General features: G+C 42.8%; 1 protein-coding gene across 3 annotated transcripts; it reads left to right on the top strand.

Moving 5' to 3' along the window:
• Positions 1–33,034: 33,034 nt before the first annotated feature.
• Positions 33,035–129,493, top strand: LOC112220078 (caM kinase-like vesicle-associated protein). 3 transcript variants are annotated; one of them, XM_024381694.2, is made up of 11 exons: positions 33,035–33,292; positions 113,067–113,169; positions 113,443–113,574; positions 117,166–117,240; positions 117,861–117,999; positions 120,462–120,582; positions 121,311–121,386; positions 123,276–123,412; positions 123,592–123,670; positions 126,421–126,508; positions 126,736–129,493. In XM_024381694.2, exons 2-11 carry the CDS (start codon positions 113,075–113,077, stop codon positions 127,144–127,146), a joined length of 1,353 nt encoding a protein of 450 aa, XP_024237462.1. In that variant the 5' UTR covers positions 33,035–33,292; positions 113,067–113,074; the 3' UTR covers positions 127,147–129,493. The 3 variants fall into 3 exon arrangements, with proteins under 3 accessions (XP_024237462.1, XP_024237456.1, XP_024237445.1); XM_024381688.2 differs by having other exon boundaries at positions 113,047–113,169; XM_024381677.2 differs by having other exon boundaries at positions 33,037–33,292; positions 113,062–113,169.
• Positions 129,494–144,179: the final 14,686 nt, after the last annotated feature.

Raw genomic sequence — 144,179 nt, 5'->3', positions numbered from 1 at the left:
CCTCCATTCCTGCCATTATTGAACGAGATCGTGATACCTCACATCTCAAAATAGGGCTACTTAATGTTAGATCCCTCACTTCAAAGGCAGTTATAGTCAATGAACTAATCACTGATCATAATCTAGATGTGATTGGCCTGACTGAAACATGGCTTAAGCCTGATGAATTTACTGTGTTAAATGAGGCCTCACCTCCTGGTTACACTAGTGACCATATCCCCCGTGCATCCCGCAAAGGCGGAGGTGTTGCTAACATTTACGATAGCAAATTTAAATTTGCAAACAAAAAATGACGTTTTCGTCTTTTGAGCTTCTAGTCATGAAATCAATGCAGCCTACTTAATCACTTTTTATAGCTACTGTTAACAGGCCTCCTGGGCCATATACAGTGTTTCTCACTGAGTTCCCTGAATTCCTATTGGACCTTGTAGTCATAGCAGATAATATTCTAATGTTTGGTGATTTTAATATTCATGTGGAAAAGTCCACAGACCCACTCCAAAAGGCTTTCGGAGCCATCATCGACTCACTGGGTTTTGACCAACATGTCTCTAGACCTACTGACTGTCACAGTCATACTCTGGACCTGGTTTTGTCCCATGGAATAAATGTTGTGGATCTTAATGTTTTTCGTCATAATCCTGGACTATCGGACCCCCTTTTACTACATTTGCAATCACAACAAATAATCTGCTCAGACCCCAACCAAGGATAATCAAAAGTTGTGCTAGAAATTATCAGACAACACAAAGATTCCTTGATGCCCTTCCAGACTCCCTCTGCCTACCCAAGGACGTCAGAGGACAAAAATCAGTTAACCACCTAACTGAGGAACTCAATTTAACCTTGCGCAATACCCTAGATGCAGTTGCACCCATAAAAACTAAAAACATTTGTCAGAAGAAACTAGCTCCCTGGTACACAGAAAATACCCGAGCTCTGAAGCAAGCTTCCAGAAAATTGGAACGGAAATGGCGCCACACCAAACTGGAAGTCTTCCGACTAGCTTGGAAAGACAGTACCGTGGAATATCGAAGAGCCCTCACTGCTGCTCGATCATCCTATTTTCCCAACTTAATTGAGGAAAATAAGAACAATCTGAAATTTCTTTTTTTATACTGTCGCAAAGCTAACTAAAAAACAGCATTCCCCAAGTGAGGATGGCTTTCATTTCAGCAGTGATAAATTCATGAACTTCTTTGAGGCCACCCCTCATAGCCTGGTTCCTCTCTAGGTTTCTTCCTACGTTTTGGCCTTTCTAGGGAGTTTTTCCCAGCCACCGTGTTTCTACACCTGCATTGCTTGCTGTTTGGGGTTTTAGGCTGTGTTTCTGTACAGCACTTTGAGATATCAGCTGATGTAAGAAGGGCTATATAAATAAAACATTTATAAATACATTTTATTTGACACAACAGTAGTAGGCCTGATTACCAACAATGACGAGACAGCCTACAGGGAAGAGGTGAGGGGAGTGTGGTGCCAGGAAAATAATCTCTCACCCAATGTGAACAAAACAAAGGAGCTGATCGTGGACTTCAGGAAACAGCAGAGGGAGCACTCCCCTATCCATATTGACTGGACCGCAGTGGAGAAAGTGGAAAGCTTCAAGTTCCTGTGCATACACATCACTGGCAAACTGAAATGGTCCAACCACACGGACAGTGTGGTGAAGAAGGAGCCTGCATTTTTTTTGTCTTGCCACCTAAAACCCTCACAAACTTTTACAGATGCACAATTGAAAGCATCCTGTCAGGCTGTATCACCACCTGGTAAGGCAACTGCACTGCCCGCAACCAGAGGGCTCTCCAGAGGGTGGTACGGTCTGACCAACACATCATCGGGGATAAACTACCTGCCCTCCAGGACACCTACAGCACCCAATGTCACAAGAAGGCCAAAAAGATCATCAAGGACAACAACAACCCAAGTCACAGCCTGTTCACCCCGCTATCATCCAGAAGACAAGGTCAGTACAGGTGCGTAAAAGCTTGGACCGAGAGACTGAAAAACAGCTTCTATCTCAAGGCCATCAGACATCACTAACATTGAGTGGCTGCTGCCAACATACTGACTAAATCTCTAGCCACTTCAATAATAAAAAATGTATGTAATAAATGTATCACTAGTCACTTTAAACAATGCCACTTTATATAATGTTTACATACCCTACACTACTCATCTCATATGTATATACTCTACTCTATACCATCTACTGCATCTTGCCTATGCCGTTTGGCCATCGCTCATCCATATATATTTTTATGTACATATTCTTATTCATTCCTTTATACTTGCGTGTGTATAAGGTAGTTGTTGTGAAATTGTTAGATTACTTGTTAGATATTAATGCATGGTTGGAACTAGAAGCACAAGCATTTCGCAAACACTCGCATCTGCTAACCATGTGTAAGTGACAAATACAATTTGATTTGATTTGATTTGACTGGAAAATGTTCCAGGATTCATCCGATGGCATTGAGTAATTTACCACATCAGTCACCGGCTTCATTAATAACTGCATCGACGACATCGTCCCCACAGGGACTGTACGTACTGTACATATCCCAACAAGAAGCAGTGGATTACAGGCAACATCCGATAGAGCTGCCGCTTTCAAGGAGTGGGACACTAATCCGGACGGTTATAAGAAATCCCACTACGCCCTCAGATGAACCATCAAATAGGCAAAGCGTCAGTACAGCACCAAGATCGAATCATAATTCACCGGCTCTGAAGCACGTCGTATGTGGCAGGGCTTGCAAATGATCTCGGTTTACAAAGGGAAACCCAGCTATGAGCTGTTCAGTGACGCAAGTCTACCAGATGAGCAACACTGAAACATACATGTTCCGGATGTCTGTGTGATAACGCTCTCCGTACCGATGTGAGTAAGACCTTTAAACAGGTTAAAGTTCACAAGGCCGCATGGCTAGACGGATTACCAAGAGGCATATTCCCTGACCCAGTCTGTAATACCTACATGTTTCAAGCAGATCACCATAGTCCCTGTGCCCAAGAACGCCAAGGTAACCTGTCTAAACGACGATTGCCTCGTAGCAGTCACATCTGTAGCCATGAAATGCTTTGAAAGCTGGTCATGGCTCACATGACACCATCATTCCAGACACCCTCGACCAACCCCAATTTGCTTTCCGCCCCAATGGATCACCTACAGCATGAATTCAACATGGATTATTTAGTTTTTTCTCTCAAGAATCAACACACAATAGCCCATAACAACAAAGTCTGAAGGAGTGTGTGCTTAGTCCCCTCTTTTACTTCTTGTTCACCCACGACTGTGTGGTAATGCACTACTCCAAAACCATCATTAAGTTTGCTGACGACACGATGATGGTAGGCCTGATCACCGACGACGATAAGACCGCCTACAGGAAGGAGGTCAGAGACCTGGCAGTGTGGTGCAGACAAGAGAGCTGATTGTGGAAGACAGGAAACGGAGGGCTGAGCTCACCTCCTTTCACATTGACAGGGCTGTAGTGGAGCAGTTTGAGAGATTGAAGTTCCTCAGTATCCACATCATTAAGGACCTATCATGGTCCAAACACACCGAGTACACCCCCATTCACATTGACGGGACTGTAGTTGAGCAGGTGGAGAGCTTCAAGTTCCTCTTGTTCATATCACTAAGGACCTATCATGGTCCAAATACACCACCAGTCATGATGAGGGCACTACAACACCTCTTCCCCCTCAGGAGGATAAAAAGATTTGGCATGGGCCCTCAGATCCTCAAAAAGTTCTGCAGTGGCACCATTAAGAGCATGTTAACTGACTGCCTCACTGCTTGGCATGGCACTGATTCGACCGCAAGGCGCTACAGAGGATAGTGTGTATGGCCCAGTACATCACTGGGGCTGAGTTCCCTGCCATACAGGATTTGATTTGATCTATACCAGGCGGTGTCAGAGGAAGGTCCTAAAAATGGTCAGACTCCAGCCACCCAAGTCATAGACTGTTCTCTCTGCTACCGCATGGCAAGTGGTACTGGAGCTCCAGGTCTGGGACCAAAAGGGCTCCTGAACAGCTTCTACAGCTTCTACCCCCAAGCCATATGCTGAACAGATAATCAAATGGCCCAAACTATTTGCATTGACCACCTTTTAAAAAAACGGACATTCTTGCACTGGCTCTATGCACACTCACTGGAATCTACCAACACATTCACACATACTACACTGACACTCCAACACAAACACAAAACACACACAGAATACATACGATTACACACACAAAACACAACACATGCATATTGACGCCACACTCACACATAGACACACTTTCACACTCTTTACATATGCTGCTGCTACTCTGTTTATTATATATCCTGATTGCCTAGTCACTTTTACCCCTAACCACATGTATTTACTGCATTACCTCAATTACTTCAACTACCTCGTACCCCTGCACATTGACTCGGTACTGGGACTCTTAGTATAGCATCATTATTGCTGTTTTATTGTGTTAATGTTTCCTGTCTTTTGGGGGGTTTTAATCATTTCTTACTTTTTAAATCTACATTGTTGGGAAAGGGCTTGTACGTAAGCATTTCAAAGCATTTCAAAGTAAAGTCTATAATGTTTCCTGTCTTTTTTGGGGTTTTAATCTTTTCTTACTTTTTAAATCTACATTGTTGGGAAAGGGCTTGTAAGTAAGCATTTCAAAGTAAAAGTCTACACCTGTTGTATTCGGCACGTGACAAATACAATTTTTAAAAATCACTTTAAGCATATCATACTAATTTCACCCGTTTTGGCTCGTGTGTGCTACTTTCAAAACTACTGGCTGAAATTACACAAAACCTTTTGTAACGCATCTTTAACCTTTTTGATAAGTGTGAGGATAAATACTTCCCGTACTTTCTATTGATTCATTTGGAATATGAGATACTTTGTTTTACAATGTATGTAGGTGCACCTATGAATCAGAAATGAACTGGGATTATTATTTTGTGCCTCTCCAAAATGTAAATCTTGATCTAAGAACATCTCACCTATTGAGTCACCAGCTTAAAACCGTTTCAGACGCAGCACTCGACACACTTTGTCCTGTTTTCTTCTCTGCATCCTCTTAACCAGAGAGGAAGAGAGGAGAGAGTGAGTGTGTTATAGCCAGAAGGCCTGGTTGTCTAATGCTGCCTGCCAGTTGGGAGTGTGTTGGGTTCCAGCAGGTCCCTGTAGGGTGCTACCGACTGTCACTCCTCCCCCAGGGCTGTGCTTGCCATGACCACTGGGCTTCCTGCTCCTCAGTCAAACAGGCTTTGTGACTGCTCTCTGTTCTTTTTTGTTCAAATCAATGGTGATGGTTGCATGGCAAGAGGCATAGTGTGTGTGCACATAGAGGGACAATGCCTGAGCTGACCGACTAAACGGGATCAGCTCCTGCATAATCAGTGCAAAGAAAAGACAGATGCTTTTAAAATATACAGTAGTCTACCTATGAGTTATCTTCCATTCATTTAGGAACAATGAACACATCATATATGAGATTGGATCTTATATAATCATGGGTCATCAAATCACGCTGGCAGCTTTATGTTAGAACAAGATTGCAGTCTGGAGCAATATTCATGACATTTTCCATGACTACAGGCTGGGTCTTTTTCAATATAATTCACCCCCCCAACGTACATTATTTAAATATATGCTGAAGTCCTCTGAGCGAGGTGTGTTGCTGTAGTTAATTCCTTTTCTTGTCACCTTCCTCACGAAGGCCTAAAGCACTTCCAAACCCCACAGATTTGAATGTTTATTGCAATACACTACATACCCTCACCAGCCCTAGCAGAGCTGTAGTCTCCACACACTGAGATTGCTGGAAAAGTGCTCGGAGCAGATATACTGGCTGGTGGCAGTTTCTACAGGCCCGAAATAATTTTGGACAGCATTTGAATATACACTGATGGGTAAAGGGGGCTTTGAAGGTGTATCTCAATGAAGGGTCAAGGGTTGTGCACTGTGTATCTGTGGCTCAAGCAATCAGTATCTCCACCACTCCTGTAAAGCAGCTGAGGGAGTGATGAATATAGTAATGTGATGGATGTGGAGCTGTGCAAGGCAGCAGGCAGTCTGGATGGCCTGTCCTGAATTAGTGGCTAGTTGAGACCAAAAGTAATTCTGATTCTAATTCTGCCTAGATGCATACCGATGGGTGTAAACGCACAAATATCCCTCTAATATCCTCTCCTTTCCACCACAACAATATACAGTAACTCCCTCTGGGACTGTGTGCTTTGGTTCAGATGGGTGTGACTGTCTGGGAGTGGTCCACACATCTGTTTGAAGCCTCTCTGGCACCCTAGCCTGGGTGACCCGTGGGATGTAATCTCTTTCACCTACGGTAGCATCCTACCTCCATGAGATGTTGGTTTATTGATATAATAGGAGGGACCACATAATTTCCCACCCTCATGATTCCATCTATTTTGTGAAGTGCACATGTCCCTCCTGCAGCAAAGCACCCCCAATACATGATGCTGCCACCCCCGTGCTTCACGGTTGGGATGTGGTTCTTTGGCTTGCAGGCCTCCCCTTTTTCCTCCAAACATAACGATGGTCATGATGGCCAAACAGTTCAATTTTTGTTTCATCAGGCCAGATGACATTTCTCCAAAAAGTACAATCTTTGTCCCCTTGTGCAGTTGCAAACCGTAGTCTGGCTTTTTTATGGCAGTTTTGGAGCAGTGGCTTCATCCTTGCAGAGCGACCTTTCAGGTTGTGTCGATATAGGACTCATTTTACTGTGGATATAGATACTTTTGTACCTGTTTCCTCCAGCATCTTCACAAGGTCCTTTGCTGTTGTTCTGGGATTGATTTGCACTTTTCGCACAAAAGTACGTTCATTTCTAGGAGACGGAAGGCGTCTCCTTCCTGAGCGGTATGACGGCTGCGTGGTCCCATGGTGTTATACTTGTGAACTATTGTTTGTACAGATGAACGTGGTACCTTCAGGCATTTGGAAATTGCTCCCAAGGATGAACCAGACTTGTGGAGGTCTACATTATTTTTTCTGAGGTCTTGGCTGATTTGTTTTGATTTTCCCAAGATGTCATGCAGAGGCACTGAGTTTGAAGGTAGGCCTTGAAATACATCCACAAGTACACCTCCAATTGACTCAAATGATGTTAATTAGCATAACAGAAGCTTCTAATCTGTCTGTAAACAATTGTTGGAAAAATGACTTGTGTCATGCACAAAGTAGATATCCTAACCGACTTGCCAGAACTATAGTTTGTTAACAAGAAATTTGTGGAGTGGTTGAAAAATGAGTTTAAATGACTCCCATCCTAAGTGTATGTAAACTTCCGACTTCAACTGTATATACAGAGAAAAGTGTCAGCCCGAGAATTGAACCCTGTGGCACCCCTATAAGAATAACAATGCGGTGATTGACAGAGTCGAAAGCCTTAGCCAGGTCGATGAAGACGGCTGCACAGTATTGTCTTTTATCGATAGCGGTTATGATATCGTGTAGGACCTTGAGCATGGCTGAGGTGCACCCATGACCAGCTCAGAAACCAAATTACATTGTGGAAAAGGTACGGTGGGATTCATAATAGGGGTTGCAACAATGGCGGCGGAAGAGAGGGCCCAGATTTTCTAACCCAGCTGATTTGTAGGAATCCAGATTTTGCAACTCTTTCAGAACATCAGCTGCCTGGATTTGTGGGAAGGAGAAGCGAGGGGGGGAGGTAGTATCTGCACCTTATCACAGTTGAAAACAATATAGGTTTATTCATGAATGTGGATGTGTTGACATTTTTGATGTAATAATATTCTGATTTAGCATGTTTTCTAGTACACAGATGTTACATCGTACCAAGGGTTTTTCAGGTGCTGAGGGGAGATCAGCGGTCAATGCAAACCTGTGTCATAATTACAGCTGTATGATTGTGCCTATCAATGCCAGCGTGTGTGTATCGAGAACATCCATCCCTTTCCCTCCCACCGCTGAGTGTGCTGACAGTGAGGACTCCAAGAGGTGGGGTTGGGTGCCGCAACACACATGGATGTGATGAGGATGAAGTGTTGATCCAGCTTCTCATCTCTACAGATCCTGTCACATGTATGCTGGGACAGCCGGGCTCCTGAGAAACCTACCCTGCCAGTAATCACCTCTTCATGCTGAAATATTCATGCCCTGTCTTGAATTTAGAAAAGCTGAAATGTCTAGTTTTCCACACAGCTTCATTAAAAGAGCTGGTGACAAAGAGAGAGGGATGTTGTGAGAGATAGAGGATGGAGATAGAGCCACTGCGCTGGAGGCGTAGTGGTTGGAGTACGCTAGGTGGTCGCTATCCCCGGAAATCGCTAAATTGGTGTCAGAAGTGGGATGGCGCCCTTGAGGCCATCGGAGAAGCGTGTACACGTGAGGGACTTGGTATAGAGAAGCGTGCGGACACGCTCTCCCAAAGGAAGGGGGTAATGTGCCGGCCTTAACCCAACACTCAGCAACACCGTCAAGGGTTTTGGACCTCTTGGCGTAAAGGTTAAGGTGTTGGCTGGACAGTCGCTGGACCTGGTTTCGAGTCCAGGCCAGGGTTACCGCCTGAATTTGTTACAATATGGAATGCAATATTACTATGCTCTACAGTGTGTCCACTAATAAAAGCAGGCTCCATTGCTGCTGATTGAGTGCTTCTAATAAAGAATAGAACGATCATCTGATTCCAGAAGGGTCATTAGACACCATTTCCGGTCACAATCTGCAGACTTGTTTACGTGTTGCTGTGCGTTTTGTTGCCAACCTATTTTGCTACCTGACAACTTTACGGTTTTTACTTTTTAATTACGTTTATGTGTTTGTTTTTCCCCACAACTTCTTCACTCCGGACGCTTTATCTGGACATGGTTCGTCAGGACCTCCAACAGCCGAAGCTAAGTAGTAATATTAACATGATGCCTTCTAATTGCAGTCGCTGTTCTCATAATATACAGGAGAACGATCGCCTTACGGCAAGGATAGCTGTGCTACAAGCCCAGCTTCAGACGCAATTGTTAGGCAAGGGTAATTTCAGTGTAGGAAAGGATGAAACAGCGTCTGTGCCACCAGTAAGTACAGATAGTAACGTTAGTATAAATCCCCTCGCACGGTCCCCGCAGCCGGACAACTTTCTCACGGTTTCTGGAAGGAAATGCTGTAGGAATGCTCAACCGGTGTCGCTCATTCAGCCGACAGAAACTTTCAACCGGTTTTCCCCATTAAGCAACGAGTCGGAGTCAGAGGCCGAGCCTTCTCTTGACTCTACTCCTCCCGTTACGGTGTCTGAGATGCCGAAGCTTCCCACCATTAGCTCTGATTTTTGAAAACTCTAGTCATTGGCGACTCCATTACCCGCAGTATTAGACTTAAAACGAATCATCCAGCGATCATACACTGTTTACCAGGGGGCAGGGCTACCGACGTTAAGGCTAATCTGAAGATGGTGCTGGCTAAAGCTAAAACTGATGAGTGTAGAGAGTATAGAGATATTGTTATCCACATCGGCACCAACGATGTTAGGATGAAACAGTCAGAGATCACCAAGCGCAACATAGCTTCTGCGTGTAAATCAGCTAGAAAGATGTGTCGGCATCGAGTAATTGTCTCTGGCCCCCTCCCAGTTAGGGGGAGTGATGAGCTTTACAGCAGAGTCTCACAACTCAATCGCTGGTTGAAAACTGTTTTCTGCACCTGCCAAAAGATAGAATTTGTAGATAATTGGCCCTCTTTCTGGGACTCACCCACAAACAGGACCAAGCCTGACTTGCTGAGAAGTGACGGACTCCATCCTAGCTGGAGGGGTGCTCTCATCTTATCTACGAACATAGACAGGGCTCTAACTCTTCTAGCTCCACAATGAAATAGGGTGCAGGCCAAGCAGCAGGCTGTTAGCCAGCCTGCCAGCATAGTGGAGTCTGCCACCAGCACAGTCAGTGTAGTCAGCTCAGCTATCACCATTGAGACCGTGTCTGTGCCTCGACCTAGGTTGGGCAAAACTAAACATGGCGGTGTTCGCCTTAGCAATCTCACTATTATAAAGACCTCCTCCATTCCTGTCATTATTGAAAGAGATCATGATACCTCACATCTCAAAATAGGGCTACTTAATGTTAGATCCCTTACTTCAAAGGCAATTATAGTCAATGAACTAATCACTGATCATAATCTTGATGTGATTGGCCTGACTGAAACATGGCTTAAGCCTGATGAATTCACTGTGTTAAATGAGGCCTCACCTCCTGGCTACACTAGTAACCATATCCCCCGTGCATCCCGCAAAGGCGGAGGTGTTGCTAACATTTACGATAGCAAATTTCAATTTACAAAAAAAAAAAGACGTTTTCGTCTTTTGAGCTTCTAGTCATGAGATCTATGCAGCCTACTCAATCACTGTTTATAGCTACTGTTTACAGGCCTCCTGGGCCATATACAGCATTCCTGATTGAGTTCCCTGAATTCCTATCGGACCTTGTAGTCATAGCAGATAATATTCTAATGTTTGGTGACTTTAATATTCACATGGAAAAGTCCACAGACCCACTCCAAAAGGCTTTCGGAGCCATCATCGACTCAGTGGGTTTTGTCCAACATGTCTCTGGACCCACTCACTGTCACAGTCATACTCTGGACCTAGTTTTGTCCCATGGAATAAATGTTGTGGATCTTAATGTTTTTCCTCATAATCCTGGACTATCGGACCACCATTTTATTACGTTTGCAATTGCAACAAATAATCTGCTCAGACCCCAACCAAGGAACATCAAAAGTCGTGCTGTAAATTCACAGAAACACAAAGATTCCTTGATGTCCTTCCAGATTCCTTCTGTCTACCCAAGGACGCCAGAGGACAAAAATCAGTTAACCACCTAACTGAGGAACTCAATTTAACCTTGCGCAATACCCTAGATGCAGTTGCACCCCTAAAAACTAAAAACATTTCTCATAAGAAACTAGCTCCCTGGTACACAGAAAATACCTGAGCTCTGAAGCAAGCTTCCAGAAAATTGGAATGGAAATGGCGCCACACCAAACTGGAAGTCTTCCGACTAGCTTGGAAAGACAGTACCGTGCAGTACCGAAGATCCCTTACTGCTGCTCGATCATCCTATTTTTCTAACTTAATTGAGGAAAATAAGAACAATACGAAATTCCTTTTTGATACTGTTGCAAAGCTAACTAAAAAGCAGCATTCCCCAAGAGAGGATGGCTTTCACTTCAGCAGTAATAAATTCATGAACTTCTTTGAGGAAAAGATCATGATTATTAGAGAGCAAATTACGGACTCCTCTTTAAATCTGCGTATTCCTTCAAAGCTCAGTTGTCAGGGTCTGCACAACTCTGCCAGGACCTAGGATCAAGAGAGACGCTCAAGTGTTTTAGTACTATATCTCTTGACACAATGATGCAAATAATCATGGCCTCTAAACCTTCAAGCTGCATACTGGACCCTATTCCAACTAAACTACTGAAAGAGCTGCTTCCTGTGTTTGGCCCTCCTATGTTGAACATAATAAACAGCTCTCTATCCACCGGATGTGTACCAAACTCACTAAAAGTGGCAGTAATAAAGCCTCTCTTGAAAAAGCCAAACCTTGACCCAGAAAATATAAAAAACTATCGGCCTATATCGAATCTTCCATTCCTCTCAAAAAGTTTAGAAAAGGCTGTTGCGCAGCAACTCACTGCCTTCCTGAAGACAAACAATGTATACGAAATGCTTCAGTCTGGTTTTAGACCCCATCATAGCACTGAGACTGCACTTGTGAAGGTGGTAAATGATCTTTTAATGGCATCAGACCGAGGCTCTGCATCTGTTCTCGTGCTCCTAGACCTTAGTGCCGCTTTTGATACCATCGATCACCACATTCTTTTGGAGAGATTGGAAACCCAAATTGGTCTACACGGACAAGTTCTGGCCTGGTTTAGATCTTATCTGTCGGAAAGATATCAATTTGTCTCTGTGAATGGTTTGTCCTCTGACAACTATCAACTGTAAATTTCGGTGTTCCTCAAGGTTCCGTTTTAGGACCACTATTGTTTTCACTATATATTTTACCTCTTGGGGATGTCATTCGAAAACATAATGTTAACTTTCACTGCTATGCGGATGACACACAGCTGTACATTTCAATGAAACACGGTGAAGCCCCAAAATTGCCCTCGCTAGAAGCATGTGTTTCAGCCATAAGGAAGTGGATGGCTGCAAACTCTCTACTTTTAAACTCGGACAAAACAGAGATGCTTGTTCTAGGTCCCAAGAAACAAAGAGATCTTCTGTTGAATCTGACAATTAATCTTAATGGTTGTACAGTCGTCTCAAATAAAACAGTGAAGGACCTCGGCGTTACTCTGGACCCTGATCTCTCTTTTGAAGAACATATCAAGACCATTTCAAGGGGAGCTTTTTTCCATCTACGTAACATTGCAAAAATCAGAAACTTTCTGTCCAAAAATGATGCAGAAAAATTAATCCATGCTTTTGTCACTTCTAGGTTAGACTACTGCAATGCTCTACTTTCCGGCTACCCGGATAAAGCACAAAATAAACTTCAGTTAGTGCTAAATACGGCTGCTAGAATCCTGACTAGAACCAAAAAATTTGATCATATTACTCCAGTGCTAGCCTCCCTACACTGGCTTCCTGTCAAAGCAAGGGCTGATTTCAAGGTTTTACTGCTAACCTACAAAGCATTACATGGGCTTGCTCCTACCTATCTCTCTGATTTGGTCCTGCCGTACATGCCTACACGTACGCTACGGTCACAAGACGCAGGCCTCCTAATTGTCCCTAGAATTTCTAAGCAAACAGCTGGAGGCAGGGCTTTCTCCTATAGAGCTCCATTTTTATGGAATGGTCTGCCTACCCATGTAAGAGACGCAAACTCGGTCTCAACCGTTTATGTCTTTACTGAAGACTCATCTCTTCAGTGGGTCATATGATTGAGTGTAGTCTGGCCCAGGAGTGGGAAGGTGAACGGAAAGGCTCTGGAGCAACGAACCGCCCTTGCTGTCTCTGCCTGGCCGGTTCCCCTCTTTCCACTGGGATTCTCTGCATCTAACCCTATTACAGGGGCTGAGTCACTGGCTTACTGGGGCTCTTTCATACCGTCCCTGGGAGGGGTGCGTCACTTGAGTGGGTTGAGTCACTGATGTGATCTTCCTGTATGGGTTGGCACCCCCCCCCCCCCTTTGGGTTGTGCCGTGGCGGAGATCTTTGTGGGCTATACTCAGCCTTGTCTCAGGATGGTAAGTTGGTGGTTGAAGATATCCCTCTAGTGGTGTGGGGGCTGTGCTTTGGCAGAGTGGGTTGGGTTATATCCTTCCTGTTTGGCCCTGTCCAGGGCTGTCCTCGGATGGGGCCACAGTGTCTCCTGGTCCCTCCTGTCTCAGCCTCCAGTATTTATGCTGCAGTAGTTTATGTGTCGGGGGGCTAGGGTCAGTTTGTTATATCTGGATTACTTCTCCTGTCCTATACGGTGTCCTGTGTGAATTTACCTGACATAATGACTCCTTGCTGTCCCCAGTCCACCTGGCCGTGCTGCTGCTCCAGTTTCAACTGTTCTGCCTTATTATTATTGGACCATGCTGGTCATTTATGAACATTTGAACATCTGTTATATTCTGTTATAATCTCCACCCGGCACAGCCAGAAGAGGACTGGCCACCCCACATAGCCTGGTTCCTCTCTAGGTTTCTTCCTAGGTTTTGGCCTTTCTAGGGAGTTTTTCCTAGCCACCGTACTTCTACACCTGCATTGCTTGCTGTTTGGGGTTTTAGGCTGGGTTTCTGTACAGCACTTTGAGATATCAGCTGATGCATGAAGGGCTATATAAATACATTTGATTTGATTTGATTTTGATTTGATTTGAAGGAACGGTCATGTGCAAACAGGCAAGACATACATTCTCTGTCCTTCCCTCTTTTCCTCCATTCTCTACTGTATACTCGCTCTCTCAACCTCTCTCCCTCTCGCTATGCAGCACTCTGCAGTTCCATCCCTTTTCCAATATACTGGCTTCTAGATGTGGAGAGATCAGTTTATGAGTGTGATAGAGCTCAGATGTGACATTTCAAAGCAGTATTGGAATGCCATTGACCAGAATAGTGTTACTGTAACTCTGGCCCCCTGAGGGGACAGCTAGAAGCAAGTTACAAAAGTTTAAAGTGTAAAATGTTATGCAATGCAGTACCATATGGATCTTTATTCAGCTTACCCCAAAATGGATAAGTTAACCTGAAATTACAGAAACTCCTTGGCATTCAAAAGGATTCCAACTGACAAAACGTTTCCTCTAATAGCAGTGTGAGTGCATCCAAGTTTGCTATTTTCTGTTTGTCCATGTCTTAACTTATACAGTATAGGAAAGGAGTTTGTTGTATCAATTTAAGTAGATTACTGAAGCTAATAATGGCATCACTCTCTGTATACCTTTTAGAAAAGCACATGAAACATTCAGTGCAACTCTCCCTTCAAATAATGTGAACAACTGTGGTCTGCACTTGATTTTTATTTATTTATTTCACCTTTATTTAACCAGGTAGGCTAGTTGAGAACAAGTTCTCATTTACAACGGCGACCTGGCCAAGATAAAACAAAACCGTTTGACACATACAACAACACAGAGCTACACATGGAATAAACAAAGATACAGTCAATAATACAATAGAAAAAGTATATATACAGTGTGTGCAAATGAGGTAGGATAAGGGAGGTAAAGCAATAAATAGGACATGGTGGTGAAGTAATTACAATATAGCAATTAATCACTAGAATGGCAGAATGTGCAGAAGATGAATGTGCAAGTAGAGATACTGGGATGTAAAGGAGCAAGATAAATAAATAAATACAGTATGGGGATGAGGTAGTTGGATGGGCTATTTACAGATGGGCTATGTACAGGTGCAGTGATCTGTGAGCTGCTCTGACAGCTGGTGCTTAAAGTTAGTGAGGGAGATATGTGTCTCCCCCTTTGAAGAGGGGGATGACCGCAGCAGCTTTCGAATCTTTGGGAATCTCAGACGATACGAAAGAGAGGTTGACCAGGTTAGTAATCCGGGTTGCAACAATTTCGGCAGATCATTTTAGAAAGAGAGGGTCCAAATAGTCTAACCTGGCTGATTTGAAGGGGTCCAGATTTTGCAGCTCTTTCAGAACATCAGCTATCTGGATTTGGGTGAATGAGAAATGGGGGAGGCTTGGTCGAGTTGCTGTGGGGGCTGCAGGGCTGTTGACTGGGGTAGGGGTAGCCAGGTGGAAAGCATGGCCAGCCGTAGAAAAATGCTTATTGAAATTGTCAATTATTAGTGGATTTGCAGGTGGTGTCATGACGTTGCCCTCTTTGGGTACAGCGAGCACCATCCCCCTCTCTCTCTCCTACACTCAGGCTGCTGCGACCTCAGGTCGTAAATTCCTGTAGGATATTATCTCCTCATGGCCACAGTATAGAGAGAGAGTGAGTTTTCATAGAGAGAACAAAGGAATTTCTTCCACCTCACAGAACTTGAGGTCCGAACAACATTTATGTTCTGGAGAATGTATAAAAGATCGGTGAAGAATCCAGCTATGAACTGTTCCATTTGGTACAATTTTGTGAAACTCATGGGAGACAATACGGCCACATTACCATAATGCTGTTTATACAATAGCCTTAGATTTGAGGCATACATCTAATTGTTGTATAAGATGAATGAGTGAGGATGATCTTGTTTGTGAAATTGTGTAATGTGATTTTGGACTGTTTAATGAAGGAAACTCCAATTCCCTTTGGAGTTTAACTAAATCAGAGGACCGCCTATGAGTACAGTTATGGTCTGATGTCCTGGGACAGGCCCCTTTCTGCTCTTCTGAATAAAACCCCCACCTTGAGAATTTCTCAACAGACCGTGTTTCTCTCAATTACGAGAGGACAAAGGTTACAGACCAGCTTACCTCGATAACGAGAGGGCCAAGGTTTGAGACCAGACTGCTGAATGTTTTAACCATCCCACGTGGTTAAACTCTTATACTATCAATACTGACAGAATAAGAACAAGTCTTTGATATTAATTACTAGTCTGCAGCTAGGAATTTGGTATCATTGAACGCGAAGACCGACAACCGCAGAAACAGCTATTCTTTAACGACATGAATGAATGTCACTCTGAACTATCCATTCTAACCACGTCAGAGAGAGAGAGAGGGCGGACAGACTCTCTAACAGAAACAAACTTTTCAACAGAGATCCCGACGACACACTGAGCGTATATATATATTGATTGCAATTGTTCCCGAATGAGTGAGCGTTCATGTGCAAAGGATTAGCATTTCAATTGTTATAATTATCGACTTTGTAGTGTCTCATCTCAGTTGACCCCCACTTCCCTTTGTGTCCACCAAGCCGCAATACCAGTTTATCCCACTAGGGAAACTCCGCTATCATTTCCTTGTAACTATCTACTGTTTGTTTACGCATTTCTGTGAATTACTTAGTTAGTAAATAAATGATTTATGACATTAGATGTATGGATGACTGGGTTTGTGTAGATAACCAACAATTTACGACGTTTGGAATGAGACTAACGTGAGGTAAAATAAAGAATAAGTCATTAATCAAAAGACTAATTGATCAGATATTAAAATATCTGAAAAGTTATATTAGGAATATTATAACTGTAATCTGAATATTTTCCTTGGTGCCCCGACTTCCTAGTTAATTACATTTGCCTGATTAGTTCATCACGAAATGCTAATCACAGAGAATCATTGATAAAAACTTTTAGTCTTCAGTTAATGATAGTAAAGACACGACAGTAGTGACATTGTTTCCTAGCCTCGGTGCAGTGGGCAGCTGGGAGGAGGTGCTCTTATTCTCCATGGACTTTACAGTGTCCCAGAACCTTTTGAGTTTGTGCTACAGGATGCAAATTTTTGCTTGAAAAAGCTAGCCTTAGCTTTCCTAATAGCCTGTGTATATTGATTCCTAACTTCCCTGAAAAGTTGCATATCACGGGGGCTATTCGATGATAATGCAGTACGCCACAGGATGTTTTTGTGCTGGTCAAGGGCAGTCAGGTCTGGAGTGAACCAAGGGCTATATCTGTTCCTGGTTCTACATTTTTTGAATGGGGCATGCTTATTTAAGATGGTGAGGATGGCACTTTTAAAGAATAACCAGGCATCCTCTACTGACGGGATGAGGTCAATATCCTTCCAGGATACCCAGGCCAGGTCGATTAGAAAGGCCTGCTCGCTGAAGTGTTTTAGGGAGCGATTTGACAGTGATGAGGAGTCATTGCAAAGCACATCACAAATAAACATACTACTATTATTACTGCAAGTTATCACACCTTTGTGGCTGATTAAAATTCAGACACTGCTCAAATACTCTGTTAATCAGGGTAGCAGTCAGTAGACTACATCAGTGCACCAGTGTTGGCGAACACTCTGTACGATGAGCAATCACATTTTGATTCAAAATGACAATTATTCTCACTCTGAATGAAACTCTGTCATTGTGTGAAATTGACTCAGATATTGTTCAGGTAAGTGATGGGGTTGCTCTCACCAGCCCATAACTTATTTAACACTGTATTATTTCAATCCTTTAAGGCAATGCTTTAAGAGGACTTGTTAAATATGTTGTCAAGGAAACCATCAGTCTTGAAGATGCTCCATCATACGTATAGGAACTGTTGTGATGACACTTGTCTACCCAGTTTCTGATCTTTATCACACAATACAAGACAATTTATTAAAAAATGACCGTATAGTGTATCAACCTGATGTAAAATAAATGTACACCCCTAATCCATTTTGCAGTAAACAAAAAAACATTTGGGTAGTCAGTATAAAGCCTAGTAGGAGCCTAGTCTGTGGTGCCATTTCATGATTGCCATTCTCACGTGTTAGTGTCCTGAGCTAGGCGGGCGGCGGTGCACTCATTACCACACAGCTGACCTGCCCCTCGCACCAGGTGGTCGCCACCGAGCATCAGGCACCCATTCATAGCCTAGCTCACTCAGAGTGACACCAGGTTACTATTCCTGACTGTCAGGCACATTTGTTCCGTCTTCTGGACCCTGGTGATGGGATGGTTCGTCCCATAGATGCGGTAAAGAGCTCCATGGAACACAGACCGTGTGGGTTAGAAGGACGCCGGTTTGGCTCACAATCAACAAATCTGATCTAACAAAGTGGATAATTCAAATCTTTCATGTATCGTAACAGGCCCACGTGTGGTTATTAAAGTCCGATTTTGATATACAGTAGGGAGAACAAGTATTTTATACACTGCCGATTTTGCAGGTTTTCCTACTTACAAAGCATGTAGAGGTCTGTAATTTTTATCATAGGTACACTTCAACTGTGGAGACCGAATCTAAAACAAAAATCCATAAAATCACATTGTATGATTTTTAAGTAATTAATTAGCATTTTATTGCATGACATAAGTATTTGATCACCTACCAACCAGTAAGAATTCTGGCTCTCACAGACCTGTTAGTTTTTCTTTCAGAAGCCCGCCTGTTCTCCACTCATTACTTGTATTAACTGCACCTGTTTGAACTCGTTACCTGTATAAAAGACACCTGTCCACACACTCAATCAAACAGACTCCAACCTCCAGAGAGCTGTGTAAGGACATCAGGGGTAAAATTGTAGACCTGCACAAGGCTGGGATGGGCTACAGGACAATAGGCAAGCAACTGTTGGCACAATTATTAGTAAATGGAAGAAGTTCAAGATGACGGTCAATCACCCTCGGTCTGGGGCTCCATGCAAGATCTCGCCTAGTGGGGCATCAATGATCATGAGGAAGGTGAGGGATCAGCCCAGAACTACACGGCAGGACCTGGTCAATGACCTGAAGAGAGCTGGGACCACAGTCTCAAAGAAAACCATTAGTAACACACTACGCCGTCATGGATTAAAATCTTGCAGCGCACGCAAGGTCCCCCTGCTCAAGCCAGCGCATGTCCAGGCCCGTCTGAAGTTTGCCAATGACCATCTGGAAGATCCAGAGGAGGAATGGAAGAAGGTCATGTGGTCTGATGAGACAAAAATAGAGCTTTTTGGTCTGAACTCCACTCACTGTGTTTGGAGGAAGAAGAAGGATGTGTACAACCCCAAGAACACCATCCCAACCGTGAAGCATGGAGGTGGAAACATCATTCTTTGGGGATGCTTTTCTGCAAAGGGGACAGGACGACTGCGCCGTATTGAGGGGAGGTTGGAGCATTGAAGATGGGTCTTGGCTGGGTCTTCCAGCATGACAACAACCCGAAACCCACAGCCAGGGCAACTAAGGAGTGGCTCCGTAAGAAGCATCTCAAGGTCCTGGAGTGGCCTAGCCAGTCTCCAGACCTGAAGCCAATAGAAAATCTTTGGAGGGAGCTGAAAGTCCGTATTGCCCAACGACAGCCCCGAAACCTGAAGGATCTGGAGAAGGTCTGAATGGAGGAGTGGTGCCAAAATCCCTGCTGCAGTGTGTGCAAACCTGGTCAAGAACTACAGAAAATCTATGTAATTGCAAACAAAGGTTTCTGTACCAAATATTAAGTTCTGCTTTTCTGATGTATCAAATACTTATGTCATGCAATAAAATGCAAATTAATTACTTAAAAATCATACAATGTGATTTTCTGGATTTTTGTTTTAGATTCCATCTCTGACAGTTGAAGTGTACCTATGATTAAAAAAAATACAGACCTCTACATGCTTTGAAAGTAGGAACACCTGCAAAATTGGCAGTGTATCAAATACTTGTTCTCCCCACTGTATTTCTGCTGCATAACATTTAGAAGTTGTACTTTCAGATTTAGAGGTGACCGCTAAATACTAACTCCCGTTCGAATAAGCTGGTAGCGTAGCTAGCATACAGTTGATTTGAGCCATTACCAGCCTTTCAAAGCACTTTATGGCTACGGACGTGAGTGCTATGGGTCTGTAGTCATTTGGGCAGGTTGCCTTTGTGTTCTTGTGCACAGGGACTATGGTGATCTGCTTGAAACATGTTGGTATTACAGACTCAATCAGGGACATGTTGAAAATGTCAGTGAAGACACCGGCCAGTTGGTCAGCACGTACCCAGAGCACACGTCCTGGTAATCCATCTGGCCCCGCAGTGAATGTTGACCTGTTTTAAGGTCTTACTCACGTCGGCTACGGAGAGCGTGATCAGACAGTCGTCCGGAACAGCTAATGCTCTCATGCATGCCTCAATGTAGCTTGCCTGGAAGCGAGCATAGAAATGATTTAGCTCAAAAATCTTGTTTCTCATTGTCTGAGAGTCTTTCGGTGCCTTTTGGCAAACTCCAAGCGGGCTGTCATGAGCCTTTTACTGATGAGTTAATTCCGTCTGGCCACTGTACCATAAAGGCTGGATTGGTGGAGTGCTGCAGGGATAGTGGTCCTTCTGGCAGGTTCTCCCATCTCCACATAGGAACTCCCTGACCAAGGCCCTTCTCTCCCAATTGCTCAGTTTGGCTGGGTGGCCAGCTCTAAGAAGAGTATTTGTGGTTCTAAACTTCCTTTAAGAATGATGGAGATCACTGTGTTCTTGGCAACTTTCAATGCTGCAGATATGTTTGGTACCCTTATGCCAGATCTGTGCCTCGACACTATCCTATCTGGGAGAGCAATTTCTTCGTCCTCATGGCTTGGTTTTTGCTATGACATGCACTGTCAACTGTGCCTTTCCAAATCATGTCCAATCAATTGAATTTACCACAGCTTGCCTCCAATCAAGTGGTTGAAACATCTCAAGGATGATCAATGGAAACAGGATGCACATGAGTTCAATGTCGAGTCTCATAGCAACAAGTCTGAAAAGTTATGTAAATAAGGTATTTCCATTTATATTTTCAATAAATTTGCCAACATTTCTAAAAACCTGTTTTCGCTTGGCCCTTATCTTTTTTTTCTGTGGATTGATGAGGATTTTTTAAAATTTAATACATTTTAGAATAAGGCTGTAACGTAACAAAATGTGGAAAAATTCAAGGGGTCTGAATACTTTCCAAATGCACTGTAAGTGCCTTGCTCATGGTCACATTGACAGATTTTGACGGCTTGGGTATTTGAATCAGGTGACTGGTGACTGGCCCAACGCTCTAACCGCTAGGCTACCTTGTCACCCAAAGTACAAACAATAGCCTTAATGTTGGCTAATTTTGCTGGAGGGCAATGGGATTGTTCCATCCACAGGACCTTTCCCCCATGCATTTCCATGGCATTTCCATTGTTTGGGCCTCTGTTAACCTTACATGACTGTACTGTGGAGGTGGACCCCACTGGGGGAGGCAGGAACACAACTTCACCTCTCCTTTAGTGGTTCACTGCTCGACTAATGCATTTTTTATAGCCTTATTCACACAATTTGGGGAAAGATAAATTAACACACCATTCCAATCCACGCGTCTTTATATTCTTGTTTCAGTTGAACAAATTTAATCAGTAATGAGATAATTTTTTAAAACCATAGTTTTAGTTCACTATCAAGTATATAAAGGGATGTAGCTATTCAGTTTGGCTGCATTTGGATACAACAATGACAATCTTTTCTTTTACATTTCAATCTATCACTGACTCTCTGTTCCCTCCCTCCTCCTGGCAGCACTACGCATCCCCAGTCAAGCTGCTGAAGGCGGACATGTTTTCTGTGCCCTTGATGCAGGCTTTCAGTAGCCAGCACGGTGACGACTGTTGAACATTACCCAGAGGGGGCTGCATGGAGACATGGCACAGGTGAATGTTAAACACTGGGTGTCTCTGTTGATGCCAACCAAGCTGGCCACAGCTGGGGTATTTACCCCCTCCACGGGAGGCAAGCTATTAGCATAGCTGATGCACAGCCTGAAGTGCACTGAATCCATGCATAAAGCTGTGTTTGATGACAGGGCCTCCAGCAGGTGCATGTCTAATCCAATAGCTTTCTTATGCTTGATTATAGTCGGCTAAGTGTCAGAAAAATACCAGCCCACTTTTCAGATTGCAATTGTTTTGAAGTTTCTGACATCTTTTTTTTTTCTTTCTGTTTTTGACCCAAGACCAGAATCCTCACAGGAGTTATCTGCAAAACTCTCGCAATATGAGTTCAGCTAGTGAGAAATTAGACGTTGTTTTATGCACAGCAAGGATCTTTTTATTTCATATACTGTAATTAGAGGCTCTTCACTCTGACCTTTTTAAAGTTCTGTTTGTGGCCTTGGGAGTCAAATTGGCCAGTTATTACCTTGGTCCATTATCCTTATAACCAATAGGTGAAAGCTTTGCTAAATGTCCTTGACATGAACCATATAAATGTTACAATTAATTTGACAGTAGCTGAGTTTCCATCCCAATTGGCAACAGATTTTCTTGCAAATATTCAAAAATCCGCATCAAGAAAATGTGAATTTTTCCAAATAGTGGTATGTTTCCACCAAACTGACTTGTTGCAGATAAATATTAGTGCTTGATGACAGTGCACACAAAATATTTTTTGCTTACGTTTTCATGTACCGAATAAAAATCTAAATATTCAATGTGTTTCCATTGCATTTTCAACTCTACCAATAGTTTTGTAAATAGAAAATGTGTCTACTTTAATCCTGGCACATGCATTCTAGCCAACAGCTCACAGATACAGTGCAGGTAGGGTCTGCTGGTAGGATAGTCTACATAATGAGATTATGGATAAGAGCAAGTGTTTTTATTTGTCAAAACTGCAGTCAAGCATTGATCACCATGTCACCAGAATAAGACCCTACACATGTATTGGAAAGGAGCATCAAGCTCATACCATGCACTTTCACCACCATGTGATGTTCATCATAATTGATTTAGCATGTAGCCTAATTTAAACTGCATGGTTTCCAGAGTCGTTGTGGGAGGACTACACACATCATGTCATCATGTGACTCCAAGTTGACTTCGAAATGATGGTTATTATATCAATATTTGTGCATAAAGGTGTTTCCACTGCCATTTCTGAGAATTCATTTTAGACAAAAATATCCCACCATGTTAACGAACAAATTATGTCGGCATCTATAAAATTGTACCGAAACTTCCTGTTTCCATCACAGTTGTCCCGAATGTATTTTATACAGTATGACTTTACTCTCATAAAAACTGGATGGAAATGTGGTTAGTGTTGGCATATTTGTATTTTTCATCATTATCCAAGTCATCATTCTTTTCATCGTTATAATGCATTCAGTGTCTCTTGGTTGAACACACTGACCATGGAAATTCATCACCATAACATTCAACGCTGCTGAGAAAAATTACCTTACTGCAGTATACGTATCTGCGGAGCCAAAAATAGCCCCAGAGGATCCTGGCATGTACCAATATACCTGCCATATGTAAACAGACACAGTAAATGAATAGTGTGAGCTCTGCCACTAGGCTGCATGTCTGTCATTGTGCAGGCCTGTAAGCTCCATTTTGATGTTCAATACAAACACGCTTATCTGGTTGAACATAATCAGCTTTACTGAGCGGAGAGTGAGAACTGTCCACTTGGGTTCCACTTCTTGAATTTAACATTCACCCAATGCGTAAGCTGGCTATAAAAAAAAAGCTCCTCTGAAGCCAATACCTTTATGAAAGACCGTGGACTGACTTGGCTACCATTGGGCCTGATCAATGTTGAATTGATTTGTGATGTATAGCTGTACAATGACATTTATATGATATGGAGTACTGCATTGTTGTTATTGAATCAATGGGGCAGATGGAGCACCTATACTGAACAAAAATATAAACGCAACATGCAACAATTAATACAGGGGGGTTAGGGTAGAAACATGGTCTCTTTCTTGAGTAAGGCAGCAACAAAATGCTGGTGTTTCAGCCTAGCTCAGTGCTTTGTGGTGGAAGGGCAGCCAGCAAAAATACAGAGCGTAGGCATTGGTAATCATCTCTAGTTGTACTGTGATTGGCTCAGGGTTATGTCACTCATGGGGACACTACGTCACAGCCTAATCTACACAGAGAGCTAGGCAGTTCAAGCCCCCTTGGGTGCTGCTATAGATATACAATAGAAGTGCCCGTCCAAGAAGGCTCAAGGTCATTGGCCACAGATAAAATTATGTCAAATCACATTATATCTTCTGTAGCTTTGATTGGACTAATTATTTCACATCATACTGTCACAATCTTAGCTAGCAAGCTAGACAAGCAGTCATCGTCATGAATCACATTGACAATCTACTGTCAAAAGCTAACACTATGGTGTCCCAGTTCTATATTCTTACATGGTGTCAGAAGTTAGGAAAATCTTACGTTGATTGCCACTCTGCTGAAACTAGCTACTGAATCTCATTCTCAGTGAGTGTGAACATTTACAAGTGAAAATTAACCAAAGACATTGTGCAAATGAACGAAGTTGTGATGCTTGCTAGCTAAAGTCAGGATGAAGCCCAGCAGCGTCTGTCCACGAGCCTACTGTGTGTGTGTGGAGCATGGTGTGCAGTCTTAGTTGCTAGGCAACGCCAGGCCCTCATGGAGCAGCACAGAGGGACAGAGAGGAAAAAATGATGCTAGGAGGAAAACTTTCTCTGCAAGCAATAATAATAAATATATATATATATATATATATATATATATATATATATATATATATAAAGCTGTACATATAACTCATCTAGAGCCCTTTGATTTCTCAAACGCGGCAGATTGGCCAAAATGGACCAGGAGATTCGAGAGGTTTCGTATGGCGTTAGGGTTGAATACAAAACCAGAGGAATATCAGAGTAACTCTTATATATGCTAATAGAGATGCCGCTGATGATATTTTGGGAGTATTGTCGTTGAATGATCCAGAAAAAAAGGAGTATGATGCTGTAACATGAGCATTTGAGCATCACATTTTTAGGAAAATAGTGTTATTTTTGAGAGAGCTCAATTCAACATGGGACGTCAAGATGAGGGAGATCATGCATTCGTCATTCATCACAGCTGTACACAAGCTGGCTGAGCATTGTAATATTGGAGTGCTCAAAGAAGAACTGATAAGAGAGAATTGTGGTCCTAATAAAAGACAGGAAGCTGTCAGAACAGCTTCAGTTGACACTGGCAAAAGCTATTCAACGAGTCAGACAATGTAAAACTGTAAAGGAACAACAAACATTATTGCACAGCAATGCAGTAGGAGGAGAAACCACTACAAATGTGAACGCCATCAAAACAAAATGGAATAAAAGGAACAAATTCCAACAAAGTGCACAGACAACATACAAATGGAAAAACAAAACAGATGACAATCCAAGTGAAAAGGGATGGAAAAGATGTGGAGGACGACAACATGGATGGAAGGACTGTCCAGCCAAGGAGGCTGAGTGCAGAAAGTTTTACAAAGAGGAACATTATGCAGCAGTCTTATTTTATCAAGCTTTACACAGTCACAGCCCACCACAAGACTATGCTTTCCTAGGTGAAGTGTCCACGCAAGATACACAGCCGTGGATGGAGAAAAGTCTCCAGCTTCAAACTTGACACAGGAGCATGAATTACTTAAAAATCATACAATGTGATTTTCTGGATTTTTGTTTAGATTCCGTCTCTCACAGTTGAAGTGTACCTATGATAAAAATTACAGACCTCTGAAATGCTTTGTAGTAGGTAGTAAGTATGAAAACCTGCAAAATCGGCAGTATATCAAATACTTGTTCTCCCCACTGTAGGTCTATCTCGTTAGTATCTTATTCATCAAAGTAGGCAATGTTGGAATGATTTCATTGTTTTGCTTACTCTGTGTATTATAATTGGCTAATGTGCTTTTCTTCATGAGGGGGTACTATATAATTGTGTTGGGTATGTAACCTTGTTTGCCAGTGACAGTCTCATCCCATTCAAATATTTTTTTCAACAAAAAGTAAAATAATAGACCCATGTAATTCCAGGTGATATTGTGAGGGTTGTTTTGTTTGCGCAATGTGCTGTCTGTGCGTCAGCATATAAAAGTGGATCCTCGTGATTGTATTTTCCTTCCTTTTTAGACCACATACAATGGCTTGCGAAAGTATTCACCCCCTTGGCATTTTTCCTATTTTGTCGCCTTACAACCTGGAATTAAAATAGATTTGGGGGGGTTGTATGATTTTATTTACACAACATGGCACAACACTTTGAAGATGAAAAATAATTTTTATTGTGAAACAAACAAGAAATAAGACAAAAAAAACAGAAACCTTGAGCATGCATAACTATTCACCCCCCCAAAGTTGATACTTTGTAGAGCCACGTTTTGCAGCAATTATAGCTGAACGTCTCTTTGGGTCTGTCTCTATAAGCTTGGCACATCTAGCCACTGTGAGTTTTGCCCATTCTTCAAGGCAAAACTGTTCCATGGATGGGTTCCACTGGAGTACAGCAATCTTTAAGTCATACCACAGATTCTCAATCGGATTGAAGTCTGGGATTTGACTAGGCCATTCTAAGACATTTAAATGTTCCCCTTAAACCACTTGAGTGTCACTTTAGCACTATGCTTAAGGTCATTGTCCTGCTGGAAGGTGAACCTCTGTCCCAGTCTCAAATCTCTGGAAGACTGAAACAGGTTTCCCTCAAGAAATTACCTGTATTTAGCGTGTTGGGAAAATTATGATTAAATGACTGAACAAATCATTTTAAATGGAACTGTAACTAAGTAAAACTTATACTCTGTTTTATTATATCTGATTAACAATATGAGTTCATAAGAAGGGATTGTGTGACACGGACAAGGAGTAATTAAAGTTAATGAACACCATTCCAACTAGGGAGAAACTAATGGGTTGGGGACTGTGTAAACACATAAGGTCGTTAGCCTATGGTTGACCCTACAGAAACTTAGCTCTGAGGTTTTTAGATAAGACAGTGAGTGCATTCCTAAGTTTTCTGTTAATTAGAATTGTCAGCTCAGTGTTGATCGATAATGTTGAGGGGTCAAAAGTTACCTGGGAGTGTGTTAGTAAGTTTGAATGAACTTTTCACCTCACTTTGTCCCGGTCGAGAGGAGGGGATTCTGTTAAAGCAATGAAATGACGTCATGATCTGTATATAAACTGTTGCTCGTGGTTAAGAGGCAGCGCGCTCCGAGAATAAATTCTGTTACCTATTATTGAAAGACTGGTCTGTGTCTATTTTATGCAAACAAGAATCTTATAAATTCTCATAAAATAGATTAAGGGTTTTCAATTGATGAAAGCACATTGGCATAATTAAATTACAGTAACAAGCGCCATCCATAATACCAGACACCTAGGTATTTGTAGTTGTCCACGTATTCTAAGTCAGAGCCTTCCAGAGTAGTGATGCTGGACGGGCGGGCAGGTGCCGGCAGTGACCGGTTGAAAATCAAATCAAATCACATTTTATTTGTCACACATGGTTAGCAGATGTTAATGCGAGTGTAGCGAAATGCTTGTGCTTCTAGTTCCAAACATGCAGTAATATCTAACAAGTAATCTAACCTAACAATTTCACAACAACTACCTTATACACACACAAGTGTAAAGGAATGAATACGAATATGTACATAAAAATACATGAATGAGTGATGGCCGAGCGGCATAGGCAAGATGCAGTAGATGGTATAGAGTACAGTATATACATATGAGATGAGTAATGTAGGGTATGAAAACATTATATAAAGTGGCATTGTTTAAAGTGGCTAGTGATACATTTATTACATCAAGACGGCAAGATGCAGTAGATGGTATAGCGTACAGTATATACATATCAGATGAGTAATGTAGGGTATGTAAACATTATATTAAGTGCCATTGTTTAAAGTGGCTAGTGATACATTTATTACATACATTTTTCCATTATTAAAGTGGCTAGCGTTGAGTCAGTATGTTGGCAACAGCCACTCAATGTTAGTGATGGCTGTTTAACAGTCTGATGGCCTTGAGATAGAAGCTGTTTTTCAGTCTCTTGGTCCCAGCTTTAATGCATCTGTACTGACCTCGCCTTCTGGATGATAGCGGGGTGAACATGCAGTGGCTTGGGTGGTTGTTGTCCTTTGATGATCTTTTTGGCCTTCCTGTGACATCGGGTGCCGTAGGTGTTCTGGAGGGCAGGTAGTTGCATAATGTTGAACATCTGATTTCCCCCAAGCTGATCATTGTCTGCAGCCAGCTCTGATCGTAGATTAGGCATAATGAAATAGGCAGGGAGAGTGAGCTGGTCCATGGTGGTCTGTGAACCTTCAACCTTCGTAGCCCTGGTGGCATCGAAGCATGCTGAAGTGGCAAAGTTGAAATCCACTTTATAAACACAGGGTCACTACAGTTATTGTTACCTGTGGTCATAAACACTATTTTGAGTTAGTTCTATGAGGGGGAAGGGTGTTCAAAAATGTTTTACAGCACAAGGGGGGGGGGGTGGGGGTCATGTACATTTCAAATGGTCCCTAATGGGAAGTGATGCAACCAGTCAGCCATTACACAGGCAGCCTAATTCTGTTATTTTTCTTACTAATGATTCTATGGATCAACTCTAAAAGATCTGATGGAAAAGATCTGATGTGATTGGTAAAGAAAATATCAGTTCGGATGTAAACGCAGCCTTACATCTGAACTGTTGACCCTTTCAGCCAAAATTCCTGTTGCCCGTGGGATGGAAACAAACTGCTTTTAATTACACTCTTCATCTGCAGTAGCCACGGATAGCTGAACTCTCAGGGGTGACATTTGTAGGTCAACTCCATCATAGGAAGTATCGGATGCATAGGTGTGTGTACAGTACGTGTGTGATTAGACCAGAGTGACTGAAGCCTGGTCCAGCTTTAGTGTGTTAACCCAATGCAGATTTGCAGTGTAATGGGTGCTATCGGGGGTTAAATGTGCCTTCAGTAACAACTCTTGGTCGGTCTGTTTCCTACTTTCTGTGTTACTGTACTGTAATACAGAATAATGTTTACAACTGGAACCACTCTCTTGCCTTGTTTATCGCATGTGATGAATCCAGTTCAAACTGGTCCATACAGGCAATGCTGCCTCTATTATCTGTCCTTATCTTAATCACATAGTGAGGGATGATGTGTACTGGATGCATAGTCATGGGAAGTAGGGGTGCGGCTAAAAAAAGAAGAATAAAAAAATAAAAACGTTAACTAGTCCTGTGTTAGCGGACGATATAGCTGTCACACAAAAAATGACACGCCCCCACTCCCAAACATCTTCCTGCAGCTATGACTGGACGCAGAAACATTTCACCTCTAGGTTAACAGCAGTTCAATGATACTACTGGTCATCAAATATCCTGTGCTATGATGAGTTTGGATGGCAACATTCATCCTCTCTCCCGTTATAGATGTTGGAGAGGCTTAGGTAATGATGGCTCAACTCACGGAATCATACAATTTCATGTGGCTGTATCTCCCCCTGGAAAAGACACTCAGAGAAAACAAATATTTACCAGGCCTGCACCAAAGAGAGATAAAGGATTCTATAAAAATAGATTTTCAAAGATGAGGATTGAATGACTCTGAGAGATATCTCTGACACACCGTTCATGGTTTCTTGGAGTGCAACCTTTTGTGGGCACAGTATGTCTGACAGGGAGCCAAAATTGTGTGTGTGTGTGAGAGACACAAGTTGTCCTTGTCATCTAATATTCTCAAATACTGAGAAATAACCCTGTGATCATCCGTTGCCATAGTAACCCAGACTGGAGCACGGTGGTGATGCTACAAGGCCATTGGTGCCATTGTGATTTCACAGGTTTTGTGACAAACATGTTTTTCAAGTAATAAAGCAGTTCTTCTGACCATTCGTCTCATATTCATAAGAGTTTGTTGTTCCAGAACATGCTTGGGGACGACTAGAAAAATAACTTATGCTTTTCATTGTTCAAAGAAATACAGACTTTGTCCAAGAATGACTGCAGTGGATAGCGGTAAGAACTTCAAGCACAATGTGGCTATTGTAATCGACACAGGATAAGGCTCAATCAAAGCTGGCTTCTATGGAGATGAGAAGCCCCATACAGTGCTGAGGTCAGTGGCTGGACTGCCCACAAAGGACCAGACATTTTTTGGAAACAACATTCCCTGCAAGGGCGATCTAATTCTCAAGAGGTCCATCACCAGTGGAATGATAAGTGACTGAGATTTCCTGTAGAAGTTGTGGAGCCATGTGCTCTATGAGGAGCTACTGGTCTGCCCTGAAGAGCATGGCACCCTGATGACTGACCCAGCCTTCTCTCCCATCTCCACCCGAGAAAAGACAGCTGAACTCTCGTTCGAATGGATTTGGGCCCCTGGTGATGTTGTCTATGTATTCTTATGGACTGGTTACTGGTCTAGTGGTGGACTCTGGGGCTGGCTCCACCTCTGTCTCTCCAGTGTGCAAAGGCTACTGCTTTCCACATGCCACCTTTCAGATGGACCTGGCTGGAAAGTGTGCACCTATCAGTGCAAACTACTGGACAAAGTTGGACATGGCAGTGATCTCCATCAGAAGACCTCTGTGCAGGAGATGAAGAGGCAGAGCTGCTACATCTCTGATGACTTTCAGGTGGAGCCGAGGTCCGAGGCATACCTCTAGACTATCAACTCCCTGATACCAACACATTACCCTGGGCAACGAGTGCTTCCGTAGCCCTGAGATCCTCTTCTGTCCATCCGACGCAGGGATGTTGCAGCCCGGAGTTCACATCCTGGTCATGAAAAGCCTGCAGAAGTGCGTCCAAGAGTGGCAGGAGGCCTTGATGGCCAACGTGGCCTTGTGTGGCGGCTCCATGATGTTCAGGGGGACATAAAATCCACAGGACATAAAACAATATAGAGGTAAAATGGATATCTATTTTGAGACATGACGTAGTATTTTCGTATACACTTTTCATATGAATTAGAAATTCCTATTATTTTTCCAAGATTTCTCACAAAAACAAGCATATCTCTGTGAAATGTCAACGGAACAGTGAGTGTATACCAAGCTTTTTATTTTCAAATCCTTTTACATTTAATTCAGCTCGTCATGTTAATTTAGCTTTTTGCGACCTGTGGAAACAACTTTGAGGACAACGAACACAATGTCTAATTCTTAAAAGTTGTTACGAGAAACCTACACTGCTATGTCAACAGAGTTCTGTGCTTATTATCGGATTTATTAGGTTACAAAATCCAACTTTTTGGATATATTGTAACTATGTTAGAAAAAAACCCACTGAACTATTCATAATATGAATGATCATATTTGTCTTGGTAAAATGTATTTTATAACATAAGTGAAATTTCATCAGCAAAGCACATTTTCACCGACTCACCGACTCACTCACATTTTCACCGACTGGGTGGACATCCTATACCAGGTCAACATTTTTTGATAGAATCTATGTGTCTTCATTTGTGATGATTTCATAGGTGCCATGGTCGGGGGATGGGGGGGACATAGTAGTAAATCAGCAGCAAAACAAAAAAAAAGATCCTTAACTTCTGGCCCTTGGGAGGATGAAAACATTAACATTAAAAGCCTGTCAAACTGCAGCAATCTTCTATGTTTTTCAGATGAATGCTATTTTAAAACTAAACTAACAGAGGGGTCCTTTACACAAAGGATGACAGTAGTGGTGTAGTCTACGGCTATACGGATATCACTTATTATTGATATATACATAGCGCATTGATGTGAATCACACTGCTGCTCTCTCATTTAGCTATTTGCGCTTTACGGATTGTGCTTGTTGTGGATGGCTGTTCACAAATCTAAATGTCTATTTGAACCCAATAATGATTGAATTCAAGAAGTTTAAGCTGCCTATAAATCATTGTTTTTTTAAATCAGTGGACAGCCAGTGAAAAATGTGCTCTCGCAACAGCTGCATATTGCGGATCCCAGCCTATAGAATAAAAGTGGAACTTTTATTGCTCAATCTAATTCATGCTAACAATTTTTTTTTAAATCCATAGGCCTAATGGACACATGCTCAAACTCGCACACTTTTGATAGACTTAAAGGGGCAATACTTTGATATCTTGTTTAAAGGACAAATTCACAGATGAAACAATAACAAAACGGGCCCCACCTCTGTTTTGGTGAAATGCTGATGGGCCTGGAGAAATATTTAACAAATTCTTATTTACAATGATGGCCCAACCCAGACGATGCTGGGTCAATTGTGTGCCGCCCTATGGGGCTCCCAATCATGGCCGGATGTGATTCAGCCTGGATTCAAACCAGGGACTGTAGTGACACCTCTTGCACTGAGATGCAGTGCCTTAGACCACTGCGCCACTCGGGAGCATTAACAGACAGAGCTATGGATGCAAGGTTAAATAAAACATCTGAGAGTGGTTGCATTTCTCCAGGTCCATCCCTCAGTATTTTACCAAAACAGAGGCGGGGCCCGTTTTGTTTTTGTTTCATCTGTGAATTTGTCCTTTAAACATCTGCATATTATCAAGATATCAAAGTGTCACCAACAAAAAGGTAAACAATAGGCCAAGAGCAAATGCAGCATATGGCATTAATTTTTCACATGTATATAACACTTTTCAGTAGTGCTCAAAGCATGTCATTCCATGAGCTCAGCATTTATGTTTCAACTCGAATCAATGAGCTCAATCAGTCCTCCATGACAACAAAATCATAAACTACAGAGTAGGCCTGGCTAATAAATCCTTCGTTTTTGGGTTATGCTCAGGTAAAACAATTTGGCTAATCTATACTTCCCTATTTCTAAATCCTATTCTTGAAGATCAAGGGCTATAATATTTATTGGAATGACTGTAATTCTGATAGACTTTGATTTTTATTATTACATGTAGTAGAAAGTGATGGGTTAGAATAAGCCTACCTAACAACCCATAAAGTAACTTTTAACATCCATATATAGCCAGCTATGTAAACTTTAACATTGATTTATCCTGCAATAGATTTCGTCGAACTGGTAACACACATTTATTCTTCTAATGGCTCATAAGGAGATAGTAATCTAAAAGTAACTGAATGGGTAATACAAAAGTGACGTTACCGATTACAATTTTGGACAGGTAACTAGTAACTGTAAAGAGTTATATTTAGAAAGCAACCTACCCAACCCTGAATGTACGACTCCCATTAGATTTAAATCAGATGAACTCGTTCTAATTCGCTCCACTATGCCCCCCACTCACGCGTGTTCCATCCTCTTGTGCATACTTTAATTCCGCCTCTCATTCCCTCCCGAGCTGAACTCGACGCGCGAGGCACAACCGATGGTACACAGGAGCGCTGGAATTTCCCTAGAAAAAAGTACTAAGTAGAAATAGCGTCATATTTGCAGTTACACCCTAATGTGAACAGTCGAGTGGAAAAAGTCACGGGATTCTACGTTTGAGAAATTTGCTGATAAGGTAAATTCACCCATTTTGAGTTGTCTATCAGGGAGTTGAGCTCACTAATGAATTTTCTCTGTTCCCCACTGAAATATTTTGTAAAGCTGATAACTACTTTTGGATGCATAATGTGTTTATTTGGGAATCGTAGCCTATTCTTTATCCGAAAATAACTTTTTTTCAAACACATGTTAATTATATTGAATGGCCTATGAAATCTAACTAGGTTAATAGTGCTGTTATTTCATGTTTATAGCCTAATACTTCCGATTTTTGCTGATAAAGTGAAGGAGAACGATGCACCAGAATGTACGCATTATGATAGACTAGACTGCTCGAAACTGTTTGCTGTCAAATTGATATTTACCATGCTCGCCTATTGTAAACGACGCGCACGGCACTGTGTTTGAACAGCCTAGTGAAGCACATCGTGAAGTAGCCTATACTTTTGTAAATCTGAGTGCTACAATTTCGTCAATATCTCTGTTGCAAAAAGTTATATAGCCTAATAAACAGCATCGCACCTTACCCCTGAGTCCAGGTTGAGATGTTCTGTCTCTAGGCTCTTTACTTCACTCCGTTTTATATTTAATAGCCAAATGCAGGCAGATGAGAAAATGTCATATGAATGCAGAATAACCAGTGGCATGTTCAGATGTAGACTATGAACTTTTTGGCACACCGTCCAACAACATCACAACTCACTCTACCAAATCAAAAGCAATCTCTTAAATGCTATAAGATCTAAATCCTCACTCAACAAACATCCCCTTTTATTCAGGAAACCTGTTAGATGTAAAAACCGGCACACTCCAATTAGTATGAAATGTTATGTTTCGTATTGTTTTTATTACGGTGTGGACGTCCCTCATCAGTTTGTATGATATGTTTCGAATTGCAATTTCTTACAATGTTACGAATTTGCGAACCATATACAGTGGGGCAAAAAAAGTATTTAGTCAGCCACCAATTGTGCAAATTCTCCCACTTAAAAAGATGAGAGAGTTCTGTAATTTTCATCATAGGTACACTTCAACTATGACAGACAAAATGAGATTTTTTTTCTCCAGAAAATCACATTGTAGGATTTTAAATGAATTTATTTGCAAATGATGGTGGAAAATAAGTATTTGGTCACCTACAAACAAGCAAGATTTCTGGCTCTCACAGACCTTTAACTTCTTCTTTAAGAGGCTCCTCTGTCCTCCACCTCGTTACCTGTATTAATGGCACCTGTTTGAACTTGTTATCAGTATAAAAGACACCTGTCCACAACCTCAAACAGTCACACTCCAAACTCCACTATGGCCAAGACCAAAGAGCTGTCAAAGGACACCAGAAACAAAATTGTAGACCTGCACCAGGCTGGGAAGACTGAATCTGCAATAGGTAAGCAGCTTGGTTTGAATAAATCAACTGTGGGAGCAATTATTAGGAAATGGAAGACATACAAGACCACTGATAATCTCCCTCTATCTGGGGCTCCACACAAGATCTCACCCCGTGGGGTCAAAATGATCACAAGAACGGTGAGCAAAAATCCCAGAACCACACGGGGGGACCTAGTGAATGACCTGCAGAGAGCTGGGACCAAAGTAACAAAGCCTACCATCAGTAACACACTACGCCGCCAGGGACTCAAATCCTGCAGTGCGAGACGTGTCCCCCTGCTTAAGCCACTACATGTCCAGGCCCGTCTGAAGTTTGCTAGAGCATTTGGATGATCCAGAAGAAGATTGGGAGAATGTCATATGGTCAGATGAAACCAAAATATAACTTTTTGGTAAAAACTCAACTCGTCGTGTTTGGAGGACAAAAAATGCTGAGTTGCATCCAAAGAACACCATACCTACTGTGAAGCATGGGGGTGGAAACATCATGCTTTGGGGCTGTTTTTTATCTGCAAAGGGACCAGGACGGCTGATCCGTGTAAAGGAAAGAATGAATGGGGCCATGTATTGTGAGATTTTGAGTGAAAACTTCCTTCCATCAGCAAGGGCATTGAAGATGAAACATGGCTGGGTCTTTCAGCATGACAATGATCCCAAACACACCGCCCGGGCAACGAAGGAGTGGCTTCGTAAGAAGCATTTCAAGGTCCTGGAGTGGCCCCAGTCTCCAGATCTCAACCCCATAGAAAATCTTTGGAGGGAGTTGAAAGTCCGTGTTGCCCAGCAACAGCCCCAAAACATCACTGCTCTAGAGGAGATCTGCATGGAGGAATGGGTCAAAATACCAGCAACAGTGTGTGAAAACCTTGTGAAGACTTACAGAAAACGTTTGACCTCTGTCATTGCCAACAAAGGGTATATAACAAAGTATTGAGATAATCTCTTTTTATTGACGAAATACTTATTTTCCACCATAATTTGCAAATAAATTCATTAAAAATCCTTCAATTTTTTGATTTTCTGGATTTTTTTTTCTCATTTTGTCTGCCATATTTGAAGTGTACCTATGATGAAAATTACAGGCCTCTCATCTTTTTAAATGGGAGAACTTGCACAATTGGTGCCTGACTAAATACTTTTTTGCCCCACTGTATGTTACACATTTGTTGTGGCTGTTAGCTAGGTAGCTAACGTTACTTAAGCCAGGGGTTAGGGTTAAGGTTAGGAGTTAGGTTAAAGTTAGGGGAAGACTTAGCTAACATTTTAAGTAGTTGCAAAGTAGATAAAAGTAGTAAGTAGGTGCAAAGTTGCTAAAATGCTAAAGTTGTTCGTGATGAAATTTGAATATGCAACCTTTGGGTTGCGAGACCTTCGCGTTACACGCCAACCCTACCACCCTACTTTTGTTTTTGCCTTAAGTAACCTTCTGTCTTATGTAACTGTAACAGTATAGCTTCCTTCCCTCTCCTCGCGCCTACCTGGGCTTGAACCAGAGACCCTCTGCACACATCGACAACAGCCACCCTCGATACATTGTTACCCATCGCTCCACAAAAGCCACAGCCCTTGCAGAGCAAGGGGAACAACTACTTGAAGGTCTCAGAGCGAGTGACGTCACCGATTGAAACACTATTAGCGAGCACCCCGCTAACCATTTCGCATCGGTTACACTCACCACCCTTTTGACGACCTCCTTTTCAGCAGCAACCAGTGATCCAGGTCAACAGCATCAATGTAACAGTATAACTTCCATCCCTCTCCTCAACCTGGGCTCGAACCAGGGACCCTCTGCGCACATCGACAACAGCCACCCTCGAAGCATCGTTACCCATCGCGCCACAAAAGCTGCGGCTGGGGATGGGCCTGGAGACCTTTATTTAACTAGGCAAGTCAGTTAAGAACAAATTCTTATTTACAATGATGGCCTACCCCGGCCAAACCCGGACGACGCTGCTTAGGCTGTGAGACCAGGCTATTTCCCAATCAACCTCCTCATGGTGCTGATGCTGCGAACTGTGCAGCGATGCTGCATGCTTATCAAAAGACAGCACTTATGGGCCTCCTGAATGGTGCAGCGGTCTAAGACACTACATCGCAGTGCTAGAGGTGTTACTACAGACCCAGATTTGATCCTGGGCTGTATCACAACCGGCCGTGATGGCGAGTCCCATAGGGCGGCGTACAATTGGCCAAGCGTCGTCCTGGTTAGTGGAGGGTTTGGCCGGGGGGGGGGCTTTACTTTGCTCATAGCATTCTAGCGACTCTTTGTGGTGGGCCAGGCGCCTGCAGGCTGACCTCCGTCGTCAGTTGAACAGTGTTTCCTCCGGCTCATTGGTCGCTTCTGGGTTAAGCAGGCAGGTGTTAAGGGCAGCCATATAGCACAGCTTCAACACCCGTGAAACAGTTGCATAAAAGTTTTTACGTTTGTTAAGCCACTGACAATATATAGCATATTTAAACAGTGTATATATTATTTTTTTCTTTAGGAAAGTGAGCACTTTCTGTCTCCATGATAAGAACAACTGGGAAGCTGATAAAGAATGAGAAGTTTAACACTCAGGCGGTCATCAAGCAGTCATCCCAATGACTGACACTTCCATTTATGCCGTGGCAGATTATTTTTAGAATGACTCCTACAATCAGTCATGCTATTAATTTTCAATACTTGTATTGTGTAATGCTTGACTATTTCTGGCCACACATTCCAGTTGATATAGTACTATCAGTCATGCAACTTTTTATTTTTTATGTAATTAATGGGACTTGCAATAGCAAATGTCCCATTCTAAATCTTTGTCATATTTCTGACTTGTTATTATTTAACAGCCTGCTCCTTTTACACCATTTAACCAAAAAAATGTAATTCACACTTTAAAATGTATAGACCTGTCTGGAATAGTGTGCTTACACAACTTTTTGTTATGTTTTATACTTTTTAAACTATTAAGCTTTTTGTGCTTTTTTGTTGTTACGGTTTTCTAGGTGTGAAGGAGAGTCGGACCAAAATGCAGCGTGTAGATTGCGATCCATGTTTAATGAACAACGTAAACACGAATTAAAACAAACACTACAAAACAAAGAACGTAATGAACGAAACGAAAACCGAAACAGCCTATACTTGTGAAAACTAACAACGATAGGAACAAGGACACTAAGGACAATCACCCACGACAAACTCAAAGAATATGGCTGCCTAAATATGGTTCCCAATCAGAGACAACGATAAACACCTGCCTCTGATTGAGAACCACTCCAGACAGCCATAGACTTTGCTAGATAACCCCACTAGCTACAATCCCAATACATACACACCAAAACCCCAAGACAAACACACCACAATACAAAAACCCCATGCCACACCCTGGCCTGACCCAATACATGAAGAAAAACACAAAATACTTAGACCAGGGCGTGACAGAACCCCCCCAAGGTGCGGACTCCCGAACGCACCTCAAAACAATAGGGAGGGTCCGGGTGGGCGTCTGTCCATGGTGGCGGCTCCGGCGTGGGACGTGGAACCCACTCAGTCAATGTCTTAGTCCCCTCTCCTCGCGTCCCTGGATAGTCCACCCTCGCCACCGACCATGGCCTAGTAGTCCTCACCCAGAAACCCACTGGACTGAGGAGCAGATCGGGACTGAGGGGAAGCTCGGGAGAGAGAGAAAGCTCGGGAGTGAGAGAAAGCTTGGGAGTGAGAGAAAGCTCAGGCAGGTAGGTAGATCTACCAGATCCTGGCTGGCTGGTGGTTTCAGCAGATCCTGGCTGACTGGCAGATCCTGGCTGACTGGCGGATCCCGGCCGACTGGCAGTTCTGGCAGATCCCGGCTGACTGGCAGATCTGGAAGATCCCGGCTGACTGGCAGATCTGGAAGAGTCTGGTTGACTGGCAGATCTGGAAGAGTCTGGCCGACTGGCAGATCTGGAAGAGTCTGGCCGACTGGCAGATCTGGAAGAGTCTGGCCGACTGGCAGATCTGGAAGAGTCTGGCCGACTGGCAGATCTGGAAGAGTCTGGCCGACTGGCAGATCTGGAAGAGTCTGGCCGACTGGCAGATCCTGGCAGACTGAAAGATCTGGCTGCTCCATGCTGACTGGCGGCTCTGGCTGCTCCACGCTGACTGGCGGCTCTGGCTGCTCCATGTAGGCTGACAGCTCTGGCGGCTCCTTGCAGACTGGCAGCTCCTTGCAGACTGACAGCTCCGTGCAGACTGACAGCTCCTTGCAGACTGACAGCTCCTTGCAGACTGACAGCTCTGGCTGCTCCATGCAGACTGACAGCTCTGGCTGCTCCATGCAGGCTTGCAGCTCTGGCTGCTCCATGCAGACTGACAGCTCTGGCTGCTCCATGCCGGCTGGCAGTTCTGGCTTCTCCATGCAGGCTGGCATCTCTGGCTGCTCCATGCAGGCTGGCAGCTCTGGCTGCGCTGAACAGGTGGGAGACTCCGGCAGCGCAGGAGAGGAGAGAGGCTCTGGCTGCACTGAACAGGCGGGAGACTCCAGCAGCGCTGTAGAGGAGAAAGGCTCTGGCTGCGCTGAACAGGCGGGAGACTCCAGCAGCGCTGTAGAGGAGAAAGGCTCCGGCAGCGCTGAACAGATGGGAGACTCCGGCAGCGCAGGAGAGGAGAAAGGCTCCGGCAGCGCTGGAGAGGCGAGGCGCACTGTAGGCCTGATGCGTGGTGCTGGTACTGGTGGTACTGAACCAAGAACACGCACAGGAAGCCTGGTGCGGGGAGCTGCTACCGGAGGGCTGGAGTGTGGAGGTGGCACAGGATGGGCTAGACCGTGAAGGCGTACTGGAGATCTTGAGAGCAGTGCTGGCACAGGACGTGCAAGGCTAGGGATGTGCACAGGAGGCCTGGTGCGTGAGGCTGGCACCAACTTCACCAGCCGACTAACACGCACCTCAGGACCAGTATGGAGCGCTAACCCAGGTGCCATCAAATCCCTGACACGTTCCATCGGGCGAATTCCATGCAAAAAGCACCAACACAGCAACTCCCTCATTTCTCTCTCCTCCAATTTCCCCATTAACTCCTTCACAGTCTCTGTTTCGCTCACCTCCAACACCGGCTCTGGTTCTGGTCTCCTCCTTGGCTCCTCACGATAAACAGGGAGAGTTGGCTCAGGTCTGACTCCTGACTCTGCCACACTCTCCCTGAGCCCCCCCCCAATAAATTTTTGGGGCTGACTCTCAGGCTTATTTCCGAGTCGCCGTGCTGCCTCCTCATACCGGCGCCTCTCCGCTTTCGCCGCCTCCAGTTCTTCTTTGGGGCGGCGATATTCTCCAGGCTGAGCCCAGGGTCCTTCTCCGTTTAGGATTTCCTCCCATGTCCAGAAATCCTTATAGCGCATCTCCTCTTTGGGCTGCTCCTGCCTGTTGACACGCTGCTTGGTCCGTTGGTGGTGGGTGATTCTGTTACGGTTTTCTAGGTGTGAAGGATAGTCGGACCAAAATGCAGCGTGTAGATTGCGATCCATGTTTAATCAACAAAACGTATACACGAATTAACACAAACTCTACAAAACAAAGAACGTAATGAACGAAACGAAAACCGAAACAGCCTATACTTGTGAAAACTAACGATAGGAACAAGGACACTAAGGACAATCACCCACGACAAACTCAAAGAATATGGCTGCCTAAATATGGTTCCCAATCAGAGACAACGATAAACACCTGCCTCTGATTGAGAACCACTCCAGACAGCCATAGACTTTGCTAGATAACCCCACTAGCTACAATCCCAATACATACACACCAAAACCCCAAGACAAAACACACCACAATACAAAAACCCCATGCAACACCCTGGCCTGACCCAATACATGAAGAAAAACACAAAATACTTAGACCAGGGCATGACATTTGTCCATCTTCATTCACTTTAATGTGACTTTTTTAAACATTCTACTGCTCCACATTATTAAAACGTCACATGACTTCCAACATTCCATTCACTATGAACAATGCAACTTTTGATACAAACCAGCTACTTTGACCACTTTCCAAACAAGTTAGACAAACAGTTATTTATATGAAATCTTACGCTACTTCTCTGCAATTGAAATATGAAATCAGAATCAAAATAAATATTTCCATTCTTACAAATATAGCTGTTTTAGTAACAGCATAAAATAAACATCTCCAATTAAAAAAAAAAAATGAAATTCTGTCCACTTTCCCAAGAAGTTAGACAAAAAGTTAGCGCGTATAAAATCTTCTTCTACTCTGCTATTCACTTTCCCAACAACAAGTTTGTGTTTGAAATCTTAATCTAATTTTCTGCTATTACAATCTGAAATCGGATCAGAAATATCTTCTAAGGTTTTATGAAGTCTTCCTCTTCTTCTCTGCGTCTCAAATCTGAAATAAGAATATAAATAACTTCTACCAATCAAGTGGTTCAACTACCACAACAATTATTTTAAACAGGTAAATCAAGTCCCAGAATCTGGGGATTTAGAGACATAGTCTCTAATTAGAGATCTAGTCTCTAATCCAAAATCAATATAGTTATGGACTGTCATACATTAACACATTTTCTTTTTCATTGATTTATTTGGAGAGATTCCCATAACCACTATGACGTTCTGCATTATCATATTCTTAGACACAAGTTAATATGGATGACAAATTCAATAATTAACCCATGACAATTAGCCTCCAAATCTATTGCTACAACCCTGTGAGGTAGCTAACAGGGATGTGAGATCATAAACTAGCTATTTTTTTATTGCAGCTGGTGAAGCACAATGACGTTACACATTAAGACCATGCTCATTGAAATTAAATGACGCTGGGCACAAGGGCTGCGGCTGCTAGTAACTGGAAGGACACACACACACAACTCTGAAATCCCCTGGTTGAAATTATCTCGTTTGCCTATATACTGATTTTTGTTTTGTCTGGAGTTTTACACATGAAATAGAATGCACTGTGAATACATTTCTGCACTATACGGTCATTCCTCCATATGCTGAGTCGCTAAGGAGTAGACTGTGGGGGCTTTTAAGATGGAGCATCGGCATGTAGCCTAGATAGTGTTTAGCAGCATGGGATACGTGCCTCATGAGTAACCAGAAGGGGTCCAGCTCTAGACCCCAGGTGGCCTCTGAACAGCAGCAGCCGCCGCTGCTGTAAACAGGAACAGGAACAGACTAGCACATTACTTCACAGTTTGTACACAATTAGATCTCCGGGGAACATGGCTGGGTAATTTGGCAGTAACGGAATTACGCTGAGACTCAGATTTTTCACTTTAAAATGTATGCCAAACAAAAAACATTGATTTAAAAGTTTAACTAACCATACAACTCTATGCACAACACAGGAGGTTGCTGGCACCTTAATTGGGGAGGACGGGCTTGTGGTAATGACTGGAGCGGAATTCGTGGAATGATATCAAATAAATCAAACATATGGTTTCCAGTGTTTGATGTCATTCAATTTACACCTTTCCAGCCATTATTATGAGCTGTCCTCACCTCAGCAGCCTCCTGTGATGCACAATGACTACTTTGAACAATTTACATGGAATTGCCCGGCTCTCAGTTATTAAGATTGGGTCTCCCCACGCCTCTGTATGACTTGTTTGTGTGTGCGCTTTTGTCCAAAGTCTATGTGCATGTTTGAGAGATGTGAACATAAACAGTTACTAAAGCAATGTTGGCTCTAAAAAGTTATGATGTGATTGTCCTTGTAATATATTAGCACACTGAGGCAGGGATATGGGTAAAAGAACAATGTTCATGTGATGTCATGGGTCAAGTGCAAGTACAGATGATCACATGCAGTAGGTATTTACAGCGCCACCTTCAGGCACTCCAGGTAAGTACATGTACATAGAGTACATGACATCTCCCTTTCTTTAGATAATTTTTTTTCAAAACAATGTTTTCTTTCAACTCAGTGTTTCACAGTGCAAACAATAAACATAGCTTTTTTCTTCATAACATAGATATCCCAATTGTCATGTTATTATTAATGTTTTTAAAAAACTTTTTTCTCAATAGTTTGTTTGAACTATAAACACTGACATCATTTTCAGTATAGTCTTTCTGTGCTGGTAATGTTTTGGCATTCTGATAGGTCTTCTATAACAAGTTGCATTCACTGTTGTGTCAGTGTTTACATTGTTGGTTTCTATTGTTTGCTTTGGTGTTGTTGGTGTTGGAGAACACACGGGTGAGTAGTTTTCTGGCTGACACTTGTTTCAGGTTCTCTTTCCACCGGATAAGGTACATCCATTATGGTTTCTCTGTGTGTGTGTTATTTCATGTGTTTTTAACTGGTGTTCCTTCTGTAGATTCTCTCGTTTGGTGTTTGTACTATGTATGAACTTGGCTGGTCATGTATTCCAAGTACAGTTGCTGGTTGCCATTTGTTATCTTGTCTGATCCTGACTGGTTATCCTTCCTTCATGGCCGAAAGCTTACATGTGCCTTGGTCAAAGTAGTGTTTTTGTCTCTGTTGTCTGCTTGTTGTGTAGGTCAGGGTGGCAGAGTAGCCTAGTGGTTAGAGTTTTGGACTAGTAACCGAAAGGTTGCAAGATCAAATCCCTAAGCTGACAAGGTATAAATCTGTTGTTCTGCCCCTGAACAAGCAGTTAACCCACTGTTCCTAGGCCGTCATTGAAAATAAGAATTTGTTCTTAACTGACTTGCTTAGTTAAATAAAGGTTTAAAAAAATTGTGACAATACTTGACATGCTGATAGAGTCCTGGCTTTAACAATCTCGTTGATGTCTGAACTTTGTCTTCAGCCTCCTTCCCATTAGTAGCTGTGCAGATGAGACCTACTGTTTCTGTACTCAAGTAGAGCTATGTAAGGATCTCTGTTGCGTTTTTCAACAGGTTCTACAATCTGAACTGCTCTCTCAGCTTGGCTGTTTGACTGTGGAAATCTAGGGCTCGACGTGAAATATTTGAACTCAGGCGCACAGCTTGAGAATAGTCCTCGTTGAGAAAGATATACGTACCTCTCAAGTTATTTGCTCTTTCCAGAACAGCTACAGTGGTTCGTCCTTTAAAAATTGCAGCGTACTGCAGCACAGCTTGCATGGTGCCGCAGAATTCTATGGCACGTTATTTAAGTGTCAGCCATTGTTGCCATTAATGCAAGTAAGTGCTAGTTTGACTATCAGAGGGAATCTTTGAGAAGCATTTGATAGCCTTCAATTGTGTCTGCATTTGAGAATGTAAAACCTTTTTTTGTAAGAACATAGTATATGGGACTGATTCTAAGAAATTTTGCTTAATTAATTTGAATAATATTATGGTGTTTCTATTCCAAGAAAGACGAAAACCCCCCTGGGTTTTTGCAGTACAATGTGACAGTCGGGAGTAGGCTACAGTACTAAGAGCATGACATTTACACACCCTAATTGTATAATAATTGTCTAACCAACACCCAAGCGGAGGTTCAGTGAAAATAAAAATCTCATTAATTTATCAAGATCAGTCTCCATGCTTGTCTCAGAGCAGCGCAAAACGGTGCTAAAATAGTTGACCACCTGGGGTCTAGAGCTGCTCTTTAAATAGATAAGACCTACACAACTTTTAACAGCACATTACTCAACACTAGTGAGACTCATGTCGCCTACGGTAGGCCCACAGTATATCGGGGGGAAAAAAATCCAATGACGTGAATGACAATAATTACATATATGCAGTGTCTTAGACCGCTGCGCCAATCGGGAGGGCTATTATAATACTGTACATGGTGTCCATGTCAGGATAACCTATCAAAATAAAGAAAGTAACACACTCCATGTATAAACTCCCAGCAATTTAATGGGTATTTACCAACGTTTCGGCATCACTGTGCCTTCCTCAGGGTAATGTCATGAATACTTGAACCAGGTTATGTAGACAAACAGTGCAATTAGTGTAACCAATGACAATAGTGAGGGGTGTGTCATAATGATTAAGTTAATTAAAATTAATTTGTGAAACTGTTAAAAAATAGTATATGGCATATTAAATATATTACGCTATTGTTATCATATAGTAACATAATGGAATATTGTACATCATATTGGCATCAACATAAATTATTGTTTCATTCAATTTCAAATAATTATTTCGTTTTCATGTAATTTTTATTACATGTAATCTTTTGGTTCAACCTTAAAATATAATGAGCATCATCAACAGGGGGAACATATTAGGTGTACGCTAATAAGCTGTAAAAATAATTTTTCAATTTATAAGACTTGTTCATAAAGGAAAAATTTGTTCATAAGGGCCTGAGATCAAAGTCAATATTCAGACCACCAGGGGTCAGTGTTTTTAGATAGGATATCCAGTAAGCCTCCCTTTGTAGTAGTAGGATCTCGATGTTACCTCCTCTCCTTGGTAGAGCAACATGCTCAATGCCTGTGTATTTGAGGGAGGAGATGGGATGGTTAGCTTCAACAAAGTGAGCTGTTGCTGGGTAGTCAATGTTCTTACACCTGATTGAGCTGCGGTGTTCAGCTATGCGTTGTTTTAATTGTCTTTCTGTTAGTCCTATGTAGGCTTTTCCGCATGAACAGGTGATGAGATGGATTACTCCCTAGGTCTTGCATGAGATGACACCTGTAACAGCGATCTTTCGACCTGTATGTGGGTGTCTGAAGAAAGACATTTTTATAGTGCTATCGCACTGTGCACAATAGCCACATTTGTAGTTCCCATTTGAGATAGGTGTCTAGAGTGTCTGAGTAGGCTCAGTCCGGTGAGATCTGACGTGCCCCTAATCTCTAATATTGCCACCACGCTTATAGACCACCACCTCTCTGAAGAGGTGTGCGATTTTTTGCAATGATTACAGAATATGCCTGTGCTTTTTCAGGATTTCTTTCATTTTCACCCAACCCTTGGTGTACTTAGTGCAAAAGATGGTTGCGTTGTTATTTTTCTTCTTTATTTAAGTTTTTTGTAATTCCTCTCTTGGTTTTTGAGATATTTTCATCATTGCATCATCAAGAGTTTTGTCCTTGTAGCCTCTCATTTTGAATGCATCTGTCATTTTTTTTAGCATTGCTGTCAAAATCTGACTGGTGGCCACAGATTAATTTAACCCTGCATAAAAGTGTCAGGATAACCAAAACATTTCTTTATCAGAGACTACCAGGAAGAATTTTGGTACTTATTTATTTTGATCCAAAGCCATGAATGAGTGAGTCACTCAGCTTTAGGTACGTGCCGGCTATATGACTGTGCCATCAACTTGATAATATATAATGATATTTTGGAGGTTATTTCGTTAAAAACAAAAAAAAACTAAAGTGAGCGATTGTAATCTGAGTAAAGCCCAAAATAATATTTGTAAAGACCAAAACATTTATTTCTGTTTTTAGAGGGAGAGAAACGTTGGGCCAATTGTGCACCGCCCTATGGGACTCCCAATCATGGCCGGATGTGATAGATAATAATACTTTTTGTTGTATTATTTGTTTAGTCTTTTCTGGTGGATTAAACTGAAATTGCAACCAATCACGGCCGGTTGTGATACAGCCAACCTAACTAAAAAATACATTTGACGATAGAATTCTCCAGCTACCTGCTAATAGCCATAATGGTGTGGACAGCGTGACTGTGTGTGTTTGAACGAGTATTTTCCAGTAAGCAACTATTTGTTTACCTTCATTAGATAACTTTGTTGAAAAACGACCAACCTCAGATTTCCCACTTCCTGGTTGGATTTTTTCTCAGGTTTTTGCATGCCAAATGAGTTCTGTTATACTCACAGACAGCATCCAAACAGTTTTAGAAACATCAGAGTGTTTTCTATCCAATACTACTAATAATATGCATATATTAGCATCTGGGACTGAGTAGCAGGCAGTTTACCCTGGGCACCCTTTTAATCCAAAAGTGAAAATTCTACCCCTATCCCAATGAAGTTAACGTAGGCAATATGATAAATGATCCCACTGATGGTTTCACCAACAAAATGTTTTTTTTGCCACTACTTAAGTCAGCATGATATTTTACTGTATTGATATTCAATAGTTTCAATACCATGTTAAAATAATGAAATGCATTCTGGGATTCATTGTGCAAATACTCTCCAAAGCGTTGTTGTTTCTGTCATCGTTTTAAGCAACAGTTGAGCTAGCTATCAAGAGGCAACGGCTGAAAATAGAGAGAGAGAGAAAGTCGAGAATAGAAAATTACGGATTTAAAAATCATCAATGTATCAACACAAAAGTGGAGCCCAAAAGAGTAAGCCCAAAAATGAGAAAGCAGAAGAGGTATCAAAGTTAGTTAAATTAGATTCCTTTTTCAAATGCAGTTCAAGTGCAGCCATTGCTAGCACAAGCAATGTAGTGGGACCAGAAGAGGATGTAGGTTTATCATCGCCAGCAGCAGCTTTTAGTGGGTCAAGTGAGCAAAGGCCAAGCTCTTCCATCGTGCCAGAAGAAGCAACTTTGACAGAGGAGGATTCATTTTGTATGCATTTTGAAGGAGGGAAATCAGTGGATTATTGAATGAAGCGCGCCAGGTAAACTGAGATTTTGGGGATATAAAGAAGGACTTTATCGAACAAAATGACCATTTGTGATGTAGCTGGGACCTTTTGGAGTGCCAACAGAAGAAGATCTTCAAAGGTAAGTGATTTATTTTATCGCTATTTCTGACCTTCGTGGCTCATCTGCCTGGTTGGAAAATGTTTTTAATGCTTTTGTCCGCTGGGCGCTGTCCTCAGATAATCGCATGTTGTGCTTTCGCCGTAAAGCCTTTTTGAAATCTGACACAGTGGCTGGATTAACAAGAAGTTACGCTTTTAACTGAGGTATGACGCTTGTATGACACTTGTATTTCCATGAATGTTAAATATTACTATTTTTGAGGATGGATGGAGGATGGCCATGTGTCAAGAAGGGCAGCAAAGAAGCTACTTCTCTCCATGAAAAACATCAGGGACAGACTGATATTCTGGAAAATGTACAGGGATTGGACTGCTGAGGACTGGGGTAAAGTCATTTTCTCTGATGAATCCCCTTTCCGATTTCCGATTGTTTGGGGCATCCGGAAAAAAAGATTGTCCGGAGAAGACAAGGTGAGCGCTACCATCAGTCCTGTGTCATGCCAATAGTAAAGCATCCTGAGACCATTCATGTGTGGGGTTGCTTCTCAGCCAAGGGAGTGGGCTCACTCACAATTTTGCCTAAGAACACAGCCATGAATAAAGAATGGTACTAACACATCCCCCGAGAGCAACTTCTCCCATCCATCCAGGAACAGTTTGGTGAAAAACAATGCCTTTTCCAGCATGACGGAGCACCTTGCCATAAGGCAAAAGTGATAACTAAGTGGCTCGGGCAACAAAACATGGATATTTTGGGTCCATGGCCAGGAAACTCCCCAGACCTTAATCCAATTGAGAACTTGTGTTCCATCCTCAAGAGGCAGGTGGACAAACAAAAACCCACAAATTCTGACAAACTCCAAGCATAAGCATTGAATATGCAAGAATGGGCTGCCATCAGTCAGGATGTGGCCAAGAAGTTAATTGACAGCATTCCAGGGCGGATTGCATAGGTCTTGAAAAATAAGGGTCAACACTCTTTGCATCAACTTCATGTAGTAATTGTCAATAAAGCCTTTGACACTTATGAAATGCTTGTAATTATACTTCAGTATTCCATAGTAACATATGACAAAAATATCTAAAGACACTGAAGTAGCAGACTTTGTGGAAATTAATATTTGTTTCATTCTCAAAACTTTTGGCCATGACTGTATGTGCAATGGAAGCTCAATGGCACTATTGATGCAGAAATGGAGAGAGGCATGTGTAACGCAGAACATTTCAGGTGACAGGTGTTGGAGCGCATAGTTAATGTAACTCTCACACTTGCGTCATGTAATTTGGCGTTCAGAGGGCACTGTGAAAAGCTGGGGCAGGCTAACAGTGGGAATTTTCTCTGTATAATTGAATTGCTGTCATTTTACGACCCAGTTCTGAAGGATCTTTTAGAACACCCCACAGGATCCATTAGAACTTCTTAGGGCTAGGGTCTATTTTCCTGAAATCTGCCTGACTGACGTGCCCAAAGTAAACGGCCTGTTACTCAGGCCCAGAAGCCTGGGAGTTATTGTACAAAGACTCCCAGTTCAAAATCAGTCTGTCGGTGCCCGACGAAGAGGACGTGCGCTTACTAATTTTACATTTCTATTGAACATACTTCTTTCCGTAAGACATATTATAGTTTATTTATATTTTAAGGTCCCTCAGGAGTAAATAGAAATGTAGTTTGACTTGTTTGAACGAAGTTTAGCGGTAGCTTTTTGGATCCGTTTGTCTGCAGGTTGAACGAGTGGTTTAATGAAATCGATGGCGCCAACAAAACATACTTTTTGGGATATAAAAAAGGATTTTATCTTACAAAACGACCCTTCATGGTCTAGCTGGGACCCTTGGGATTGCAAACAGAGGAAGATTTTCAAAAGTAAGTGATTTATTTTATCGCTATTTGTGATTTTGTGAAGCCTGTTGTCATGACGTTGCCCTCTTTGGGTACAATGAGCACCATCCACTGCTCTCTGCTTCTACAACCAGACTGCTGTGGTCAGAGTGAGGTCGTAAATTCCTAGGGAAGACCCTGCCTCATGGCCACATAGTATAGAGATAGAGTGAAGTTTCATAGAGAACAAAGGAATTTCTTCCACCTCACAGGCCTTGAGGTCCGAACAACTTTTACGTTCCAGAGAAGGTATAAAAGTACTGGTCCGTTTGTTACAACTTGGGGAAGCTCATGGGAGACGGTGTGGCCACATTACCATAACGCTGTTTATATAATAGCCTCAGATATGAGGTTTACATCTAATTGTTGTATAAGATGAATGAGTGAGTATAATACTGTTTGTAAAATTGTGTAATGTGATTTTGGACTGTCTAATGAAGGAAACTCCAATTCTCTTTTGAGTTGAACTAAATCAGAGGACTGCCCATGAGCCCAGTTAGGGTCAGGCATCCTGGGACAGCCCCTTTTCTGCAATTCTGAATAAAACCCCAATTTTGAGAAATTATCAGTAGACCATGTTTCTCTCAATCACAGGAGGACAAAGGTTGCAGACCATTCCTGAATCTTTTAACCATACCACGTGGTTAAACTCTTAGACTATCGATACCGACAGAATAAGAACAAGTCTTTGATATTACTTACTAGTCTGCAGCTAGGAATTCAGTATCATTGAACGCGAAGAACGACAACCCCCGAAACATTCTGTTCTACAACAACATGAATGAATATCACTCTGAACAATCCACTCTAACCACGCGAGGGAGAGAGAACGAAAACTCTCCAACAGAAACTATTTATATTTTATTTTTAGGATTTTACCACTTTTTCTCCTCAATTTCGTGGTATCCAATTGTTAATAGCTACTATCTTGTTTCATCGCTACAACTCCCGTACGGGCTCAGGAGAGACGAAGGTTGAAAGTCATGCGTCCTCCGATACACAACCCAACCAAGCCACACTGCTTCTTAACACAGAGCGCATCCAACCCGGAAGCCAGCCGCACCAATGTGTCGGTGGAAACACAGTGCACCTGGCAACCTTGGTTAGCGTGCACTGTGCCCGGCCCGCCACATGAGTCGCTGGTGCGCGATGAGACAAGGATATCCCTACCGGCCAAACCCTCCCTAATCTGGACGACGCTAGGCCAATTGTGCGTCGCCCCACGGATCTCCCGTTCGCGGGCGGGCACGAACCCAGAGTCTCTGGTGGCACAGCTGGCGCTGCAGTACAGCGCCCTAGAAACTATCTTTTCAACAAAGATCAAGACGACACACTGAGCGTAAATATATATTGATTGCAATTGTTCCCGAATGAGTGAGCGTTCATGTGTAAAGGATTAGCATTTCAATTGTTATAATTATTAACTCTGTAGTGACTTCTTAGTCAACCCCCACTTCCCTTTTGTCTAACAAGCCACCATGCCGGTTTAGCCCACTAGGGCACATTCTCCTATTATTTCTTGTAACCATATTTACTTGGTTGTTTTGTTTATGCATTTCTGTGAATTACTTAGTTAGTAATAAATAAATGATTTAAGACAATTGATGTATGGGGATGACTCATAGTGAAGACTGGGTTCGTGCAGATAACCAACAATTTACAACGTAAAAGAGACTATTGATCAGATATGAAAATATCTGAAAGGTTATATTGGGAAATTATAATTTTGTAATCTGAATATTTTCCTTGCTGCCCCAACTTCCTAGTTAATTTATGTTACATGATTAATCAGTTTAATCGCGTAATACTAATTACAGAGAATCTTTGATAAAAACTATAAGTCTTCAGTTTAATGATAGTAAAGACACGACACTGTGCTGGTTGAAAAATATGATGATGTGGGGCGCCGTCCTCAGACAATCGCATGGTATGCTTTCGCTGTAAAGCCTATTGTAAATCGGACAACGCAGTTAGATTAAGAAGAATTTAAGCTTTTAAATTAAAAAACATACTTGTATGTTCATGAATGTTTAATATTACGATTATTTATTTGAATTGCGCGCCCATCTTATATCACTGGATGTTGTCGACTGATGTCCCGCAAGCAACATATTATGGACACCACACCGGATGTATCCAAAGTAGACCAGTTAAGCTAAGTTTATTGCTATGTGAGAGTGATAAGGGATTCAAATAATGTCGCCACAGATCTGACCATTACAGAGTCATTTTGGGGATTTCTGGAGACTGCTGACACATCAGCAGCTGAGCTTCAACATAAAATCCTGGGCAGCATAGAGGATAATGGGCTGGATATTTCAAAATGTCGTGGGCAGTGATATGATGGAGCTGCTAACATGAGAATATCCGAAAAAGAGCCGCTTGCTGTTTATGTGCATTGCACAGTGCACAATCTTAACTTGGCTCTCAAAGACTCAAAAATGTGCCAGAGATTAAACAGAGATTAAACAGTTTTATGATACCTTATGATACCTTCTTCAGGCATAGCATAAAGAGATGGCCAATGTTGAGTGGTACAGTTGAAGTCGGAAGTGAAATGTCAGAATAATAGTAGAGAGAATTATTTATTTCAGCTTTCGTCACATTCCCAGTGGGTCAAAAGTTTACATACACTCAATTAGTATTTGGTAGTATTGCCTTTAAAGTGTTTAACTTGGGTCAAACGTTTTGGGTAGCCTTCCATGAGCTTCCCACAATAAGTTGAGTGAATTTTGACCCATTCCTCCTGACAGCTGGAGAAACTGAGTCAGGTTTGTAGGCCTCCTTGCTCACACATGCTTTTTCAGTTCTGCCCATACATTTTCTATGAGATTGAGGTCAGGGCTTTGTGATGACCGCTCCATTACCTTGACTTTGTTGTCCTTAAGCCACTTTGCCACAACTTTGGAAGTATGCTTGGGGTCATTGACCATTTGGAAGACCCATTTGCAACCAAGTTTTAACTTCCTGGCTGATGTCTTGAGATGTTGCTTCAAAATATCCACGTAATTTTCCACCCTCATGATGCCATCTATTTTGTGAAGTGCACCAGTCCCTCCTGCAGCAAAGCACCCCCACAACGTGATGCTGTCACCCACGTGCTTCACGATTGGGATGGTGGCCTTCGGCTTGCAAGCCTCCCCCTTTTACCTCCAAACATAACGATGGTCATTATGGCCAAACAGTTCTATTTTTGTTTCATCAGACCAGAGGACATTTCTCCAAAAAGTATGATCTTTGTCACTATGTGCACTTGCAAACCGTAGTCTGGCTTTTTTTATGGCGGTTTTGGAGCAGTTGCTTCATCCTTGCTGAGCGGCCTTTCACGTTATGTCGATATAGGACTTGTTTTACTGTGGATATAGATACCTTTGTATCTGTTTCCTCCAGCATCTTCACAATCTTTGGGGTGGCAGGGTAGCCTAGTGGTTAGAGCGTTGGACTAGTAACTGGAAGGTTGCAAGTTCAAACCCCTGAGCTGACAAGGTACAAATCTGTCGTTCTGCTCCTGAACAGGCAGTTAACCCACTGTTCCTAGGCCGTCATTGAAAATAAGAATTTGTTCTTAACTGACTTGTCTAGTTAAATAAATAAATAAAAAGGTCCTTTGCTGTTGTTCTGGGATTGATTTGCACTTTTTGCACCAAAGTACGTTCCTCTCTAGGAGACAGAACGCGTCTCCTTCCTGAGAGGTATGAGGGCTGCGTGGTCCCATGGTGTTTATACTTGCATACTATTGTTTGTACAGATGAACGTGTTACCTTCAGGCGTTTGGAAATTGCTCCCAAGGATGAACCAGACTTGTGGAGGTCTACAACTTGGCTGATTTCTTTTGATATTCCCATGATGTCAGGCAAAGAGGCAGGCCTTGAAATACATCCACAGATACACCTCCAATTGACTCAAATTATGTCAATTAGCCTATCGGAAGCTTCTAAAGCCATGACATAATTTCTGGAATTTTCTAAGCTGTTTAAAGGCACAGTCAACTTAGTGTATTTAAACTTCTGACACACTGGAATTGTGATACAGTGAATTATAAGTTAAATAATCTGTCTGTAAATGATTGTTGGAAAAATTACTTGTGGAGTGGCTGAAAAATCGATTTTGAATGACTCAAACCTAAGTGTATGTAAACTTCCGACTTCAACTGTATATTTGATTTTGCATCAGAAAAAGAAAATGTAACTCTAAAACAACTGTGTCCTACCCGCTGGTCATCCAGATATGAGTCCCTTGCCGCTCTGAGATGCAGATATGTGGACGTAATGAAGGCCCTCACCAAGATTGTACTTGTAAGTGACAAGAAGGACAAGAGGCATGATGCAGCAGCACTGAAAAAGAAAAATGGAAAAATGTAGTTTTATTTTTTTATTTTTTCTGTAGACCAAGGTTTTAGAAAATGTAAACTTCGTCTCCAAAATGCTACAGAACAACGATGCAGACCTGCACAGGGCTGTCGGCCTAGTCAAGGACATGATAGAGGTCCTGTCCGGATTCAGACAGGATTTTGAGACGGCCAAAGTCACTGCAAAGACCCTTGTCGACAAATGGGGATCTCAGAACGCATTTGAAGACACTCGGAGAAGGAAAGCAAGACATCATTCTGATGAGCTATGCGAGGATGAGCGACTGTCTGATGGGGAGAGTAGTTGTAGAGTCAACGTCTTTAATACAATCCTTGACATCATTATCCACCATCTGTCAAACAGATTTAAAAGTCTGCGGGCATCATAGAGTCTGTTTGACTCCATCCATCCCACTACCCTGGCCAACGCAGTTGATGATGCGCTCTACGAGACCGCCAGCCGGCTGGCTGAACATTACAGCAAAGATATATCATCAAGCTTCCCTGGCCAATTACTTTCTCTCAGGGCCTGTTTTAAGAAAGAAATAGCAAAGCACACTACAACGAGAGACCTGGCCAAGATGCTCATTGTGGATTACAATTCAGTCTCTGCTACATTTGGAGAAGTAGTTACAGCAATGCTCCTTTTTATGACTCTGCTTGTAACGGTAGCCAGTGCCGAGCCTTTGGAAACCATTTTCTGGTGCATGGCCGCTGAGCCATTTCTGTTAAAAGACATGCTGCCATTTAAGCAATCTGTTTGAATGCTCAACTTGATTGATTTGCTGGTGTTTTTGCTATAGGCCTCTGCGGGATGCTGATCATTTGAAATACCGGTATGTCAGTTTTGCCGCCGTGCATAACTTCAGCGAGCATGTACTTGGTCATTAGCTGTGTTTCCGTTTTTCTGTCAAGAGATTGATCTATATATTTATGTTTTATAATATAGGCTATTGCCTATTATTTGCATATAAAATGCGTGTTTTTTGAATGCTTTGTGCTTTCTGTGGTGCTGATCGACTTATAAGCCCGTCATGATTAAGCTACGCTACTGCTTTCAGCATTCTCCAAATGCAGACAATGACCCAAAGCTAAAGCTGGGTCCAGATGCCAGCAGAGTAAGTAGACCTTTATGTTGTAAAATAAAGGTTAAATAAAAATAAATAAAAGACCTACAACACCTAAAGTGGGCCTACAGTATATATAGAAACATTTTTTTAATCTACATGTAGGTCTCCTGATTTAAACCCAATCAAACTTATTTGGCATCAACTGAAAACATTCATCCGTAACTCCGCCAAGCCTACAAGCAAAGGTGAACTGGTCAAGGCCATCAAGACGTTTTGGCTAGAGAAATTAACGATACTACAATGCAACCAATACATTGATCATCTCAAAGTTTTACCCGTGGTTGTGGAGCTGGGTGGAAGTGTGACTAAAATGTAGTTTAAATAACCATATTTCTAGTCATTTTATTCACAAAAGCATAAAGATGTTGATGAAGAAATACTGTACTGCTTTTTTGAGTTATAAATGTAACACTTTAGAGTACATAAGCATCAAAAACATTGCAAGTAGGGGGATGTTCACACCTACAGTAGCCAGGATATAAATAGACTATTGTCCTGCTAATCGTGCTACAAATCTGTTTTCAAAATGCCACCAGCTGTCCATCACTACTGTAAATAAAAACACAGCATGTGTGTTTACAGCTTGTTTACATTCTTTATTGTAACCACAATGTCACAAATGATTTATATCTACCATTCCAATTACTTTTAGAGTTTGGGATCTACAAATGTGTGCATTTCATGTCATTTTTCGTTAAATCCAGTTTGGATTTACATATAACGTTTGACTGACGCCTTTAGTGAGAGGTCTAAAGCTTTAATATTTAGAAGTATCTGCCCTCCTAATTCATATCTAAGGGGCATTTTTCACGCCATTATTGGTTACATTGTTTTAGTTTGAACATGCAGACTGGTACTAAGAACAGTGGGAATGTTTCCCTAGTCATCGCCATTATTAGTGCAATGCCCTGAAAGTGTTGCTCTGTGCTACACAGTGGGGCGGGGTGGGGGTCCCCATTCCTCCCCCTTCCCCATGGGCTAGGTCCGTCACTAGTCACCTTAAACAACTCCACTTTATATAATGTTTACATACCCTACATTACTCATCTCATATGTATATACTGTACTCTATACCATCTACTGCATCTTGCCTATGCCGCACGGCCATCGCTCATCCATATATTTATATGTACATATTCTTATTCATCCCTTCACACGTGTCTATAAGGTAGTTGTTGTGAAATTGTTAGATTACTTGTTAGATATTACTGCACTGTTGTAACAACGAGCACAAGCATTTTGCTACACTTGCAGTAACATCTGCTAACCATGTGTATGTGACCAATAACATTTTATTTTATTTTATTACTCATATATGAACTCAGCAAAAAAAGAAATGACCTCTCACTGTCAACTGTGTTTATTTTCAGCAAACTTGACATGTGTAAATATTTGTATGAACATAACAAGATTCAAGAACTGAGACATAAACTGAACAAGTTCCACAGACATGTGTCTAACAGAAATGGAATAATGTGTCCCTGAACAAAAGGGGGGAGAGTCAAAAGTAAGTCAGTATCTGGTGTGGCCACCAGCTACATTAAGTACTGCAGTGCATCTCCTCCTCATGGACTGCACCAGATTTGCCAGTTCTTAAAGTGAGATGTAACGAATGAGCAGTATGGCTGGTGGCATTGTCATGCTGGAGGGTCATGTCAGGATGAGCCTGCAGAAAGAGTACCACATGAGGGAGGATGATGTCTTCCCTGTAACGCACAGTGTTGAGATTGCCTGCAATGACAACAAGCTCAGTCCGATGATGCTGTGACACACCATCCCAGACCATGACGGACCCTCCACCTCCAAATTAATCCCGCTCCAGAGTACAGGCCTCGGTGTAACGCTCATTCCCTCGACGATAAACGCGAATTCGGCCATCACCCCTGGTGAGACAAAACCACCCCTCGTCAATGAAGAGCACTTTTTGCCAGTCCTGTCTGGTCCAGCGACGGTGGGTTTGTGCCCATAGGCAACATTGTTGCATGCGATGTCTGGTGAGGACCTGCCTTACAACAGGCCTAGAAGCCCTCAGTCCAGCCTCTCTCAGCCTATTGCGGACAGTCTGAGCACTGGTGGAGGGATTGTGCGTTTCTGGTTTAACTCGTGGCAGTTGTTGTTGTTGCCATCCTGTACCTGTCCCGCAGGTGTGATGTTCGGATGTACCGATCCAGTGCAGGTGATGTTACACGTGGTCTGCCACTGTGAGGATGATCAGCTGTCCCTCCTGTCTCCCTGTAGCGCTGTCTTAGGCATCTCACAGTACGGACATTACAATTTATTGCCCTGGCCACATCTGCAGTCCTCATGCCTCCTTGCAGCATGCCTAAGGCACGTTCACGCAGATGAGCAGTGACCCTGGGCATCTTTCTAGCCTCTTTAGTGTCCTACGTTTTCATAACTGTGACCTTAATTGCCTACTGTCTGTAAGCGGTTAGTGTCTTAACGACCGTTCCACAGGTGCATGTTCATTAATTGTTTATGGTTCAATGAACAAGCATGGGAAACACTGTTTAAACCCTTTACAATGAAGATCTGTGAAGTTATTTGGATTTTTATGGATTATCTTTGAAATACAGGGTCCTGAAAAAGGGTACAGGTGCATGGGACCCAGAGACAGCTGAAAAACAGCTTCTACCTCAAGGCCATCAGACTGTTAAACAGCCATTACTAACATAGAGAGGCTGCTGCCAACAGAGACTCAAATCTCTGGCCACTTAAATAAACAGACCTAATAACTGTATCACTTTAAAAAATTCCACTTTAATAATGTTTACATATCCTACATTACTCATTTCATATGTATATACTGTATTCTACACAATCTACTGCATCTTGCCTATGCCGTACGCCATCGCTCATCCATGTATTTATATGTACATATTGTTATTCATCCCTTAAATTTGTGTGTATTTGTGTGTATAAGGTAGTTGTTGTGAATTTGTTAGGTTACTTGTTATATTTTACTGCATAGTTGGAACTAGAAGCACAAGCATTTCGCTACTCTCGCATTAACATCTGCTAACCATGTGTATGTGACCAATACAATTTGATTTGATTTTATTTGAAAAAGGCAATTCTTGAACATGGGGTGAGACATTGATACTAATTTGTAAATAAAGCCAGTTTGTTATTTTGAATGATTTATTTCTGTTTTTTGAGGGAGAAAAACCAAAAACCTATAGTCATCTCATGGGTCTCCCAGTTGAGGACTGCACAGGTATTGAACCAGCATCTGCTGCAACACAGCTTGCACTTATAGTTTTTTTTGCTAAACAAAAACTTTAAAAAACAGAACTACCTTATCAAATCAAATCAAATCAAATCAAATCAAATGTAAACCTTGCCCAGAGCGCTCAGGACCTCAGACTGGGGCGTCCCTAAGCACACAGCCAAGACAACCCAGGAGTGGCTTTTGGACAAGTCTCTGAATGTCCTGAACCCAATCGAACATATCTGGAGAGGCCTGAAAATAGCTGTGCAGCGACACTCCCCTTCCAACCTGTCAGAGCTTGAGAGAAGAATGGGAGAAACTCCCCAAATGCAGGTGTGCCAAGCTTGTAGCGTCATACCGAAGAAGACTCGAGGCTGTAATTGCTGCCAAAGGTGCTTCAACAAAGTACTGATTAAAAGGTCTGAATACTTATGTAAATGTGATATTTCAGTTTTTTTTATATACACATTTGCAAAAATATCTAAAAACCTATTTTTGCTTTGTCATCATGGTGTATTATGTGTAGATTGATGTGGGGAAAAACTATTTTAATACATTTTAGAATAAGGCTGTAACATAACAAATTGTGGAAAAGGTCAAGGGGTCTGAATACTTTCCGAATGCACTGTATATGAATGGATGTGTGAGAGAGGATGAATATGAATATGTGTAGGAGGGTGGGAGAGAATGGGTGTGCGGATGCATAGGGTATATGTTGTATGTGAATGGACGAGTAAGTCGATGTATGGATGGGTGTAAATGTGTCTGAGAGGACTTCCGGTGAACCCACTCTCCCCAAGTATAGTCCCACCAGTGACTATACTTGAATTTAATTCACAAGGTATTACAAACTGACCACATTATTACAGTGGCAGTCTTTCTCCAAGGTATTTACAACGATTTAATCCAGACTTTTGGTACATTAGGAGAGGAGTTGGAGCTTAAAAGCCCTAAAAAGGAATAACACCTCAAAGTACAAAGAAACGCTTTCTATGTTTGTTGTGTTCTCTGTTAAATGTTTGCTCAGCCGAGATGTTCTAAATATTTAATTTATACAATAACTATGTATTCATACTATGACTCTTCCATTTAGCTTTTCCTTAGGGTGCTTTTTAGTCATGGAATTTTTGTTATTCTTTTGTTTTTTATCGTCTTATGTTTGTTGTGTATGGCAGGAAGGAATAACACCTCAAAGTACAAAGAAACGCTTTCTATGTTTGTTGTGTTTTTTTGCAAACCCTCCCCTAACCCGAACGACACTGAGCCAATTGTGCGCTACCCTATGGGACACCCGGTCACGGCCGGTTGTGACACAGCCTCTGATCAAACCCGGGTCTGTAGTGACGCCTCAAGCACTGTGATGCAGTGCCTTAGACCACTGCGTCACTCGGGAGGCCCCGAACCAGTTATATAAAAAAAAAAAGGATACAAATGCTTTAATTAGAAACAACGCTATTAATAACTATTTTAAAAGCTATGAAAATCTATATAAATCAGAATTAAAATATAGTTGGACTGATCCTACAGCCTTCTTAGACTCGATAACCCTGAAGCAACTATTTGCAGACAAAGAATCACTAAAAATAGAAATCACCCAAAAATAAATACTAGACACCGTTAAAAACATTAGCGTAGAGAAAATCACCAAGTATGGACGGCTTTCCCATGTACTTTTTTATTACATTCTGTAACCAAGTAGCAACCCTATTTACTCAAATGACAACACGCGTCACTCAAGTCAGTGCTTCCGAGTTCCATGCGTCAAACTGTTATTTCACTTATATTAAAACCAGGAAAATCTGGAGACCTCCGCAGATTATAGACCCGTACATTTTATAAATTGCAACAATAAAATAACAAAACTCATAAGCAAGAGAATGACAAAAGTCTTACCAGTGTTGATACACATATTTCAAATAGTGGTTATTAAAAATAGACACTGACAAATACAAGAGCATATTTCAGTATAACACAATTCGATTTAAACAAGACGTACATTCATAATGTCCATAATGTCTGTTGATGACCTTTTCTATTCTCCCAAAAAACACACCCCTATAGAACAATCCTTGGATACCTTTTCAGAATTCAAAGATAAATTGTCCCACATGGAAAACAAAAGGCATAGAAACTGGAAATGACTTGGTAATAGGAAATATATTAAATTATTTCCATGACAGAATTAAAAAGCAATTTTGGACTGATCAATTTTTGGACTGACCAATGTAGACATTTTCAAATACATGCAATTTATCAGGAAATGTTGATTTGAAATAATTTGGACATCAGAGTAATCTTACAAAAAACTTGCCGAAAGACTATCCAACTGACAATCTCTTAGTTTATATATTTTTCAATCGGAACTAAGACCTAAAAAGAACTGATATCGGCACAAGATGGAGGGGGTGAACATAACTAACAAAATTACAGTTAAAATGTATGCTTAATGCAGTATAAACTAATGTACAGAATTTATTATACAATTTATTATACAAGAGACAAAATGTTAAAAATCCACAGCACAATGGTAGAGTCATGTGAGGTCATGTGGAATAGAGTATTGCAGGTGCAGTTGATGGAGTCTGGGCATGTGTGATGGTGTTCATGTTTGTTTGTGTGAGTCTCTTATGTCTGTGTATGTTTATTTAGTACAAAATTATATATTTTTAAAAGTGATAGCTCACCTCTGTTTTTGTAAATCCTTCTCTGACAAGGTGACTATTATCAATAAAACAACCTGTATTTACCTCCAACAAATGAAACTCTAATTAGCTGCTAATGTGGCTAATCATAAAGAACTACAAATGCCATGATGATCTGGACGAGACTGCCGAATCGAGGCAAACGTAAGAATCTCTGGGTTAACTATCTAATGTTAGCTACTGTAAATGTAGCTATGTTAGCTACTGTAAAGGGTAAGGGAAAGGGGGATACCTAGTCAGTTGAAAAACTGAATACATTCAACTGAACTGTGGTGGGAAAAGTACCACATTTTCATACTTGAGTAAAAGTGTTGATACCTTAGTAGAAAATGACTCAAGTAAAAGTGAAAGTCACCCAGTAATTAGTGAAAGTTTAAAAGTATTTGGTTTTAAATACACTTAAGTATCAAAAGTAAATGTAATTGCAAAAATATACTTAACTATTTAAAGTAAAAGTATAAATTATTTCAAATTGCTCATATTAAGCAAACCAGATGGCATAATTTTCATGGTTTTTAAATATACGGATAGTTATGGGCACGCTTCAACACATTATTTACAAACGAAGCATGTGTGTTTCGTGAGTCTACCAGATCAGAGACAGTAGGGATGACAAGGGATGTTCTCTTGATAAGTGTGTGAATTGGACCATTTTCCAGTCCTGCTAAGTATTCAAAATATAATGAGTACTTTTGGGTGTCAGGGAAAATGTATGGAGTAAAAAGTACATTATATTCTTTAGGAATGTAGTGAAGTAAAAGTAAACATTGTCAACAATAGAAATAGTATAGCAAAGTACATATACCCCCAAAAATGACTTAAGTAGGACTTTAAAGTAGTAGGTCTTTAAAGTATTTTGACTTAAGTACTTTACACACAGAAATGTGTCTTCCGCATTTAACCCAACCTCTCTGAATCAGAATGAATAAATCTGCAACATTTCTTTAAATGTACCTGTTAGCAAAGGTGCCAGCTAGAGATGACGTGCAGGAGTTTGCAGGGATTTGTTTTCTTGCATGATGTCTACTTTGATGCTAATTAGCATTTTCGAATCTGAGAGTAAATAGAGCAGAATATATTGATAAAAGTCACCTTGTCCGAGAGACATTTACATGGCTATCAAAACGTCACACCAGGGTAAGCCTACACGAAACACAATTGTAACAATGTGTTGAAGCGAATCAAATCAAAGTTATTTATGATACAGCATGTAAGCTACAAAATACAATGAAATGCCTAATCACAATAAAACTGTTCTCGCAAACAGTGCAATGATATTATGCTATATGTATTTTATATTTACATTAAGCTATAGCCTACAAATAGCTATACCACGTAGTCTTAAGACTATTAGGCTATAAGCCAACTGCAAATGATTGTTTGTTCCTGAACTGGTTGAATGACAGCTCTCCTTCAGCACCGCAAAACTTATTTGACATCATTGCGCAATCCTGGAGCTGTCCTTTCAGTGCCACAAAGGGCGCTCCAAATGCTTAAAATGACATATCATCAAGATCTGTTGCCTACGTCTAATAGTCTTACTCATCACTTATTGTTATTATTATTACAAATAGAAGATTATTACTTAGCCTCCCGAGTGGCACAGTGGTCTAAGGCACTACATCACAGTGCTCGCCGTGCCACTAGAGATCCTGGTTTGAGTCCAGGCTCTGTCACAGCTGGCCATGACCGGGAGACCCAAGGGGCGGTGCACAATTGGACCAGCGTTGTCCGGGTTAGTTGGGGGTTTAGCCTGCAGGGATGTCCTTGTCCCATCGCGCTCTAGCGACTCCTGTAGCGGTCCGGGCGGATGCACGCTGACACGATTGCCAGGTGTACGGTGTTTCCTCCGACACATTGGTGCGGCTGGCTTCCGAGTTAAGTGGGCATTGTGTCAAGAAGTAGTGCGGCTTAGCTGGGTCGTGTTTGAGGACACATGGCTCTCGACCTTCGCCTCTCCCGAGTCCATACGGAAGTTGCAGCAATGGGACAAGACTGTAACTACCAATTGGGGAGAAAAAGGGGTAAAACATTTTTTGACATAAAAATAAGACTATTACTTCTCACAATCGTGCGTGTTTAATAAAGTTATATCAAAGCTGAATCAATGTCTCGCAAGATAACATAGTGATTAATTAGCATTTTACAGAAACAAATATAATAACATAGCATTGTAGGCCTATAATGTTACTGTTACACCAAAAACAACATTTCCAATGAGATTTTAGGATGGTTAGGATTGTTTTTATCATGTGCAAAACTCAACAGAGCCACTAAGCAGGATATATGCTTTGATTGAAACAAAAAACAATAAAGGCTAATAGTTTGTTAACATCATCAGTAATTCAAAAAGATCTAAATACATATTCTCACGAAACTGATTGAGATCAAGCTGATTGGCATTGAGATGCAGTCTGGACGTTTCACAGGTAAAACGTGAAGAATAATAATTCACGATTGACAGTAATGGCCTATTTTGAAATGAGCAGTGGTGGGCCGTCAGGGCCAGCAAGGCCTTCTCTGCTGGCCTAAACATCATCAGATTATCATTTAAAAAAAAATATATTTTCCCACAAATATGTATTAAATGATTCCCCAGAGTAAGAGTTATACTCTTCATTTCATAGCTTTCCTCTTGGTTGCACTGCTTCCAGCCCCAGGTTGAGATTTGGAGGGCTGGTCTTTATGTTAGATCTTTTATCCAATCATGTTCAGCCATCATGTGTTGCCAGGGTTCTAAAATCTGCCCTCAGGCCTTCAGAATCAACAGTGCGGGCGCTTGTAGCTTAAAGTGAATGGGAATGAAAATTTTGTGTCAACCAATCAGCTTTAGAGTTGGCTATTGTAAGCCTGCTGGCTGGCTCCACTGTTACACAGGAGCCAGCTAGCAGGCGTAGTGCGTGCACATCTTTTGATTGGATTACCAATATTGAGAGGCAGGTCCTATATGGCCAGGTCTATGCAAAACCTCAGAACTAGGAAACTGAATTTGATAAACTAATTAATTTGCGTACTACTAAGCTGTTTTTTCAACCCACAATGGCGGAAGGAGGAGAAGATATCGATTTGGTCGAGGATATAATTATAACGCCATTCTCAAGACAAACTTTTCAAGAAAAGTTAGACATTGTCAGGAGAGGTTGCCAGACGCTACAAAGCCTGTCACAGAAAGGGGTTCGTTCGCCACTTTCAAAGTTCCAACTACGAGCGTTATCAATGGCTCACAGGCTCCGAGATGCACTGCAAACTGTACTGCTGGGAATGCCTATTATTTGCAAGTGATCGATTTGGTGTTTGGAGCCACACTGGCTTCGCAAACTTGAGTTGTCTAACCAAGGCAGCAACGAGACACCAAAGTATGGCTGGGCACTTACAAGCAACGGTGCTTTTGAAAACTTTTGGGGACACCCGAGTGGATCTACAGCTCAACGAACAAGCGCGCAGGGCAACGGGAGCTGCACAATGAAAAGGTGTTGTGCTCTTCCCCTGCAATCCTCTGAATAAAAATGTCAATTTCAAGGTGACGCAACGCCTGGTTATACTGCGTTTCTGTCTAAATGTATAGTGTCTAGAGCCATGGCATCATAATGATGGTAATAACAGGTGGATTAATTCTGGTGGGACTGTGTAGGACCTCACTGAAGGCCCAGGCCCCAGGCCCCAGGCCCACGGCACGCCACTGGAAATGAGGTAACCTATGCCTAACTTGGTGTTTGAGGATGTTTGAGGATATGACTTTTTTTCACTGTGTGTGGGCATAGTGTCACGCCCTGGTCAAAGTATTTTGTGTTTATCTTTATGTATTTGGTCAGGCCAGGTTGTGGCATGGGGTTTTTGTAATTGTGTGTTTGTCTTGGGGTTTTGGTGGTGGTATTGGGATTGTAGCTTAGTGGGTTATCTAGCAAAGTCTATGGCTGTCTGGAGTGGTTCTCAATCAGAGGCAGGTGCTTATCGTTGTCTCTGATTGGGAACCATATTTAGGCAGCCATTTTCTTTGAGTTTGTCGTGGGTGATTGTCCTTAGTGTCCTATGTGTACTCTCGGTTAGTTTGCACTAGATAGGCTGTTTCGATTACGTTTATTGTTTTGTGTAGTGTTCGTGTTTCTTTATTTGATTAAACATGAATCTCAATCGACACGCTGCAGTTTGGTCCGACTCTCCTTCATCACCACTAGAAAACCGTTACAGAATCACCCACCAACCAAGGACCAAGCGGCATGGTAAACAGAGGCAGCAGCAGCAACAGCAGCAGCAGGAGAAGCGACAGGTGCAGCAGGAGCAGCAGCAGCAAAGGCAGTAGCAGGAGCAAAGGCAGCAGCAGGAGAAGCAACAGAGGCAGCAGCATTGGGGGAGGCTGCACTCTTTGGATAAATGGACTTGGGAGGAGATCCTTGACGGACAAGGACCCTGGGCAGAGCCATGGATGGAATTGGAGCTGTCGGCGAAGCAGAGTGCTGAGTCTGAGAGTGTGGAGGATGTATTGGACAGCGTAGAAAGAAAGGTGTGGGCTTGGCATAGCATGCACGGCATACCAGTGCCAGCACCACGCATCAGGCCTACAGTGCGTCCCACCTGTTCAGCGCTGCCGGAGCCTTTCTCCTCTACAGCGCTGCTGGAGTCTCCCGCCTGTTCAGCGCAGCCAGAGCCTTTCTCCTCTCCTGCGCGGCCGGAGTCTCCCGCCTGTACAGCGCAGCCAGTCTACAAGGAGCTGCCAGTCTGCACGGAGCTGCCGGTCTGCACGGAGCTGCCGGTCTGCACGGAGCTGCCGGTCTGCACGGAGCTGCCGGTCTGCACGGAGCTGCCGGTCTGCACGGAGCTGCCGGTCTGCACGGAGCTGCCGGTCTGCACGGAGCTGCCGGTCTGCACGGAGCTGCCGGTCTGCACGGAGCTGCCGGTCTGCACGGAGCTACCAGTCTGCAAGGAGCTGCCAGTCTGTAAGGAGCTGCCAGTCTGCACGGAGCCGCCAGAGCTGCCAGTCTGTAAGAAGCCGCCAGAGCTGTCAGCCTACATGGAGCAGCCAGAGCTGTCAGTCTGCATGAAGCAGCCAGAGATGTCAGTCTGCATGGAGCTGTCAGTCTGCATGGAGCTGTCAGTCTGCATGGAGCTGTCAGTCTGCAAGGAGCTGTCAGTCTGCACGGAGCTGTCAGTCTGCACGGAGCTGCCAGTCAGCACGGAGCCGCCAGAGCTGTCAGTCTGTAAGAAGCCGCCAGAGCTGTCAGCCTATATGGAGCAGCTAGTGCCGCCAGTCTGCCCAGCGCCGCCAGTGCCCCCAGTCTGCCCAGCGTCGCCAGTCTGCCCAGCGTCGCCAGTCTGCCCAGCGTCGCCAGTCTGCCCAGCGTCGCCAGTCTGCCCAGCGTCGCCAGTCTGCCCAGCGTCGCCAGTCTGCCCAGGATCCGCCAGAACTGCCAGTCGGCCAGGATCTGCCAGGATCCGCCAGTCTGCCAGGATCCGCCAGTCTGCCAGGATCCGCCAGTCTGCCAGGATCCGCCAGTCGGCCAGGATCTGCCAGTCGGCCAGGATCCGCCAGTCGGCCAGGATCTGCCAGTCTGCCAGGATCAGTTAGATCCGCCAGTCTGCCAGGATCCGCCAGTCTGCCAGGATCCGCCAGATCTGCCAGGATCCGCCAGTCGGCCAGGATCCGCCAGTCGGCCAGGATCCGCCAGTCGGCCAGGATCCGCCAGTCGGCCAGGATCCGCCAGTCGGCCAGGATCCGCCAGTCTGCCAGGATCCACCAGTCAGCCAGGATCCGCCAGAAGTGCCAGTCAGCCAGGATCTGCCGGAACCACCAGCCAGCCAGGATCTGGTAGATCCATCAACCTGCCTGAGCTTCCTCTCACTCCTGAGCTTCCTCTCACTCCTGAGCTTCCTCTCACTCCTGAGCTTCCTCTCACTCCTGAGCTTCCTCTCACTCCTGAGCTTCCTCTCACTCCTGAGCTTCCTCTCGGTCCCTGAGCTTCCCCTCGGTCCCGAGCTTCCCCTCGGTCCCGAGCTTCCCCTCGGTCCCGAGCTACCTCAGTCCAGTGGGGCCCGTTATTAGGTTTCCTAGGCCAAGGTTAGCGGCGAGGGTCGCTACTCAAGGGACACTAAGGAGGTGGACTAAGACAATTATGGAGTGGGGTCCACGTCCAGCACCAGAGCCGCCACCGCGGACAGATGCCCACCCAGACCCTCCCCTACAGGTTTAGGTTGTGCGTTCGGGAGTCCGCACCTTAGGGGGGTTCTGTCACGCCCTGGTCAAAGTATTTTGTGTTTATCTTTATGTATTTGGTCAGGCCAGGGTGTGGCATGGGGTTTTTGTAATTGTGGTGTGTTTGTCTTGGGGTTTTGGTGGTGGTATTGGGATTGTAGCTTAGTGGGTTGTCTAGCAAAGTCTATGGCTGTCTGGAGTGGTTCTCAATCAGAGGCAGGTGCTTATCGTTGTCTCTGATTGGGAACCATATTTAGGCAGCCATATTCTTTGAGTTTGTCGTGGGTGATTGTCCTTAGTGTCCTATGTGTACTCTCGGTTAGTTTGCACTAGATAGGCTGTTTCGATTACGTTTATTGTTTTGTGTAGTGTTCGTGTTTCTTTATTTGATTAAACATGAATCTCAATCGACACGCTGCAGTTTGGTCCGACTCTCCTTCATCACCACTAGAAAACCGTTACACATAGGCAAACATTGCAATTGGAAGATGCATTTTCTACAATGATATGCTATTCAATTGGCTACATCTGTCGGTACAAACTTTGAAAAAATATATTGAGCTCATTCACCTAAAAAATATATCACTACACCACTGGTCATGTGGTTGTACATTGTTCTCTCACCTCCAGAGGTGTTTGTGGTTGACAGCATGCAACTCTGATTTGTTTTAATCCCAAATGGATGGAGTTGAGACTGGGAGTTGATACTAGTGGCTTTCTCCCTGGCAGGCAGCTACCGCCCAATGGGCTTCCTGCCTACCTGTCTGATTTTAGCAAGGCCATTCACTCCTCTACTCTACTGAAGATTTTTCAATGCCAATACCGATGATTGGAGGACCAAAAAAGCCAATACCGATTAATCTGACAATTATTTTGGTTTGTTTGTAATAATGACAATTACAACAATACTGAATTTTATTTCAATATTTTAACTTAATATAATACATCAATATAATCAATTTAGCCTCAAATAAATACTGAAACATGTTCAATTTGGTTTAAATAATGCAAAAACAAAGTGTTGGAGAAGAAAGTAATATGTGCAAATATGCAATATGTGCCTTGTAAAAAATGTGTCCCATGTAGGAAAGCTAATGTTTAAGTTCCTTTGCTCAGAACATGAGAACATATGAACGTTGGTGGTTCCTTTTAACATGAGACTTCAATATTCCAAGGTAAGAGGTTTTAGGTTGTAGTTAATATAGTATTTATAGGACTATTTCTCTCTATACCATTTGTATTTCATATACCTTTGACTATTGGATGTTCTATAGTATTGCCAGTGTAACAGTATAGCTTCAGTCCCTCTCCTCGCCCCTACCTGGGCTCGAACCAGGAACACATCGACAACTGCCACACTCGAAGCAGCGTTACCCATCGCTCCACATAAGCCGCGGCCCTTGCAGCGCAAGGGGAATAACTACTCCAAATCTAAAAGCGAGTGACGTTTGAAACGGTATTAGCGCACACCAAGCTAACTAGCTAGCCATTTCACATTGGTTACACCAGCCATTAGGCTGATAGGTTTGAAGTCATAAACAGCGCTGTGCTTGCGAAGAACTGCTGGCAAAACGCACTAAAGTGCTGGTTGAATGAATGATTATGGGCCTGCTGCTGCTCAGTCAGATTGCTCTATCAAATCAGACTTAATTATAACATAATAACACACAGAAATACAAGCCTTTGGTCATTAATATGGTCAAATCCGGAAACTATCCTTTTGAAAACAAAACGTTTATTATTTCAGTGAAATACAGAACCGTTCGGTATTTTATCTAACGGGTGGCATCCCTAAGTCTAAATATTCTTGTTACATTGCACAACCTTCAATGTTATGTCATAATTACGTAAAATTCTGGCAAATTAGTTCGTAATGAGCCAGGCAGCCCAAACTGTTGCATATACCCTGACTCTGCGTGCGATGAACGCAAGAGAAATGACACAATTTCACCTGGTTAATATTGCCTGCTAAACTGGTTTAGTAGTTATAACTAGTGATTATGATTGATTGTTTTTTATAAGTTAAGTTTAATGCTAGCTAGCAATTTACCTTGGCTTCTACTACATTCGCGTAACAGGCAGGCTCTTCATGGAGTGCAATGGTTAGAACGTTGGACTAGTTAACTGTAAGGTTACAAAATTGGATCCCCTGAGCTGACAAGGTGAAAATCGGTCGTTCAGCCCCTGAACAAAGCAGTTAACCCACCGTTCCTAGGCCATCATTGAAAATAAGGAAGTGTTCTTAAGTGACATGCCTAGTTAAATAAAGGTATAAAAAAAAATGTTTTAACGGAAATCGGCGCCCAAAAATACAGATTTCTGATTGTTATGAAAACTTGAAATCGGCCCTAATTAATCGTCCATTCCGATTAATCGGTCGACCTCTTGTCCTGACACACAGCTTAGACCAGGGCTCTACAACCCTGTTCCTGGAGAGCTACCCTCCTGTAGGGTTCTCCTCCAACCCCTGTGGTAATTAACCTGATTCAATTTATCAACCAGCTAATTATTAGAATCAGGTGTGCTAGATTAGGGTTGGAGTTAAAATCTACAGGACGGTAGCTCTCCAGGAACAGGGTTGGAGAGCTCTGGCTTAGTCAGTGTGGCGAGGCAAGGACAACAGCATTAGAGTACAGTGAAACTTTTCACTGTGGTCTTTCATTAGATTGAAGTGTCAGTGATGGGACTGTTGTGAGAATGAGAATGGCAGGCTTTTGCGTGGAGTGAAAGGTTCATATTTCCACAGACGAGAGCGTTTAATGATTGAAGTCAGTGATAACATCCCAAGAGTTTGAAAGTATTAGATCTACTTGAGTAATAAGATAAAACTGTAGTTCGTTCACACTAACAATACTTGAATTGAGAGAATAGTTTCTTCCTTTGATGTGTAGAATCAAAGATATTAAACTTCTCCAGTCTGACAATGTTATATTGACTTTGCATAAATCATTAGCCTCAATCTCATTTTATACATATTTTCTATTCTATTATAGCAAACGTGTCTTATATTTTTTCCTGAATGTGACAGCTAAGCATAACAACGGCACTGTTTTTCCTCTGCCATAGTAATAGAAGATGGAAAATAGTCTCTTACTCTGTTCTCCCCTTTAATGTTATCCATCTCTCCATGTCTAAGTTGATGTATAATAGTATTAGTTAATGGCCCCCATTATAATGCATTGCATTTCATTGCTCTTATTGACTGACCAAAGGTAATCTGCTATGTTTATACTTTAGAACCGGAACCCCCAACAGAAGCTAGCCAGCTAACTAGCTACTAGCTAGTAGTCAGTTAGCCACTGCTAGCGGTCTTCACCGTTAACTTGGACTTCTTGACCCTACCCATCCCTGTCATGGGATCATTTTGTCAGCAACCGTTGAATAGCATAGCGCAACAATCAAATAATATTACAAAAAAATATTCATATTCATGAGTGCAAGTGCAATATTGCAAAACACAGCTTAGCCTTTTGTTAATCCACCTGTCGTCTCAGATTTTGAAATTCTGCTTTACAGCGAAAGCAATCCAAGCGTTTGTGTAAGTTTATCGATAGCCTAGCATAGCATTATGTACACTTAGCATCAGGAAGCTTGGTCACGAAAATCAGAAAAGCAATCAAATTAACCTTTGATGATCTTTGGATGTTTTCACTCACAAGACTCCCAGTTACACAACAAATGTTCCTTTTGTTCCATAAAGATTATTTTTATACCCCAAAATACCCCCGTTTGTTTGTCGCGTTATGTTCAGAAATCCACAGGAAAGAGCGGTCACGACAACGCAGACGGAAATTCCAAATAGTCTCCACAATGTCCACAGAAACATGTCAAACGTTTTTTATAATCATTCCTCAGGTAGTTTTTAAAATATACAGTATATTCGATAATATATCAACCGAGTGTGTAGGTTTTTCAATAACAGCGGGAGGAACAATGGCGGCTTTACACAGTTGCGCAAAAACTCACTCTGAGAGCCCCCACCTATCCACTTACGCAATGTGATCTTTCACGCTCATTTTTCAAAATAAGAGCCTGAAACTATGTCTAAAGACTGTTGACACTTTAGGGAAGCCATAGAAAAAGGAATCTGGTTGATATCCCTTTCAAATGGAGGATAGGCATGCATAGGGACAGAAGGGTTTCAAAATAAGAGGCACTTCCTGATTGGATTTTCCTCAGGGTTTCACCTGCAATATCAGTTCTGTTATACTCACAGACAATATTTTGACAGTTTTGGAAACTTTAGAGTGTTTTCTATCCTAATCTGTGAATTATATGCATATTCTAGCATCTGGTCCTGAGAAATAGGCTGTTTACTTTGGGAACGTTATTTTTCCAAACATAAAAATAGTGCCCCCTAGCTTCAAGAGGCTAACTTGGACACCAGCCAGCCTCAGCTCGGTCAATACCTGCCAGTCTGCTCAGCGCGATATCAAATCAGCTGCGCTAGACAATCAAGACCCCCTCTTTCTAAAATTATCAGCCGAAATTGTTACAATCCCTATTACTAGACTGTTCAACCTCTATTTCATATCGTCTGAGATCCCCAAAGATTGGAAAGCTGCCACGGTCATCCCCTCTTCAATGGGGGAGACACTCTAGACCCAAACTGTTCTAGACCTATATCCATCCTGCCCTGCCTTTCTAAAATCTTCGAAAGCTAAGTTAACAAACAGATCACTGACCATTTCGAATCCCACGGTACCTTCTCCACTATGCAATCTGGTTTCCGAGCTGGTCATGGGTTCACCTCAGCCACGCTCAAGGTCCTAAACAATATTATAACCACCATCGATAAAAGACAGTACTGTGCAGCCGTCTTCATCGACCTGGCCGAGGCTTTCGACTCTGTCAATCACCGCATTCTTATTGGCAGACTCAATAGCCTTGGTTTCTCAAATGACTGCCTTGGTTTCTCAAATGACTGCCTCGCCTGGTTCACCAACTACTTCTCAGATAGAGTTCAGTACGTCAATTCGAAGGGCCTGTGGTCCGGACCTCTGGCAGCCTCTATAGGGATTTTCTCTGTATATACCAATGATGTCGCCCTTGCTGCTGGTGATTCTCTGATGATTCTCTGATCCACCTCTATGCAGACGACACCATTCTGTATACATCTGGCCCTTCTTTGGACACTGTGTTAACAAACCTCCAAACAAGCTTCAATGCCATACAACACTCCTTCTGTGGCCTCCAACTGCTTTTAAATGCTAGTAAAACTAAATGCATGCTCTTCAACCGATTCCTGCCCGCACCCGCCCGCCCGACCAGCATCACTACTCTGGACGATTCGGACTTAGAATATGTGGACAACTACAAATACCTCGGTGTCTGGTTAGACTGTAAACTCTCCTTCCAGACCCAGATTAAGCATCTCCAATCCAAAATTAAATCTAGAATCAGCTTCCTATTTCGCAACAAAACCACCTTCAGTCATGCTGACAAACATACCCTTGTAAAACTGACTCTCCTACCGAACCTTGACTTCGGGCGATGTCATTTACAAAATAGTCTCCAACACTTTACTCAGCAAACTGGATGTAGTCTATCACAGTGCCATCTGTTTTGTCATTACAGCCCCATATACTATCCACCACTGCGACCTGTATGCTCTCGTTGGCTGGCTCTCGCTACGTTTTCATCGCCACTGGCTTCAGGTCATCTTTGCTAGGTAAAGCCCCACCTTTTCTCAGCTCATTGGTCACCATAGCATCACCCACCAGTAGCACGCGCTCCAGCAGGTATATTTCACTGGTCATGCCCAAAGCCAACACTTCCTTTGGCTGCCTTTACTTCCAGTTCTCTGCTGCCAATGACTGGAACGAATTGCAAAAATCACTGAAGCTGGAGACTTACAGTGCCTTGCAAAAGTATTCGGCCCCCTTGAACTTTGCGACCTTTTGCCACATTTCAGGCTTCAAACATAAAGATATAAAACTGTATTTTTTTGTGAAGAATCAACAACAAGTGGGACACAATCATGAAGTGGAACGACATTTATTGGATATTTCAAACTTTTTTAACAAATCAAAAACTGAAAAATTGGGCGTGCAAAATTATTCAGCCCCTTTACTTTCAGTGCAGCAAACTCTCTCCAGAAGTTCAGTGAGGATCTCTGAATGATCCAATGTTGACCTAAATGACTAGTGATGATAAATACAATCCACCTGTGTGTAATCAAGTCTCCGTATAAATGCACCTGCACTGTGATAGTCTCAGAGGTCCGTTAAAAGCGCAGAGAGCATCATGAAGAACAAGGAACTCACCAGGCAGGTCCGAGATACTGTTGTGAAGAAGTTTAAAGCCGGATTTGGATACAAAAAGATTTCCCAAGCTTTAAACATCCCAAGGAGCACTGTGTAAGCGATAATATTGAAATGGAAGGAGTATCAGACCACTGCAAATCTACCAAGACCTGGCCGTCCCTCTAAACTTTCAACTCATACAAGGAGAAGACTGATCAGAGATGCAGCCAAGAGGCCCATGATCACTCTGGATGAACTGCAGAGATCTACAGCTGAGGTGGGAGACTCTGTCCATAGGACAACAATCAGTCGTATATTGCACAAATCTGGCCTTTATGGAAGAGTGGCAAGAAGAAAGCCATTTCTTAAAGATATCCATAAAAACCATCCCCACTGTCAAACATGGTGGTGGCAGCATCATGGTTTGGGCCTGCTTTTCTTCAGCAGGGACAGGGAAGATGGTTAAAATTGATGGGAAGATGGATGGAGCCAAATACAGGACCATTCTGGAGGAAAACCTGATGGAGTCTGCAAAAGACCTGAGACTGGGACGGAGATTTGTCTTCCAACAAGACAATGATCCAAAACATAAAGCAAAATCTACAATGGAATGGTTCAAAAATAAACATATCCAGGTGTTAGAATGGCCAAGTCAAAGTCCAGACCTGAATCCAATCGAGAATCTGTGGAAAGAACTGAAAACTGCTGTTCACAAGTGCTCTCCATCCAACCTCACTGAGCTTGAGCGGTTTTGCAAGGAGGAATGGGAAAAAATTTCAGTCTCTCGATGTGCAAAACTGATAGAGACGTACCCCAAGCGACTTACAGCTGTAATCGCAGCAAAAGGTGGCGCTACAAAGTATTAACTTAAGGGGGCTGAATAATTTTGCACGCCCAATTTTTCAGTTTTTGATTTGTTAAAAAAGTTTGAAATATCCAATAAATGTCATTCCACTTCATGATTGTGTCCCACTTGTTGTTGATTCTTCACAAAAAAATACAGTTTTATATCTTTATGTTTGAAGCCTGAAATGTGGCAAAAGGTTGCAAAGTTCAAGGGGGCCGAATACTTTTGCAAGGCACTGTATATCTCCCTCTTTAACTTTAAGCATCAGCTGTCAGAGCAGCTTATTTCGCCTCTATAGCCTATTTATTGCCTTACCTCCCTAATCTTCTACATTTGCACACACTGTACATAGATTGTTCTATTGTGTTAATGACTGTACGTTTGTTTATGTGTAACTCTGTGTTGTTGCTTTTGTCGCACTGCTTTGCTTTATCTTGGCCAGGTCGCAGTTGTAAATGAGAACTTGTTCTCAACTGGCCTACCTGGTTAAATAAAGGTGAAATAAATAAATACAAATAAAAAATGATCAGCTGTCCTCATTTGCCCTGACAATAAATATAATCTATCCACTGTTGAATGTGTAACTGTCTCCTAGAGATGGGTCACATTCCATTACTCTCATCATTGGTGCTACTTTCTCCTCCCTCTATCTTCCGTTGATTTGAATCAATAGGCTGTTGGGAGCAGCAACATATTTGCCTTTGTTCCTTCTTAACCCTTAACCCCCAATAAGAAAGTTGGAGATGATGGATGTCTGGTGTGGGGGCTTCGAGGACAAACATGGTCCGGTGTTCGGGCTACATGGGAAAAAAGGGTGTGTTAGAAATGCCAGGGCTGATTTCTGGTCCCAGTCCGCCCCTGATGAAATCTGCCCTAGATGATCATGTGGCGAGCTTTAGGTTTGAAGTGCCTTTAGTGAACTTAATGACAAATATAATCTCGGACTGCCAGTTAATCAGTGAATGTCACTGGCTGTAAGTGGTCACATACAGCACATACAGCATCACAATGTATGCTGTCATCCAAGCTGCATCTGTATGGAGACAGTGAAATGGGGAAATGGGAAATGGAAAGCTGAAATTTGGGCTTTATTATGTCATTACTATTTCAATACCAGGGGTGTTTAATGACTTTGTTTACATTGATAAAATATATTTTAATATACTATTACTATAGTACTACTAGTAGTGTACAGCTTTTGGAGATCAGTACCAATGGAACTCCCATTTCATTTTATTGGTTGTTTAGAGCAGTGTTGGCTGAACAGAGAGTGTCCTCAGCTACTGTGTTGCATCATTGATGCCTTTTCTATGCTCTTTTCCACTGGTGCATGTAACAGCAATGTCCTTCCTTTCTTTCTGTCTCTACATCCTGCTATCTGATACTGAAGTCTGCCAGCGTTAGTGCATCAATCAACACAAGGCCAAGCAGATCTAGGCTGAGGCACACAGTCACAGTTCACCTTGGTCACAGTTCACCATGTGTATTATCAGGTGGAGAGAAGCTGTGGATGGATTCAGACAGATGTGGTGAAAAGCTAGGATGATACATCACCGCTGTCACGATGTGGCAATCAGTTTTCTCAGCTCCAATACTTATTCTCCTTGTGAGAGGGAGTGGGGTGGTATCCCTCTGTTTTATAAAGAGATTGATTCCATCAATTGGATAGAGGACAGATGAAGAGAGCAGATGAGTGAATTGGAAGATGCAGTACCAGACTTTTTCTTCCCTCAGAGCTCCTTTTTACTGAAAGAGTTACTTGTGGCGCAATGTGGCTTCAAAAAGTCACCCCAGCTAGCATTCACAAATAGCTAATTTAAAGAGGAATTCTAAATGGAAATGTATAAATATTTCACCTCAGAATTGATTCATGCTGCCACTGTAGACATGTTCATCTTCCACTGAGTTGCTTATGCAAAGAGGAGCAGTGACGTTACTGCCTTCTTGATCTGCTGCATCCTCTCCTCTCCACTGTGCATCAGAAATAATGGGCCCCATGTGGACAGTACTGCTGCCATTTTAAAGTTATTGCTGCTCAGCTTGTGAATGTAATGTTCTCATTCAAAGCAGTAGTGTGAATTGATGGGGCTGGAAAGATAAACAGGATGATGAATGGATGGAATTATTATTGATTCTGAGAAACCTACTGTTGATGTTGGTTGGCTTCCTGCAGTCGAGAGGAGTGACATTTTTCCATGATAATAGGCAAACGAAGGTAATTTGAAGGTGCCATTTTTCAAATCAATTCTGAGCCTCAGTGTGGTTCGGTCTTCTGCCATAGATTCCGATTAATCTTGATCTCATTTGAAATTCCATTCTATCGAAAATAAAATGATTTCCCAATCCACCACAGTAGAGCATTGATGTAATTTTTATGGCATGTGGAACTTTTGCTTCTTATCTGAGGGGAACATCCTCTGATTGTCCAGGAGATATCAAATAAATATGTTTGCATATTGTCACTCTTCATCAGGTTTTTCGAGGAAAAACCTGTCAACAAATGGAGCCATTTAATTTTGACTCCATCCAACCAATGTGGAGGCATTTCTTTATGCTCCGACTGCAAGTCTTCCAGGTAAAAGATTGCAGAAATCAATTTTCATTAAAGTAGCATGACAGGCCCTGCAGACACGCTACATTTACATGTCAACATTGGACCAATCGATGGAGAGAGGGAGAGATCTGCTCTGCTCAGGATGTTTGTCACTTCTCTGACAGGAGGCAGTGACGTGCCGCGAGCAGACCCCAGTGCGAGGGGTTAATGTTCCTCTCGTGTTAGCCTTATGATGATGTATTGGGACATTTTCGATACCTGGGGTTCATCTCAATAGTCTGAGGAGAAATCCTCTTCTTACTTCTTTCCCTCCATTTGCACTGATACAAAAACATGATGCTGAAAGAAAATGCACTGTACACAGTGCTTATAGACTTCAACATGTTGATACCATGCTGACAAAATGAGCGCTGCAGGCAGTAAGAACTGTATCTACTTAGGAGTGAATAGTCACAGTTAAAACCAATAAGCCATACCGGCTTAAATGAAAATAAAAAATGCTTCCTCTTCACACTTCACCAGTTAATCTGACCGTTCTATGTGCCTGTTGTTTGTTGCCTTGGTTACAAAGTCCTTCAATGGCATCATAGTACTGTGTAGAGTTCCAGATGAATGCAGTGAGCAGCTTCACTGGGTTAGAGGAAAATTAGAATGTATTTGATTGCTGTATGGGGCTAAATTTAGGAGCTCCTTGCTCTCATGTATATCTTCGGAATCGGGGGGGTGTAAACGGGAAAACGGAGTGGTTTGTTTTTCTTAGTGCAGTCAGTAGAAATAAATAATGTACATGCTTTGTGTGAGTGGAGCAAGAACAGTTGCAGATGATGAATAATAGTTAGAACAGCAAGCTACTTTACCATCTGTACTTTAATACCGAGAGCCTCCACCTGTTGTTGTCTGAAATGCAATATATTTTGCACCTATTACAGATATCTGATTCAGTTGAATTGCAATAGCATCACATACATTGAATAAATAGGTTGTTGATCCCTTCATTCTAGCCACCTATCCTTTTTTCAACCCTACCTTTGCTCAACGTTAGACCCATCACTCACCACTGTGGCATCCGTCCGATGTTTGCTCTCCCCAGGTGTCTTTCTAAGTGCAGTGGAGCCAGTGTACTTTAAAAGTCTGCCCACCTCTCCAGTGCAGTGTGTACTGACACGTCTATCCTGTGTCTGTGGGTCTCCAGGTTTTCAGAAGCTCCTAGGTGAGAGGTGAGGCAGTGAATGGGCCCTGTTTTATAACCCACTGCTCAAACAGATCAGCACAGAGCATCCAGGCGTGTCCAGGGGGACAAAATATTAAGTGGCCTCCGCTCCTTGTCTCAGTCTCCTTCAATGATCTGAAAAAGTAAGGTTAGAGAAAGCATATGGTGTCTATGGTTTCTACTGTACAGTACTGCAATGGAAGTTCCCCTATAACCAAAATAGGGGTAATTTATAATAAATTGTTTTGTGATTTTTAAAAATGATTATACCTTTATTTAACTAGGCAAGTCAATTAAGATGGGTATTTGAGCATATACTAATGGACAATTATTGAATGTGAAACTGGAGGACAGATGTTGATCAGAAGAGGAGCTGATGGGGTTGGATGGATGGGGGTGGTAGGATGCCTCCATTAATGGCAGGCAGGATTCACACTTCAGTCATCTCACCCTGTTGAGGATCTTGAGTCCCAATTGGGAACCAGCCCTCCCACCGTCAGCTGGCGCATGGAACGCAAAAAATATTCTTAAAAATATTTAACCTCCACACATTAACAAGTCCAATAGCTCAAATGAAAGATAAACAACTTGTTTATCTACCCAGCAAGTCAGATTTCTAAAATGTTTTACGGCGAAAACATAGCACATATTTATGTCAAACCACCACCGAAGACACACCGAAGACACAGCTAATTTCCATAGCCAAATAGAACAAAATATGCAATCACCAAACGCAGGATTAAAAGAAAAATAATTTCACTATCCTTTTGAAATCTTCATCAGATGACAGTAATATAACATGTTACACAGTACATTTATGTTTTTTTCAATAATATGCTATATATATCCATAAATCTCTGTTTACAATGACGCGTTGTTCAGAAAATGCTACTCGAATGTCCGGAGAAATGCGATAGCTCCGGCAGATGCCGTCAGCTAACAAGGAATACACATTATAAACTTTGACTAAATATGCATGTTCTACATATATATAGAAAGATACACTTCTTCTAAATGCAATCGATGTGTTACATTTATTTTTAACGTTACAGATTTCGTTCACTATGTAATAATATGAGACGGCGCTCAGAAATTAGCATTATGGCTCCTCTACTTCGGAGTCCACAGAAACCCATAATAAACACATAAATATTCCCTTACCTTTGCTGTTCTTCCATCAGAAGACGTGGAAGGGTTTATACTTACCAAAAACAGCTTTAGTTTGGAAGTCTGTGTCTTTCGGTGATCAAACACGACATATTCCGGTTGAAATGCGGCCAAAAAGTTGAGTGGATGCGCACCAAAACATTGAAATTACATATTATATGTCGACTAAACCTGTCAAACTATGTTCAGAACACAGCGTTAGCATGTTATCTAGGTTCACAGCAATTCTGAGGACGATCAGAAACACACGCGTCGTTTAATCAATCTTGGAAGAAAGACATCACCCGAGCAGAGCGAGCATGAGAGTAACCTGTTTTCTCGCGTGACCGAAAGGTTTCGGCCCGCCAAAACTCTTGTGAGCGCGCGATTCTCACAATGAGAAGCCCCATTGAAAGCAGACATCGCGCTGAAGACATAGAAACTGTTCCCAGGACTGTAGGTGCTTGGGAAGGGTGGGGGCGATGACGTCAAAGTTGGGCCAACTTTTATGATGACAAGAGAGAGTTTGGGAGAATTAGTGCCCTGAGAGTTCTGCTTTACATAGAAACATAATTTAAACGGTTTTAGAAGCTTTAGAGTGTTTTCTATTCAATAATAATTTTTATATGCATATATTAGCAATTTTTGACAGATTTTTTTTCTGTTTACTATGGGCACGCAATTCCTCCAAAGGGGGCAGTAATCAGCCCTATCTTTAACAGGTTTTAATGGCAGGCAGGATTCACACTTCAGTCATCTCACCACCACGTCCTACCTCCCTGACCCCTGTCACAGGGAGCCACCTCCCTCTGCCTCAACTGCCTGTTCCCTGTGTGTTACTTGAGCCTCTCGCTGCTCTGCACTGAGCGGCATCTACAGTACCCAGAGATGATTCATTGTATCCGTGCCTCTCGACTGTAAGGAAAACAAAGGAAATATTTTTAGATTCAGACTGCTACAATAGACTGAAGAAGGGCCTCGGAGGTAAGCTTTGTCATCCACGTGGGAGTAAGGAAGCATCGTTTCAGCTTTGTGGTGGACAGTAGGTTCTGCAGTGCAGTGACAGTGAGGCTGCTCTCCCAGCTCTGTTAACATACACTGTAAAGGGCAAGTATGTTGCCTCAGAACACTGACCCATGGGCTTTCAGTTCTCTGGCCCCAATACTCTCAGCCCACATTTGTAATGGGCTCGCTTTTCGCTTTTCTTTTTGAAATGAGCCTGACTCCCATTTTTTAAAAACCTATTTCCCCTGCCTTGCCAGTTGTAGTCTACTTCAAGTTACAGTGTGAACATACTGAATGTTTGTGAAATAGTGGATTTTTGTCTGCAGTGTGGATTTGCATCACTATGACAGGATTATGCCCTCTGACATGGCCTATAAAGAGTAATTTAGTCTTCACTGCTCTAAACTACTGTCACCCAGGGGGGGACAGGAGGACGGGCTATCCACAAGTAAAACTTTCAAGTAAAACATGAAGACTCACTTCAGCAACCATCCTAGTGTTGAGTGCACAATAACTGCCTTGGTCTGAGGGGGAGAAAAAAGGCAGCAGGGAGGTTGGACCCTGATGCATATCTCTTGGGACAGAACAAATGTGATCACACTGTGTGTGTGAGACGCGCATCATGCCCATAATGATTTAAATGTTGGTTTGTGTGCCAAACACAATGACGTACTGTGTGTGTGTGTGTGTGTCACTAAGTGTATTAGTCAGGAAGTGCTCCCAGCATGGGGACGGGGTTTGGTTGGCTCTGAATGGGAGCAGGTGGGCAGGGGGCAGGTGGTAACATGATCCCTCTAGGACACTGGGCCATATGCAGAGCCGTTCTCAACCCCTCTTTGTGTCTTTCCCCTGGCACTGGGTTTAACATACACCAGTGGAGGCTCCTCAGAGGAGCAAGGGGAGGACCATCCTCTAGGACGCTGGGCCATATGCAGAGCCGCTCTCAAACCCTCTTTGTGTCTTTCCCCTGGCACTGGTTTCAACATATACCAGTGGAGGCTCCTTAGAGGAGAAAGGGAAGGACCATTCTTCTCAGTGAATTTCATAAAAATTAAAATAGCGAAACATTAAAAAACGTATCCTTTTTAGATAAAACAGTACCAAAAATGTTCACGTCACCTATAACTGATTTAAATAACACTGTAGCCTCAACAGCACTCTCTAGGGTAAGACCATAGTGTAGCCGGAGACAGCTATTTCCGTCGGTACTGTCATCACATTGGCCTGGTCCAACTCATCCCAAACTATCTCAATTGGGTTGAGGTCGGGGGATTGTGGATGCCAGGTCATCTGATGCGACACTCCATCAATCTCCTTCTTGGTGAAATATCCCTTTCTAAGGGAATTTCTTTCCTTCTTAAAACCTGTTGCGACTCTAGGGGCAGTATTTTCATTTTTGAAAAAAAAACGTTCCCGTTTTTGTCGTGATATTTTGTCAGGACAAGATGCTAGAATATGCATATAATTAATAATAATATAATTGACAGTTTGGATAGGAAACACTCTAACGTTTACAAAACTGTAAAGATATTGTCTGTGAGTATAACAGAACTGATGTTGCAGGCGAAAACCTGAGAAAAATCCAATCCGGAAGTGCCCCATATTTTGAAAGCGCTGCGTTCCAATGAGTCCCTATTGAGCTGTGAATGTGCTATCAACCAGCTTACGCTTTCTACGTATTCCCCAAGGTGTCTACAGAATTGTGACATAGTTTTACGCTTTTATGTTGAAGAATAGCCGTAGGCGGCTACATTGCATAAGTGGTCACCTGATGGCTCCCAGGGTGACTCTCGCGTAAAATACAGAGGTAGCCATTACTCCAATCGGTCCTACTGAAAAACGAATTGTCCCGACGGATATATTATCGAATAGATATTTGAAAAACACCTTGAGGATTGATTATGAACAACGTTTGCCATGTCTCTGTCGATATGGAGCTAATTTGGAATATTGTTCGCCGTTTTCGTGACTGCAATTTCCGGGTGATTTCTCAGCCAAACATGAAGAACAAAATTTTGGGAAAAAATAAACTTTGGCTACCTACCTGGGAGTCTTGTGAGTGAAAACATCCGAAGTTCATCAAAGGTAAACGATTTAATTTGATTGCTTTTCTGATTTTCGTGACAAGGTTGCCTGCTGCTAGCAAGGCATAATGCTATGCTAGTCTATGATAAACTTACACAAATGCTTGTCTAGCTTTGGCTGTAAAGCATATTTTGAAAATCTGAGATGACACGGTGATTAACAAAAGGCTAAGCTGTGTTCCAATATATTTCACTTGTGATTTTCATGAATAGGAAGATTTTCTAGGAAGATTTATGTCTGTTGCGTTATGCTAATTAGTGTCAGGCGATGATTACGCTCCCGGACCCGGGATGGGGAGTCACTAATGCGTTTGAGCCAATCAGTTGTGTTGTGACAAGGTAGGGGTAGTATACAGAAGATAGCCCTATTTGGTAAAATACCAAGTCCATATTATGGCAAGAACTGCTCAAATAAGCAAGGAAATGTTCAAGAACATTTAAAGTTTCTTCAAGTGCAGTTGCAAAAACCATCAAACGCTACGATGAAACTGGCTCTCATGAGGACTGCCACAGGAAAGGAAGACCCAGAGTTACTTCTGCTGCAGAGGATAAGTTCATTAGAGTTACCAGCCTAAATCCGCAATTAACTGCACCTCAGATTGCACCCCAAATAAATGCTTCACAGAGTGCAAGTAACAGACACATCTCAACATCAACTGTTCAGAAGAAACTGCGTGGAATCAGGCCTTCATGGTCAAATTGCATCAAAGAAACCACTACTTATGGACACCAATAAATTGTTCCACCTATGCCCAAAGCAAGTCCTTACGACAGCTGCAGGCTGGGTTGCTCCAACCTCTGCCCATCCCCAGCTGGCCCCTTTCCCACCTGTCCAAAGACTTTATCGCAAGGTTACCTCCATCCCAAGGGCTTACCACTATCCTGGTGGTTGTTGATCGGTTCTCCAAGGCAGCCCATTTCATTACCTTACCTAAGTTGCCCTCAGCGAAGGAGACTGCTGATCTCATGATTACCCGTGTCTTTCGACTACACGGACTTCCCCAGGAGATCTTGGATTGTGGGCCCCAGTTCGTCGCACGATTTTGGAAAGCCTTCTGCTCCCTGTTGGGGGCGATGGTGAGTCGCTACTTGGGGTTCCACTCACAGTCGAAAGGGCAAACTGAGCGGGCCTGTCACACCCTGACCATAGTTTGCTTTGTATGTTCTATGTTTTGTTTGGTCAGGGTGTGATCTGAGTGGGCATTCTATGTTGGATGTCTTGTTTGTCTGTTTCTGTGTTTGGGCCTGATATGGTTCTCAATCAGAGGCAGGTGTTAGTCATTGTCTCTGATTGGGAGCCATATTTAGGTAGCCTGTTTTGTGTTGGGTTTTGTGGGTGATTGTTCCTGTCTTTGTGTTTGTTGCACCAGAGGGAGAGAGGGCTGTGAGGGCTGTTTCGGTTTTTCACGTTTCTTATTTTGTATTATACATTGTTCAAGTTATCATTTTTATTTAATTATTTATTTTATTTATTTCACCTTTATTTAACCAGGTAGGCTAGTTGAGAACAAGCTCTCATTTGCAACTGCGACCTGGCCAAGATAAAGCATAGCAGTGTGAACAGACAACACAGAGTTACACATGGAGTAAACAGTTAACAAGTCAATAACACAGTAGAAAAAAAGGGGGAGTCTATATACATTGTGTGCAAAAGGCATGAGGAGGTAGGCGAATAATTACAATTTTGCAGATTAACACTGGAGTGATAAATGATCAGATGGTCATGTACAGGTAGAGATATTGGTGTGCAAAAGAGCAGAAAAGTAAATAAATAAAAACAGTATGGGGATGAGGTAGGTAAAAATGGGTGGGCTATTTACCGATAGACTATGTACAGCTGCAGCGATCGGTTAGCTGCTCAGATAGCAGATGTTTGAAGTTGGTGAGGGAGATAAAAGTCTCCAACTTCAGCGATTTTTTTCAATTCGTTCCAGTCACAGGCAGCAGAGATCTGGAACGAAAGGCGGCCAAATGAGGTGTTGGCTTTAGGGATGATCAGTGAGATACACCTGCTGGAGCGCGTGCTACGGATGGGTGTTGCCATCGTGACCAGTGAACTGAGATAAGGCGGAGCTTTACCTAGCATGGACTTGTAGATGACCTGGAGCCAGTGGGTCTGGCGACGAATATGTAGCGAGGGCCAGCCGACTAGAGCATACAAGTCGCAGTGGTGGGTGGTAAAAGGTGCTTTAGTGACAAAACGGATGGCACTGTGATAAACTGCATCCAGTTTGCTGAGTAGAGTGTTGGAAGCAATTTTGTAGATGACATCGCCGAAGTCGAGGATCGGTAGGATAGTCAGTTATACTAGGGTAAGTTTGGCGGCGTGAGTGAAGGAGGCTTTGTTGCGGAATAGAAAGCCGACTCTTGATTTGATTTTTGATTGGAGATGTTTGATATGAGTCTGGAAGGAGAGTTTACAGTCTAGCCAGACACCTAGGTACTTATAGATGTCCACATATTCAAGGTCGGAACCATCCAGGGTGGTGATGCTGGTCAGGCATGCGGGTGCAGGCAGGGAACGGTTGAAAAGCATGCATTTGGTTTTACCAGCGTTTAAGAGCAGTTGGAGGCCACGGAAGGAGTGTTGTATGGCATTGAAGCTCGTTTGGAGGTTAGATAGCACAGTGTCCAAGGACGGGCCGGAGTATATAGAATGGTGTCGTCTGCGTAGACCTATAAGTTTGGGTCCAGGGTGTCTCCCCCTTTGAAGAGGGGGATGACTGCGGCAGCTTTCCAATCCCTGGGGATCTCAGACGATATGAAAGAGAGGTTGAACAGGCTGGTAATAGGGGTTGCGACAATGGCGGTGGATAGTTTCAGAAATAGAGGGTCCAGATTGTCAAGCCCAGCTGATTTGTACAGGTCCAGGTTTTGCAGCTCTTTCAGAACATCTGCTATCTGGATTTGGGTAAAGGAGAACCTGGAGAGGCTTGGGCGAGTAGCTGCGGGAGGGGCGGAGCTGTTGGCCGAGGTTGGAGTAGCCAGGCGGAAGGCATGGCCAGCCGTTGAGAAATGCTTGTTGAAGTTGTTGAAGTGCTTGTTGAAGTTTTCGATAATCATGGATTTATCGGTGGTGACCGTGTTACCTAGCCTCAGTGCAGTGGGCAGCTGGGAGGAGGTGCTCTTGTTCTCCATGGACTTCACAGTGTCCCAGAACTTTTTGGAGCTGGAGCTACAGGATGCAAACTTCTGCCTGAAGAAGCTGGCCTTAGCTTTCCTGACAGACTGCGTGTATTGGTTCCTGACTTCCCTGAACAGTTGCATATTGCGGGGACTATTCGATGCTATTGCCGTCCGCCACAGGATATTTTTGTGCTGGTCGAGGGCAGTCAGGTCTGGAGTGAACCAAGGGCTATATCTGTTCTTAGTTCTTTATTAAAGATGTATAAAAATAACCACGCTGCGTTTTGGTCCGCCTCTCCTTCACAGGAAGAATTCCGTGACAGGGCCAACCAGGAGGAAATCTAACAATTTCACAACAAATACCTGATACACACAAATCTAAGTAAAGGAATGGAATTATGAAGATATAAATATATGGACGAGCAATTTCAGAGTGGCATAGACTAAGATACAGTAGATAGTATAGAATACAGTATATTCTGTACATACTGTATGAGATGAGTAATGCAAGATATGTAAACATTATTAAAGTGACATTATAAAAAGTGACTAGTGTTCCATTTAGTCGCCAATGATTTCAAGTCTGTGCATGTAGGCAGCTATTTAATAGTCTGATGGCCTTGAGATAGAAGCTGTTTTTCAATCTCTCAGCCCAGATTTAATGCACCTGTACTGACCTCGCCTTCTGGATGATAGCGGGGTGGACAGGCAGTGGCTCGGGGGTTGTTGTCATTTTAATGTATTCTTTTTTTACCCCCTTTTCTCCCTAATTTCATGGTATCCAATTGTTAGTAGCTACTATCTTGTCTCATCGCTACAACTCCCGTACGGGCTCGGGAGAGACGAAGGTTGAAAGTCATGCGTCCTCCGATACACAACCCAACCAAGCCGTACTGCTTCTTAACACAGCGCGCATCCAACCCGGAAGCCAACCACACCAATGTGTCGGAGGAAACACCGTGCACCTGGCAACCTTGGTTAGCGTGCACTGCGCCCGGCCCGCCACAGGAGTCGCTGGTGAGCGATGAGACAAGGATATCCCTACCAGCCAAGCCCTCCCAACCCAGGCGACGCTATGCCAATTGTGGAGGCCAGGCGGTTGTGGGTGGTGCAGTTGCCGTACCAGGCGGTGATGCAGCCCGACAGGATGCTCTCAATTGTGCATCTGTAAAAGTTTGTGAGGGTTTTCTTCAGCCTCCTGACGTTGAAGAGTCTGTGTGGGTGGACCATTTCAGTTGGTCAGTGATATGTACGCTGAGGAATTTTAAACTTTCCAACTTCTCCACTGCTTTCCCGTTGATGTGGATAGGGGGGTGCTCCCTCTGCTGTTTCCTGAAGTCCACAATCATCTACTTTGTTTTGTTGACGTTGAGTGGAAGGTTATTTTCCAGACACCATACTCCCAGAGCCTTCACCTCCTCCCTGTAGGCTATCTTGTCATTGTTGGTAATCAAGCATAGAAGTCAGTGTTGAGTGCAGAGTCTCCTAGAAGTTAGTCTATTGTTTAAAAATCTAGAATACATGTAGCCTATATCAAATCTATATTTGTAGGCTAAATATAGCCAAATTATTTGCTCAATGAGCTTTACAGTCCAAAATACACTTGCCTAATAGGGAGCTGATGGCTAGAAAGTGATCTAACGTCGCCTCCTGCCAACTTTCCTCCTGCACCTCACATCCAGGTGGGTCCACTTCTTATGTGGACTGGGTGAGAAGTGGATCGTCTGCGTCTGGGCATGATTATTGTTATACCCACTGAGTGGCTGGAGCCGCATCTTTATAGGCTTTGCTTTAGGAGTGAAATGACTTCATAATGGCATTGGAATGACGCAATAGTACATAATTTGTATTATGACAGATAAATCTTCCGTAGTAGCCTAACCGTGCCATTTCAAAAAACAAAAATGAAAACAAACTAAAATATAAAACACTGTGGAGTATCAAGTTAACAGTACCATGGTACCATCTAAGAAGATGGCACTCTTCTTTTGAGAGGAAAATTGTAGGAGTAGACCTTTGCGCAGCTTAGAATGCTTAGCGTATTATAATATAGATAAACATAGACCACTTAAACTGTACAATATTCCTCTCACGGGTGGCCAAAAATAACTATCTGAAAGCCACAACCCCACTAAGCCAGGCATCCAATGATTGTACTTTTTTATATTCAAAGTATTGGGTACAAAAATTACCCTTATACTAGATTGTCTGCACATGTACCCTAAAAGTTACAGAACAGTACCATGTGAAGGTACACATATTTTTGTACCCCAGGCAACAATACTGTTATATATGGACTGGTGGAACCTTGAGATACAAGATGGAAACTGAACAGAACCTGTAACGACTAGATAGGCAGAGAAGAGCTAGCGAAGGTGCCAGTCTGTCTGCTTTGGCTTTTGTCATTGTTTTGCTGAACATTGACACAAATATTCCAGCACATTGAAATAGCTATGAATTCTAAAATATAATTGTAATTGTATTGCAAAATTATTTAATCTAATGTCATGGGAGATTTTCAATGTGTCTTTCTCTTTTCCCTGTGGTGTAAGACAGGTAGCAGTGACAGGAATGTGTGATATGACAGTCGTCTTAAGGGCTCAGCTATGAGTTATCTGTCCCCAGAATTGGCTTGAGATGCAGAGCTAAGGACTGGTTGTCTGGTTCCCACTTTAAGGGACTAACTGTGCTATGATGTAACACTGCTCCCAGAACTAAACAGGTGCTGGAGGAATCAAATCGAATCAAATGTATTCACAAAACCCTTTTTACATCAGCAGATGTCACAATGTGCTATACAGAAAACCAGCCTAAAACCCCACACAGCAAGCAATGCAGATGTAGAAGCACGGGGGCTAGGAAATACTCCCTAGAAAGGCAGGCACCAACTGTAGGAATACACCTAGAGAGGAACCAGGCTCTGAGGGCTGGCCAGTCCTCTTATAGTTGTGCTGAATGGAGATTATAAGAGTACATGACCATTAAGGACAGATCATTCTTCAAGAAGACTACCTTACTTACTTAAATCCTGTTAAACATTGAAATGGGAAACAAGGGGAAACCACATATTACATTGATTATGGAACACTGGATTCATGCTAAAATAGAATCTTCCTCTATATATTTTGAATAATATGAAGTTCAATTGTTTAGCAGTGTGTCACATTAAGTTTGCATTCCAGTATGCTCAACAACAGTACAGCAGTATCTGTTTCCATCAGTTCAGCGATAGGAAGTGGTTCATCCTCACTGCTTCAATGGGAAGCATCCATCATCGCTTGGCATCTTTTTTCCATATATTATTACTTTGCACTCCCTCCCTCGGCTTCATAAATGGGCTTTCTTGAATTTGCTGCTCTCAATTTATCTCTAGTTTGCACTCTCAACACTGCATTCAGCGCTCTGAAAGGACCTTCAATTAGTGCGGAGCCCACATTAAAACTGAGTCCACTATTATTTATCTGTGGCGTGAGACTAAAATATTTCATATAATGTCAATTTTATGTGAGGCAATTAAAGTGTGTGTGGTTGAAGCAGCATGGAGGAAGAGGAACCTAAACGGGATTAGATGTGCATGTGACTCTGTTAGGAGGGGGAGAGAGGAGGGGGTCCAACCAATGAATGCAATCTTCCTCCATAAACTAGAGACATACTGTATATATTGCAGCCATTTCAGTCTCCCCTGAAGTCACTATGATACTGTTAACATCATGTACTGCGTAAATTAATTTGATTATGTTTCTGATTAATCATTGTAAACTTCAAAGTAAGAAGAAAATAGTTACTTAAAGCAAGCAAAAAGCTTTTTGTGGTGTGTGTGTGTGTGTGTGTGTGTGTGTGTGTGTGTGTGTGTGTGTGTGTGTGTGTGTGTGTGTGTGTGTGTGTGTGTGTGTGTGAGCATGTGTGTCTGAGCATGTGTGTGTCTGAGCATGTGTGTGTCTGTGTGTGAGCATGCGTGTGTGTGTGAGCATGTGTACACTCTTCCTCCGGGGTTGTCAAGCAGAGTAAAAGCAAAGCCACAAGAGAGCAGTATTTCTGGGTTTTTTGGTCTGGAGAGTCAGATATCATTGGAGGGCCCTGAGTTAACCCAGTCATGCTCGTTAATGGCTCAGCCTCCCCGGGCCCTTTATCATGAATCATTTGCTGTGATGTTGAGCTCTTTCAGAAGAGAGCTGTGTTTTCAAAAAATAATTAGGTGTCCAAAATGCACTACAATCAGCTCACATGGATATCTACACAAACCCACACCCTCTCATCTTCCACTGCCCTGTAGAGTCGATACAGTACGTCTAAATAACCACTAACAGACACATAGGTTGAGAATTTTAGGTATTTGTTTCTTGTGCAGATCTACAAAGACACAAACACGTTCAGGGCACGCGTTCACACTTAAATGCACATGTGCATGCATTCACTCACTCAGGCATACTGTGCAGTGCATAGTCATAATCACACACACAATGTCCCCTAGGAGTTATTGTCTCTAGCTTTCTTATCATCAACACAGGTCTACATTTTACTCTAACAAGGTCTATTGTGTAATATTGTCTAGCAGTTCTCAGCATGACTGTGGATGACTATACCCTACAACCTGATGTATGCCCTACAACCTGAGGTACAGCCTACAACCTGAGGTATAGCCTACAACCTGAGGTATACCCTACAACCTGAGGTATAACCTACAACCTGAGGTATAACCTACAACTTGAGGTATAACCTACAACCTGAGGTATAATCTACAAACTGAGGTATAGCCTACAACCTGAGGTATAGCCTACAACCTGAGGTATAACCTACAACCGGAGGTATAACCTACAACTTGAGGTATAGCCTATAACCTGAGGTATAGCCTACAACCTGAGGTATAACCTACAACTTGAGGTATAGCCTATAACCTGAGGTATAGCCTACAACCTGAGGTATAGCCTACAACCTGAGGTATAGCCTACAACCTGAGGTATAACCTACAACCTGAGGTATAGCCTACAACCTGAGGTATAGCCTACAACCTGAGGTATAACCTACAACCTGAGGTATAACCTACAACTTGAGGTATAGCCTATAACCTGAGGTATAGCCTACAACCTGAGGTATAGCCTACAACCTGAGGTATAGTCTACAACCTGAGGTATAACCTACAACCTGAGGTATAACCTACAACCTGAGGTATAACCTACAATCTGAGGTATAGCCTACAATCTGAGGTATAGCCTACAACCTGAGGTATAACCTACAACCTGAGGTATAACCTACAACCTGAGGTATAATCCTACAACCTGAGGTATAGCCTACAACCTGAGGTATAGCCTACAACCTGTACTAGCAACTAATACAACATTAATATGATTCTAGCAATTTTTCAGGAATTAATTTTCCTGTGCATTTCTACATTGCTTCAAACATATGCAGTATCATCACTGTTAACCATATTTACTGAACAAAAATATAAATCAATATGTAAAGCGTTGGTCCCATTTTTGTCCTAGACTTGGCACTCCGGTACCACTTTCCATGCGGTAGTAGAGAGAACAGTCTGTGGCTGGGGTCTTTGACAATTTTTAGGGCCTTCCTCTGCCACCGCCTGCTGTAGAGGTCCTGGATGACAGGCAGCCTCCAATGTCATTTTAGAAAATTTGGCAGTACATCCAACTGGCCTCGCAACTGCAGACCACGTGTAATCAGGCCAGCCCAGAGCCTCCACATCTGGCTTCTTCACCGGCGGGATCATCTGAGGAGGGGGAAGTGGGTCCTGTGGAGTATTTCTGTCTTCAATAAAGCCCTTTTGTGGGGAAAAAAAACAATATCTGATTGGCTGGGCCTGGCTCCCCAATGGGTGGAACTTGCTCCCAAGTGGGTGGGCCCAGGCCCACCCATGGCTGTGCCCCTGCCCAGCCATGTAAAATCTTTAGAATAGGGCCTAATTCATTTATTTCAATTGACTGATTTCCTTCTATGAATCTTTGAAATTGTTGCATGTTTATATTTTTGTTCAGTATATATACAGGAATGTTAGATTACTCTTTTAATTTTAAGATAACCTTCACTGAAGTTTGTGCCTCCATGTTTTTTGTTTTGTTCAGGGCTCAGAGTTGGTGTATTGATGTTTGGAAAACTGTCACTACTTCCATAGACAGTGTGGATAACAGGGAATTGTCAGTGGCTTGGAACCAAATTTCAGCCAATCGGATTGCATATTTCTCAAATATTGTTTCATAAAACATATTTATGGATCAGCTACCAACACTGAATACAAACAGAACCTCTGTCTTAGATGCACACTTCCATGGTGTCTCACATCCACTGTCTCTCTGTGACTTAATTACCCATGCTCTGCCATGGTTAAAAAGGAGAGGGTGGCAAAAATGCATTTCTTCTGTTCACCCTGGCAGCTTACAGAATGCACAGAGGAGCTGCTGGCATACATAGGTCTCTGGTTATCTATGTTATACAACCATCTCATGTATGAAACAGGAATAATCAGAATAATACCTCTGGCTCTGACTGAGGATTACAGGCACTAAAGAGAGGTGTCCCTACGGCACGGGAGGAGACTTGTTTCCTCGAGGTGTCTGAAAAAGTTTTCTGTGTGACGCTGACACTATGTACAGTAGCTATTGTCCTCTCCCATATACTTGGTTTTAGGATGTGTTCATCTGTGGAAGGTAATCAAAATGAACCATTTTGACATCATTCCATGTATAGTTATTATAAATAATGTGAATGATACATATAGTAACACCTGTGTCTTGGATTTTCTAAGTCACACAGACGGTGGGGAGGGTTGAGAAAGCAGCGCAGCTCAGCTCAGAGGGAATGACTGACGATGCTACTGTGGCAAAGCTGCATCGGATAAACTGTGAGAGGCAGCACTTCCAAAGGCTGTATAACGCACACATGCTCGGAGGACCTGTCAGAGAGCTGCCTCTGAGAGATGGGAATAATTGATAGAGAAGACCTCTTATTTTACCTTCTCATTATTTTTCTCTGTGCCTCTGTTTTCCCTTTGACCCCAAAAAGTACAGAGTAGCATCAGTGGCAGTGGGGGCAGTCTCTCAGACCTGAGCAGGTTTGGGGTAGTTTAGAATGTACTTCATGATGGACTTCCATGTCAGTTAGGAATTGTAACACTAGCACAGTGGACGGAGCTATACTGTATCCACACAAAACAAGAAGAAGCCCTCTCTTCATGATCTATGAAAGATACATTTTCATTTGCATGAACACGTTGTTTCACTGTGTCACTAGATGAAGTCTTCAATTCCGACGGTGTAGATGATTAGTCGTGGAAGGCTTGTTTCAACTTGTTCCCTGTGACCAAAAATGTCAAGCTAAGCTGCCTAAATGACAAAACCCCCATAGCACTCACATCTAGCCATGAAATGCTTTGAAATGCTGGTCATGGCATACATCAACACCATCATCCCAGACACCCATAATTCTTATGTACACTACATGATCCAAAGTATGTGGATACTTGCTTGTCAAACATCTCATTCCAAAATCATGGGCGTTAATATGGAGTTGGTCCCTCCTTTGCTGCTATAACACTCTCCACTCTTATGGGAAGGCTTTCCACTAGATGTTGGAACATTGCTGCATTGCTGCACTTGCTTCCATTCAGCCACAAAAGTATTAGTGAGGTCGGGCACTGATGTTGGGCGTTTAGGCCTGCCTCGCAGTTGGTGTTCCAATTTATCCCAAAGCTGTTCAATGGGGTTGAGGTCAGGGCTCTATGCAGGCCAGTCACGTTTCTCTACACCGATCTCAACAAAGCATTTCTGTATGGACTTCGCTTTGTGCATTGTCATGCTGAAACAGGAAAGGGCCTTCCCCAAACTTTTGCCACAAAGTTGGAAGCACAGAATTGTTTCAAATGTCATTGTATGCTGTAGTGTTAAGATTTCCCTTCACTGAAACTAAGGGGCCTAGACCAAACCATGAAAAACAGCCCCCAACCATTATTCCTCCACCACCAAACTTTACAGTTGTCACTATGCATTGGGGCAGGTAGCATTCTCCTGGCTCCTGCCAAACCCAGATTGGTTCGTCGGACTGCTACTCCAGCCGACGCTTGGCATAGTGCATGGTGATCATAGGCTTGTGTGCGGCTGCTCGGCCATGGAAACCCATTTCATGAAGCTACCGACGAACAGTTCTTGTGCTGACGTTGCAATCGAGGACTAGAGGTCGACCGATTAAGCGGAATGGCCGATTAATTAGGGCCGATTTCAAGTTTTCATAACAATTGGAAATCGGTAATTTTGGGCACCAATTTTTATTTAATTTTATTATTAACACCTTTATTTAACTAGGCAAGTCAGTTATTAAGAACACATTCTTATTTTCAATGACGAACGAGGCAGAAGGACAGATTTTTACCTTGTCAGCTCGGGGGATCCAATCTTGCAACCTTACAGTTAACTAGTCCAACGCTCTAACCACCTGATTACATTGCACTCCACGAGGAGCCTGCCTGTTACGCGAATGCAGTAAGTCAAGGTAAGTTGCTAGCTAGCATTAAACTTATGAAAACAATCAATCAACGATTATCGTTGCTCCAATGTGTACTTAACCATAAACATCAATGCCTTTCTTAAAATCAATGCGCAAGTATATATTTTTAAACCTGCATATTTAGCTAAAATAAATCCAGGTTAGCAGGCAATATTAACCAGGTGAAATTGTGTCACCTCTTGCGTTCATTGCACGCAGGGTATATGCAACAGTTTGGGCCGCCTGGCTCTTTGCGAACTAATTTGCCAGAATTTTACGTAATTATGACATAACATTGAAGGTTGTGCAATGTCACAGGAATATTTAGACTCATTGATGCCACCCGTTAGATGAAATACGGAACGGAATAAACGTTTTGTTTTCGAGGTGATAGTTTCCAGATTTTAACATTTATTTTAACATTTATTTCACCTTTATTTAACCAGGTAGGCAAGTCGAGAACAAGTTCTCATTTACAATTGCGACCTGGCCAAGATAAAGCAAAGCAGTTCGACACATACAACAACACAGAGTTACACATGGAGTAAAACAAACATACAGTCAATAATACAGTAGAAATAAGTCTATATACGATGTGAGCAAATGAGGTGAGATAAGGGAGGTAAGGCAAAAAAAGGCCATGGTGGCAAAGTAAATACGGTATAGCAAGTAAAACACTGGAATGGTAGATTTGCAGTGGAAGAATGTGCAAAGTAGAAATACAAATAATGGGGTGCAAAGGAGCAAATAAATAAATCAAATCAAATAAATACAGTAGGGAAAGAGGTAGTTGTTTGGGCTAAATTATAGGTGGGCTATGTACAGGTGCAGTAATCTGTGTGCTGCTCTGACAGCTGGTGCTTAAAGATAGTGAGTGAGATAAGTGTTTCCAGTTTCAGAGATTTTTGTAGTTCGTTCCAGTCATTGGCAGCAGAGAACTGGAAGGAGAGGCGGCCAAAGAAAGAATTGGTTTTGGGGGTGACCAGAGAGATATACCTGCTGGAGCGCGTGCTACAGGTGGGTGATGCTATGGTGACCAGCGAGCTGAGATAAGGGGGGACTTTACCTAGCAGGGTCTTGTAGATGACATGGAGCCGGTGGGTTTGGCGACAGGTATGAAGCGAGGGCCAGCCAACGAGAGCGTACAGGTCGCAATGTTGGGTAGTATATGGGGCTTTGGTGACAAAACGGATGGCACTGCATCCAATTGGTTGAGTAGGGTATTGGAGGCTATTTTGTAAATGACATCGCCGAAGTCGAGGATTGGTAGGATGGTCAGTTTTACAAGGGTATGTTTGGCAGCATGAGTGAAGGATGCTTTGTTGCGAAATAGGATGCCAATTCTAGATTTAACTTTGGATTGGAGATGTTTGATGTGGGTCTGGAAGGAGAGTTTGCAGTCTAACTAGACACCTAGGTATTTGTAGTTGTCCACGTATTCTAAGTCAGAGCCGTCCAGATTAGTGATGTTGGACAGGCGGGCAGGTGCAGGCAGCGATCGTTTGAAGAATACGTGGACAACTGAAGAGCATGCATTTAGTTTTACCTGTATTTAAGAGCAATATTATTTAAGACAATTGGAGGCCACGGAAGGAGAGTTGTATGGCATTGAAGCTTGCCTGGAGGGTTGTTAACACAGTGTCCAAAGAAGGGCCAGAAGTATACAGAATGGTGTCCTATGCGTAGAGGTGGATCAGAGACTAACCAGCAGCAAGAGCGACGTCATTGATGTATACAGAGAAGAGAATCGGTCCAAGAATTGAACCCTGCGGCACCCTCATAGAGACTCCCAGAGGTCCAGATAGCAGACCCTCCGATTTGACACACTGAACTCTATCAGAGAAGTAGTTGGTGAACCAGGCGAGGCAATCATTTGAGAAACCAAGGCTGTCGAGTCTGCCGATAAGGATGTGGTGATTGACAGAGTCGAAAGCCTTGGCCATGATCAATGAATACGGCTGCACAGTAATGTTTCTTATCGATGGCGGTTAAGATATCGTTTAGGACCTTGAGCGCGGCTGAGGTGCACCCATGACCAGCTCTGAAACCAGATTGCATAGCAGAGAAGGTATGGTGAGATTCGAAATGGTCGGTAATCTGTTTGTTGACTTGGCTTTCGAAGACCTTAGAAAGGCAGGGTAGGATAGATATAGGTCTGTAGCAGTTTGGGTCAAGAATGTCCCCCCCTTTGAAGATGGGGATGACCGCAGCTGCTTTCCAATCTTTGGGAATCTCAGACGACACGAAAGAGAGGTTGAACAGGCTAGTAATAGGGGTGGCAAAAATTTTGGCAGATAATTTTAGAAAGAAAGGGTCCAGATTGTCTAGCCCGGCTGATTTGTAGGGGTCCAGATTTTGCAGCTCTTTCAGAACATCAGCTGACTGGATTTGGGAGAAGGAGAAATGGGGAAGGCTTGGGCGAGTTGCTGTGCTTGGTGCAGTGCTGTTGACCGGGGTAGGGGTAGCCAGGTGGAAAGCATGGCCAGCTGTAGAAAAATGGTTATTGAAATTCTCAATTATAGTGGATTTATCAGTGGTGACAGTGTTTCCTATCTTCAGTGCAGTGGGCAGCTGGGAGGAGGTTTTCTTATTCTCTATGGACTTTACAGTGTCCCAGAACCTTTTTGAGTTAGTGTTGCAGGAAGCAAATTTCTGCTTGAAAAAGCTAGCCTTGGCTTTTCTAACTGCCTGTGTATAATGGTTTCTAGCTTCCCTGAAAAGCTGCATATCACGGGGGCTGTTCGATGCTAATGCAGAACGCCATAGGATGTTTTTGTGTTGGTTAAGGGCAGTCAGGTCTGGGGAGAACCAAGGGCTATACCTGTTCCTGGTTCTAAATTTCTTGCTTATTTAAGATGGTTAGGAAGGCTTTTTTTTAAATAACCAGGCATCCTCTACTGACGGGATGAGATCAATATCCTTCCAGGATACCCCGGCCAGGTCGATTAGAAAGGCCTGCACGCTGAAGTGTTTCAGGGAGCGTTTGACAGTGATGAGTGGAGGTCGTTTGACCACTGACCCATTACGGATGCAGGCAATGAGGCAGTGATCACTGAGATCTTGGTTGAAGACAGCAGAGGTGTATTTAGAGGGCAAGTTGGTTAGGATGATATCTATGAGGGTGCCCGTGTTTACGGCTTTGGGGAGGTAGCTGGTAGGTTCATTGATCATTTGTGTGAGATTGAGGGCATCAATCTTAGATTGTAGGATGGCTGGGGTGTTAAGCATGTTCCAGTTTAGGTTGCCTAGCAGCCCAAGCTCTGAAGATAGATGGGGGGCAATCAGTTCACAGATGGTGTCCAGAGCACAGCTGGGGACAGAGGGTGGTCTATAGCAGGCGGCAACGGTGAGAGACTTGTTTTTAGAGAGGTGTATTTTTAAAAGTAGAAGTTCAAATTGTTTGGGTACAGCTAACGATTAGCGGACCGCAGATGGGCGTTCAGGTAACGTCGCGACGGAGGAGTCAGCTGGATAACTCCCTTGGGCAGATAATGTCGGTAGTCCAGTTGTGAAGGCCCAGTGGGGCTCCGCTTTGTCTGTAAAACGGATCCGGATAGGTGATTGTAGCCCAGGAGTGACTGATGGAACTCTTCAGCTGGCTAGCTCTGGAATAATTGAAGTTTGCTCCGGAATCGACGTAAGCCGATAGTCAAATGGAAAGCAGCTAGCTAGCTGCGAGATCCAGGTATAAATGTCCAGAACTTGTGGTTGAAATCCGGGGACATGGAGAGAAAAATAGGGTCCGGTATGTTCCGGTCTGAGCCGTGCCGTACAAAACTGCCGATAGATTTTCGAGCTAAAGGATAGCTGATGACCACAAACCGTGGTAAGCGGAATACTAACGATTAGCCAGTAAAGAAGCTAACTAGCTTCTGGCTAGCTTCTGATTAGCTTCTGGCTAGCTTCTGGATTAGCGTCTGGCTAGCTTCTGGCTAGCTTCTGGCTAACTTCTGGTCAGCTTCTGGCTAGCTTCTGGTTAGCTTCTATGGAGGATTACAGATTTGAGGTAAATAATACTTTCTTTTTTAAATATAAATTGGTGAGGCGGGTTGCAGGAGAGTGTTTTGAAGATGAGTTTATGGAAAAGCAAAAAAATATATAAAAAGGTATGCGAAGAAAGTTGTAAATATATATATATACGGGACACGACAAGGACAAACGACGTCTGACTGCTATGCCATCTTTGTGAACAGTGAAGGAACCGCTTTTCAGATTTTGCTAGAAGGTGTCATGGGAATTATGAATGGCACTTTGGTAGTCAATTCTTAGCATGCCGATTATTAAAATCGGATTTCCTGCATATAGAAATGACACTTTTTGTTTTCACAGGTATCATCACAGGTAACTTAAACTCTATTTTTTTATCCAAACAGTTGAGAGTATTTGTCTCCTAAGCAGACTCTTCAGTATCATTGTCACTTCAGAGCTGTGTGCGTATGTGTGTGTTTTACAGATGGCAGACAAAAGCAGAGCACCAGTGTGGGACTATTACATGGAAGTGGCACTAGGGAATGCAAGGTGTCTTATTTGTGATAAAGATGTAAGCATGGGGTCAGCAACGGCTAAAAAAAAAAAACACCAACCTGTGGAATTACCTTAAGAACACCCATCCAAAAGCCCATAAAATGTATTATATTAAGTTAAAATAAAAATGTTCATTCAGTATTGTTGCAATTGTTGCAATTATTACAAAAATGTGTGTGTGTGTGTGTGTGTGTGTGTGTGTGTGTGTGTGTGTGTGTGTGTAATATATATATAAATATATATATATTTTTAAATCGGCCGATTAATCGATATCAGCCTTTTTTTGTCCTCCAATAATCGGTATCGGTATTGGCGTTGAAAAATCATAATCGGTCGACCTCTATCGAGGACAGACAATTTAACGTGCTTGAGCACTCGGCAGTCCCGTTCTGTGAGTTGTGTGGCCTACCACTTCACGGCTGAGCCATTGTTGCTTCTAGACGTTTCCACTTCACAAAACAGCACTTACAGTTGACCAGCTCTAGCATGGCAAAAATTTGACCAACTGACTTGGTCACACAAGCCTGACTTTAACATGGCATCCTATGATTGTGCCATGTTAAAAGTGACTGAGCTCTTCAGTAAGTCCATTCTATAGAGATTGCATGGCTGTGTGCTCGATTTTATACACCTGTCTGCTTACGGGTGTGGCTGAAATAGCCAAATCCATTAATTTGAAGGAGTGTCAACATACTTTTGTATATATAGTGTATGTTTCTCATATTTCTGCTGTTAGGAATAAAATCAAATAAAATCAAATAAAATGTTATTTGTCACATAGACATGGTTAGCAGATGTTAATGCGAGTGTAGCGAAATGCTTGTGCTTCTAGTTCCTTCCAAGCAGTAATATCTAACAAGTAATCCAACCTAACAATTTCACAACAACTACCTTATACACACAAGTGTAAAGGAATGAATAAGAATATGTACATAAAAATATATGAATGTGTGATGGCTGAATGGCATAGGCAAGATGCAGTAGATGGTATAGAGTACAGTATATACATATGAGATGAGTAATGTAGGGTATGTAAACATTATATAAAGTGGCATTGTTTAAAGTGGCTAGTGATACATTTATTACATACATTTTTCCATTATTAAAGTGGCTAGAGTTGAATCAGTATGTTGGCAGCAGCCACTCAAGGTTAGTGATGGCTGTTTAACAGTCTGATGGCCTTGAGATAGAAGCTGTTTTTCAGTCTCTCTGTCCCCGCTTTGATGCACCTGTACTGACCTCGCCTTCTGGATGATAGCGGGGTGAACATGCGGTGGCTTGGGTGGTTGTTGTACTTGATGATCTTTTTGGCCTTCCTGTGACATCGGGTGGTGTAGGCGTCCTGGAGGGCAGGTAGTGTGCACCCGGTGATGCGTTGTGATGCGAGCCTTACGGTTGTGGGCGGAGCAGTTGCCGTACCAGGCGGTGATACAGCCCGACAGGATGCTCTCGATTGTGCATCTGTAAAGGGTTGTGAGTGTTTTTGTTGACAAGCCAACTTTCTTCAGCCTCCTGAGGTTGAAGAGGCGTTGCTGCGCCTTCTTCACCACGCTGTCTGTGTGGGTGGTCCATTTCAGTTTGTCCGTGATGTGTATGCCGAGGAACTTAAAACTTTACACCTTCTCCACTACTGTCCCGTTGATGTGGATAGGCGGGTGCTCCCTCTGCTGTTTCCTGAAGTCCACGATCCACGAATAGAATAATGTTATGCAGAAAAATATGTTGGTAGGACAAGGCCATATACACTCATTGGCCAGTTTTTGAGGTACACCCATCTTGTATCTGGTTGGACCCCCCTTTACCTTCAGAGCAACCTGAATTCTTCATTTTGTGGATTCTACAAGGTGTCAGAAATGGACTCTGCCATTAGCATGACACAACAGGAATCGAGTTTCGTCGGGCCAGGCAATGCTTTTCCACTCCTCAATTGTCAATTAAGCCGCTTTGTCATTTTTTGGCAGATAGGAGTGGAACCAAGCTGCATTAGCCCATCCGTGACAAGGATCGACTGTTGTACTACGCCATTATTTGTCTGTTTGTTGCCCTCCTGTTGGCTTGCACGATTTTTGCAATTTTTCTTACATTTCTGACAAGTTGTTTTTGCCCACATACTGCCGCTGACTGGATGAACTGTCATGCGTGAAAAGCCCGTTTCTGAGATACTGGATCAGGTGCTCATGGAAATCAATGATTTATGAGGCAATACAAATGTGATGTTTTCATCAGTTTGACATTAAGTAGACAATACTAAACTAATGACAATTTGACATGAATTATATTTCATCAAAAACTTAGACAAGATTACATTTTATTAAAAGAATGCCAAAATTAACACTGATGCAACAGGATGATCAACTTAAGATCTTACATCTGTATAGGAGGAATGGCTACATGAAAAGTCAATATATATTCTTTTTTTTGTTTTTTTTGTAATTGTAATGAGACTGCAATTGAAGATTCACAGAAAAGAAGATGATTCACACAGATATAGAACTCTCTATGAATCATTGAGAGGAAAAATAAATATATGTGAAAATGCATGACTACGGTGGAGTTGTGACATGCTGGTCTGACCAGATACAAAGCAGCTGTACATGGAAAGCTCTGATCATAGGGTCCATGGATCTTGAATCAGCTCCAGGAAATAAAGTATGTTTGGCTGCTTTGAAAAACCGTCAGTCACCAATGAGTCTTGGCAGGCACTATCTTGTGCGCAAAGGAAGTATGTAATGTATTCATCAGAGAGGCCGCCTGTTTCGGGTACAGACAGACACAGACAGGGGGCATAGAGATGCACAATCTGAGCTAGGAGTTGATAAGAGAGAGAGGGGGATGGTGATTGTGACACAGAGAGAACTGCCTGCCTTCTCATGCTCTGAGCCGACTGTTGAGCAAATGCCGCGGGACACACTGATTCTCAGATACAAGAAACATGAACCAACACAGGCCCAGGGAGACGAGACCGCCAGGCGTGAATAATTCATATGATTGTGTCCACCTCTCCATCTCTCACTTTCTTCATTCTAATCCTCCTTCTTTTATGTACGCTGATGATTGATGCCTATTTCCCTCACCCTGTTTATTCCCAATCCGATGTTGTTCTCCCGCTCCTCTCTACTCATTATAATCCTTTCTCTCTCTCTCAGCTCAACATTCCTTCCTGGCCTGAAACGTTTGAAATAGCAATTCTAATATGCTGTAATATGCTGCAAAGTAACTTTAATTAGTATAAAAGCTTGCGTGATGGTGCAGGAACATTTCTCTTCAAAATTTCAAATGAGCCATTTCACCTTAAAGTAACTGTCCAGTGTTTCCAAATTTGAATGAAATATGATCAATAATGATTTACAATATGAGTAGTGGTCCTTAAATATGTTAAAGCAGCTTTTCCATTAACCCCAACTACAGAATGGTGTGGGCGTATACTGGTAATAAAAAATATTAACGCAAGTAGACTGCTGATTGACCAGCTCATCCTCAGGAGTATGACATCATACTCTATGGGGAAATAGCATGGATTGTTTTTTTAAAGGTCTGTTTGAGATACAAGTTGCACGATGCAGAAATAGCTCCGCCATTTCCTTTCTGCTAAAACTCAAATAGTAAGCTTAATTTCAGTTTGTGACAAAATAAGCTAGTGTAGAGAATCATTGTACCATCAAAACTGCTGTGAAATATATTTTCCATAACCAAAAATATTGTTTCCGCTGTTTGAAGCTGGTGTACAAAACCTGATGTGAAAGACGCAAAAACAAAACTTAAGAACGGGAAGAGTAGAAATGGCGCAATAGAACAGATCTACCGCTTCTTAGACTTGCTTTCAAGTAGAATGATACAGTGGTTCTTCCTGTAAAAGTTGCTTCGTACTGCAGCACACCTGGTGTGCTGCTGCAGAATTCTATGGCACGTTATTTAAGTGCCAGCCATTGTTGCCATTAATGCAAGTTAGTGCTAGTTTGACCACCAGAGGAAGATACCTTTCAGTATCTCACCTTGCGAGGATAACGGCACTGAGCCTTTTTCTAAAATGTTTTATGAGTTGGAGAACACATTGGGAGGGATCTTAGACCATTCGTCCATACAAAATCCTTCCAGACACTTGATACCCTTCATCTGCGCTTATGGACTGCCCTCTTCATTTCAAACCACAGGTTTTCCACCATATTATACAGTAGGTATGGGGTTCTTCAATGCCAAACCCACCACTGGTGTGTCTTGCCAAAGAGCTCTATGATTGTTCTTCTGGAAGGTTCCCCCATCTCCACAGAGGAACTCTGGAGCTCTGTCAGAGTGACCATCAGATTCTTGGTCACCTCCTTGACTAAGGCCCTTATACCCCAATTGCTCAATTTGGCCAGGCGGACAGCTCTAGGAAGAGTCCTTCAACCTCATGGCTTGATTTTTGCTCTGACATGCACTGTCATCTGTGGGAACTTATATAGACAGGTGTGTGCCTTTCCAAATATTGTCCAATCAATTGAATTTACCACAGGTGGACTCCAATCAAGTTGTAGAAACATCTCAAGGATGATCAATGGAAACAGGATGCACCTGAGCTCAAATTCGGGTCTCATAGCAAAGGGTCTGAGTACTTATGTAAAAAATGGTATTTATGTTTTTTTATATTTAATAAATTAGCAAACTTTTCTAAAAACCTGCTTTCGCTTTGTCATTATGGGGTAGAATACTTTTTTAAATTTAATCCATTTTAGAATAAGGCGGTAACGTAATAAAATGTAGAAAAAGGGAAGTGGTCTGAATACTTTCCGAATGCACTGTATACTGCACTTGATTAACATCCCTGTTTTCAAGGGTTACACTGCAAAATGACTGCAGCAAAAAAAATGTTATTTTGGATGCAGTATTTGCAGCATACTGTATTTATACTGTACTCACTATAGTTAAACTGCAGATGTGTGTACTGCAGATATACTGCACTCTGACTGCAATATTTTTCATAAGGGCATCTCAGTCTCCAGACTTGAAACCCATTAAAACCTGTGGTTTGAATTGAAGAGGACAGCCCATAAGCACAGACGAAGAATATCAAGGAACTGGAAGGATTCCCCCCAATATGTTCTCCAACTCATAAAACATTTTAGAAAAAAGCTCATTGCTGTTATTCTTGCAAGATGAGGTATTGAAAGGTATTGAAAACAGGGGTGTTAATCAATTTGACCACTAAACGTTTTGAGAAAGAAAGTATTACTTGTTAAACTAAATCTATTTCCCTGAGCAATTGTTTTAGTATTAAATCATTTCCATTTTTTTGGGGAGCATAATGTACTGTAGATTAGTACTTGAATTATTTACTTAATACAGTTTTTACTCAACTCTATCAGGGGTGTCAAAAATGTTGGACCCCACTGTATATAAGGGCTTGTGTTACGGTTTTCTTCAGGTGAAAGAGAGTCAGACCAAAATGCAGCGTGGTAATTTACATACATGTTTAATAATGATGAAAAGCGAACAATACAAAAACAACAAACGGAATGTGAAAACCTATACAGCCTATCTGGTGACAACAAACACAGAGACAGGAACAATCACCCACGAAACACTCAAAGAATATGGCTGCCTAAATATGGTTCCCAATCAGAGACAACGATAACCGCCTCAGGCAACCATAGACTATGCTAGAAAACCCCACTAAGCCACAATCCCAAAACCTACGAAAAAACCCCATACACAAACACACCACAAAATAAACCCATGTCACACCCTGGCCTGACCAAATAAATAAAGAAAACACAAAATACTAAGACCAGGGCGTGACAGCTTGTTTCCTCCCTTACCCATATAAAGGTTTCAAAGTTTACTACTTCTCTTGTGTTCTTTCTAGTTATATTCAATTTCATAAAAAAATATTTTGCGAACAATTACATGATAGATTTGGACTAATGACCTCTGTCGATGGGGAAGTGGATGCCAGGCACTGTATCTAGACCTTGATTTATAAAATCACAATATGTCATCTACTGTACTGTACACAAGCTGAGTGCTAATTCATTATTTTGGCCCTCTTGTTCCCCTCCTTTCATCCATAAAGGTTCACTTTGAATCGGAGACAGCCTTGACGTTAATGGGACTTTTTACTGTTATACAACCTTGCTGGGAAACGTTCATTAGCATATCTGCATGCAAGGCGGCTTTACTCTTCACAGCCTAATGGCTGCAAATGCAATAATTCACTTTTTTATAGCCTTTTGTAAACATACATTAGATTTAACATATTCATTGGTGTTATCACATCTGTCAGGGCAACTTTCATTTCATCTGATAGGAATTTAAAGGTGTTTAATTAAGAAACCCCTGCAGTTCAGATTTTCTCTGCCTCAATAAGGTTGCAGGGAAGGTGGGTGAGGCCCCTACCTCATATGTTACACATGGTTAGAGAAATAGGCTATGGAAATAGTTTAATACTGTATTGAAAGAGTGTACTGTATGGATGTTGTCCACATTGTGTACAGTTCTGTAATTGGTTGTTTTGTCACCATACTCTTGCTTGTAGCAATTCAAGAGAAAGGGAAAAGGAAAGATGGATACCTCGTCAGTTGTACAAATGAATGCATTCAACTGAAATGTGTCTTCTGCATTTAACCCAACCCCCCGGGGCCTGGAGAACAGTGGGTTAACTGCCTTGCTCAAGCCACAAGGAATGTGACTAAACACACAAAACATCTCAGGGAGTATAAAGAGTCAATCCAGAATATTCCTTAAATGTGAGTCTTAAAATATTATGCCCTTTTTGTTTACTTCTTTATGGCTAGTTGCAGCATTTCATTTCAAAGTGTTTCCCGGGGGCGACCATTGGCTGGGTCTGCTTTGCCTCTGACAGCACTGACATTCAGCCCACACTTAACCAGCCAAACAGCCCCTAGACTGGTCCTCTCCTCCATACTGCCTAGCCTCGCACTGAGAAAACAACACACAATTCTCCAGCCTGTCTCCACAGTGGCAATTTTCCTGCAATTATCACACGTTGCTCATTAATCCAAAAGCCAATACAGTAACATCTCTTCAATTTTCTCTAGACTCCTCTGTACTTATTGCCTGTTTGCATGTTTTCTGACATCTTCTTTGTATTTCAAGTTGCTATTACTGGAACAAACAAGTCAGGTTTGCTCACTATAACAATCCCTCTTCAAAGTCACCCTCAACAGCACAGCATATATTTTGAAGTCTTGGTTAGGTTGAGTGAAATGGTGTAATAACATGCTAAGTCCTCAAAGCCTTTATTTTCAGCGATCCTCTCTCTCATCGGAGTTAATGTTAGGGATGTTTATTTTGGAATGGTGCAAGAAAGAGGTATAGAGGGAGAAAAAAAGAGAGCGAGTGCATTCAGACAGCAATGCAACAATTGCACACACTTCCTCCATTGCATTAGAGAGAGATATAGAGTTAGAGACATAGAGAAATGATATCGAGAAAAAGAGTGAGAAAGAAAGAAAAGTAAACAACAAAGTCTCAGCAGAGACATTTCATGGTGGGATTAGGCAGGATGACAGTTCTCTTCTGTAGGTAAAGCTTACCAACCCAGACAGATACCACTAATTTTTCCATTGCATTCGTCATACCGTCAGGTAAAATAATCCCCTTTACTGCAGTGTTTAATAGGTGTGTTTAACTTAATCACAGTTTTATCCCAACACAAGAGGTAAGGGAGTTTCACATCAATTTCAATGGACATGAGAGAAATCTAATTTGCTCATCACCTTGCCTCATCGGAAAAAGTATGCTGCTTCTAACAATCCTGGCTCTTTGTCCTTATCCATTTTCCTTCTCATAATTCATTGCTGTGTCTGCAGAAAATCATCAGTGATATAGAAGGCTGCCCCCGGCAGGGCTACTGGCTGTGTGAGGGTCACACTGCCGAATGCTGTAAAGCATTTCACACAATCTCTTCACCCCATTGGAAGATTACAGTAGAAACACAGGATGATACTGCTCGACATATGCGGATGGTGATTACACTGTGTCATTGCATACTTGATATCACTGCCTTGTGCCTCTGGTCTCTAATTGAATGAATCAATTATATGCGATAAGCAGTTTAAAGTGTGTACTTGAAGTTAATTCTTAGCCTTTTTTTTCAGAGAATCTAAGAATAAGTACTAAACTCAGCAAAAAAAGAAACATCCCTTCCTCAGGTCCCTGTCCTTCAAATTCAGGACAGGGACCTGAATGCCAATTAAGCTGTCCATACAATTTGTAAAAATCCAAATAACTTCACAGATCTTCATTGTAAAGGGTTTAAATACTGTTTCCCATGCATGTTCAATGAACCATAAACTATTAATGAACATGCACCTGTGGAACGGTCGTTAAGACACTAACAGCTTATAGATGGTAGGCAATTAAGGTCACAGTTATGAAAACTTAGGACACTAAAGAGGCCTTTCTATTGACTCTGAAAAACACCAAAAGAAAGGGTCCCTGCTCATCTGCATGAACGTGCCTTAGGCATGCTGCAAGGAGGCATGAGGACTGCAAATGTGGCCAGGGCAATAAATTGTAATGTCCGTACTGTGAGATGCCTAAGACAGCGCTACAGGGAGACAGTACGGACAGCTGATCATCCTCGCAGTGGCAGACCATGTGTAATAACACCTGCACAGGTTCGGTACATCCGAACATCACACCTGCGGGACAGGTACAGGATGGCAACAACAACTGCCCAAATTACACCAGGGACGCACAATCGCTCCATCAGTGATCAGACTGTCCGCAATAGGCTGAGAGAGGTTGGACTGAGGGCTTGTAGGCCTGTTGTAAGGCAGGTCCTCACCAGACATCACTGGCAACAACGTTGCCTATGGGCACAAACCCACCGTCGCTGGATCAGACAGGACTGGCAAAAAGTGCTCTTCACTGACGAGTCACAGTTTTGTCTCACCAGGGGTGATGGTTGGATTCACGTTTATCGTCGAATGAATGAGCGTTACACCGAGGCCAGAGTACACCGTACTCTGGAGTGGGATCGATTTGGAGGTGGAGGGTCCGTCATGGTTAGGTTGGGTGTTGTGTCACAGCATCATCGGACTGAGCTTGTTGTCATTGCAGGCAATCTCAACGATGTGCGTTACAGGGACGACATCCTCCTCCCTCATGTGGTAACCTTCCTGCAGGCTCATCCTGACATGACCCTCCAGCATGACAATGCCAACAGCCATACTGCTAATTCTGTGCATGATGTCCTGCAAGACAGGAATGTCTGTGTTCTGCCATGGCCAGCGAAGAGCCCAGATCTCAATCCAATTGAGAACGGCTGGGACCTGTTGGATCGGAGGGTGAGGGCTAGGGCCATTCCCCCCAGAAATGTCTGGGAACTTGCAGGTGCCTTGGTGTAAGACTGGGGTAACGTCTCACATCAAGAAATGGCAAATCTGGTCCATTCCATCAGGATGAGATGCACTGCAGTACTTAATGCAGCTGGTGGCCACACCAGATACTGACTGTTACTTTTGATTTGGATCCCCCCCTTGTTCAGGGACACATTATTCCATTTCTGTTCATCACATGTCTGTGGAACTCGTTCAGTTTATGTCTCAGTTGTTGAATCTTGTTATGTTAATTCAAATATTTACACATGTTAAGTTTGCTGATATTAAACGCAGTTGACAGTGAGAGGATGTTTCTTCTAATAGGCCTCTAGTCTAACCAACCCCGTCATCAGAGAGCTGTGTTTCCTCTGCAAGCCTGGTCTCATAGACTAAACGTTACATAGTAAAAGTAAGTCAGGGACACTCAGATTAGTATGATATGTTACATTTGGTATGTTTATGTACTGTAAGACAGATGGTTACTTAAGACAAAAATGAAAGTAGGGTGGTTGGTCAGGGTGGATGGGTGGGTGTATAACGCAAACGTCTAGCAACCCAAAGGTTGCAAGTTTGATTCTCATCACAGACAACTTTAGAATTTTAGCCAATTAGCAACTTTTCAACTACTTACTACTTTGCAACTACTTAGCATGTTAGCTAACCCTTCTCCTAGCCTAGCTAACATTAACCAGCTAGCTAATGTTAACCACCTAGCTAGAATTCGTAACATATCATACATTTGGCAAATTCGTAACATACAGTACATTTTGCGAATTAGTAAAATATTGTACGTTGTCATATTTATAAGATAGAGTATGAATTGTAATTCGTAACATATTACACAAAATGAGTGATGGACATCCAGTGATGGACATCCAGAGTAGAAAGCTAATCGGCAGTTCTGTGTAAGTCAACCTGAGCATGCACAACTAAAGTGAGTCTGAAACCATGTTCATAATTATCCTTAAAGTCTATATGTTGGAGGTCAGGCTTTGTATGACAAGTTTAAATAGGAAATTGCAGGAATTTTGACCAATAAAGTCTCAAAAAAGGGTTTTCAGTCAATCGTATTTCATGTCTTTTAGAAAGGGCTCACAGAGCTTTTTTTTCCACTCACAGCTGTCCCCCAGTGTTAATTATGAAGATGAGATTACAGGGTAGCAATACAGACCAAATTGAATTGTCTTGAGTTTTATTTGCGTGTTCTACAGTCTTGTAAATATAGGGACTGGGACAGGTAATGTATCATCCATAACGTATTTTGGGGGGCAAAAGTTGTTATAAAACATTCACTTTCATCAAGGTTTTATATGGAATATAATTGGTTTTGTTACTTTCATTGTCAGTATCCTTTTTCAGCATTATGATATCCGTAACATTCATAACGCTTGTGGATGTGATGGATATTGATGTATAATATCTTGGCTTCAGAAGCTTGTTTATTCACCACCATTTGTGTGATTTTCTGGGATGTATTCTTCAGACTTTTACTGAAGCAATTCATTGTTGATATCTTGAAAATTATGTGTTTTAGCTAAGATTCTCTTGGAATATACAGTACATGCCGAAAGGCATTTCTCATACATGACAGTACTGATTTCTGGATAGAGATGTGTTTTTCAATAATCTGTGAATAGTCCTATAGTGTATTTTTCAATTGAAAGTCCCCCAGAATATTCGGACCTTATCCAGTGTCCAGAAAAATAGTTCGCTAGTATACGCACATGTAGTATACGTACATTTGCATATCTTGTACAATATTTCAGAAAAATTGTCGCGCAAAAAAAGTTTTATATTTGTGTCTTAATTCAATTGGTAAAGGTACATTTTTATATACACAGAGTGTACAAAACATTACAAAAACCTTCCTAATATTGAGTTGCACCAATATTGGCTGCATGTCCTTTGGGTGGTGGACCATTCTTGATACACACGGGAAACTGTTGAGCATGAAAACCCCAGCAGCGTAGCAGTTCTTGACACAAACCGGTGCGTCTGACACCTTCTACCATACCTCGTTCAAGTCACTTAAATATTTTGTCTTATCAAATCAAATGTATTTGTCACATACACATGGTTAGCAGATGTTAATGCGAGTGTAGCGAAATGCTTGTACTTCTAGTTCCGACAATGCAGTAATAACCAACGAGTAATCTAATCTAACAATTCCAAAACTACTACCTTATACACACAAGTATAAAGGGATAAAGAATATGTACATAAAGATATATGAATGAGTGATGGTACAGAACGGCATAGGCAAGATGCAGTAGATGGTATCGAGTACAGTATATACATATGAGATGAGTAATGTAGGGTATGTAAGCAAAGTGGCATAGTTTAAAGTGGCTAGTGATACATGTATTACATAAAGATGCAGTAGATGATATAAAGTACAGTATATACATATACATATGAGATTAATAATGTAGGGTATGTAAACATTATATTAAGTAGCATTGTTTAACGTGGCTAGTGATATATTTTACATCAATTTCCATCAATTCCCATTATTAAAGTGGCTGGAGTTGAGTCAGTGTGTTGGCAGCAGCCACTCAATGTTAGTGGTGGTCTGATGGCCTTGAGATAGAAGCTGTTTTTCAGTCTCTCGGTCCCTGCTTTGATGCACCTGTACTGACCTCGCCTTCTGGATGATAGCGGGGTGAACTCATAAAACAACGCTTCGCGTTCTTACCCATTCACCCTCTGAATGGCACACATACACAATCCAGGTTTCAATTGTCTCAAGGCTTACAAATCCTTCATTAACCTGTTCTACACTGATTGAAGTGGATTGAACAAGTGACATCAGTAATGGATCAAAGCTTTCATCTGGATTCACCTAGTCAGTCTATGTCATGGAAAGAGCAGGTGTTCATAGTGTTTTGTGCACTCAGTGTATATAAAGGGTGTGGTTCCTGGCCTTGTATACTATTCAGGCTACCTGTAATTATCTAATCCTAAGGTACTATACCTTTTGCTGACATTTTAAAAACATTCTAAGAGAATAGATGTGTTATGAATTTGATCAAGACATCTTTCAGATTTGAATGTCTTTTTCAGACTTTGTAACATCCATAACGGATGTTTTTCCCCTCTAAAGTTATAATGGAAAAGACAATCTTTTCAAAATGATCATTTTTCTGTTCAGCTAAGCCTTTCCTTTGAAATGACAATGCGTATTTTGACTTAAGACTTACAAACTCAAACTTTTGCTAATATGTTCAGTCTCCCCAAAAAGCTGGTCCAGTTCATGTAACATCATAACACTTCTTATTTGCTAAATTTCTCCAACAAGTCTGATTTTTTGGGGGATACATTCCCCCTAATGAGTACTGTAGACACACACATCAAAAGTTTAATTTATATTTTGTTTGTCCATTCTGTGAGACATTAAAGTTGTGATTTTACATGCAAATGTAAAGTCCGTAATGTTGCAATCGCCCTAATCTATAATCACTTCCACTTTTAGGATACATGTTTGTTTGCTTAGATCTGTTACTTTAGTGGACATTCATTTTACCCTGGCAGCATCCGATAGAACTCATCAGGGCTTTAAAAAAAGAGAACCATAACAAGGCTTTTATCTCTGTCTGTCTGTCTGTCTGTCTGTCTGTCTGTCTGTCTGTCTGTCTGTCTGTCTGTCTGTCTGTCTGTCTGTCTGTCTGTCTGTCTGTCTGTCTGTCTGTCTGTCTGTCTGTCTGTCTGTCTGTCTGTCTGTCTGTCTGTCTGTCTGTCTGTCTGTCTGTCTGTCTTATAGCCACTTGGGGAAAGACAATTTTATTTTTATTGTCTTGTATGTGCATTAGTAAAAATCAATTTTTTCCTGATGCGTTTGTTAATGGCGAGGCTTGCCAGACCAGCTCTGCTTTAATTGGAATGATGCTCTAGCAGGAGTCTATTTCTTTCCCAAGCTGCATTGTCTATTGGAGGGAGGGATCAGGGAAAGGTGAATGCTTTGTCTCGCCTGCACTACACGACACGAACTCTCTCCTCGCCTGTGCTACACAACACACTGTCCTCGCCTGCACTACACGACACGAACTCTCTCCTCGCCTGTGCTACACAACACACTGTCCTCGCCTGCACTACACGACACGAACTCTCTCCTCGCCTGTGCTACACAACACACTGTCCTCGCCTGCACTACACGACACGAACTCTCTCCTCGCCTGTGCTACACAACACACTGTCCTCGCCTGCACTACACGACACGAACTCTCTCCTCGCCTGTGCTACACAACACACTGTCCTCGCCTGCACTACACGACACGAACTCTCTCCTCGCCTGTGCTACACAACACACTGTCCTCGCCTGCACTACACGACACGAACTCTCTCCTCGCCTGTGCTACACAACACACTGTCCTCGCCTGCACTACACGACACAAACTCTCTCCTCGCCTGTGCTACACAACACACTGTCCTCGCCTGCACTACACGACACAAACTCTCTCCTCGCCTGTGCTACACAACACACTGTCCTCGCCTGCACTACACGACACATGGCTACTTTGAAGAATCTCAAATATAAAATCTATTTTGATTTGTTTAACACTTTTTTGGTTAATTCATGATTCCATGTGTTATTTCATAGTTTTATTTATTTATTTATTTATTTTTATTTTACCTTTATTTAACCAGGTAGGCAAGTTGAGAACAAGTTCTCATTTACAATTGCGACCTGGCCAAGATAAAGCAAAGCAGTTCGACAGATACAACGACACAGAGTTACACATGGAGTAAAACAAACATACAGTCAATAATACAGTATAAACAAGTCTATATACAATGTGAGCAAATGAGGTGAGAAGGGAGGTAAAGGCAAAAAAGGCCATGGTGGCAAAGTAAATACAATATAGCAAGTAAAACACTGGAATGGTAGTTTTGCAATGGAAGAATGTGCAAAGTAGAAATAAAAATAATGGGGTGCAAAGGAGCAAAATAAATAAATAAATAAAAATTAAATACAGTTGGGAAAGATGTAGAAAATAGTAAAAAATTAAGAATAACCCTTTAATGAGTAGGTATATTAACTCATTTACTTATCCAGATAGATTCTCTCTCCAAAATCAAACATTTGTCAATACACTCCTTTCTTTTCGTGACTTCCAAAACAGACTTCCAAAACAACTCTATGGCCCTGTCTTTATTAAGATACAATAGCCCCCCAAAATAACAAAATAACATGCAAATTAAGCTGTCCATAAACTCCTCTACAGTACATTTCGATAGGTTGTTCTCCAGTTTCACTCAGTGCTCTTAGAGAAGTAGAAGCAGCACTGCGATTAGGTCCATAAATGTCATGCAGAACCATAAAGCACTTTCATTTTTCTGTGTCCTCTGGTGTTCTGCTCATAATCGGTCGCTCCTCTTCCCTGATTGGAAATACTTCACTTGTTGCCGTGGCAGGCTGGCAGCCTCGCTGATGAAGCACAATGCATTAGAGTTTCTATTCTCCTGCTCAGCCTCCGTTAGCATTTGGACCCCCCTGTCAGTCAGTTGCATGTTGCTTTTAAAGTTGAGTCGCCTAGCAGCTCCTTGCATCACGCTCTGCAGCTCATCAAAATGTGGTTTTGTTAATAGAAGATGATCAAAGGCTTGTTACAGGAGCCAAGTGAAATAATCGTCTCAACAGTCGTACCATACTGTCTGCTGGCGTTGGCTGTTTATCAGTCTCTCTTTCTCGCCACTGGTGCCATGTTTCATGTTTTAGGGATGCTGTTTGATGTGGTGTGTAATAATGTACAATCATGGTACATAGTGTGTGACATTCATTACATGATTCCAGGTCTCTCTCTCTCAGGGTAGGAGCTGCCATGCCATTTGGCTGTTTAACGCTCGGGGAAAAGAAGGATTACAACAATCCCTTAGAGGTGACTGATAAATATGACCTGGGACAGATTGTTAAATCGTAAGTATGCTGCTAGTGGTCCACCAGACTGAACAAACAGGAAATACAGGAACCCCACCATCAACCCTTTAGTATGGGTTTTTCCTTTGTATGATATGGCACCAGATTATTTGAAAATGTACTAAGTAAAAAATCAATCAAAAATCAAAGGACAAATGTGTTATTCAAGTCCACCTACAATGTATAGGAAGGCGGTTCCCATAGCCATAATGATAAAATCATCGTTTACTTTGGATCTTTATAAATGTGTGATTTTGTGCATTTCCTTTTCAGGGAGGAGTTCTGTGAGATCTTCAGGGCCAAGGACAAAAACACACTGAAAATGTTTACTTGTAAAAAGTTCTTGAAAAAGGATGGGAGGAAAGTTCGGAAGGCTGCAAAAAATGAGATCCTCATTTTAAAGATGTGAGTTGCTTTTATCAACTTTAACCTCTGCCATCTATCATTTTGTGTCTGCATTCACAAAACTATTCTCTGTAAACGAATTTAGTTTCGTAACAGATGGTGTACTATTTCTGTAGGCTATGTGAATGTGTAATCTCTATGAGGAATACGTTGTTTCGTTTCTATACACTTTATCTTCTGAAAGACAGAATGCGCACAGTGGACATCCATTAGAGGGAAGAACAGAGAAATGTCTGTAGCATTTTTATGAAAAAGGAAAGCAAACTTCATCCCACTGAATGATCACACTGGGTAGCATTATTTTCTCCAACGGTGTTTATCTCCAACTATTTTTCTCCCATTAGGCTCGTTATTCATCATTCTGTGGCAGCCTCTCTTTCATCACATCCCTATCCAGTAAAACCAACATTAGCATAACCTGAGCCTTATCAAACAATTTGTTACAGGCAGCAGGGAACTCAAAGAAAACAGATGAAAAAGCCAATGTACATAATGGAAGATGAAAGTGTCATTTCTTGAAGGGTTATCTAATACCGTGGAGTCTTTTCTCCCAATACACAAAAGCATGACCTTCATCGGGCTTGCAATTTCAATTGTTTTCTTCAAATTCTCGACCAGGAGAATTAGATTTATTTTCTTGTGGTTGGTAACCATTACTTTCAGTGACTGGGAAATATACCAGTCTGTCGGGTGGAGATTATAACAGAACATGGCCAAGATGTTCAAATCATAAATGACCCTGATGCACCGTTGCATGTCAGGTAGTCCTGGAGCTCAGGTCCTAGGGCTCAGGTCCTGGAGCCAGGAGGGCTCAGAGAGAAAGAAAGAGAGAAGGAGAGAATTAGAGAACGCACACTTAGATTCACACAGGACACCGAATAGGACAGGAGAAGTACTCCAGATATAACAAACTGACCCCAGCCCCCCGACACACATAAACTACTGCAGCATAAATACTGGAGGCTGAGACAGGAGGGGTCAGGAGACACTGTGGCCCCATCCGAGGTCACCCCGGACAGGGCCAAACAGGAAGGATATAACCCCACCCACTTTGCCAAAGCACAGCCCCCACACCACTAGAGGGATATCTTCAACCACCAACTTACCATCCTGAGACAAGGCTGAGTATAGCCCACAAAGATCTCCGCCACGGCACAACCCAAGGGGGGCGCCAACCCAGACAGGATGACCACAACAGTGAATCAACCCACTCAGGTGACGCACCCCCTCCAGGGACGGCATGAGAGAGCCCCAGTAAGCCAGTGACCCAGCCCCTGTAATAGGGTTAGAGGCAGAGAATCCCAGTGGAAAGAGGGGAACCGGCCAGGCAGAGACAGCAAGGGCGGTTCGTTGCTCCAGAGCCTTTCCGTTCACCTTCCCACTCCTGGGCCAGACTACACTCAATCATATGACCCACTGAAGAGATGAGTCTTCAGTAAAGACTTAAAGGTTGAGACCGAGTTTGCGTCTCTGACATGGGTAGGCAGACCGTTCCATAAAAATGGAGCTCTATAGGAGAAAGCCCTGCCTCCAGCTGTTTGCTTAGAAATTCTAGGGACAATTAGGAGGCCTGCGTCTTGTGACCGTAGCGTACGTGTAGGTATGTACGGCAGGACCAAATCAGAGAGATAGGTAGGAGCAAGCCCATGTAATGCTTTGTAGGTTAGCAGTAAAACCTTGAAATCAGCCCAGAGTGTGTTACACTCTGCATTGTTCATCGCCTCACTGACAAAACTCACCTTGAGGTTTCTTAGCTTGTGCAGTCGTTATCATGGTCATAGTCGAGCACTCTATACTGTTCTGCCACATAGTCGTCCTTGCACATACAGTACAAGTCAAAGGTTTGGACACACCTACTCATTATGAGTATTTTTACATTGTAGAATAATAGTTAAGACATAAAAACTATGAAATAACACATATGGAATCATGAATTAACTAAAAAAGTGTGAAACAAATCAGAGATTCTTCAAAGTAGCCACCCTTTGCCTTGTTGACAGCTTTGCAAACTCTTGGCATTCTCTCAACTAGCTTCATGAGGTTGTCACCTGAAATGCATTTCAATTAACAGGTGTGCCTTGTTCAAAATGTATTTGTGTAATTTCTTTCCTTCTTAATGCGTTTGATCAGTTGTGTTGTGACAAGGTAGGGGTGGTATGCAGAAGAATGCCCGATTTGGTACAAGACCAAGTCCATATTATGTCAAGAACAGCTCAAATAGGCAAAGATATATGACAGTCCATCATTACTTTAAGACATGAAGGTCAGTCAAGCTGTAAAATTTCAAGAACTTTTAAAGTTTCTTCAAGTGCAGTCGCAAAAACCATCAAGCGCTTTGATGAAACTGGCTCTCATGAGGACCACCAGAGGAAAGGAAAATCAGAGTTACCTCTGCTGCAGAAGATAAGTTCATTAGAGTTACCAGCCTCAGAAATCGGCAATTAACTGCACCTCAGATTACAATTTACGTAGATCAAGTAACAGATACATCTCAAAATCAACTGTTCAGAGGAGACTGCGTGAATCAGGACATGGTCAAATTGCTGCAACGAAACCACTACTAAAGGGCACCAATAATAAGAAGAGACTTGCTTGGGCCAAAAACACAAGTAATGGACATTAGAACAGTAGAAATCTGTCCTTTGGTCTGATGACTCCAAATTTGAGATTTTTGGTTCCAACCGCCATGTCTTTGTGAGACGCATTTATTTAGAATTCAACTCACACTTAACCAGTATTGCTACCACAGCGCTCTGCAGCGATACGTCATCCCTTCCGGTTTGCACTTAGTGGGATTATAATTCGTTTTTTTTAACAGGACGATGACCCAAAACACACCTCCAGGCTGTGTAAGGGCTATTTGACCAAGAAGGAGAGTGATCAGATGACCTGGCCTCCACAATCACCCGACCTCAACCCAATTGAGATGTTTTGGGATGAGTTGCACCGCAGAGTAAAGGAAAAGCAGCAACAAGTGCTTAGCATATGTGGGAACTCCTTCTAGATTATTGGGAAAGCATTCCAGGTGAAGCTGGTTGAGAGAATGTCAAGAGTGTGCAATGCTGTCATCAAGGCAAAGGGTGGCTACATTGAGGAATCAAAAATTTGGAGTATATATTTATGTTTTTAATACTTTTTTGATTACTACATGATTCCATATGTGTTATTTCATAGCTTTGATGTCTTCACTATTATTCTACGATCTATAAAATAGTCAAATAAAGAAAAACCCTTGAATGAGTAGGTTTGTCTAAACTTTTGACTTGTACTGTAATGCCCTCATAAACAGACATTCAACTCATACATAAAGCACAGTACATTATTTATGGGTATACATTTTTCCTCCATTAAGAAGATGTTTAAGCATGCAGATCTCACAGTCCTTTTTTAATTAAATTGATTGTATACTGATGCATTTTTTCCTGCACATGGTTGCCATTCCTCTCGGCATGGCTGACTGTTGGAGCGTGTTATTCATGGGTGTTAATGTACTGATATACTGTACTGTATGTGTTTCAATGACGGCATCACCATCTCTCTCCACCCCTCTTTTTGACTCTCCTCTCTCCCCCTGTTGCCTGCTCTATCCAGGGTGAAGCACCCCAATATTCTCCAGCTGGTGGAGGTCTATGAGACCAGAAAAGAGTATTTCCTCTTCCTTGAACTGTGAGTTGAGTCGTCTGATTGGTTGAGATTGCGCTCCTGTCTTTGCAGCAGCAGACGTCTATGTGTTGATTATGCACTCATGGGGAATGAACTGTAGTAGCCGGAGGCCATGTAGATATGAGCACAGCTCTGAACTTCCCTTCTGCAGCCTTCATTTGGTATTCAGATATTATTCATTTCTGGTTGCTCCATATTCTCATCAGTCTGTGTTCTTGGGGATTTATTGCATTACCATAGATACATTAAATATATGATACTCATCTCCTCCAGGATTGCATTGATTTGTGGGTCTGTAATTCTGCTCATAAGGTAAACTATCAGAGATCAGAGGAGAATCCAGTGTTGAAATGAATGAAATCATCACATTCAGCAAGTTTGGTGGATTCCATGATTTTGTTGACTCTTAAAGTCTTCGCCCTTGGCGAGGCTGTAATTTATATGGTAATTGCATAGTAATGCAATTTTTCAACCATATTTTCACACGTTCAAAGTGTGTCTGTGTCAGTTGTATTTTTTAAAAGTATCTGTGAATGCTTTTGATCCAGAGACATTGTCAGGCTCAAAGCATCTAGGTCAGTAGGTCAGCACCATACTTCATCCCGCTCATGTTCTTCCCACAGTGCTACAGGCAGAGAGGTATTTGATTGGATCCTGGACCAGGGCTACTATTCCGAGCGCGACACCAGTAATGTGGTCCGTCAGGTGTTGGAGGCCGTCGCCTACCTTCACTCCCTGAATATTGTCCACAGGAACCTCAAGGTACTGAGCCCTGGGGCCACTGATGGTCAAGGGGAGGACCCCAATATAATGTAAATGCCTGAATGTTGTCCTTCTTTTAAATGCCACAGGTTCTTTAAAAGTAAATGACGTGTTGAATTACTGTAGGTTGGAGTATATACAGTATATATATACTGTATATATACATATTGTTGTTTTGGCTCTGTACTCCAGCACAAATATCACACCCCAAGACATGCTAACCTCTCACCATTATTGTAATGGTGAGAGGTTAGCATTCTTTTTTTTTTTTTTGGGGGGTGATATTTGTGCATCTAACTTTCTCACTCATCATTAAACATGATTCATTCAGGATAATTTGTAATCATGGTAGCATCCACATTAATGTAGAAGTGTTTAGAAACATATTATATTCTTATTTACAATACAAGTTACCCCAAAATGACACAATGCATTATTTATCATTAATTTCTACTGTGCACAAAATGATTTGAAACAACCAAAATGAATATGGGATCAAATACTTTACTTTTTAATACTTTAACACACATAAATTAATTTGTCCCAATACTTTTGGTGCTGTAATTTCTAAACGATTCTCCCAATATAGATGAAAATACTCTCAAATTAAAGCTGACAGTCTGCGCTTTAACCTCACAATCATTGTATAATTTCAAATAGAAAGTGCTGGAGTACAGAGCCAAAACAACAAAAACGGAAATGCACTGTCCCAATATTTTTGAGGCTCACTGTATATACTATATACAGTGCCTTCAGAAAGTATGCACACCCCTTGACATTTTCCACATTTTGTTGTGTTACAGCCTGAATTTAACATGGACTAAACTAACTTTTATTTCCCTTTGGCCTACACACAATACCCCATAATGGCAAAGTGGAATTATGTTTTAAGTAAGTTTTACAAACAAATTAAAAATCAAACACTAAAATGAATTGAGTCAATAAGTAATCAACCCCTTTGTTATGGTTATCCTAAGTAAGTTCAGGAGTAAGAATGTGCTTAACAAGTCACATAAAAAGTTGCATGGACTCAATCTATGGCAATAATATTGTTGAACATGATTTTTTAATTACTACCTCATCTCTGTACCCCAAATGTACAATTATTTGTAAGCTCCCTCTGTCGAGCAGAGCATTTCAAACACAGATTCAACCACAAAGACCATGGAGGTTTTTCAATGCCTCACAAAGGGCACCTATTGGTAGATGGGTAAAACAAAAGACATTGAACATCCCTTTGAACATGGTGAAGTTACTACTTACACTTTAGATGGTGTATCAATACACCCAGTCACTACAAAGATACAGGCGTCCTTCCTAACTCAGTTGCCGGAGATGAAGGAAACTGGTCAGGGATTTCACCATGAGGCTAATGGTGACTTTAAAACAGTTACAGAGTTTAATGGCTGTGATAAGAGAAAACTGAGGATGGATCAACAACATGGTAGTTACTCCACAATACTTACCTTATTGAAACAGTGAGAAGAAGGAAGCCTGTACAGAATAAAAACATTCCAAAATATGCATCTTGTTTGCAACAGGGCACTAAAGTAATACTGCACAAACTGTTGCAAAGCAATTAACTTTTGTCCTGAATAAAAATTGTTATGTTTGAGGAAAATCCATTACAACATATTACTGTGTACCACTATCTTCAAGCATAGTGGTGGCTGCATCATGTAATGGGTATGCCTGTAATCGTTAAGGACTGGGGAGTTTTTTGCGATAAAAAATAAACGGAATGGAGCTCTGCACATGCAAAATCCAAGAGGAAAACTTGGTTCAGTCTGCTTTTCAACAGACACTGGGAGATGAATTCAGATTTCAGCAAGACAATAATCTAAATAAGAAGGCCAAATCTACACTGGAGATGCTTAACAAGAAGACTGGGAATGTTCCTGAGTGGCTGACCTACAGTTTTGACTTAAATGTGCTTGAAAATCTATGGCAAGACTTAACAATGGTTGTCTAGCAATAACCAATTTTACAGAGCTGGAAGAATTCTGAAAAGATTAATGGGCAAATATTGTACAATCCAGGTGTGCAAAGCTCTTAGAGAAATACCCAGAAAGACTAACAGCTGTAATCACTGCCAAAGGGGATTATAACATTCTTGTCTCAGGGTTGCAAATACTTATGTAAACATTTCTATAAACATGTTTTCACTTTTTCATTATGGGGTATTGTGTGTAGATGGGTGAGACATTTTTTTAAATACATTTTGAAAGGCACATTTATTATGCAAAACTATTCTTGATAAGATTGATTCAGTGGTCTTGCTTTGTTTGAACAAAAAAAAATTGGACTGTCATTTTTAGGCACTTGTGTGACATTGAAGTGTTTGACTGCTTCAATATCTACCTTAAACAGTGATGAAGTCTGCTCTAAGTCTATACGTTTGAATGAGATTACTTTAGTAAAACTTTGGCAAACTTTAGCTGTCGTCCTGTTCCTCTTCTCAGCTGGAGAACTTGGTGTACTTTAACCGCCTGAAGCACTCCAAAATAGTAATCAGTGACTTCCACCTGGCCAAACTGGAGACAGGGCTCATCAAAGACCCTTGTGGAACCCCAGAGTACCTGGGTAAGGACTGGGGAAGGGATTAGTACTTGGGTAAGGACTGGGGAAGGATTGAGAGAGGGATTAGTACTTGGGGAAGGACTGGGGAAGGATTGGGAGAGGGATTAGTACTTGGGGAAGGACTGGGGAAGGAGCTGGGGAGAGATTAGTACCTGGGTAAGGACTGGGGAGGGATTAGTACCTGGTTAAGGACTGGGGGAGGAGAGGAGGAGGGATTAGTACCTGGTTAAGGACTGAGGAAGGAGCGGGGAAGGGATTAGTACCTGGCTAAGGACTGAGGAAGGAGAGGGGAAGGGATTAGTACCTGGGTAAGGACTGAGGAAGGAGAGGGGAAGGGATTAGTGCCTGGGTAAGTACTGAGGAAGGAGAGGGGAAGGGATTAGTACCTGGGTAAGGACTGGGGGAGGGATTAGTACCTGGGTAAGGACTGGGGGAGGGATTAGTACCTGGGTAAGGACTGGGGAAGGGATTAGTACCTGGGTAAGGACTGGGGGAGGAGAGGGGAAGGGATTGGCACCTGGGTAAGGACTGGGGAAGGAGTGGGAAAGGGATTAGTACCTGGGTAAGGACTGGGGGAGGAGAGGGGGAGGGATTAGTACCTGGGTCAGGACTGGGGAAGGAGCAGGGTATCTTTGAGATTTGGTTTTGGGGAGTAGTTTATGGGAGTGCAGAAAAGCATTTGTGAGAGAAACATCAATAAATAACCCTTAACTGTGTTTGTGTCCCTGCAGCACCAGAGGTGGTTGGGAGACAGAGATACGGCATGCCAGTGGACTGCTGGGCCCTGGGTGTCATCATGTACATCCTGTGAGTGGTTTAATTATCGGCATACAGTGGGGTAAAAAAGTATTTAGTCAGCCACCAATTGTGCAAGTTCTCCCACTTAAAAATATGAGAGAGGCCTGTAATTTTCATCATAGGTACACTTCAACTATGATAGACAAAATGGAAAAAAAATCCAGAAAATCACATTGTAGGATTTTGAATGAATTTATTTGCAAATTATGGTGGAAAATAAGTATTTGGTCAATAACAAAAGTTTATCTCAATACTTTGTTATATACCCTTTGTTGGCAATGACAGAGGTCAAATGTTTTCTGTAAGTCTTCACAAGGTTTTCACACACTGTTGCTGGTATTTTGACCCATTCCTCCATGCAGATCTCCTCCAGAGCAGTGATGTTTTGGGGCTGTTGCTGAGCAACACAGACTTTCAACTCCCTCCAAAGATTTTCTATGGGGTTGAGATCTGGAGACTGGCTAGGCCACTTCAGGACCTTGAAATGCTTCTTACGAAGCCACTCCTTTGTTGCCCGGGCGGTGTGTTTGGGATCATTGTCATGCTGAAAGACCCAGCCACGTTTCATATTCAATGCCCTTGCTGATGGAACGAGGTTTTCACTCAAAATCTCACGATACATGGCCCCATTCATTCTTTCCTTTACACGGATCAGTCGTCCTGGCCCTTTGCAGAAAAACAGCCCCAAAGCATGATGTTCCCACCCCATGCTTCACAGTAGGTATGGTGTTCTTTGGATGCAACTCAGCATTCTTTGTCCTCCAAACACGACGAGTTGAGTTTTTACCAAAAGTTATATTTTGGTTTCATCTGACCATATTACATTCTCCCAATCTTCTTCTGGATCATCCAAATGCTCTCTAGCAAACTTCAGACTGGCCTGGACATGTACTGGCTTAAGCAGGGGGACACGTCTGGCACTGCAGGATTTGAGTCCCTGGCGGCGTAGTGTGTTACTGATGGTAGGCTTTGTTACTTTGGTCCCAGCTCTCTGCAGGTCATTCACTAGGTCCCCCCGTGTGGTTCTGGGATTTTTGCTCACCGTTCTTGTGATCATTTTGACCCCACGGGGTGAGATCTTGCATGGAGCCCCAGATCGAAGGAGATTATAAGTGGTCTTGTATTTCTTTCCATTTCCTAATAATTGCTCCCACAGTTGATTTCTTCAAACCAAGCTGCTTACCTATTGCAGATTCAGTCTTCCCAGACTGGTTCAGGTCTATAATTTTGCTTCTGGTGTCCTTTGACAGCTCTTTGGTCTTGGCTATAGTGGAGTTTGGATTGTGACTGTTTGGGGTTGTGGACAGGTGTCTTTATACTGATAACAAGTTCAAACAGGTGCCATTAATACAGGTAACGAGTGGAGGACAGAGGAGCCTCTTAAAGAAGAAGTTACAGGTCTGTGAGAGCCAGAAATCTTGCATGTTTGTAGGTGACCAAATACTTATTTTCCACCATAATTTGCAAATAAATTCATAAAAAATCCTACAATGTGATTTTCTGGATTTCTTTCCTCATTTTGTCTGTCATAGTTGAAGTGTACCTATGATGAAAATTACAGGCCTCTCTCATCATTTTAAGTGGGAGAACATGCACAATTGGTGGCTGACTAAATACTTTTTTTGCCCCACTGTAGGGTCCCGTATACTGTACTACTGCAAGAGGGGTTGGCTGTGAGTCTGCTCAGAGGACTGGGGATTAGAGATAATACAGAAGGGCAACAGGAATACTTTACTGAAAGAGCCTATCAATGTAATCCACATGCTATGCTCAAAACTAGTCATGGAATATTATTTGTAGGGTATTACTATTACCCATTGCATCCTTTACATGACATTTATGCACATGGTATGACAATACAAGCTCATAACGAGCTTCTTTTGTCTTGTGGCCCTCAGGCTTTCAGGCAACCCTCCTTTCTATGATGAAACTGATGATGACGACTATGAAAACCACGACAAGAACCTGTTCAGGAAGATCTTGGCTGGGGACTATGAGTTTGACTCTCCATACTGGGATGACATCTCAGAGTCAGGTACATTTAAGATGAAGTGACAGGAGACTGGGTGAATGACAGTTTACTTGGTAAACAGCAATTCAAAAGGGAGGATATCATCTGTTTACTTTTTCATGTAAAAAATTATCATTTTGTTCTCTGATTCCATCAGGAATAGTAACTGCTGTTTGTTGAGATTATGCTTTATTTTGTTTCAGCAAAAGGCCTAGTAACCCGTATGATGGAGGTAGACCAGGATCAGAGACTGACTGCTCAGGAGGCCATCAACCATGAGTGGTATGGAAAATACACATTATTAACACAGTAGCCTACTATTAGAGATATAACAGAAGACCAGGCCTCCTGTGTATCTCTCCAGCCCAGTGATGATCCATGGCACGAAGCCTCCAGTGATGATCCACGGCACGAAGCCTCCAGTGATGATCCATGGCAGAAGCCTCCAGTGATGATCCATGGCACGAAGCCTCCAGTGATGATCCATGGCAAGAAGCCTCCAGTGATGATCCATGGCAGAAGCCTCCAGTGATGATCCATGGCACGAAGCCTCCAGTGATGATCCATGGCAAGAAGCCTCCAGTGATGATCCATGGCATGAAGCCTCCAGTGAGGAGTCATGGCAGAAGCCTCCAGTGATGATCCATGGCACGAAGCCTCCAGTGATGATCCATGGTAAGAAGCCTCCAGTGATGATCCATGGCACGAAGCCTCCAGTGATGATCCACGGCACGAAGCCTCCAGTGATGATCCATGGCAGAAGCCTCCAGTGATGATCCATGGCACGAAGCCTCCAGTGATGATCCATGGCAAGAAGCCTCCAGTGATGATCCATGGCAGAAGCCTCCAGTGATGATCCATGGCATGAAGCCTCCAGTGAGGAGTCATGGCACGAAGCCTCCAACGACGGCCTCCAGACCGGAGCCTCCAGCGATGGCCTCCAGTCCGGAGCCTCCGGCGACGTCCTCCAGTCCGGAGCCTCCAGCAACGGTCTCCAGTCCAGAGCCTCCAGAGACGGTTTCCGGTCCGGAGCCTCCAGAGACGGTTTCCGGTCCGGAGCCTCCAGCGAGGGTGCCCAGTCGGGCGCCCGCAGCGAGGTGCCCAGTCCGGGGCCCGCAACGAGGGTGCCCAGTCCGGGGCACGCAGCGAGGGTCTCCAGTCCGGGGCCAGCAGCGAGGGTCCCCAGTCCGGGGCCAGCAGCGAGGGTCCCCAGTCCGGTGCCCGCAACGAGGGTCCCCAGTTCGGGGCCCGCAGAGATGGTCCCCAGTCCGGGGCCCGCATTTCTCTATTTGGTTAGGTCAGGGTGTGATGTAGTGGACTGGTGGGCATTCTATGTTTTGTTTTCTATGTTTCTTTATTTCTATGTTTTGGCCGGGTATGGTTCTCAATCAGGGACAGCTGTCTATCGTTGTCTCTGATTGGGAATCATACATAGGTAGCCCTTTTTCCCTCCTTTCAGTGTGTGTAGTTTACTTTTGTTAGTGGCACCATAGCCCTGTAAGCTTCATGGTTGTTTCTTCGTTTGTTGTTTTGTTGGCGACATTTTAAATAAAAGGAAAATGTACGCTCAGCACGCTGCACTTTGGTCCACTTCTTTCCACGGCCGTGACAGTACTATGGATGGAGATATACTGATGACCACAGGACTATGGAGATATACTGGATGACCACAGTACTATGGAGATATACTGGATGACCACAGTTCTATGGAGATATAACAGATGACCACAGTACTATGGAGATATACTGGATGACCACAGTTCTATGGAGATATACTGGATGGCCACAGTATTACGGAGATATACTGGATGGCCACAGTACTATGGAGATATACTGGATGACCACAGTACTATGGAGATATACTGGATGGCCACAGTATTACGGAGATATACTGGATGGCCACAGTACTACGGAGATATACCGGAGGACCACAGTACTATGGAGATATACTGAATGACCACAGTGAATAACAACCAGATGAATTTTGAGTAGGATGTGTTCATGAGAAGGGTACAGTGTGTTCTTAAATGACCAGGAGTCAAATTTGACAATGTCATTATGTTGGATGGAGCCATGATGATTCATAGTTGTTATAGATGCTGTTTCATTAGTAATACTCATCTACATCTGCTGAGCTGTCACTAGCTTGGTTTCCCTCAGATTTGCATGCGAATATTCAATAATCCGCATCATTTTTTTTCTCCCACCAGAGATGTGTTTCCATCAAATTGACTTGTTGCAAATAAAAGGCTATGCATGAGGACATAATGCGCATAACAATTATTTTTGCAGTTAAATTCCTATGTACGGAATAAAAAAGACAAGTTGCATGGATTTCCATCACATTTTCAACTCTAATAATGGTTCTGTCACAATCAAAGTTGTTATAAAGCTAATGTGCCCACTCTGGTTACTGGTCTTGGCACAATTGCTCTAGCCAACAGCTCGCAGATACAGTGTGGGTATCAAATCAAATCAAAGTTTATTTGTCACGTGCGCCCAATACAACAGGTGTAGACCTTACAGTGAAATGCTTACTTACAGGCTCTAACCAACGGTGCAATTTTTAAGTAGAAAATGTTCTATGCAACTTACAAGATGAGATTTTAATGGATAATAGTGAGATTACGGCAGCCAAGCATCGATCATGATGTCACTAGAATAAGACCCTTATGGGAAAGGAGCATCAAACTCATCACGGTGTACGTTCACCACCCTGTGAAGTTCGTCATAATTTATTTAATCTGCATGCTTTCCTGAGTGGTAGTGGGAGGACCACACAACATTTCATCCCGTGACTCCAAGTTTACTTCGGTATAATGGGTTTTACTGCCATTTTGCACGTAATTAATTTTATCAACACATAAAGATCCCACCTTGTCTAGCGTATTTTGTTTTGTCGACATTTGGAAATAAATTTGCTGTTTCCATCAGGCTTGTCGTGATATTTTTTATCCGACGTACTATACCCACATAAAAAGGTTGGGTGGAAACCTATAGTGAAGTTACCTTTTCCCTCTTTATCTTCTCAGGATTTCTGGAAATGCAGCCTCAAATAAGAATATTAAGGATAATGTCTGTGCACAGATAGAGAAGAACTTTGCCAAAGCTAAGTGGAAGGTAAGCCTCTTTATCTGTTCTATTTTGTCATCACTGAAGGAGAGATTGAAGGAAACTATCTATCACACATTTTTTATAGAAGTTTTATGGGCCTTGAGAATTTGAAATGGGATACGTGATTGATGAAAGTACAAGGCTTTTGAATTAGAAACATATTCTGTAAAATATATAAAATATATAGTAACTAGGCCTCTTGAGTTGAGTGTGTCTGTGACTGCCTCCCACAGAAGGCAGTGCGGGTCACTACCATGATGAAGCGACTGAGAGCGCCAGATAAAGGTGTTGACTCGGGGACTCCCGGCCCAGCAGTAGCAACCAGCCCTGCAGCAGGAGAACCAGCCCCAGCTCCAGCAGACCCCCAGGCTCCCAGTGACCCCTCTGCAGCCCCCGCTGCTGCAGCTCCTGAGGGGGAGCCTGCTGCTGTCACAGAGCCCCCTGCTGAAATGGAGGCCGTGGCATGTGATGTCACTCCCCAGGCTGCAGCAGAAGTCACAGCTCCACCTGAGGAGGAGGCCAGCTCAGCGGAGGCCCCAGTGGAGGCCCCCGCCCCAGAGGAGGTTGATCTTTTGTCGCGGTGTAACGGAGAGGCCCCATCTCCCCTCCAACCGGCTGCTGAAGCTGGGGATGAGCAGGGTTAGACAGCCACCGCCCTCCTATGCCACCTTCACTCCCAGAGATCCTCCTTCCTGCACACTGTACATTAGCTGCTAGCATGGTGACACTGACTCTGCTTATCTCTCACTTGCAGCGTTAGTACCATCTCACAGAGCCTGTATGCTATCTTTCCTGAGTGTTGAATTTATCTGGCTACATTTTTATATGTATTCTGTCTTTTTAAAACAGCCCTCTGGCCTTACAGGGGCCTTTTATGTCTAATGCAGCCCAGATTATGCCATATTATGTTGTTTTTTGGGGGGGAAAGGAGGTTTACGTTATAGCTAACAGCTGCATATTTTCCTCTGAACTTTTGCCTTTTGTAATGAAAGTGTAATGTAAGTATGCCAAACCTGCTTTTATTTCCTCTTAATGAAACATGTTTGGGAACTTTTCCCCCCGTCCTACTCTCATATTATTCCACTCCATTATCATGGCAGTCAATAAGGTAATGAACAGCTTGGCTTTGCTCTTGTAGTGTTGATTTGGCATAATGATCTGTAAAACTCCTCCTTCACACCGCCCTCTAAACAATAATAGATGTTTATTTTTTTATTTTTTTTGGGGGGGGGGTGACCATTGCTCTCTTTGTTATTTTTTGTATACACTGATCAGTAGTTATGTTTGTGCTGCAGTAAGTAGGTTTACTGGGGGATGCAGCAGGCCCAGTGTTAGTGAAAGTCAGTATCCACACCATTACCACCCATCTGCTTAGGAAAGAACAACATGGCTGTCAGTGTAAAGATTCTGTATATAGAAACCTTTGTAGAAGTAACAAAAACAGCATGTATTCTTAACTTTTGCTGTTAATTTCACATTTGTAAGCACTTGGTTAAAAAAAATACGTACTAATCCTGCTACTGACCTTTAAACTGGAAACATTAAGGTATTTTGTAGCTCTTTATGAATTTCACAATTGGCCTCTGTCCTAACATATCCATCCTATGTGACTAGATGAACTTTTTCTATTTCTTTAAAATGTGTTTTACATTCTGTTTCTGATTCACCACTTCACCTGACTTATTCATTCTTATACTTCCTTAATATGTGGATGTATTTATAAAGAAATATAATTTATAATTTAGTCTACAAGGAAAACTAATACATACATTTTTCTGTGTAAAAGCACCACTGTAAAAGGCATTTCTGCCCCCCACCAGCTTTGTGACATGTTTTTTGTTGCTTAAAGGAAACAGAAGAATTAAGAGCAATTGTGTTAAAACATCTTTAATATTTACAAACATATGTATTTATTTATCTATTTATTCATAGGTTTTCTTATTCTCAAGATATTCATAACAATAATATGAAACAGAATAGTTGTCGGTTTATAGCCTGGCTCCCTTCAGTATGGTCGATAATAAGGTATGCAAGAGTTCTCTGTAATCGTCATACATTTTGCAATATTCAACTTGCTGCCGAAGCTGTGATTATTCTCTTGGTGTCCTACATAGAGTACAGTTCTCCATAGAGTGCATGTACAGTACATACCTGTAAGTTGAAAGCCTGTAGTCCGTAAGAACCGTCGATACCCTATCCAGATGGCCAGTCAATAACACATGGCCAGTGTCAAACAAGGCCGAGCCTAGATCATATTAGTCTTGCTTGACTTGGTCCCCTCTTTCTGTACTGTATTTACAGTGCCATCCTCCATACAGCCTTCATCCTTCCTTGTCACAGCTAGACAGTGGTTTTATTAACAGTACACAGTAGCTATAATATACACAGTATATTCATGTGTTTTATGAGTCCCTCTGCAGGTTACTTTTTAAGGGACTAAGTTTTATGGAATATGTATTTAAGAAAATTTGGAGCAATTATTTTCAATAGAATGCAGGAGGTCAAATTAAATTTGCTCCTTTTCTGAAGGATCAGAGATAAGTTATTGCTCCCCAGTCTATTGTTTATTCACATCTCTATCTACGAAAAGGTATTGATTGATTGATATGCATATTCAGAAACATTATTGAGATATAGCATTACACAATGTCTTTATTTTGTCAAAACATTAGATTTCCCACGAAAAGCTTAACAGGAATATCTGAAATAAGTTGTGTGAATATACCATTTTGTGTCATTCATCCTCTTAAGACCACAAATAAATACTGTTACACAATCTAAAGCAATGCTTTGTTTCAGTGCCACTGTATGTAGTATTCCACATCTGTTCATTTCTCCATGCACTTTCTGATGTACCTGTTGTTTTTGATGTAATGTTCATCAGGACCAGTGGTCACCTGTAGGTTCTGACTGTTTCTCATGTGTAAGCTCTGTACTGTACTCGTTGACTGAGTTCATGACTTTGATGGTAATAAAAGTTTACCCATGGAATATCTGTGGCTATCTCACGTGTGCCCCTCAGCCATTTACTTTTCTACGATGTGCTATACATGGCCAGAACATGTCTTATCTAGAACGGCAAGCAACTATCCAATCCAGGGCAAAGATTCAGGGCTCAATTTAATCCGTATCGAGGAAGATCAGTGATATAGCGCAACTGAAATGTAAAGGTAATTTCTGATCGACCCAACATATACTTTGTTTACCGTGAATGCGGTCTCCGCCAATGCGCGAACATTACTATAGTGCTATAGTCCCTGAGTGTTGTAAATGAAAGCTGACTCATAAAAGCAGCTTGTACATGAAATTACATGATCAAGCTTCATTTGGAAAGATGGACAGATTCACCAGTGACTCATAAGCAGGCACCTCATATTATGCCCTCTCTGTCATATTTGATATGTGTTTTGTTTAGCCAGTAGGCACTGTAGACTAGAGAGCCTACTGGCCAGGATACTTGGAATTGATTCAGTGGTTTACTGTTTGCTATGGATGCTTCTGTTTCCTGTGACACTGAAGTGACATCATCCATCATCATCAGAGGGACTGAATGCACAAAGATTATGACAATGATACATATGTGCAGTTTGTCTCATTGATTTCCTGGCAGGTGAAAAGTAAACGCAGACACAATACAAAGACTCTGCTCATTCATCGTTGTCCTCAGCCCTGGACAGTGTCTTAAAATGATGCACTGTTTCATTGCTGGAACCAATGAGGTGTCAGTCAAGTGTAACTTGGTTTAAGTGACATTGCTGATAATAATGGACATTTTCTGTTCTGTTATTATACATTGAAATAGATTAATTGCAATATTAAGGTTGATCATGATTTATGGTAACACTTCATACCATTCTTATATTTGACATGGCCACTTGGGTGTCCTGCCATCTACTGGGTGAAATACTACAATGCAGTTTGTAGGTGGAGAAACAAATTATTCTTCCAAAGCGAAGTATGTATGTGTTTTGGGAGGGATAGGAGAACAACAGAAAAAGATCATTGTATAACTAACTGCCTTTACCATTGACTTGTGTGACGGTCAAATGAATTAATTGAATAACTAATGTGTATGACATATTATACTCAATTGCTTGTGGAAACTAAAAATCATACTACAGTAATTTTTATTTAACTAAGCAAGTCAGTTAAGAACAAACTCTTATTTTCAATGACAGCCTAGGAACAGTGGGTTAACTGCCTGTTCAGGGGCAGAACGACAGATTCGTACCTTTGTACCTTGTCAGTTAGGGGGTTTGAACTTGCAACCTTCCGGTTACTAGTCCAACGCTCTAACCACTAGGCTACCCATGGTATATGCTATAACTGTCCAGCATGGAGCAGCATTGCTTTCCTTCTATTTTCTCTTCTTTACCTATAGGCTAGTGGCAAGTCCTCCACATTTTTAAAGATACACTTACCAGAGGTAGAACAAAACGCAACCATGTTCTCTCACATTTCTGTCTCCCATTTATGAAATGGATGGTTGTGTAAAAATATTTTACTCCAAAAGTGGTTAAATTAATAGATATTGTGACACACACCCTAAATTCAAAAAGTGCAGAATAATATCTGCTTAAGGGGGGATGGGCCACATAACCTTATGTAACCCAATATTGCAAGCTCTGAAATTGCTCACATTTGGAATACAAGTAGTCCGTTTTCTGCCCTGCATACACAATTAAACAGGATTAGCATATTTTAATGCATCTTGGAAATATAGACCTGTAAACAAAGATACAAAAGGCTCTAATATCAACTATTCATGTAAGCTTTAGGTTTTGGTAGCTGACTAATACACAACTTGCTCTCATTCAGTGCTGTATGGTCCTGGCTGATATAAATACATACAGTTACACTTTTATTTTGATGTTGTGGCTATTGTAATCGGCTCTAAGTAAAACAAGTGGGCTCAGACATCAAAATAAACATTTTGGGTCTGAGGTTCCTTAAAATGATTTTGTATCTTTAGCCCCTAGTCTTGCAATTTAGTCATCGAGGCACCACAGATTATCTTTGGGGCCACCCTGGATTTTGCCTTGAATCTAATATGGCGTCCAAAATCCAATGCGGCTGCTATAATACCATTTGACGGCGTTAAATTCAATGGTGGCAGGTAGCCTAGCGGTGAAGAGTGTTGGGCCAGTAACTGAAAGGTTGCTGGTTTGATACGCCAAGCAGAGTAGGTGAAAAATCTGTTGATGTACAGTACATTTGAGCAAGGCACTTCATTCTAATTGCTCCTGTAAATCGCTCTGGATAAGAGCGTCGGCTAAATGTGTAAATATGAATTTTGTAGATGAGGCCTCTTCAGAATTGTGTACAATACTCATGCACATAAAGACTGTTCTTGTGTAAATCAATACAGCTGAATCCAACTAGCTTGTCAATGTGTTTGTGTTTTTCAAGACACACACATATTTTTTTAGGCAGGCAGATAAATTATGATTTATTTATTTTGAGGTTTCACAGATAACTGGTCATTCTGGGCAAGCTGCAGCAACAAGGGCTGTATCCTTCCTATATGACTGGCATGGTAATCAGGGCTGTGTGGTAATCCGTTTCCATTTCTACAACAGTTTGGTGCAGGCAGATGCAGCTTGCATGCCAATGAGACCCATTGACTAACTTAATCGTTATCTCATCCTGACTGATACTGAGGATAGTCCAGTAGTGGATTATGGTCTGGGACAGGCCCACCAGGAGATGAGGAGAGTGACAGAACCTGTGAGGGTGACCTCAGTTTACTTAGAGTGTAGGTCATAGACTATGACTGTGAAGCGTTGGTTATGACTCTACACACATATACAGTACATTTGAAGATTATCCCTGGGCTTCAATGGAATGTAAAGGGGTTGCAGAGGTGGTGTAACTGATCAAGCATGGTGCACAAAGACCACTATTTCACAGCCAATACCCAGCCACCATATACGATCACATACAGAATCTTTGTTTAAGTTTGACCATCCTAAGGTGCCTCTTGTTTTCCCATTCCAATGCATGAGTCACCACAGCATTAGAGCTCATTCTTCACATGCTATCCAGTTCAGGTGTCACATGTGCTGGTCAGCCATGGGTGGTAGCAAAATAGGTACATATAAGGGCTGTCACACAGGACTAGGTGTGTGTGCAGGAATCAGACGGAGAGAGAGAGTAACGGAGTAAAGTGCTTTACTATTGCACACCAAACTGATAAGCCCAATACAATACAGGGCGCAGGACACTATACCAGACAACCCAAAACCACAGGGTGTCCAGTATAGAAAGTAAAATACACCACGACCTAATATGTACACACGTAACAAAAGACAATCCCGCACAAAACAAGGGCGGGTCAAACTACTACATATAGGGAAGCTAATTAAACCAAAATACACACAGGTGAAACTAATAAGACAAAACCAACAGACAAACGAAAAAGGGATCGGTAGCGGCTAGTAGGACGGTGATGACGACCGCCGAGCACCGCCCGAACAGGCAGGGGAGCCAACTTCGGCACCCCATAGTGCCGGAAGACATGGGTAAACAAGGCCTCCGCAGTCTGCAGGGCAGTAGGGAGACCGGGAAACAGGATGAGACGACAGGACTTAGAAAACCGATCCACAACGACCAGGATTGTAGTACTTCCCTGGGACGGGGGAAGGTCGGTAAGAAAGTCCACCGATAAGTGTGTCCACGGCCGTTGTGGAACGGGGAGGGGTTGTAACTTCCCTCTAGGCAAGTGCCGAGGAGCCTTGCTCTGAGCGCACACTGAGCAGGAGGAGACATAAAATCTCACATCCTTAGCCAGCGTGGGCCACCAGTATCTCCCTCTTAGACTCCGCACTGTCCTCTCGATGCCAGGATGACCCGAGGAGAGGAGAGTATGAGCCCAACGGATCAGCTTATCCCGGACCCCCCTCGGCACGTACTGAGCCCCAGCTGGACAGTTGGGGGGGGCTCTAACCGTGAGGCCCTCTCTATCTCCGCGTCCACCTCTCATACTACCGGTGCCACGAGACATGAAGGTGGAATGATGGGAGTTGGCTCTACAGATCGCTCGTCGGTATCATAGACGCGGGACAGCATGTTTTGAGAGCCTGGCCGGTATGAGATGGTAAACCGAAACCTGGTGAAAAACATGGCCCATCTAGCTTGACGTGGATTTAGTCTCCTCGCTGCCCGGATATACTCGAGATTGCGATGGTCAGTCCAAATGAGAAAAGGGTGTTTCGCTCCCTCAAGCCAATGTCTCCACACCTTCAGAGCCTTGACTTGAACTTCCGGCGCCGACAGAGATGGCCGCCTCGCTTCGCGTTCCTAGGAAACTATGCAGTGTTTTGTTTTTTTACGTGTTATTTCTTAAATTAGTACCCTAGGTCATCTTAGGTTTCATTACATACAGTCGAGAAGAACTACTGAATATAAGATCAGTGTCAACTCACCATCAGTACGACCAAGAATATGTTTTTCGCGACGCGGATCCTGTGTTCTACCTTTCAAACAGGACAACGGAATGGTTCCCATGCAGCGACACAAAAAAACGACTCCGAAAAAGAGGGAAACGAGGCGGTCTTCTGGTCAGACTCCGGAGACGGGCACATCGTGCACCACTCCCTAGCATTCTTCTCGCCAATGTCCAGTCCCTTGACAACAAGGTTGATGAAATCCGAGCAAGGGTAGCATTCCAGAGGGACATCAGAGACTGTAAAGTTCTTTGCTTCACGGAAACATGGCTCACTGGAGAGACGCTATCGGAGGCGGTGCAGCCAGCGGGTTTCTCCATGCATCGCGCCGACAGAAACAAACATCTTTCTGGTAAGAAGAGGGGCGGGGGCGTATGCCTTATGGCTAACGAGACATGGTGTGATGAAAGAAACATACAGGAACTCAAATCCTTCTGTTCACCTGATTTAGAATTCCTCACAATCAAATGTAGACCGCATTATCTACCAAGAGAATTCTCTTCGATTATAATCACAGCCGTATATATCCCCCCCCCAAGCAGACACATCGATGGCTCTGAACGAACTTTATTTGACTCTTTGCAAACTGGAATCCATTTATCCGGAGGCTGCATTCATTGTAGCTGGGGATTTTAACAAGGCTAATCTGAAAACAAGACTCCCTAAATTTTATCAGCATATCGATTGCGCAACCAGGGGTGGAAAAACCTTGGATCATTGTTACTCTAACTTCCACGACGCATATAAGGCCCTGCCCCGCCCTCCTTTCAGAAAAGCTGACCACGACTCCATTTTGTTGATCCCTGCCTACAGACAGAAACTAAAACAAGAGACTCCCACGCTGAGGTCTGTCCAACGCTGGTCCGACCAAGCTGACTCCACACTCCAAGACTGCTTCCATCACGTGGACTGGGAGATGTTTCGTATTGCGTCAGATAACAATATTGACGAATACGCTGATTCGGTGTGCGAGTTCATTAGAACGTGCGTTGAAGATGTCGATCCCATAGCAACGATTAAAACATTCCCTAACCAGAAACCGTGGATTGATGGCAGCATTCGCGTGAAACTGAAAGCGTGAACCACTGCTTTTAATCAGGGCAAGGTGACTGGTAACATGACCGAATACAAACAGTGCAGCTATTCCCTCCGCAAGGCTATCAAACAAGCTAAGCGTCAGTACAGAGACAAAGTAGAATCTCAATTCAACGGCTCAGACACAAGAGGCATGTGGCAGGGTCTACAGTCAATCACGGACTACAAGAAGAAATCCAGCCCAGTCACGGACCAGGATGTCTTGCTCCCAGGCAGACTAAATAACTTTTTTGCCCGCTTTGAGGACAATACAGTGCCACTGACACGGCCTGCAACGAAAATATGCGGACTCTCCTTCACTGCAGCCGAGGTGAGTAAGACATTTAAACGTGTTAACCCTCGCAAGGCTGCAGGCCCAGACGGCATCCCCAGCCGCACCCTCAGAGCATGCGCAGACCAGCTGGCCGGTGTGTTTACGGACATATTCAATCAATCCCTATACCAGTCTGCTGTTCCCACATGCTTCAAGAGGGCCACCATTGTTCCTGTTCCCAAGAAAGCTTGGAAAGAAACGACTACCGCCCCGTAGCACTCACTTCCGTCATCATGAAGTGCTTTGAGAGACTAGTCAAGGACCATATCACCTCCACCCTACCTGACACCCTAGACCCACTCCAATTTGCTTACCGCCCAAATAGGTCCACAGACGATGCAATCTCAACCACACTGCACACTGCCCTAACCCATCTGGACAAGAGGAATACCTATGTGAGAATGCTGTTCATCGACTAAAGCTCGGCATTCAACACCATAGTACCCTCCAAGCTCGTCATCAAGCTCGAGACCCTGGGTCTCGACCCCGCCCTGTGCAACTGGGTACTGGACTTCCTGACGGGCCGCCCCCAGATGGTGAGGGTAGGCAACAACATCTCCACCCCGCTGATCCTCAACACTGGGGCCCCACAAGGGTGCGTTCTGAGCCCTCTCCTGTACTCCCTGTTCACCCACGACTGCGTGGCCACGCACGCCTCCAACTCAATCATCAAGTTTGCGGACGACACAACAGTGGTAGGCTTGATTACCAACAACGACGAGACGGCCTACAGGGAGGAGGTGAGGGCCCTCGGAGTGTGGTGTCAGGAAAATAACCTCACACTCAATGTCAACAAAACTAAGGAGATGATTGTGGACTTCAGGAAACAGCAGAGGGAACACCCCCCTATCCACATCGATGGAACAGTAGTGGAGAGGGTAGCAAGTTTTAAGTTCCTTGGCATACACATCACAGACAAACTGAATTGGTCCACTCACACAGACAGCATCGTGAAGAAGGCGCAGCAGCGCCTCTTCAACCTCAGGAGGCTGAAGAAATTCGGCTTGTCACCAAAAGCACTCACAAACTTCTACAGATGCACAATCGAGAGCATCCTGGCGGGCTGTATCACCGCCTGGTACGGCAACTGCTCCGCCCACAACCGTAAGGCTCTCCAGAGGGTAGTGAGGTCTGCACAACGCATCACCGGGGGCAAACTACCTGCACTCCAGGACACCTACACCACCCGATGTTACAGGAAGGCCATAAAAATCATCAAGGACATCAACCACCCGAGCCACTGCCTGTTCACCCCGCTATCATCCAGAAGGTGAGGTCAGTACAGGTGCATCAAAGCTGGGACCGAGAGACTGAAAAACAACTTCTATCTCAAGGCCATCAGACTGTTAAACAGCCACCACTAACATTGAGTGGCTGCTGCCAACACACTGACACTGACACTGACTCAACTCCAGCCACTTTAATAATGGGAATTGATGGGAAATGATGTAAAATATATCACTAGCCACTTTAAACAATGCTACCTTATATAATGTTACTTACCCTACATTATTCATCTCATATGCATACGTATATACTGTACTCTATATCATCGACTGCATCCTTATGTAATACATGTATCACTAGCCACTTTAACTATGCCACTTTGTTTACATACTCATCTCATATGTATATACTGTACTCGATACCATCTACTGTATCTTGCCTATGCTGCTCTGTACCATCACTCATTCATATATCCTTATGTACATATTCTTTATCCCCTTACACTGTGTATAAGACAGTAGTTTTGGAATTGTTAGTTAGATTACTTGTTGGTTATTACTGCATTGTCGGAACTAGAAGCACAAGCATTTCGCTACACTCGCATTAACATCTGCTAACCATGTGTATGTGACAAATAAAATTTGATTTGATTTGATTTGATTTGACTACAGCTAACAACTCCCAGTCCCCCACGTCATAGTTTCGCTCCGCCGGACCTAGTTTCCTCGAAAAGTAGGCACAAGGGCGGAGTTTGGGTGGCGCGCCCGAGCGCTGGGACAGCACGGCCCTGACCCCCACCTCGGACGCATCCACCTCCACTATAAACGCTAAAGAGGGGTCCGGATGCGCCAACATGGGCTCATTGGTGAACAGCTCCTTCAAACGACTGAAAGCTCTTTCTGCCCGTTTCTGCTGACCAACGCAAGCGCACCGGTCCTCCCTTCAGCAGTGATGGGAGCAGCCACCTGACCAAAACCCCGGATAAACCTCCGGTAGTAATTGGCAAACCCTAAAAAACACTGCACTTCTTTCACCGTGGTCGGAGTCGGCCAATTACGCACGGCTGTAACGCGGTCATCCTCCATCACCACCCCGGAGGTGGAAATACGATAACCCAGGAAGGAAACAGCCTGTTTGAAAAACTCACATTTCTCCGCCTTGCAATACAGGTCATGCTCCAGCAGTCGCCCAAGTACCTTACGCACCAAAGACACATGCGCCACGCGTGTGGCAGAATAGATCAAGATGTCATCGATGTACACTACCACTACACTACCACTCCCTGCCCGAGCAGGTCTCGGAGAATCTCATCTACGAAGGATTGGAAGACGGCTGGAGCATTCTTCAACTCATATGGCATGACGCGGTACTCATAATGACCAGATGTAGTACTAGATGCGGTTTTCCACTCATCTCCTCCCCGGATACGTACCAGATTATACGCACTCCTCAGGTCCAGTTTTGTGAAGAAGCGCGCCCCGTGAAATGACTCCACCGCCGTAGCAATGAGAGGTAGTGGGTAACTAAATCCCACTGTGATGGAATTTAGACCTCTATAATCAATGCACGGACGCAGACCTCCATCCTTCTTCTTCACAAAAAATAAGCTCCAGGAGATGGGTGATGCGGAGAGCCGAATGTACCCCTGTCCCAGCGATTCAGCAACATATGTTTCCATCGCTACTGTCTCCTCCTGGGAAAATGGATACACGTGACTCCTAGGAAGTGCAGCGTTCTCCAGAAGTTTTATCGCGCAGTCCCCTCGACGATGGGGTGGTAATTGGATCGCCCTCTTTTTACTGAAGGCGATAGCCAAATCGGCATATTCAGAGGGAATGCGCACGGTGGAAACCTGGTCTGGACTCTCCACCATGTCCAGCGGCACCGTAGCTTCCCTAACTACTCCAGACCTTAATGGTCGGCTATCGAAGGAGTGCACAGGGAAAGGTAGGTCTAACGACACCAGGGGAATCCCTAGCCTTATCCTAGCCCACGATCCATGAAATTCCCAGCTGCGCCTGAATCGACTAGCACCTTATGCTGTAGAGAGGGAAGAAACCCAGGGAAAGAAGTTAACACATACATATGACCGACAGGAAGCTCTGGGTGAGTCTGGTGCTTACTCACCTGGGGTGATCGAGTAGTGCTCCGCCTGCCCTCCCGACTCCCAGACGAGTTCCTCCAGCACCGGTCGGCCGTGTGCCCTCGCCGACCACAACTGGTGCAGGAGGACACTCCTCCTCCGCTCCCCCTCGAAGCCGCCCCTCCTAACTCCATAGTGATAGGGGCAGGAGGGCTGGGAAGTGGAAACGACAGGACCTGATTCGAACGCCCGCGGGCAGCCAGCAGGTTGTTGAGACGGATAGCCATGTCAATGAGTTCATCCAGTGTGAGGGTGGTGTCACGACATGCTAGCTCCCTGCGGACGTCCTCCCTGAGACTGCATCGGAAATGATCTATCAGGGCCCTGTCGTTCCACCCTGCTCCTGCTCCTGCGGCCAAGGTCCTGAACTCCAGGGCAAAGTCCTGTGCGCTCCTCGTCTCCTGACGCAGGTGGAACAGCCGTTCACCCGCCGCACGACCTTCTGGTGGATGGTCAAACACAGCTCGGAATCGGCGGGTGAACTCGGAGTAATGATCCCTCGCCGAGTCCGGACCGTTCCACACTGCGTTGGCCCACTCGAGAGCTCGCCCAGTCAAACAGGAGACGAGGGCCCTCACACTCTCCTCTCCGGAGGGAGCAGGACGCACGGTAGCCAGGTACAGTTCCAGTTGTAGAAGGAAACCCTGGCACCACGCCGCCGTTCCATCATACTCCCGTGGGAGCGTCAGCCGAAGAGCCCCGGAGCCAGATGCGGTAGCAGGAACAGGAGGTGCTGGAGGAGGGGGTGCTGGAGATGAGATGGGAAGGCCACTCCTCTCCCATCGATCCATCCTCTCCATCATTTGGTCCATGGCCGAACCAATCCTATGAAGAACGCTGGTATGATGGAGGACCCTTTCCTCCATCGATGGGAGAGGAGATGCGGCTGCTCTTGCTGATTCCATGTTGCGGTGCGGGATTCTGTCACGTGGGACTAGGTGTGTGCAGGAATCAGACGCAGAGAGAGAGTAACGGACAGACAAACGAAAAAGGGATCGGTAGCGGCTAGTAGGACGGTGACGACGACCGCCGAGCACCGCCCGAACAGGCAGGGGAGCCAACTTCGGCGGAAGTCGTGACAAGGGCAATGCATGCCAGCACTTTCCAGGTGGCATTTTGGCTGTTGAATTACCTCCTGACATGTAACAGTCCAGTTCCATGCTGCCTCTGTCTTTACTAACAGCCAGAGGGTAGACCGATGGTGGAGTGGGCCTATCCAGAACAGTTCTGGGAGATTCAGGATGGCATTGACATTGGAGAGGTGTGTTGGTTCAATGTGGTGAGCACCTACATTATGAGCTTGTCATATGTGGTTGCATCTTCCCCATAGACCATAATGTCACCATGTCAACATGTACAGCAACTCCAGGTCAGACTGGGAGATTCAGGATTGCATTGACATTAGATAGGCACAATTCCTATGACATACAGTATGAAGGCCCACTAAGTTGATGCCATTTTTGGTCAATGAGTGTCAGGTTGTGTTGTTTTATTGTAGTCAACATCTACCTAATCCGCTTGTCATCATGTATGGTTGTATCCACCCCATGCACCATAATTTCAACAGGTCAACATATATGGCAACTCCAGGGCAGACAGACAGGTTGTTGGACATGCTTTTTTGAACCATGCAATGTCCCAGCTCAACCGGAACATCATAAAAGTGCCCCGGAACATCTCAATGTCCATCACAAATGCAGTGAACCAGCGGAAGGTTATGTTGGATCAAGGGAACTGTATTGGACAAGCAATTCATCAAATCTTACTTGTAAATAATGAGGTAATTTAAGACCTAAATCCCGGAGGCACACGTTATTCCACAGTGGGGGCAAGTTGTAGAGTTAGGGAGAGGATGTCCAGGGTTCTCTTCCATTTCGTTGGAGCCTCTTTTGACTCAGAAGCTCGTGACTTGGAATACTTGGTGTTGCCATGCCAACCAGTCTGCTGCCTTTTCTGTATCCAGACAATGGTGTTTGAGTGTAATTATGGCAGGCATATTGGATTCCCAACATAGTAGAGTACAGGTCATAAGTACAACACACAAATCTGAAAGATGTTTCATTTAAAACATATACAGGTCATTGAACCACCATTTAATGGTATTGTGGCAGCCATTTCGGATTTTGGGAGCCATAATGGATTTGGAGTCAAATCTAGGGTAGCCCCCTAACATAATTGCAAGCTGAACATATAAAATCCACAGAGGAACCTTTGACTGAAAATAAATGACAGTTTTTACTGTCTCAGCCCACTTGTTTTCCTTACAGCCGATTAGATTACAATAGCCACAAAAAATAAAAGTGTAACTGTACAGTATGTATTTATATCAGGCAGAACCATACAGCACTGAATGAGAGCAAGTTGTCTATTAATTAGATACCAAAAAGTAAAGCTTACATTCATCATAAAAATTCTTAGTTGATATTTCCGCCTATTGTATCTATCAATCTAACCATTTTTGAAGTAAAATATGTTTTGTCTTTTGTTCTACCTCGGGTAGGAGTATCTCTAAAAATGAAGCCCTTTTTTGAATATTGGTCACTGGCCTACTCCCAATGGTTCTATCCATCCAGACGGTTTGTCCTCACTAACCCAAATGTAGGTTTTGCTGAGCCTAGTGCCTAGAGTTTTTCCTGGTCAGGCAGTAAGAAGGTAGGATAGTTTGTAAAATAAATTGTAAATAACCCTAAATAACCCTTACTCGGACCCAAAACCACATAAAGTATTTCATGCAGTACATTGCAATTGCTATGAGAACAGTTGATCTGCTCAAACCACCACCAGGCAGCCACCCCAGGTTAGGACACACGATGTCAGTGGATTATCAGATCTATCTAAGTAGCAGAGTGGGTGTGACTGTCTGGTTAGGACCAGTGACTGACTGAGAATCTTCTGAAGGTCATGTCAGAACAATCAACCAGTTTCATTGGATTCCAAACTGCTGCCTCTCACTGTTCCCAGTTCAGAATCAATCTCCCTGGTCCAACAAAGCCATTTGTGTTCTTCGGCTCTCTGTTGTGTGCTGTGGGAGAGACGGAGGAGATTGTTGATACCCACTGAAAGTCATGTCTGCTTCATAATGATCACAGTCCTTGATCAGGCCGACTGATAAGGAAGGACTGTATTGTCTGAAGAATTCCTCTCATGGAAAGTCACTTGAACGATGTCAGTGTGTCATGGCATGTTAGAGATAGCATCCCACGACAGTTCTCTTTGAGATGTGTGGTGTCTTGCAGCTCTCTGTCTAACGGTTCCAAATTACACAGAAGATGCTGCGCTATCCCACCAAGGCACAAGAAATTGAGGATGACTGATTGCCATGAGTAAAGCCTTCCACTGATATCTTGGTATTTTGCCCATCTCTAATCTGTCAGAGAGGTACAGTAGAGGTACTGTATTGGTGGGTACCATACAGTAGTTTTACTGGCTTCATCATGTCCAACATTACAACACCAATTCAGGCCCCCATTGAAGGGAAATGAGAGCTGGCCACTAGATGTTGGTGTCCTTGTATTCAGGGTTGGGAAGTCTACCACCCACACTGTCTCCGAGCTTTGCTCCACTGTTCCCCGTCAGCTGCTGTCAGCCATCAGATAAGCTGGGTAACAGCGCTCCATCTATGGGGCTGGTTGGGGATGGACAATAGGGCCCAGTGATGTTCAGACAATGCCATGTTGCTCTGATGTCTCATTGTCTTCCCCACCCATCTGAGCTGTTGCCTGGAGTGGCCTCAAACAGTGATGACAGGCACAACTTCCTAACACTGAGGCAGGTCATGTTCTTATTGTCCCTGGCCTGAGTTAGAGCCAAAAGGGGCAGCACTGCAGGAATGATGGGAGGCTCTCTTTGCAAACCCTAACCCTAGACTGGAAATTCATTATACCTCCAGCCGTAACACCAACCCTAGCTCTAACCCTACACTGGTAATACATTGTATTTACAGCCGTAAGTAATACTAACCTTACCCGTAAAGACGTTGCCGGAGAAGATGGCTGACATTTTACTTGCTCCTAACCGATTGTGATTTTATGTTAGTTTTTTTGCATTGCTTGTAACTTATTTTTTTACTTATTTTGTACATAGTGATGCTGCTACCATCTCTTATGACCAAAAAGACATTCTGGACATCAGAACAGCAATTACTCACCACAACGTGACGTGAACGACATACAGCTTTTCCGGGAACAGGCCCAAATCCCTGTCATTTGCGTGTAGAGACGACGGAGAAAAAGAGGATGGAGGTTGGGCAGACTTCTGAGAATTCGTACGCGATCAAATAAACCCCCCTTGCCTTCCGTTCTTCTAGCTAACATGCAATCATTGGAAAATAAAATTGACGACCTACGAGGAAGATTACACTACCAACAGGACATCAAAAACTGTAATATCTTATGCTTCACAGAGTCATGGCTGAACGGCGACATTATCAACATACAGCTTGCTGGTAATATGCTGTATTGGCAGGATAAAATCACGATTTGCATCACGATATGCAACTTTTCAGGGAAGGCAGCAACCAATATACAGTCAGTTAGGAAAGCTAAGGCTAGCTTTTCAAACAGAAATGTACATCCTGTAGCACTAATTCCAGTGTTTGGTACACTGCAAAGTCCATGGAGAAAATGAGCACCTCCTCCCAGCTGCCCACTGCACTGAGCCTAGGAAACACTGTCACCACTGATAAATCTACGATAATCGATCATTTCAATAAGCATTTTTCTATGGCTGGCCACACTTTCCACCTGGCTACCCCTACCACGGTCAACAGCTCTACACCCCCCACAGCAACTTGATTGTGTTGATTGGTTGTTCCTGTGATTTCGACACCATTTCCGGTCACAACTTGCAGACTTGTTTACGTGTTGCTGTGCGTTTTGTTGCCAACCTTACTTTGCTACCTGACAACTTTACGGTTTTTACTTTTAAATTAGCGTTTATATTTTAGGTTTTTCCCTCAACTTTTTTTTTTTTCATTCAACTTTTTCACTCCGGACGCTTTATCTGGACATGGTTCGTCAGGACCTCCAACAGACGAAGCTAAGTAGTAACATTAACATGATGCCTTCTAATAGCAGTCGCTGTACTCATAATATACAGGAGAATGATCGCCTTACGGCGAGGATAGCTGTGCTACAAGCCCAGCTTCAGACGCAATCGTTAGGCAAGGGTAATTTCAGTGTAGGAAAGGATGAAACAGCGTCTGTGCCACCAGTAAGTACAGATAGTAACGTTAGTATAAATCCCCTAGCACGGTCCCCGCAGCCGGACAACTTTCTCTCGGTTTCTGGAGGGAAATGCTGAAATGCTCAACCGGTGTCGCTCATTCAGCCGACAGAAACTTTCAACCGGTTTTCCCCATTAAGCAACGAGTTGGAGTCAGAGGCCGAGCTTTCTCTTGTCTCTACTCCTCCCGTTACGGGGTCTGAGACGCCGAAGCTTCCCACCATTAGCTCT

Source organism: Oncorhynchus tshawytscha, linkage group LG02 (assembly GCF_018296145.1).
Source record: "Oncorhynchus tshawytscha isolate Ot180627B linkage group LG02, Otsh_v2.0, whole genome shotgun sequence".
In the NCBI taxonomy this organism is placed as follows: domain Eukaryota; kingdom Metazoa; phylum Chordata; class Actinopteri; order Salmoniformes; family Salmonidae; genus Oncorhynchus; species Oncorhynchus tshawytscha.
Note: the sequence above shows the minus strand (reverse complement) of the source record. Positions and strands in the feature narration are given on the sequence as shown.

Bases quoted from the DNA above. Each gene is read 5' to 3' on its own strand.
- LOC112220078 (XM_024381694.2), top strand. From the start codon at position 113,075: ATGCCATTTGGCTGTTTAACGCTCGGGGAAAAGAAGGATTACAACAAT. The intron at 120,583-121,310 runs GTAAGGACTGGG...GTGTCCCTGCAG, and splicing joins TGGAACCCCAGAGTACCTGG to CACCAGAGGTGGTTGGGAGA. The intron at 121,387-123,275 runs GTGAGTGGTTTA...TGTGGCCCTCAG, and splicing joins GGTGTCATCATGTACATCCT to GCTTTCAGGCAACCCTCCTT.